General features: G+C 42.4%; 2 protein-coding genes across 5 annotated transcripts; one reads left to right on the top strand and one right to left on the bottom strand.

Annotated features, from left to right (window-relative positions):
• The first annotated feature begins 21047 nt into the window (after positions 1-21047).
• GOPC (golgi associated PDZ and coiled-coil motif containing) lies at positions 21048-45455 on the top strand. Of its 4 annotated transcripts, none has more exons than XM_075862307.1 (9): positions 21048-21691; positions 31856-32020; positions 33307-33330; positions 39060-39235; positions 40784-40949; positions 41223-41318; positions 42983-43147; positions 44604-44787; positions 44871-45455. In XM_075862307.1, the coding sequence occupies exons 1-9, from the start codon at positions 21437-21439 to the stop codon at positions 44987-44989; spliced, it is 1350 nt and encodes a 449-aa protein (XP_075718422.1). In that variant the 5' UTR covers positions 21048-21436; the 3' UTR covers positions 44990-45455. The 4 variants fall into 4 exon arrangements, with proteins under 4 accessions (XP_075718422.1, XP_075718421.1, XP_075718424.1 ...); XM_075862306.1 differs by having other exon boundaries at positions 21049-21691; positions 41220-41318; XM_075862309.1 differs by lacking the exon at positions 33307-33330 and having other exon boundaries at positions 21050-21691.
• Positions 45456-54704: 9249 nt separating this feature from the next.
• On the bottom strand, positions 54705-116360 carry DCBLD1 (discoidin, CUB and LCCL domain containing 1). The gene is made up of 15 exons (XM_075864253.1): positions 116081-116360; positions 87531-87749; positions 80609-80746; positions 79412-79463; positions 78867-78939; positions 71259-71392; positions 69553-69593; positions 65333-65539; positions 62863-62987; positions 61995-62142; positions 61668-61784; positions 58212-58296; positions 57946-57992; positions 57744-57863; positions 54705-55562 (listed from the first exon to the last, which is right to left on the bottom strand). The coding sequence occupies exons 1-15, from the start codon at positions 116184-116186 to the stop codon at positions 55039-55041; spliced, it is 2136 nt and encodes a 711-aa protein (XP_075720368.1). The 5' UTR covers positions 116187-116360; the 3' UTR covers positions 54705-55038.
• Positions 116361-141800: the final 25440 nt, after the last annotated feature.

Raw genomic sequence — 141800 nt, 5'->3', positions numbered from 1 at the left:
GCCAAAACAGGCTGTGTCCTGAAGGGGTTAAACCCGACATGGTGCCTAAAATATATTCCTAAAAAAAAAAAAAGGAGGCCTCAAAATCCACTAGGTGCGCCTTTGCTTATGAGGCCGGTATTTCAGTCTATTACCAGACTAGGGTCACATGTGGGATATTTATAAAAACTGCAGAATCTGGGCAATAAATATAGAGTTGCATTTCTCTGGTAAAACCTTCTGTGTTACAGAAAAAAAAGTATTACAAATGAATTTCAGCAAAAAAAAATGTAATTTGTAAATTTCACCTCTACTTTGCTTTAATTCCTGAGAAACGCCTAAAGGGTTAAAATACTTTCTGAATGCGGTTTTTAATACTTTGAGGGGTGCAGTTTTCAAAATGGGGTGATTTATGGGGACTTTCTAATATATAAGGCCCTCAAAACCACTTTACAACTGGACTGGTCCCTGAAAAAATAGCCTTTTGAAATTTTCTTGAAAATGTGAGAAATTGCTGTTAAAGAGGCTCTGTCACCAGATTATCAAATCCCTATCTCCTATTGCATGTGATGGGCGCTGCAATGTAGATAACAGTAAAGTTTTTTTTTATTTTTAAAAACGATAATTTTTGCAAGTTATGAGCAATTTTATATTTATGCAAATTAGCTTTTCAATGGACAACTGGGCATGTTTTCTCGTATTTCCAACTAGGCGTGTATTGTGTTTTTACCAACTGGGCATGTTTACTTGTTTTACCAACTGGGCGTTGTGAATAGAAGTGTATGACGCTGACGAATCAGCATCATTCACTTCCCATCGTTCCCACCCAGCTTCTTTCACAGCAGACACAGCGTGACGTCACCCACAGGTCCTTCAAACTGGTCGTCGGACAAAGAAGATACATCATATCCAGGTGTCCAAAAGGTTAATATGCTCGTCTCTAGGAAGTTTGCTATGCTTACCTGCACATACCCTGCACTGTACTCTCTGACGCCTGGTGCTAATGTGTCTTCTCTCTTCTGACACCAAGGTTGAAGGACCTGTGGGTGATGTCATCATTCCCAGCCAGTCTTTGACTGCAGACACAGTGTGACATCACCCACAGGTCCTTCAACCTTGGCGTCAGAAGAGAGAAGACACATCCGCTCCAGGCGTCAGCGGGTACAGTTGAATTTGCAGCAGCATCACCATATGCAGGTAAGCATAGCAAACTCCCTAGAGACGAGCATATTAACCTTTTGGACGCCTGGAGCCGATGTATCTTCTTTGTCCGACGATAAGGTTGAAGGACCTGTGGGTGACGTCACGCTGTGTCTGCTGTCAAAGAAGCTGGGTGGGAACGATGAGAAGTGTATGATGCTGATTTGTCAGCGTCATACACTTCTATTCACAACGCCCAGTTGGTAAAACAAGTAAACACGCCCAGTTGGTAAAAACACAATACACGCCCAGTTGGAAATATGAGAAAACATGCCCAGTTGTCCATTGAAAAGCTCATTTGCATAAATATAAAATTGCTCATAACATTGGCAAAAATGATCGTTTTTCAAAAAAAACAAAAAACTTTACTGTTATCTACATTGCAGCGCCCATCACATGCAATAGGAGATAGGGATTTGATAATCTGGTGACAGGGCCTCTTTAAAGTTCTAAGCCTTGTAAGTCCTAGAAAAATAAAAAGGACGTGAAAAAAAGAAGCAAACAAAGTAGACATATGGGGATGTTAACTAACTAGTAACTATTTGGGTGGTATTACTATCTTTTTTACAAGCAGATACATTTAAATTTCGAAAAATGCTAATTTTTGCACATTTTCTCTAAAATTGTACGTTTTTCACAAATAAATATTGAATTTAACGACCACATTTTTTCAGTTACATGAAGTACAATATGTCACGAGAAAACAATCTCAGAATCGCTTGGATAGGTTAAAGCATTCCAAAGTTATTACCACATAAAGCGACACACGTCAGATTTGAAAAAATCATCTGTGTCCACAAGGCCAAAACAAGCTGTGTCTTGAAGGGGGTTAAAAAAACAGAGATATAACTCCTTGTTCACACAGAGCTTGCTGACGCTGATTTTGATGTGGAAACCCCGTCAGAATAAGCGCCATAAAACCCCCGAAATCTCCCCGCATTGATTTTGAAGGGAGGTAGAGGCGATTTTCTCTCGGGTGGCTTTTGGCCGTCCCCGGGAAAAAAAAAGCGGCGTTGCCTTTCTTGCGGCTTCTGCCTCTGACCTCCCATTGAAATCTTTTCGGAGACGTTTTTCGTGGCGTTTTTGCACATGGTTCTTGCATTATCTTCAATGGCCGCGGGCGAAAACTGCTGCGAGAACAGCGGAAAAAAGTGCAGGCGGTTTAAAAATCGAAATTCCTGATTAGATTTCTGCCTGCAAAAAAATCTGTGTTAACAGGGCCTAAGGGTGTATTCACACAGTGCGGTTTTGCTGCCTCCTTCCCGCACAGCCGAAAACCACATAGAATAGTGCATGCCTTTTTACCACAATTTTCTCGATGCAGTTTTCGGCTGTGTGGCGAAACCGCATCAAAAACCGCATTGTGTGAATACACCCTAAGAAAATTTTATTCAAATAAAAAAAATCCTCCGCACAACCCTCGGTAACCATTTAAAAAAAACAAAAAACGTAGATCGAAGTAGTCCTGCGTATCTACGACGTAGTCCAAACGGTCGAACAGAACCTGCAGAATAAAACAATAAAGTTAGGAATATAAAAAATAAAATTCTTCTCACCTACAGCGACTTCTCCCTGAACAACAATAGAAACTAGACGCCAATGAAAAATAATTCCCTTAGGGCATGTTCACACGCCGCTTAAAAAACAAACTACGTGTAGACATGTAAAATACACTAGTGTTTCTTGTGAAGCGCCTTTTAAAATACAGGTGTTTTTTACGTCTTTATCTACACATATTGTGCGTGGTTTTTGCTTGTTTTTTGGCGCGTAATAAGGACTCTCATTGACTATGGGAACATGTGGTGTGCTTTATGTGCCAAAGAATTGAGAAGACGCTTTTTTCCCCACAACGTATTTATTTAAAAACGCGTAAAAAATTGTGTTATATGTACGAACGGCACTCTTTCCCATTGATGGAAATGTAAATTTTTCAGTGCGTGAAATGACCCAAAAACAGCGGCAAGTACACGCCGTATGAACCAGTCAACTGAAAGGTCATTCACCACAGGGTCTCCCTCTTGACTTTCATCATTCTTAGCCTTTTACCAGCGGCCATTGTAAAAACACTCCCAAAATAGAGCTGGACACTGCTTAGCAATTTAACCCATTGCATACCTGCACCGCAATAGTACGGCACACGCCGCTTATTGAAGCAGACCTGCGCCGTACTATTGCGGAGCAGGAATAACCGGTCACTATGTGAAATCACATAGTGATAACACAGCGACGGCAGCGGTCATTGACAGCCAGCCGTCTCTGTTACCGTCCTGGGGACCAATCAACAGGCCCCCATGCCGGCGATTGCTGTGATTGGTCAGTCTTCAGAGACTGATAAATCACAGCCGTCTGTGACGTCGTCTACAGGAGAAAGCTCCCGTCACTTTCTCTGATCTCCTTATTTCTAAATCCGTGAGATCAGAGAAATACATGTAAAAAAAAAATAAAAAAAATAAAATACTTTATTAACCCCTTCCCGCAAATGGGCTTATAGTAACGCCCTGAGGATGAAGCGGGCACAGGAGCTGTGCGTGCTTTATCTTCAGCGGGTGTCGGCTGTAATATACAGCCAACATCCCACTGCAATGACGGCGATCACGGTTCTCTCCGATCGCCACACTTTAACCCCTTAAATGCTGCTGTCAATAGCGACAGCGGAATTTAAGTGATTGATACAGCGGTAGGGGGCTCCCTCTGCACCCCGAAAAAAAAATTGTGGGGTGCCAATGTTTGCTATAGCAACCAGGAAGCGTAGCAACGACTTCCTAGTCGGCCAGGGACGGTAGACTATTCGGTCCTGCCAGAGGCAGGACCTAATAGACGGATTGTCAGTTGTAAAATGACAGTTACAATACACTGAACTTCATAAGTAGTGCAGTGTATTGTACAGGGGATCAGACGATCAGATCTTCAAGTCCCCTACGAAGTGTAAAAAAAAAACCTCAAAAAACAGAAAACGTCTAAAGGGTTAAAATACTTTCTGAATGTTTTGAATACTTTGAGTGGTACAGTTTTCAAAATCGGGTGATTTATTGGGGGTTTCTAATATATAGGCTCCTCAAAGCCACTGCAGAACTGAACTGGTCCCTGAAAATATAGCCTTTTGACATTTTCTTGAAAACGTGAGAAATTGCTCCTAAAGTTCTAAGCCTTGTAACGTCCTAGAAGAATGAAAGGACGTTCAAAAAATTATGCCAACATAAAGTAGACATATGGAATATGTGAAATAGTAACTTTGTGTGGTATTACTATCTGTTTTACAAGCAGATACATTTAAAATTAGAAAAATCATAAATTTTGGTGTTTTTTTACAAATAAGCAATGAATTTATCAACCAAATTTTTCCATTAAGATAAAGTACAATTTGTCACGAGAAAACAATCTCAGAATCACTTGGATACATGAAAGCATTCCCAAGTTATTACCACATAAAGTGACATGTCAGATTTGAAAAAAATGGGTCTGGTCCTGAAGGCCAAAATGAGCAGGGTCCTCAAGAGATCATGCTGTGCCGTCACATACATCCACATTAACTTTACTGAAGTGTCTTAACAGTGAATAGACATTGCCCCCAGCCAGGACACAATGTCTATTCAAAGTTCCGACACTTCGGTAAAGTTTCTGTGAATGACAGCACAGCGTGATCTCGCGAGATCACGCTTTGCCATGTGAGTAAGTCCCACACAAACTTTAACGAAGTGTCGGGAGTGTGAATAGACATCGCGTCCTGGCTGGAGGCAATGTGGGTGTATGTGACACGCTGTGCGGTGTATACAAATGGACATGAATGGAGAGAAGTGTATGACGCTGATTGGTCAGCGTCATACACTTCTCTTTACAACGCCCATTTGGTCAAAAGGTAAAACACGCCCAGTTGTCTATTAAGAAACTAATTAGCATGAATCTAGAATTGCTCATAACTTGCTCAAAAGGTAGGAATTAGACCTACCGGTAATTGTATTTCCAGGAATCCATCATGACAGCACCACAGGAGGTTGCCCTATTGACCTCTATAGGGACAGGAAGACAGAGAGGTTAAAAGGCCCCTCCCACCACCCACTTGCCAGTGTTTTTGAATTACTACACCAGGATGGATGCAACCCTATTTTATTTCTAGGGATAATAACTGACATGTTAATTGCACAAATCAGAATTTCAATAAGGGAGGGAATGTAAGGGTTCTGTCATGATGGATTCCTGGAAATACAATTACCGGTAGGTCTAATTCCTACTTTCCAGTACATCCCTCATGACATCACCACAGGAGCAATACCAAATTATAATGCTCAGGTCGGGACTACGGATTGGAGGACTTTCCGTCCAAAACTTAAATCCGTATCTGACAGAACATCTAGCCTATAATGTTTGCAAAACGTATGATGGTTTGACCAAGTAGCACCTCTGCAGATTTGGTCCATAGAGGCTTCTCTTCTTTCTGCCCAGGATGCCGAAACTGCCCTCGTTGAATGGGCTCTGATGCCTTGTGGGGCACATAGTCCTTGGGACTTGTAGGCTTCTTGTATGGTAGTTTTTACCCATCTCGCTAGAGAGCCTTTTGAGGCTTTCTTTCCTCTATTCTTTCCCCCATACAGGACAAATAGATTTTTATCTTGTCTCCAGGAGGAGGTTTTATCCAGATACTGAAGAATTGTTCACCTGACATCCGGGCAATGGAATTTTTCTTCTTGTTGGTTTTTAGGATCTGGATAAAAGGAAGGTAGAATTATTTCTTGTTCCCTATGGAAAGCAGTAGATACCTTTGGAATAAAGGAAGGATCTAGCTTCAGAATGATCTTATTTTCTTGTACTTTTAGGTAGAGTTCTATGACCGACAGATTGGATTTCTCCAATCCTTCTTGCTGAAGTAATAGCGACTAAGAATGCAGCTTTTTGAGTTAAAAAATGCATACTAATCGTGTCGAGCGTCGAGGGGGGGGGGGATCACAAAGAGCCGTTAACACTACATTCAAATCCCAGGTAGGAACTGATTACTTTAGGGAAGGTTTCAGTTTAGAGACTGCTTGAGTGAATCTTCTGCCCCACCGATGTTCAGCCAAGGGAGTGTTAAAAAAATTACCGAAGGCTGAAATTTGCACTTTTAAGGTACTAGGGCTAAGCCCTTTTTTGAATCCCGATTGTAAAAAATCTAGGATTTTCGCGATGCTGGGAGAAAAGGGGTCTGGTCCTGGGTTTCCATACCAGGAACAGAATTTCTTCCAATTTTTTTTATAGATTTTTGAGGTAACTTCTTTATGAGTTGATAAGATAGTTGAAATTACCTCATCTGACAGACCGTGGTTTCTCAAGATCTGCCTTTCAGGATCCAGGCTGACAACTTCAGAGTTCCAATTCCCTGAAAGAATAAGGGACCCTGGGAGAGAAGATTCTCCTTGACCGGGAGCATGATAAGGTCTTCCAACGCTAGGTATTTTACGATTGGAAACCAGCTTTTTTTTGGCCAATAGGGAAGAATAATGATGAGCTTTGTCAAATCTTCCTGGATTTTTCTTAGTACCATTTGTATTAGAGGAAATGGAGGAAAGGCATAGGCCAGATCCATGTCCCAGGGTTGGGACAATGCATCTACTCCCAATGGGTTGTCTTTGAGATTTAGGGAGAAGAATGTCTCTACTTGGGAGTTTTTCCTTGTGGCAAACAGGTCTATTTGTGGATAAACCCATGTTCGGGTTAAGGACAGAAAGACTTCCCTGTTTAGGGACCATTCTCCAGGGACTCCCTTGTCTATGTTGTTTGTGCAGAGCCACCACAGGAGGTATGATTTCACGGTCTCGGAAATTTGAATTCTTGAATTCAGGGAGTCCTGTTTTCGATCCCACTGGGACAGGATCAGATTCTGTAAGGGTCTGGAGTGAAATTGACTCCATGGAATAGATTGGATGCAAGACATCATCATTCCTAACATCCGCATACATTCCCTTATGGAACAGGCGTCTTTCCCCCGAATTTTCCTTACTTCTGTCAGTAGGAGTATTTGTTTCTCTCTTGGGAGGAAGGAATGTTGAAGGGAGGAGTCTAGTAGCACTACTAAGAAGACCTGTTTTTGGGGAGGAAGACTTGACTTCTGAAAGTTGATTATCCATCCCAATTCCTGTAGTAGGGAAAGAACCTGTGACCGATGACTTTCTAAGATAGACGGAGTATCTGCTGTCAACAAGAAGTCGTCTAGATATGGGATAATTACTATGCCCTGACTTCTTACGAATGCCATGAGCTCTGCTATAGTTTTTGTAAAAATTCTGGGGAGGAGATGCCGAAAGGGAGGCATACAAACTGGAAGTGGAGAATGGAAGGACTGTCCTGAATCGCGAATCTGAGGAATCTTTGGTAAGCGGGGTGGATAGGAACATGATAATACGCATCCTTTAAATCGATCGTACACATTGATGCCTCTTCCCTTATTAGAGGAATTGTCGATCTGATAGACTCCATCTTGAATTTTTGATATTTCACCCACTTGTTCAGGACCTTCAGGTTGATTATTGTCCTGTAGGAACCGTTTGTTTTTTTTGACTCAGAAGATTTTTGAATAGTGGCCTTTGAATTTTTCCTTGTGGGGAACTGGAGTAATTGCTCTCAATTTGAGTAGTTTCTGGACGTCCCGGATAAGGATCTGATGAAGGTCTTTTGCTTGGTACTTGGTTATTAGAAATTTCTCTGGAGGAATGGAGGAAAATTCTATTTTGTACCCTTCTTCTATAATCTTTAGAACCCAGGGGTTCTGGGTTATTCCGGTCCATTTGGGATAAAATAGTAGGAGTCTTCCTCCCACACTCTTGGCGTCATTGCTTTGAGGGCTGAAATGAATTATTGGGGTTAAGGAGATATCCTCGACCCCTTCTTCCTTTGGGGTAACTCCAGCGACCGGACTTCCCTTTCCCGCTGTAGTTCTGTAAGGTAGGTTCCCTCTGTTGGTGAAACCTCCCAAACTGAGGGGGTTTTTTTGGTTTCTCTTCTGGAAACCCCTTTTTCCTATCTGCTGCATTCTCCAGCATGTTATCCAGGAGAGGACCGAACATCAGAGACCCTGTAAACGGGATAGAACACAATTTGTTCTTGGACTTCATATCTCCTGACCACATTTTGAGCCATAATGCTCTTTTAGTAGCATTTGAGAGAGCCCCATTCCTGGCAGCAAATCTAATGGATTCCGCTGAAGCGTCTACCAAGAATCCGGTTGCCATCTTTAGTAAGGGTAGAGATTCTAATAGATCTTGTCGTGAGGTCTTCATCATCAGATGGGTCTCCAGCTGGTTTAACCATATAAACATTGCTCTTGCTACTGATGTGGCCGTGATATTAGTAGAGATCAAAGCCGAGGAGGATTCCCAAGCTCTTTTCAGTAGCCCGTCTGCCTTTCGGTCCATGGCGTCCTTCAACTGAGAGGAATCTTCAAATGGGATTGCGTTTTTTTTTTAGCAACCGTGGCTACTGGGACATCTACTTTTGGGATCTCATCCCAAGGTTTAATGTCTTCTGGATCAAAGAGAAGTCTGTTTTTAAACCCTCTTGAAATGAAGAGCCTTTTTTCTGAATCTTCCCATTCAGTTGTCACCATTCTTTTGATATTTTCGTTTACCGGAAAAACCTTTGTTTTCTTTTCCGTTAGACCCCCAAACATCTCATCCTGGATGGTATGTGGTTGGTCTTCTTCGGGAATATCCATGGTTTCCCGTATTGCCTGGATTAAGGTATCAGACATCTCGGAAGAGAAGAATTTTTTTTTCTCTTGAGTGGATGAAGTTGAAGGCAAGAGTTCCTCTCCTTCTAACTCACCCTCCGATAGGTAACAACACTCCTGCTCAGAGTCAGACCCCTGAGAAGGAGGACAATATTTTTGATCCACTTCAATCTGTGGTCCTTTTGCCCGGGAGTGTGAGGGAGTTTCTTGAGGAGGGGCGAGGGAGGCTACTGACTGACTCACTTCTTCACGAATCATAGCCCTAAGTTCAGACATAAACGTTGGTTGTTCCTCCTTTAGAATTTTTGCAATACAATCCTGACACAATTGTTTCCTATGTGACTCTGGCAATTTTTTTGCACAAGTCGCACATTTTTTAATCTTCTTTTTATCAGTTTGTCTCTGAGAGGAATCTTTATCCTAGAGAAAACAGAAGGTAGGTAAAGTATGGTGTACATACATAAGGAGTCATAACCCTTACCCCAAGGGTGAGACTCACGTGACCCTGGCATATATCTGGAGTTCCGTCAGGACGAGGAAGTTCCATACCGCAACAGGTAACAGGCAATGCAATATGCAATCCACAAAATCAATCCAAGTTAGAGGTATCAGCTCTAACTACATACCTGTGCGTGTCCCTTTAAATGCGGGCGTTTTGAATTTCCCACCTTCCAAGATGGCCGCGGAATGGAAGTAGCCAGACGTCATTTCCGGTCGCGGCTATTCGTTGAGGTGCAGCCGCTCATAGCCGGCGACTGAGGCTTGCTATGCGGCGCAGCGAGGATACCCTGCCGGTGCGTCCAGACCTATGGAGCTGCCGGTCCCCGCCTGGTCACGCGGCCCGGCCGAAGCCTGTTTGGGAATCCCGAACCCCACGCGCTACCGGAACCCTGCCTAGGATTCCTCAGGTAGGTGTCTTAGGTTGGGAGCTAAGGGACCTCTCGTTAGAGGGGTGTTAGCCTAGGCTTTAGGGGGAAGAGAAGGGGGAGTGCACGAACCCCCCGATCTTGCCCCCTGCCCGAGTATTTTCTCCTGCAGCAACACAGGAGCGACGTCTCTCTGCTCCTGACCCTGTAGGGACAGGAAAAACACTGGCAAGTGGGTGGTGGGAGGGGCCTTTTAACCTCTCTGTCTTCCTGTCCCTATAGAGGTCAATAGGGTAACCTCCTGTGGTGCTGTCATGAGGGATGTACTGGAAATTATAGTTTTTCAAAATAAAAACCACTGTTATCTACATTACAGCGCCGATCATATTATCTAGGAGATAGGGCACTTATAATGTGGTGACAGAGCCTCTTTAAAGGCATCTTTCCTGGCTTGTAGCCAAAAATAGGGAGGGGGTGTGTCTCCCTCCCACATTTCCATCAGCTGTAAGTCAGTCTGCTTCTCCTCATTCACTTTGCTGTAATTATGGGAAGTACACCCTCTGGTGGTCAACATAGGAAAACATGTCAAAGTATTATTTAATTTTTAATACTTTCCACCTTGTGGAAGAAAAAAAATAATAATTAAAAGAAAAAATAAGTAACTTACTTAAAAAAATATTTTTCATTTGCGACACATTCCCTTTAAAGCTGAAATTTGTACTTTTAAAAGTACTGGGTTTGAGACCGGTCTGTAAAAAAAATAAAATGAAATCTTAAATCAAGAATCTGGGCCACTTTAGGGTGATCCGTGGTCTGGCTTATTATCCCCACACCAGGAAAGAAACGTTTTCCACACCTTACTATAGATCAGGGGTCTCAAACTCGGCCGGGTAAGTGGGCCGCATGTAGAAAAAATGGGAAGTTGACGGGCCGCATTACTTTCAAATTTGATACAATACAAAATTATTGTTAATCAATTAGTTATTTGAACTACTATAACACTATATTACTAGAATAATAATACTACATTACTATAATAATAGCGCTAGGTTTAAAATGAGATATTTCTCCACGTGCTTATTTTCAACAATCCAGCTTTCCAGTTTAAGTGTCGCTAAATGCAGTCCGACGGCTCAGTTAACACACATGTCAAGATTGGGCAGCCCCTTTTTAGATAGTGCCGCAGTGCCCTCTGTGGATGCTGCCACGGTGCCCTCTGTAGATAAGGCCACGGTGCCCTCTGTAGATAAGGCCACGGTGCCCTCTGTAGATAAGGCCACGGTGTCCTCTGTAGATAAGGCCACGGTGCCCTCTGTAGATAAGGCCACGGTGCCCTCTGTAGATAAGGCCACGGTGCCCTCTGTAGATAAATCAACACACCCCTAGATAATGCCAGTGTCCTCTTCAGATACTGCCACAGTGCCCTCTGTAGAGGCTGCCCCAGTGATGTCAGGGGCTTGCCCAGAGCTGGAGTCCCGGAGCAGAGCCACTTCTGGCACACTGCCTGGGATTCCAGCACTGCTCCTGACATCACTGTCCATATATGGACAGAGATGTCAGGGGCAGCCCCAGAGCTGGAGTCCCAGGCAGAGCAATAGTAGGCTCTTCCTGGGACTCCAGCTGTGCTCCTGACATCACTGGGACTCCTGCTCTGGGGAAGCCCCTGACATCATTGTCGATGTATGGACAGCGATGTCAGAGGCTTCCCCAGAGTCCCGGAGCAGAGCCGATAATAGCGCTCTGCACGGGACTCCACTCTGGGGAAGACCCTGACACACCGTCCATATATGGGCAGCGATGTCAGGGAATTCCACAGAGTCCCGGAGCAGAGCCGACACCAGCGCTCTGCTCGGGACTCCGGCTCTGGGGAAGCCCCAGACATCGCTGTTCATATGTGGACAGTGATGTCAGGGAATTCCAGAGTCCAGGAGCAGAGCCGACACCAGCGCTCTGCTCCGCTCTGGGCAAGACCCTGACACACTGTCCATATATGGGCAGCGATGTCAGGGAATTCCACAGAGTCCCGGAGCAGAGCCGACACCAGCGCTCTGCTCGGGACTCCGGCTCTGGAGAAGCCCCAGACATCACTGTTCATATGTGGACAGCGATGTCAGGGAATTCCACAGAGTCCCGGAGCAGAGCCGACACCAGCGCTCTGCTCGGGACTCCGGCTCTGGGGAAGCCCCAGACATCGCTGTTCATATGTGGACAGCGATGTCAGGGAATTCCACATACTAGCGGTGTCCCGCGGGCCACAGATGACAGCCCGAGGGGCCGCATGCGGCCCGCGGGCCGCGTGCTTCAGACCCCTGCTATAGATGGTATTTGTTATGTCCTTTCTACTTTTCTGTAAAGTAAGGATAACGGCTCCAGATAAGTCTTTAGCTCTCAGGACGGAGGCTTCAGAAGCCAAGCTCCTAGGTTGAATTTCTGTGGGTCTGGATGAAAAATTGGACCTTTGAAGAGGTGGTCCTGGGATATTGGAAGAACACAAGGCTTTGCCATTTTTAAGCTGTTTAGCAGACCGAAGCAAGCTCTCTTTGGGCAAAACGGAGTGGTTAAAATTAACTTCGCTCTTTCTTCTCTGATCTTTTGGAGAGTACTGGGAAGCAGAGGAAAGGCATACCCAAGCTTGAAGTTGCAGCTGTGAGCTGGAGCATCTATACCAAGGCCATATTCTTTAGGATCTAGAAGAAGACTTGAGAGTTTTCTTCATTTTCCCGAGTTGCAAACAAGTCCACTTCTGGAGAACCCCATTTCTTGGTAATTTGGAGAAAATATTTTTAGTTTAGGCACCACTCTGTTGGTTAAACCATACACAAGAGAAGATGCAGAGCTTATAGCCAAATATTATAAAAATGTAAATATTTTATTAAACACATATAACAAACAATGTATTAAAAAAAGCATACATAAGGACAAGACTCCAGTAAAATAGATGGAGCAAATGGTCAAAAAGTACTGAGTTATATATATGAATGCTATGGGCTAAAGTGAGTAATTTAATAGATTTATATTTAGATAGAGGATGGGTTCCCTATTACTAGTGAATAATCCCGATACACATTGAATTCTGTCATACAAAGGAGAGGGAGGGGAAATTTAGGGTAAAGTGTCAGTGCATTATTCAGTATTGGGTAACCCTAGCCTTACCCATAGCAGAAGCAAAAAAGTGACTCAGTACTTGCTCCTCCACATGGACCCCAACGCGCGTTTCGCTTCCGGTGCTTCCTCGGGGGGTGTGAGACATGTATTGTCCTTATGTATTATGTATGCTTTTTTTAATACATTGTTTGTTGTATGTGTTTAATAAAATATTTACATTTTTATAATATTTGGCTATAATCTCTGCATTTTCTCTTGTGTATGGTTTATGATATGGAGCGGCCTTTGTGGTAAATGATGGGGGGATGTTTTTGTTGCAAACAGTGCCCAGCCCGCATTATAACTGCTTTTGGAGTTTATATAGTGATTTCCACTCTGTTGGTTTCAGATCTTAGGAAGTCCGCTTGGGTACTCTGCCTTTCAAGTAAGTTTTTGAGGATTTCTTTGCCTTGTGCTTGATGTCTTAAGTAAGCTACCGTAGTTGTGTTGCCAGAGTAAACTTTGACATGAGAACCACATAGAAGGTCATTTGCAGCTCTTAATGTATCCAGTACCGCTCTGAGCTCCCTAAAGTTTGAGGAGCGTTGGCTTATCCTTAGGTATGTTCACACAGCTTATTTTGGGCCGTTTTTTTTAGGCCGTAAATGCCCGAAAAATTGGAGGCAAAACATATGCCCATTGATTTCAATGGGAAAAACGGCATTCTGTTCCGATGGGCCGTTTTTTTACACGGCCGCGTAAAAAAAACGTCCGCGAAAAAGAAGTGCATGTCACTTCTTGGGACATTTTTGGAGCGGTTTTTCATAGACTATTGAAAACAGCTCCAAAAACAGACAGAAAAAACGTAGCAAAAATCGTGAGTGGCTTAAAAACATCTGAAAATCAGGAGCGGTTTTCTTTTGAAAACCGCTCCGTATTTTCAGACGTTTTTGAGTTTGTGTGTGAACATACACTTAGTGGGAAAATTCCCTGGAATGCATTTTGGGCTACAACCGCTCTTATCCTCTCCTGCTTGCATCTGTTATAATTGTGATAACTGGAAAGCAGTGCCATGAGACTCTTCTCCAGATTCAGCGGTTTCAGCCACCAAAGGAGGGATCTCTTTACTGCTTTTGAGAAAGGATTGCCATTTACAGATCTCTGGAATGGCTTTGAGACCAAGCCACTGACCGAATGCAGGATGTCAGAGACCCCAGAATTGGCATGGCCACTCTTATAGGGACCTGATTATTTTATTTTTTTAATAAAGATAGATATTTTTTCTCTTAGAGCAATCTTTTTTTGTTGAGGTAGGAAGGACATGTGCATGTGCGAGTCTAGTAGTACCCCCAGAAAGATTTTCTGTTTGCAGGTAAGATTTCCCTTTCTTTATAATCCAGCCTACATTTTCCAGAGTTCAGGAAACCTATTGGATGTGAAGAGAGAGAGAGCTGTTGGTGCTACCAGGAGTAGGTCGTCAAAGTATAGGATTATATGAATCCCTTTGTTCCTGACGAAAGCCACTATTTCTGCCATTATCTTTGTGAAGCGGATGAAATCCCAAAGGGAAGTGCCTTGAACTGATAATGAGACTTCTTGATCCTGTAAAATTGCAAACCTTAGAAACTTTTGGTAAATTGGATGCATTGGGATAGGATAGTATGCATCCTGATCTACTTTTGCCATCATATAATCCATCCAGATTATGGGCATGGTGGATTTGATAGATTACATTTTGAAGATGGCAAATCGGTATTGGATTTCCGCTGGAAGGGAAAGTTGTTTCTCAGGAAATTTCCATTCATCTACGATTTACCCTAGTAGGTTTTCATGTACTCGAAAAACCTGTCTCTGTGCACGTAGCCCTGCGAGCATCTCATTTCTTTCACTGAAAGAGCTTCCTGGATTTCCTCCCCCATAGTACTTCAAAGAGTATTAAGCAGTTCATCCGTCTGGTCTGATGAAAAATAGTACTTTTCTTCTCGCTTAGATGTAGATATACACAATTAGGGTATGTGCACACGACCTACTTTCAGACGTAATTCAGGAGTTTTACGGCTCGAATTACGCCTGAAAAGACGGCTCTATTACGTCTGCAAACATCTGCCCATTGCTTGCAATGGGTTTTACGATGTTCTGTTCAGACGAGCTGTCATTTTACGCGTTGCTGACAAAAGACGGCGCCTAAAAATACGCCCGCGTCAATGAAGTGCATGTCACTTCTTGGGACGTTTCTGGAGCAGTTTTTCATGTACTCCATTAAAAAACTGCTCCAATTACTTCCGGAATGGACACCGCGAAAAACACGAGTACTTGCAAAAACGTCTGAAATTCAGGAGCTGTTTTCGCCTGTAATTTCAGACGTATTTTGCATTTGCGTGTGAAAATATCCTAACTCTCCATTTTCTGTTACCTCTGATATAGAAGGAAGGCAACTACCCCCTTCTGAATCAGAATCCTCAATAGAAATCTCTCTCTTTTTTGAGACGGGAGGGGGTTCGGTAAGTATAAAGGCCAGAGAGGAGGTAGCAACTGATGACTGAATCTCCTCCCTAACCATCCCTTTAAGTTCACACATAATGGACGGCTGTTCCTCCCTAATATTTTTTTCAATACAATTTGGTATAAGGATGTTATTGGAGGATGGTAATTTTCAAAAAAATAATAGCACACTTCTGAATTTTAGGATCTTTCTTAGATTTCTGAGGAGGATCATTATCACTCTAAGGCCGGATTCACACGCGTTGCGCATCTCGGACGTGAATCCGTGTGCTGCGCTGCGGGACGCGATGTCACGCATTCCCCATAGATTAGAGCCTATGGAGGGATGCGTGAAAAAAAATAGGACATGTCCTATTTTCTCACGGACCCTTCATACGGCCATTTCAACGTTTAACACGTTCTAGCAGACCGAGCAATGCCCCAAATTGTGCCAATGGTCACAGTGACAGATATAATAAACCAGAAAGAGAAGAAAAGTCACGACCAAGTATTTGCAAAATTACAAACAATCTTTATTTCAGTCAAAAATACACAGAAAAAACACATTACAACTATACACAGTAAAAAGAATGAACCCTCATAAAGAGATGGAATCCGAACATGAAAGCAGCCTGGTCCCCCTGATGTTATATTGGTCACAAGATCCCACAAAGAGCATAAATAAATATTTTTAGGCAGGTGCTAAGCATAGTACATTTGCACAGATAGATACCTAATAAAATACATGCAAAGTGCAGTCATAGGCAGACCAATTTAACATCAGGGGGACCAGGCTGCTTTCATGTTCGGATTCCATCTTTATGAGGGTTCATTCGTTTAACACGTTCGTGTAAATAAGGCCTAAGGGAGAGGAAAGAAAAAGGGAAGGAAGGGATGGTAAAAATAACGCACGAATACCAAAGTAAAACACCTACCAGAAAAAAACAAAAACTTACCGGGCTGGGGGGGGGTTACGCTCCTTTCAGGCTCCATAGAACCAGGCTTTACAGATAATTTCACTTGTTCAGACAGGATAGTATGAGTTGTCCTACCTGGAGAGAGTGAGCCTTTAATCTGGGTGACCTTTAACCTCGACCATCGGGATCCACGCAAGGTCTTCCTCCAATGGAGTATTGGTCCCCCTCCCCGCTGCAGTCCCACCACGCTTCCTTGACCATGTCGAAGGAAGTGTCGGAAGCCAGGACCAACAAGTCACCGGGATAGATGGGCGCCCGCATTGAAAGCGGAGCGATGTCACACATAACCGGCAGTACATCACCGTGTGGCCGGAAACGCGTACAATGCGACCGCAAGTGACATTGCGTGCACTTCACATGGAACACACGCTGGAGAGGCTGCCGGAAGGAGGACATCTCCCCTCTCCAGCTAGCAACACAGTCCTATGATGTCAGGAGAGGGGGGAACACAGCTGGGGAACCCGGAGGAACTGGAGCTGCCATCTGAACCCTTGCTTTACCCAGGGTGCAGGAAAAACCAGATTAGCGATCCGAGAGGCAGCAGAAATGGACCTTTTTACGGTAAGAATCCCTGCTTAACTTCCATAGAAAGTGCTACCAGGAGTGGTAGCAATCCTCATGTATGCCCTAATAGTGACAGGAAAAACAATTAGGATTGGGAGATGGGGGGACTATTTAAAAGAAGGGTGTCACGAAAAAAAAAAAAATTTATATCAATTTGCTTTTAGTGTTTTATTAAAAAATGTTTTATTTATTTGTGTGTTTGTGTTTTACTTTTTTTTTATTTTTGAACTTTTTCTTCCCTATGGGGGCTGCCATTTTTTTTCCATCTCTGTATGTGTCGATTAACGACACATACAGACATGGAATACGGCACATACAGCCCCATAGCGAATGCGAACAGGACCCGTTCCATTCACTATGCTGTACGCCGTCTGTGTGGGAACGGCGCATGCGCATGCCCCACACAGTCCAAATGGAAGGTCTTCGGCCGAGCGACGTCCGGCGCCATTTTCTTGTGGACCGGAAGCCGCGGCCGGACAGTAAGATTACTACTTCCGGTCGCGGCTTCCGGACTTGTGTTCTAATGCAAGCACTTGGAGCGGAGGGAGCAGACAGAACGGACGGACCAGAGGGAGTGGCGGCGGCAGGAGAAGGTAAGTTATTTCTGTGTATGTACGTGTTTTAGTGTGTGATTACCACTGTATGTAAACCTACTACACTGTGTGTTCGCTCAAAAATTGGCGGCACACAGTGTAGGAGGTTTGACCGTTCAATCCCCTCCTTTCTCCTGGCACTAGCCAGGATAAGGGAGGGGGGATTCTGTGAGCTCACTAGAGCGAGTGAGTATTCTCACATTTTGCAGCATAAAGCAATGTGGTTGCTTTACCACATGCCAATGCTGCAATTTTGGGAATTGCTCCCTCTAGTGACCAGCACTGGCAAATGTTATAAATTAGAATCTAATTTATAATATTTCCTGACTTGTGAAAAAATTAAAAAAATTAGAACAATGTTTAATCATTTATACACTAATTGTTTAACTAAAAAAAAAAATATTTTTTCTAGCGACACGTTCCCTTTAACCTCTTGCTGTTTCCTGTCCCTATTCGAGGCAGAGACCCAACCTCCTGTGGTGCTGTCATTGAGGCTAAGTTGAGAAAAACCCTATATATATATTTGGTATGACTGCAATCAGACCAATCGAAAAAGATATATAAAAAAAAAGACTGTTTTTTTTCATTGCCCACCTAAAAAAAAAAAAAAGAAAAGACTAAAGCTCATTTAAAGTGTAGCTAAATGTTTGACAAACTTCTGACATGTCATAGTGACATGTCAGAAGTTTGGATTGGTGGGGGGTTCCGAGCACTGAGACCCCCACCAATCACTAGAACGAAGCAGCTGAAGCGCTCGTGTAAGCGCTCAGCCGTTTCGTGTCTGTTCGGCTTTTTCCGGAAAGCCGATGTATCGGAGTACGGGCTCATAGACTTTGTATTGAGTCTGTACACCGATACATTTAGTCTGAAAATAGCCGAACTGACACGAAGCGGCTGAGCGTTCACACGAGCGCTTCAGCTGCTTCCTTCTAGCGATTGGTGGGGGTCTCAGTGCTCGGACCCCCAACAATCCAAACTTCTGACATGTCACTATGACATGCCAGAAGTTTGTCAAATGTTCAGCTACACTTTAATAAATTATACGCACCCTAAAATAGTGCCATTAAAAAATACAAGTCGTCTCGCATTAAAAATAAGCCCTCTTACAGCAAGGTCGACAAACATTAAAAAAAAGTTCTGGTTCTCGAAATGCAGGGAGAAAAAATGGTTTTAACCCCTTTCCATTATCTGACTGACATATTATATAAATTTGGTAATGCCGTAATCGTAACAATCCGCAGAATAAAGTTGTCATTTATACCGCATGGAGAATGCCATAAAAAAACAAAACGTTTGCGGAACTGCTGTTACTGTCTGTCCATTCACTCCAAAAAAAGACTAAGGCGGGATTCACACGACCGGGTCCCGCCCGAGCCCGAGTATCGGCCGGTAAAATCTGCCATTTTTCCCGGCCGGTTTGCATTATTTTTGCATCCGTTCCGGGCCAGGCAGATCTGGACAGTGACATCAGCGTCAACTCCTGAAGGGGAATCCCCATGTGTTCGGGGATTCCGCTTCAGGAGTTTCCCCTGATGTCACTGCCCAGATATGGACAGAGACATCAAGCGCTCTGTGCAGGAGCGGAATCCCCGAACACACAGGGATTCCGCTCCTTCAGGGAGCTAAAATGGAGCTAGCACATAGAAGAGCGGGGAGATACCGCCCTGCTCTGCTATAGTGGCGTCGCTACAATAGTAGCAGCCGCAGCAGCTGCTAGCTGCGCCATGGAAGGTTTCGCCGGGCCAGGGCGCTTTTAAAACAAGCAGGGGAAGGGAGCCAGCGCAGCGCTCCCTTCCACCTGCTGTACACCCCGGCCCTGCCACACAGTGTACAGCCATTCGTCCGAATGGCAGCAACTCCTCCTCCTCACATGCACTCTGCGCTGTGAGGAGGAGGAGATAGAGCGCAAGCCACGGAAAACCCGGCCATCACTCGGGACACATTCCGGTGATGGCCGTGTATTACCCGGCCCCATAGACTTCTATGGGAGCCGGACGGCCGAAAACAGAGCATGTCCTATTTTTTGACGGCCGGTTTTCCCGGCCGTCAAAAAATCGGTTGTGTGAATAGCCCCATTAGGGGTCTATTATTCCTAATGCAGCCGGGTGCCGGCCGATTTATGAACGGCCGGCACCCGGACGGGAAACCCTGTCGTGTGAATGAGGCCTAATAAAATGTTTTCAATACATTATACGTACCCCAAAATTGTGCAAATAAAAAAATACAACTCGTCCTGCAAAAAACAAGCTCTCACATGGCTACATCTATGAAACTATAAGCAAGGTATGGCTCTTGGAATATGGGGATGAAAAAAATAAAAAACAACATATCGCAGTATCAAAAACACCAAGAATTCCTTCACAAATTTTTGGTCAGATTTTGAACTGCCTGCACGTGTTTTTCCGCAGCGTTTTTCGGCTGCGGCCATAGAAGGTAATGCAAGGACCTTGGGCAAAAAACGCTCCGAAACTAGTGTCGCAGGTTTTTTCTGCCTCCCGTTCATTTCAATGGGAGGTCAGATGCAGAAACTGTGGCAACAAAGGATACGGCACCTTTTTTTTTCCCGCGAGCAGGCAAAGCTGCCTGGGAAAAAAAAGGCGCTGATTCCGATGCTGTTTCCACGTCAATCAGCGCCAAAATAACGCTGTGTGAACTGACAGTAAAAGGCTATGTTCACACTGAGTATTTTGCAGGAGGAATATCTGCCTCAAAATTCCGTTTGGAAGTTTGAGGCAGATTTTCGCTGAGTTTTTTGCGGTGTTTTTCGCCCGCGGGCATAAAACACAGCAAAATACGCTTTCTCTGCCTCCCATTGAAGTCAATGGGAGGTCAGAGGCGGAAACGCCCGAAGATAGGGCATGTCGCTTCTTTTTCCCGCGAGGCAGTTTGAGGCTATGTTCACACTGAGTATTTTAGGGGAGGAATATCTGCCTAAAAATTCCGTTTGGAACTTTGAGGCAGATTTTCCTCTCCCTGCACGCCGATTTTCGCCCGCACCCATTGAGCGCCGCGGGCATAAAACAGCGTGAAATACGCTTTCTCTGCCTCCCATTGAAGTCAATGGGAGGTCAGAGGCGGAAGCGCCCGAAGATAGGGCATGTCGCTTCTTTTTCCCGCGAGGCAGTTTTACTGCTCGCGGGAAAAAGACGCCGACGCCTCCCATTGAAATCAATGGGAGGCATTTTCGGGCCGTTTTTTGCGACGCGGTTTCCGCGTCAAAAAACTCGGCAAAATACCCCGTGTGAACATAGCCTTACTGCTCGCGGGAAAAAGACGCTGACGCCTCCCATTGAAATCAATGGAAGGCATTTTAGGGCCGTTTTTGCCGAGTTTTGCAACGCGGTTTCCGTGTCAAAAAACTCATCAAAATACTCTTGTGTGAACATAGCCAAACTGTCTGCAGTTGGAAGGGGTTAATAGAACTTAGGAAACACTCAACAGATAAATAGCTAGCTGTAACGTGATAAAACAGCAGCTCTTCTGAAAGTGACCCAAGAGACCGTTTGATACTGGAAATACTACCCTTTATTGTATGGGCGTTTCACTGGTCATGTGATCAAGTGACGATTATTCAGGGATCATTTGCTCTGGCTTGAAGCTGTAAGTTGTGGCAGGCAAAACCTGGCGATTACCTACACACGCAGACGATCCGTTTCCGGAAGCAAAAAGATTCCGACAAGCGACTACACACGAAGGCGTGCACAGCACATGAGCTCCATAACGGGGCCGAATATCCTGCCCAGCAGCAACTACATAAAACAGCCGGCTCGCGCCACACCTCCCCGCCTTATGTGGTGACATCAGCCAACCAGGAGCTACAGACGGAGAATGTGACCCGCTCTCAGCTTTTCACTCGTTATCTCCCCTGACGAACCAATCAGAAAGCTCCTGTATGCTTGTGGCTACTTGCGACGAACCAATCTCCCGGCGGGTCACCGTGACGCTCAGTGTCAGTGACGCTCCTGGTCTCCAGTCTATACTATCCGTTGCTCCGTCATGTCGGCGGTTCCGTGTTCGGCCGCCTCGTCCACCGGGCCTGTACCTGGATTGTCAATGTTCCGCTGGCTGGAGGTTTTGGAGAAAGAGTTTGATAAGGCGTTCGTGGACGTTGACCTATTACTGGGCGAGATAGACCCTGACCAGGCCGACATCACTTATGAGGGCAGGCAGAAGATGACCAGTCTGAGCTCCTGCTTTGCTCAGCTGTGCCATAAAGCTCAGACCGTAAGCCAGATCAACCACAAGTTGGAGGTGAGTGTGCGGCAGGGGGAGTGGTCTCACTGCGCTGTGGGAGAGGGGTTGTCATTGACACCACATTGCACTGTGACTTGTAGGATTTCCGATATGTAATGGTACCAGGTTTGTGACTGGCACAGGAAGAAGGCTGACATACCCCACGCTGTAACCCAGTCTCACCCTCCGCTCTGATGAGCTGCGGTTATCTTCCTGGTTGCTATGGGCAACATATTTATTGCTTCTTCAAATGTGATCACTCCCAATGCAGTGAATAAGCATTCCAACGTTTACGTGTTCACTTTTTATTTTATTGTAACCACTTGAGGCAGTATGCCCATCTTCTAATGTTCTGGCATATCACTAAGGCTATGTTCACACCTTCGTCTGTGTGTTCCGCTATTCTGCGCTATTTTCTCCGGTAGTTTCTGCCGGATCTGCGACGTAGGTCCCTACTGGAGCCTCCAATGCAGATGTGAACGAAGCCTAAGCTATGCGATCCTGGGAACGAAAAGGACGGAGGTCCCTTTCGACAATTCTCGTGCACAGCGGAGCTCCCATCCACTCGCTGTGCAGAGAACTGCTCCGTTGAAGGAAATGGGGCTTTGTTTAGGTTCCCTACTCAGCGAGTGTTTGGAAGCGACGCTGCAGTTCTTCGGGCCTGTTCACATCAGCGTTGCCTTTCTGTTCCGGGGTTCCTTCGGAGGTTTCCGTCGGGTGAACCCCCACAACGGACAGTCAAACTGAAACCACAGCTTCCGTTTCAGTCACCATTGATATCAATGGTGACGGAAACATTGCTAATGGTTTCCGTTCGTCACCATTCCGGCAGGTTTCCGCTTTAACTACGGAATCGATAGCGGAGTCAACTGCGCTATTGATTCAGTCGGAAAAACGGAAACCTGCCGGAATGGTGACGGACGGAAACCATTAGCAATGTTTCCGTCACCATTGATATCAATGGTGACTGAAACGGAAGCTGTGGTTTCAGTTTGACTTTCCGTTGCGGGGTTCACCCGACGGAAACCTGGAACGGAAAGCCAACGCTGATGTGAACAGGCCCTTAAAGGGGTTGTCCAGGATCACCAGACAACGGGCCAAGGGGGAAATCCCATCAAATAATAAAAGAAGCATAACGTACCTGTTAAATCCAGCGCCTCTGGTACTCCTTGTCTTTGTTTAATGAGCAGCATCAATGACGTCACATCAACACATGTGTGTCATGTCATGTATGTCGATGTGATGTCATCGCTGCAGCTCCGGTAACAGGCAAGTTATGCTTCTATTATTATTTAAAGGCATATTATCCCTTGGGCAGTATTTGGGTAATCCCAGACAACCCCTCTAAATAATGCTGCAGCAGCTCCTTCATGCTGAAGATCATTGGGGGTCCCAGCAGCTGTGTACCCCTGCTGATTAGAAAGGGATGGCATATTCTAGTGATATGCCATCCTTTTGAATGGTAAAAATAAATAAAAATCCTAAAAGGGTTTGTGGTGTTTAGCATAGCCGTTTTCAAGTCAAATTGATAGAGAGGTGGGGGGGGGGGGGGGGGGGGGGGTCTCTCCAGTTCAGGATCCTTCTCTTTTAATCAGAGTGGAGATCAGTTATAAGGAGCTTCTCTCTCTCTTGAGGACAAGGCACATCCTTGCATTACATGGACAGCCCATTGAGTTCAGTGGGCACTCACTGTGTAATGCTTCATTTCTTCTGCGGTGACACTGCATGGGAATTGTTCACTTGCTGCCATGTTCCTCCATAAATTGCAGCTGTTTTGGGGGTTAGAGCTGCAAGACCCCCTATGATCAACTGATTGTCCACACAGGGACTGTTGACAGAAAAAAAAAGTTATGGCTCTTACAATGAAAGAACCAATAAATCGCCTGGTCATCAACTTAGAAAATGATGCATATCCACAGGGCTTCCTATAAATGTCTGATTGATGTGGGTTCCAGCTCTGGGACCTGCACATATATTGAAAACTGGAGTCATTAAACCCCTGTTTCGCATGGTGTAGTTGCTGCTGCCCGCAGATTCCAGCCGGGGACTAGTGGAGAGAGGGGCGGGCATGCGTGCGTCTCTCTCTATTCCATTCTATTTAATAGGTGTTACCTAAATATGCAAGTACAGCGCTGTGTTTCCGTCAATCCAAAAGACATTGAGCGGAACAGCAAATGCATGCCCGACCACCGCTCCTTTTAAGCTCCTCCTCACCGTGGTGGGTGCAGATAGGTGGCCATTGTCGATTCTGGTGTAACCCTATTAAAGAAAAGCCGTTGGTACGATGTTATGAGTGAACTGATGAAAGTAAGGCATGGTTTCTACAGTTCTAATAGAAATTGGTACTATATGCGCAGAGCTTCTGATGTGCTTGTGCTTTTACGCAGCAGCCAAGTAAGTTTTCATAGTTGCCTAGCAACAGATGCCCCAAGCCTGTAAGTGACACTGCTTGACCTCCTGGAGAACCAGCTGTGTCTGTCAGTGTAGGGTGGAAAGGCGGGTGATAGTGGTGATAAGGAAGATGACTGGAGAATGGATTGTGAGTTGGGTAGAGGGGAGATCAACAAGAGACTCATTGGTCCCGTTTATAAAAAAAAAAAAACATTTTAGCAAAAAATTGTCAATGTTGCCCATGGCAACTAATCATATCGACTTCTTCATATTGAACCATAAAGTATTGGTCTTTATATAATTTCCTAACATCCAAGTAGGGCCGGACGATTAATCAAATTAATTTATTTAATTCGACCTTTCAGTGAAGCATGAGTCTGATCTTGATCAGAAACGTGAAATGGAGATTAGCCCTATCCCTGCACGTGGGGCTTATATCTGGGCGAGGGGGGGGCGGCAGCAGGACAGGCAGCAAGGTGTGGTGGAGACCGCGGAACAGGATACGGGCTGATTATGGACCCGGGGGGAGACCACACAGTACAAATAAGGCTCAGTTCACATCTCGTTTGGCGCACACGTTTGTGGTATGTGACGATGTGTACGTTTTTAAAGTTACAAAAACGTATGCATTTGTAACACACGATTACGTTTTTTTTTGTAGAATGCGTCTTATACGTTTGTGTCCGTTCTTACTTCTAAAAACATATACTTTTTTTTGTTCTTTAGCTAAATTAAACTATAAAGTCAAAATTTCCCATGTATGGTGACAAAAACGTATGTTTTATGTGTGCAAACGTAGGGTTTAAGATTGCATACATCGCCATTGACTTCAATAGCAATAAAAACATATGTGTCGTATACGTTTTGGAAAAGTACTGAAAAGCGTAGTAGACTACGCTTTTCAGGACATGGGAAAAAAAAAGGATAGAACATAAGCACACAATACGTATGCACAAACGACACCATGAGGCCTTATTCACACAAACGTGTATTACGTCCGTGATACGCGCGTGAAAATCGCGCGTCGCGCGGACCTATGTTAGTGAATGGGGCCCGTTCAGACAGTCCGTGATTTTCACACAGCGTATGTCCACTGCGTAAAACTCACTTGTCCTATACTTGGCCGTTTTTCGCGCATCTCGCACCCATTGAAGTCAATGGGTACGTGAAAATCGCGCACGGCACACGGAAGCACTTCCGTGTGACGCGCATGATTCGCGCAAGAGTAGATAAAGAAATGAAGGGAAAAATGAAAGCACTTTGCATGGGAGCACGGACTGAAAATGCGGCCTGCAGTGCCCTCAAAAGCGGGCCGTGATTACGGGCACGGACGTGTGCATGAGGCCTTAAGGCATCCGTTCTGACCACAGTAATCAATGTATGCGCTGTGACAAAACCATTTGCATCAGATCCATCACCATTGAAATCAATGGTGGTGCAAATGGAAACCTATGGTTTCTGTTTGTCTGGATTCTGTTCATGGGTTCCCCTGAAGGAAAAGCTCCAACAGATTTCATGAACGGAGCCCTGACGCAGATGTGAACAAAGCCTAATTGTCTAGTGCCTGGCTAGACACTAAGGGAGCCCGCAGAGACCAGCTGTATACAGTAGACTCTTTCTACTATACTATTCTCACATACCATGTTATTCCTGCCAGAGTGATGCGAGGATATAATGCAAGGTGTGCCGTGCTCCGCCGGCGGTATATGATTATGGCTGACCTATGCACCACAAGAGTCTCTCCTAGCAGCTGGCGCTTACTGTAGTGCTGGGATCTGCGGTAATCTTCTGATCGATGCTGCAGATCCAGTTACTGATCCATAGTGCACACTTATGTGAACGGAGTGTTACAAGCTGTAATAAATAATAGCAGTAACATCAGGTGGGTGGGCTCACCGCTCAAGGAGGGAGCACAGACTCCTAACCCTGATTCCAAAGTGTTCGTATGAGCGCAGAACAATCCTTAGGCAATCCCAACAATTGTACTACTCTCATATCCAGACCAGGAATCAGGGTTAGGAGTCTTTGGGCTGTCCCCTGAGAGGTGCGTCCCCCCCAGGCCGGGTGTTACTGCTATTATTTACTACAGCTTGTAACCGCAGCACACCGCACACTCCTGATACATCTTTTTTTCTCTGGTTTCTTGTGGTACACACTTCATGTGTAGCTTTGAGGTATTTGGAACATTGGATTGAGCTGCCGTGTATCCTGAGATATTTGATTCAAGGGGTATTCCCATTTCAGACATTTATTTCTATAGGATATGCCATAAATGTCTGATAGATGAAGGTCCCAGCTTTAGGACCTGCACCTAACTGGAAAACGGGGTCCCCTCCGCTCAGTGAGGCAGAGGATCAGTGGATATGTGGTAGTGGTTCCGGTAAGACCGTAGCTCAGTGACCCCTATTTTCGAGTTAGGGTTGGGAGCTGCATCTTTTAGACATTTATGGCATTCTTGGATAGGATCGCTATTTGTGGGAGTGTTTCTTAAGGCCAGGATCACACATGCAGTTTTTGGCTGTTTTTTTCTGCCAAAGCCAGAAGTGGATCCAAGAAGGAAGGAAAGGTATAAACAAAAGTTTGAAGCATCTCCTTTTTTTTTTTTTACGTGTCCACTCCTGTGTTTAGCTCAAAAAAACTCATTGGAGCTGTCTCGTTGATACTCACTCGTGGCCCATATATTGCCTTATGCTGGATTCACACATGGAATATTTGATGCAGATTTTTGAGCCAAAGCCAGAAGTGGATCCAGGAGGAAGGAGAAGTACAAGTTTTTCCTTTATATTTTACATTCCTTTTTAAAATCACTTCTGGCTTTGGCTCCAAAATCTCCCTTCAAATGTACACCAAATAGAATGTGTGAATACAGCCTAAAGGGGTTTTCCCATCTCAGGACACTTATAACATATACACAGGATATGCCATAAATGTCTGATAGATCCAGGTCCCACCTATGGGGCCCTCATCTATGTTAAGAATGGGGTTCCCCCGGCCCCGCCCCTGCCTGGTGACGTGGCTGTTGCATCCAGACGGTGAAGGTGGCTGGCATTCCGTAAACAGCCGAGCTCACTGTGCTACGCTTTTTCCGAAACTCACATTCATTTCTATGGGAGTTGTGGAAACAGCGTATCTTGGCTTTTTCTGGAATCCCTCCTGTGGATATTCCAGAATGTCTGTCGTGAGGCAACCCTTTTAACCCCTTCCCGACATTTGACGTATCCATATGCCAAAGTCGGGTAGGGGAAGTATGGAACGGGCTCACGGAGTGAACCCGCTCCATACGAAGCCGGTGTCGGCTGTATGTTACCTACACTTCCGAGTAACTAGCGACATCGCGCTCGAGCGCGATCCCGCTCGTTTAACTCATTAAATGCCGCGGTCAATACCGACCGCAGCATTTAAATCGTTAGAAAGAGGGGGCGACCCACTCTAACGGCTCATCGTGCCCCCTAACATCTAACAATCGCTGGTTGAAGTCCCCTAGGGGGACTAATAAAAAAAGTAAAAATGAGTTAAATAATGTTGTTTTTTTTGTTTTTTTTTTTATGTAAAAAATTAAAAGTTCAAAAAACCCCCCTTTTCCCATTTCCCCCCTAGAGCATAGTAAAATAAACATAATTGGTATCGCCGCGTCCGTAAAAGTCTGAACTATTATAATATATCATTAGTTAACCCGCACGGTGAACGCCGTAAAAAAAAAAATTGTAAACACCAGAATCGCTATTTTTTTGTCACCTCATCTCCCACAAAAAATGAAATAAAAAGTGATCAAAACGTCACGTGTACATGAAAATAGTATTATTAAAAACTACAGCTTACCCCCCCCCCCAAAAATAAGCCCTCGTACCACTTAATCGACGGAAAAATAAAAAACGTTATGGCTCTTGGAATTTGGCGACACAAAATAAATTTTCTTTTTTACACTTAGGTTTTTACTTGTAAAAGTAGTAAAATATAGAAAAAACTATATATATTTAGTATCGCCGTAATCGTATTGACCCACAGAATAAAGTTAACATGTTGTTTTAATTGCACAGTGAATTCCGTAAAAACGACACGCAAAAAACAATGGAATCACTATTTTTCCATTTTCTACCCCACAAATATTTTTTTCCCGTTTCCTAGTACGTTATATGGCACAATAAATGGTGCGACGAAAAACTACAACTCGTCCCGCAAAAATCAAGCCCTCATAGCACTATATAGACGGAAAAATAAAGAAGTTATGCCTTTTGGAAGATGGGGAGGAAAAAACGAAAATGAAAATCTGAAAAAGGGCTGCGGCGGGAAGGGGTTAAGATTTGTCAGGAACTTGATTTTTTTGGAAGAAGCGTTCAAATGTGTTATTATTATTATTTTTATAGAGTTCTTCATCATTGTAAGATTAAAGAAACAACTAGGATTAAAATCCTTTAGTTTCAAAAATGACTTTTATAATGTCAATGCGGTGTAATAGATGTTTGGTGACGGTCTGGCAATGTGCCCAGTCCCGAAGAACAGGTCGATGCCGGCCGTGAGTGGAAAAGTGGCTGCACATGAGTGGTACACACTTTCTACCCCTATGCCTAGAATGGCCCACATGGTAGCCGTATCCACATTCCTTGATGAAACTAAGGCCTCATGCCCACTTCAGTCTTTTCCTTCAGGGTGCTATCCGTTTTTTTTCACTGATGGCACCCTGAACCCATTCATTTCAATGGGCCCATGCACACTTCCGTTATCTTGATGGATCCGTTGTTCCGTTCCGTAAAAAGTAGAGCATGTCCTACTTTGATCAGTGATTCCGTGACCGTGGGGCCCATAGAAGTCAATGGGTCCGTTTTTTACGGATCCGTTGCCCTAGCAATGGCAGGGCGTGCCAAAGTTCATAGACTGGGACATGTGACAAGTTCAAATAAGTTCAATACCTTCCGTTTTTTTTAACGGAAACACGGAAGCACAACGTCCGTTTGAAACGAAAAACCCGGAACGGACACGGAGTACACTGGGAAACCAGACGGATGCCATAAGGGACACACGGATCCGTGAGAAACGGCCGTGAAAATGGTGATGGAAGTGTGCATGAGGCCTTATATTCTGAGCTGCTCCCACTCCCATACATATTATCCGAGAAATACTGTACAGTATGTAGGAAGACTACGTAAGGCTACGTTCACATCTCGTTTTTACTGTACGTCTGACGTGCACGTTTTGACATGAGAAAAGTGTCAAAACATGTACCACAGCGTGTCCATTGGGTTCTATGGTCAGGACGGATGCCCTAATGGTGTAGGTTGTGCTTACATTTTGTTTGCTTCCGTTGTATGCTTTTTTTTTTTTTTTTCTTTTCCATGTCCTGAATAGCACAGTCTACTATGCTTTTCAGTACTTTTCCAGAACGTTTGTGTTTTTATTTGTATTGAACGAGATGTGAACTGAGCCTAAGTAACCTGGGATGGAGACCTGCTCTCCAGAGATGATATTTGATCATATTATTTCCTTATTTAATTTCCTTGTATGCTAAACATAAAAGAATCTATTTATACAATAACTGTACACTCCATGTACACACAGATCTTTCTTTATAAACCAAGCTGCTATTCCGTGTTGTGAAATAATGTACTATAGACTACAGAACATTGGCATTAGGCCCTATTCACACGACAGGGTTTCCCGGATGTGAGGAGGAGGAGGGTATTTTTTTGCTCACTGTAGGAGTGGAGTCCCCAATCCCCGGTCACAGCTTCGGCAACGCTGTGACCGGGGATTCGGGATTCCGCTTCAGAAGTGCCTGATGTCACTGTGTTTGCAATACGGTCTGCAATTACGTACCCGCCCGGTTCTATTGGCCGCGGACACCTTTCCGTACCGCTACGAATAGGTGTCCGTGCCTTAGAACCGTGTAGGGAATTATGGAGCATGTCCTACTTTTTTACTTTTACCCGACAAAATTACAGACCCTATTCTAAGTCAATAGGGTCCGTTGTGCACCGCTAGTATCCCTAGTATGACAGAGCTGGCACCGCTTCATGGGCAGGTGGTATAAAATGAAGCCACAATGCAGATGTGAACAGAGCCTCAGGAGATGGTATAGTGTGGAGATGTGGCCCTTTAGCCCCCACCAGCCTTGCTTGGGTACACTTGGGATTGTATGTCGGGACCATGATTCGTATCTGTGAAAGGTTTGTATGAGTAGAAATGTTCTTTAATAATAATACGCGGACATTTTCTGTTCTTGTGGTCAGTCGTTTCCTTACCTCCTGTTCTCTGCTGGACAGGTTTTTCTTGAAGGTTAATGTTTTACATGGCTCTGTTTGAACACACCTAGCTCTGATCCTGTTCCTTGACGCAAAGTGGCTTTACAAGAAGAACAATACATGCACCGTTTAATGAATGGCTGACATTTTTGTGTGTGTTGTCACTTTTCCAATTTAGAAAACAGTGATCATGTTGTACATGACAAAAATGCGTTTTTTTTAATTTATTTTTTATGCATTTGCCTGTTTATTATAGCTTATTTTATGCCTTTAATCCATGTTACAAATCAAGAAGACGTGTGAATAAACAGTAAATTACAAATTCAATAGATTTATAACTCGCGCACTTCAACTAGACTGGAGCAGATAAAATAAGAGTCCAGTTCATCTAAAAAATACAATAAATGAAGAGTTTACCACTCAAACACTAATGCATAGTAAATTTACCCCTCTGGAAGAGGCGACCTCTCCCTTCCACACCTAATAGGTAATACACGCAGTAAGTGTCACTTCAGTCTAACGGTCAGCAAAGTTTCCGTCACCATTGAGATCAATGGTGATGCAAACGGGAGCTAAGGTTTCTGTTTGCCTTTCCGTTGAGGGGGTTCCCTCAACGGAAAGACAACGCTGATGTGAACAGGCCCTAAAACACGCCAGTATACCGCTTGACCCGGGGTTCCTCCGTTGCAGCTTCTTCTGGGGCACTGAAAATTGTCATTTATTATCGTCTTGACTACTGTAAGTAACTTATTACTGATCGATCTTACCCTCACTAAACTCTCCTCTCCAATCTGCAGCAGCCAGGCTCCTCTTTCTGACCATCTGCTACACCACTGCCTCTACCCTGTGCCAGTCCCTGCGCTGGTTGCCCATTCACTTTAGAATGCAATTGACACGTATTACTCCCACCCACAAAGCTCCCCTCCTTCATCTCTGCCTGCCACCCTATGCCTACTCTTCATTCTGCTAAAAACCTTAACATCCTTCATAATCCGAGCCTCTCACACCCATCTCCAAAAATGTTGCCCATACGCTAGATGGTCTGATGTTTATTTTGTGTGTATGGGCAGGTTTAGTTGCTTTTGCAGTGAGAGGCTCTGTGCACACCAGCATGTATTATGGCTGGATCAACCATGAGTTGTAAAACTGGCATCACAAGTTCAGGTAGTGGTGTGGTAAAAACCGCATGATGACCAGGCTCTGTTCATATCCCATTTTGGCCATGCATCTCATGTATACATTTGTATAGGAAACCGATATAAAGCATGTGTGTGCCCAGCGAAAATGTCATTACTGATGCTTAAATCTATTCTATACACATACATTTTCTAATATACCTCAGGTTTATTTATGTAGAAATACAGAGAAATCTGGAAAAATGTATCTTATTCCCCGCCTATGCGATGGGCAGACTGTATAGCATGCCAGGTATTAGTGGCAATCGGTACACCTATGCATATCGGGGCCGGGCATGCAGAAATCCTACCTCTACTTGTCCTTTGGACTGTTACATGATCAGAAGAGTGACAACTTATTTTTTTTTTTTTTCTAATAGGCCCAGATTGTGGACTTGAAATCCGAACTGACGGAGAGTCAAGCAGAGAAAACCGTGTTGGATAATGAGGTCCATGACCAGCTACTACAGCTCCACGCTGTACAGCTCCAGTTACATGCCAAGACAGGCCAGAATGTGGACTCCGGGGCCATCAAAGCCAAACTGGTAAGTCCAAGCTGTATATGGTCACTGAATGTCGGCATTATACATTATCTATTGTTTTGTTTTGTTTTTCTCAGATGAATTATTAGTTTATGATTTTATCTAATATGAGGACATTAGAAACGAAATACAAAAGTAAACTTTTGGAGAACCTTCTGTTAAATTAACAAATGGCATTTAGAGCAATTCTCTAAAGTATCATAAAATCGCACCCTTTACAGTGACTACTGTACTCCTAGCAGTCTCACATGGTTCATTTCCAGAATATTGTATTCATTGGTTTGATGCAACATGGTGGGAACACAGCCCCTCCTTAACCCCTTGGCGCCATACGACGTACTATTACTGAAATGTTGCCAAGGGGAAGTATGGAGCTCGCTCACGCTTTGAGTTCGCTCTGTACTCTGCGTTTTTTTTCCCCATTTTCAGTCCACAATTTTTTTTCAGCTTCCCAGTTCATTATGCAGTACAGTAAATGGTGCCGTGACACACTACAACTTGTCCCGCAAAAAAACAAGCGCTCATACGTCTATGTCGACAAAGAAATAAAAAAAGTTATGGCTTTTGGAAGGCGGGGAGGAAAAAACGGAAATGAAAAAACTGAAATTGGCAGTGTCTCCAAGGGGTTAAATCACCTTGTAGATGCAGCCAACTTTCGTATTTTTATTTTTTCCTCTCGAGCTTCCAAAAGCCATAATTTATTATTTAATTTTTTTCCTTCGTTCAATATAGCCGTATGAGGGCTTGTGTTTGGCAGGACGAGCTGTAGTTTTTCCCAGCATTATTTAATATACCGTATAATGTACTGAGAATCTGAAAAAAATATCTTTGTTGGGTGAAATGGGCAAAAAAAAGAGATTGTTTTTAAGGCACTGATCGTGAGGTAAAAACTACATGTTAACTTTATTCTACGATTCGATACAAGGATATCAAATTTATATATTTTTGTTTTTTTTGTTGTTTTTTTATGTTTTACCGCTTTTACAAAGATAAAACAATTTATTAAAAAAAATGTGTGTCCACGTTCTGAGAGCAAGGGACTTGAACCGACTGCTATTGACCGCAGCATCTGAGTGGTTAAATGGGCGGAATCGAACAGTCGACACCCGCTCAGTATGGAGTGGGCTTAGTCCCATATTATTTTTTGCGGCCCCTAACCTTTTAGATATTGTTCTTTTTGTGTCTCTCCTTTTATTTGATTGTACCTCAAGTTAAATATTTCTTTTTCGCGTAGTGATGCTCTAACCGTAATGGCTGTTCTAACTAACTGTCTTTCTTCTTGCTCTAAGTCTGTCCCTAGTATGGAGGTACTGGTGAGTATTGCATGATTCTGTCTTTCACTGTGACTTTGTAGAATTGGAAAATCAGTTTTTTTTCACATCGTCATTTCTGTATTTCGAGAAACTGTAAAAACAATGTAAAGGACCCTTTCAGATATAGCCGTGTTGGTGCGGTAAATGCACATAACTTCAGCACTGGAGTAGAGTAGTGACCAGATGGCTTGATCTGTGTGTATGACCCACAGGGTGATTTTATGTGGAGTTGCATATACATCCGGTGTCTCTTGAACCAAGGAGTCTGCATGTACAAGCTGATCTGCCTCCCCGCTCCATCACTCCCAATTGGTTGACAGAACGTTTTAGAATTTATTGTATGTTGTGATGAAACTCGCTGTCTTTTTGTCATAGCCACAAATACAAAGGTGTCTACATGAACTCTGCTACTACGTATACAGGAGCCGGCTTACGCCCTTCTCTTTAGCTGGAAGCTGAATTTTCTATCCTTTCACGTTTTCAGTGCATTACATTTAACCCATAAATTAGGAGTCCTGTAGCAACATTGGTTGTAACCTCTTCAATTATCTTCTCAAAAACTAATGGTGATCACACTGTGGTATTGATTGAAAATGGTGACGGAATGGCAGCTGGTCGTCGGTTGTTTACTAAAACCTAAATGTGTGTTGGCACTGTTTCTTATCCTGTATTTAAAGGGCTATTCCCAACTTCAACATTTATGGAATATCCACGGGACATGCTAGTAATATCTGATCAGAGCTGGGACCTGTATCTATCTCCAGAAGGGGGGGGGGGGGTCACTCGAGCCCCCCCCCACCTGCCTGGTCAGGTTGCCACGGCATCCAGGCAGGGAATGAATGGATCGGAGGCTGCACATGTCCATTCCTTCCTATGGGAGTTACCTGCTATCTCGGCTGGTTCCATAGCTCCTGTAGTAATGAATGGGGGGAGCTGCGACCACCCCTCCATTCATGCTCTGTTGATCCCTGTTCTGGAGATGGGTGCGGGTCACAGAGCTAGGACCTGCATTTACCAGATATTTCTAGCATATCCTGTGGCTATGCCATAAATGTTTATGTTGGGAATTACCCTTCCCAGGCTGGCGTTGTGATTTTATTGTAGAAGTTTGAGCTTTGCCACATAATAACGTTTATGAGTGCGGTGATGTGGTTATATAATAACAGAAGTGAAATGGCGTCTTTCTTTCTCTTCCCACTACACACATTTCTGAGCATGTTTACTGTTCTGTCTTCGCAATGGTACATTCTACTTGTTCCGTACAATTTTACTATTTGACCACATGCATGGCAGGGAGCTTCATAACGTTCCTTTTTTAAATTCATTTGGCAGGTCAACATGGGACAGTTAGTCTAAGTTTTATCTCTGCTATAAAGTGATCCACAGAGGAGACCATTCTCTATTGATCGCCTTATTTAATATCTACTTTAAATGTGTCACTGTGGCAACTGGCCTTCTGTTATATCCTTTGAACAGGCACAATATTCCCTAAGATAGGAAAAGATTGATTTACACTGTGTTATAAGGTAATAAACAACAGCAATAAAAGTTCTACATATAACAGGCATTCAGGCTGCAATGCGTGAAATATTCTTTCAAATATAGCCGACTGATTAGTGTGATTTACTACACTTAAATTGACAACTTACGCTGATCAGATAGATAGATAGATAGATATGAGATAGATAGATATGAGATAGATAGATATGAGATAGATAGATATGAGATAGATATGAGATAGATATGAGATAGATATGAGATAGATATGAGATAGATATGAGATAGATATGAGATAGATAGATATGAGATAGATAGATAGATATGAGATAGATAGATATGAGAGATAGATAGATATGAGATAGATAGTTAGATAGATATGAGAGATAGATAGATAGATATGAGATAGATAGATAGATAGATAGATATGAGAGATAGATAGATAGATAGATAGGTAGATAGATATGAGATAGATAGATAGATATGAGATGGATAGATATGAGATAGATAGATATGAGATAGATAGATATGAGATAGATAGATATGAGATAGATAGATATGAGATAGATAGATATGAGATAGATAGATATGAGAGAGATAGATAGATAGATAGATAGATATGAGAGATAGATAGATATGAGATAGATAGATAGATATGAGATAGATAGATAGATATGAGATAGATAGATAGATATGAGATAGATAGATAGATATGAGATAGATAGATAGATAGATAGGTAGATAGATATGAGATAGATAGATAGATAGATATGAGATAGATAGATAGATAGATATGAGATAGATAGATAGATATGAGAGATAGATAGATAGATAGATAGATAGATAGATATGAGATAGATAGATAGATAGATATGAGATAGATAGATAGATATGAGAGATAGATAGATAGATATGAGATAGATAGATAGATAGATAGATAGATAGATATGAGATAGATAGATAGGTAGATATGAGAGAGATAGATAGATAGATATGAGATAGATAGATAGATAGATAGGTAGATAGATATGAGATAGATAGATATGAGATAGATATGAGATAGATTGATATGAGAGATAGATATGAGAGATCGATATGAGATAGATAGTTAGATAGATAGATAGATAGATAGATATGAGAGATAGATAGATATGAGATAGATAGATAGATATGAGATAGATAGATAGATAGATATGAGATAGATATGAGATAGATAGATATGAGATAGATAGATAGATATGAGATAGATAGATAGATAGATATGAGATAGATAGATAGATAGATAGATATGAGATAAATAGATAGATATGAGATAGATAGATATGAGAGATAGATAGATAGATATGAGATAGATAGATAGATAGATAGATATGAGAGATAGATAGATAGATATGAGATAGATAGTTAGATAGATAGATATGAGAGAGATAGATAGATAGGTAGATATGAGAGAGATAGATAGGTAGATAGATATGAGATAGATAGATATGAGATAGATAGATAGATAGATAGATAGATATGAGATAGATAGTTAGATAGATATGAGATAGATATGAGAGATAGATAGATAGATAGATAGATATGAGATAGATAGATATGAGATAGATAGATAGATAGATATGAGATAGATAGATAGATATGAGATAGATAGATAGATATGAGATAGATAGATAGATAGATAGATAGATATGAGATAAATAGATAGATATGAGATAGATAGATATGAGAGATAGATAGATAGATATGAGATAGATAGATAGATAGATATGAGATAAATAGATAGATATGAGATAGATAGATATGAGAGATAGATAGATAGATATGAGATAGATAGATAGATAGATAGATATGAGAGATAGATAGATAGATATGAGATAGATAGTTAGATAGATAGATATGAGAGAGATAGATAGATAGGTAGATATGAGAGAGATAGATAGGTAGATAGATATGAGATAGATAGATATGAGATAGATAGATAGATAGATAGATATGAGATAGATAGTTAGATAGATATGAGATAGATATGAGATAGATAGATAGATAGATAGATATGAGAGATAGATAGATATGAGATAGATAGTTAGATAGATAGATATGAGAGATAGATAGATATGAGATAGATAGATAGATATGAGATAGATAGATAGATATGAGATAGATAGATAGATATGAGATAGATAGTTAGATAGATAGATATGAGAGATAGATAGATATGAGATAGATAGATAGATATGAGATAGATAGATAGATATGAGATAGATAGATAGATATGAGATAGATAGATAGATATGAGATAGATAGATAGATAGATAGATATGAGATAGATAGATAGATAGATAGATATGAGATAGATAGATAGATAGATAGATATGAGATAAATAGATAGATATGAGATAGATAGATAGATAGATATGAGAGATAGATAGATAGATATGAGATAGATAGATATGAGAGATAGATAGATAGATATGAGAGATAGATATGAGAGATAGATAGATAGATATGAGAGATAGATAGATAGATAGATAGATAGATATGAGATAGATAGATAGATAGGTAGATATGAGAGAGATAGATAGATAGGTAGATATGAGAGAGATAGATAGATAGATAGATAGATATGAGATAGATAGATAGATAGATAGATAGATAGATATGAGAGATAGATAGATAGATATGAGATAGATAGATATGAGAGATAGATAGATAGATATGAGAGATAGATAGATAGATAGATAGATATGAGATAGATAGATAGATAGGTAGATATGAGAGAGATAGATAGATAGGTAGATATGAGAGAGATAGATAGATAGATAGATATGAGATAGATAGGTAGATAGATATGAGATAGATAGATATGAGATAGATAGATAGATAGATATGAGATAGATAGTTAGATAGATATGAGATAGATAGATAGATAGATAGATATGAGATAGATAGATAGATAGATAGATAGATATGAGAGATAGATAGATAGATATGAGATAGATAGTTAGATAGATATGAGATAGATAGATATGAGATAGATAGATAGATAGATATGAGATAGATAGTTAGATAGATATGAGATAGATAGATAGATAGATAGATATGAGATAGATAGATAGATAGATAGATAGATATGAGATAGATAGATAGATATGAGATAAATAGATAGATATGAGATAGATAGATAGATAGATATGAGAGATAGATAGATAGATATGAGATAGATAGATATGAGAGATAGATAGATAGATATGAGAGATAGATAGATAGATAGATAGATATGAGATAGATAGATAGATAGGTAGATATGAGAGAGATAGATAGATAGGTAGATATGAGAGAGATAGATAGATAGATAGATATGAGATAGATAGATAGATAGGTAGATAGATATGAGATAGATAGATATGAGATAGATAGATAGATAGATAGATATGAGATAGATAGTTAGATAGATATGAGATAGATAGATAGGTCTATCAACTTCGTAAATTAACTTCAGGTCCTATTACACGGCCTAGGGCCGATCAACGAGACAGCTTGGTTATGAATGGTGACAACCGATCGTTACTACAATCGTTCGTCCCCATACATTTTCATCATGTCCACAGTACATCTCCCTGTTTACACGTGGAGATGTGCTCTCGCAACGATAATATTTATTGCTGCATAAACTATCAGATCAGCCGATGAACGAGCGTTCATATGCACACTCGTTTGCCCGACCATTGGCCCGTGTTAAAGGGCCTTTATTGTTTAAAATTTTGTTTTTATCCATGCAAATTCTGTGTTAAGTTACTGCCACTAAGTGTCTCCCTTCCTGTAATCTGCAGTCCACTTTTGCTTGATCTGTTGTCAAGCAAAATGGTATAAGAGAGGGAGAGACCCAGAAATGTTGCCCATAAAAGGCTATGGAGGGGGGAGCGGGGCAGGGAGCAGAGTGAGTGAGATAGACTTCTATGGGCATAAACCTGACATGTTTGATTCGGAGGACCACCACATGTAAAACGTACTCCTTTATGGTATACTACAGAAGTTACAAGCAGAATAAATGGGGTCTATAAGTCCAACACATTATCTGGGTAATAACAAATAGTTTTTTGAACCCGGGTCTTAAAATCTACTATCTTGCACATTATTTTGTTTCCTTTTTCTACGTCGGTGTGCCTCTTGTGAGCAGTATGTTCAAAAACGTTGTACTTAATCACTTTCCCTGTTCACTGTTGTTGATGCAGGAAAAGGAATTGGAGGCGAACAAGAAGGAAAAGGTGAAGGAAGCGCAGTTGGAGGCTGAAGTGAAGCTGCTTCGTAAAGAAAATGAGGCTCTCCGTAGACACATTGCTGTTCTCCAGGCAGAAGTATATGGAGCAAGGCTGGCTGCTAAATATTTAGATAAAGAACTGGCTGGAAGGTAAGAGCGGATATGGATTAATATGATAAAACGACAATACATTGTAATAAAATTGTCTACTTATTGTTGCCTTGACGCTAGATCTACAACTTTCCTATGCTGATGAGGTCAAAAGTGTCTGGAATGGGTCTCTCTGCTGCTGGCTGAGCTATCAAGTCTAGTCTTTTACCATGTTCTCAGATTAGATTAATAAAAGGGGTTCCATGTGCTTTAGGCCGGATTCAGACGAACGTGAGTTTTGCGTGCGTGGCAGCAGTGTGACAGCTCCGTGTGTCATGTTCATATGGATGTGCGGCTGCGTGCTTTTCACGCAGCCGCCATCTTTATGACACTCCGTTTGGATGTTTGTAAACAGAAAAGCACGTGGTGCTTTTCTTATTACATTCATTCTTTTACTGTTGTTGCGCGAATAACGCGCGTCCCACGGAAGGGCTTCCGTGGGGTGCGCGTGATTTTCACGCACCCATTGACTTCAATGGGTGCGTGATGCGCGGAAAACGCCAAAATATAGAGCATGTCGTGAGTTTTACGCAGCGGACTCACGCTGCGCAAAACTCACGGACTGTCTGCACTGCCCGATAGACTTGTATAGGTCCGTGCAAGCCGCGTGAAAACCACGCGGGCTGCACGAACGCAAATCACGTTCGTGTGAATCCCCCCTTATTGTCAAAGGCATTCCTCATTGCAGCTTCATGCATACATTGATGCTTCCAATGGGATATGTCTGGGTTTCTGTTTTGTTTTTGGGGGTTTTTCTCCCGGAGACTACACTATTCTGCCTGCCAAAAGCAAGGGAAACTTGGCGCCTAACTGTTATCAACGGAAATATAGCATAGAGATCAACAATGCTTAACATTTTTATTTAAAAAAAATGGCGGAACAGAAGAAGGTAGAGACAGACTCCGTTTTGAACATTGCCCTACAATTGCATTGACGAAGGCCTCATGCACACGACCGTACTTATGTACACGGCCGTGATTTTCGGGTCGGCCGGCAGCGGAGTGTCACCCGCGAGCCGCCCGCAAATCGCAGGCCGTGCACATGGCCGCGGCCATTATTTGCTATGAGCCGCAGAACACGGCCGTTATAAGACATGTCCTTTCTGTGGTCCGGGCTCCTGGGCCATGCACAGACAGTGGAAACCACGGTCGTGTGCATGGCCCTATAGGAATGAATAAGGCCGAAATTCTTCCGTGGATTTTCAGGGGAAATGCAGCCGCAAAAGCACATTCGTGTGCATGGGGCCTAACACATAAATGTAAATGAACACTGGCCCCCTCCTTTAGCCACGATCCCGGACACTAGCACTCGCAAATAGTTTTCCTGATTTATATTCATATTTGAGTTTTTCCACTATTAGATAGTTACATGGTGAAAGTTGAATACCTCTTTAATGTACATCATGGCTACCAGTTATGTAGAATACAAACCTCATCAGAAGTCCTAATTTTTCTGTAAATTGTATTCTATTGTTTAATATGAGGAGATCCCGTTCTAGATCCATACAAATACATGATCTTACTGACCTTTTCATTTATATCTCTGTAGGGTGCAGCAGATACAGCTGCTTGGTCGTGATATGAAGGGTCCAGCTCACGACAAACTATGGAATCAGCTTGAGGCGGAAATTCACCTACATAGACATAAAACCGTTATCAGAGCCTGCAGAGGGCGAAATGACTTAAAGCGACCCTTGCCGTCTCCTCCAGGGCATGTAAGTTCCCATTCCTTAGGCATTCAATATGTTTTACTCAGATTACAATCGCATATTCTGGTCTCAGGTTTCCATATATCTACTTTGTGCCTCAACGGAACAATACTGGCAGTTTGCAAAGGGGCATTCTGGCGTGGCAGTCCAGACCCGCACACGGCTTTACCACACATTGCTGTGCTTTTGCAGCTTTGTGCTTCTAATGTGTTGTGTTTTCTAATGACAAATGCTAGAAGTTTTGTGTGAGATTATAAATATGACCTTTTGCACCAGCAGGATCCAGACTGCCTAAAGAAAAGTCAAGGAGTTGGTCCAATCAGAAAAGTTATTTTGGTGAAAGAAGACCATGAGGGACTTGGCATATCAATCACGGTGAGTTGGGATTGTCTCGCCGCCTGTGCTTGTGATCAGGGGATTCTACGATTTTCTGTGTACACGGATTAGATCATTCCAATGTTATGAAGTGCGGCAATGACTGTGCATGTATTTCCACCTGTGCGGTGTAGACTGCTACGTATCTGGATGACACGGACTTCCAGTGCTAAAAGCGGTCATTTTCATGGCGAAGCAAACAGGAAATTGGTGAACATTTGTATAAAAACGGATTCTTCAGATTTGTACATGACTATGCTGCGTGGTATTAGCGTCGGAGTCTGACTCCACCTGCCATGGATTTTAGTAAGAAAGTGCAGATCTTTCATACTTTGACATTGCACTGAGAATGTGTTCTACTCAAACTGGCAGCAACACCAGGCAATAGGGACTGTTCACTCTACACCAATTTATATGGTTTCTAAATTAACCCCTTAATGACCAGGCCATTTTGCGCATTAACGACCAAGGATTATTTTTTGTTTTTTCACGGTCGCATTCCAAGAGTCGTAACTTTTTTTTTTTTTTTATTCCGCCGACATAGCCGTATAAGGGCTTGTTTTTTGCGGGACGAGTTGTATTTTGTAATTGCACCATCTTTAGATGCTCATAATATATCGATTTACATTTTTATTAACTTTATTTTAGGAGAGAATTGAAAATAAGCAGCTATTCCAGCATTGATTTTCACGTTATAAATTTACGCCGTTTACTATGCAGCGTAAATAACATGTTAACTTTATTCTATGGGTCGGCACGATTATGGGGATACCAAATATGTAAAGGTTTTATATGTTTTCCTGCGTTTGCACAATAAAAACCCTTTTCGAAAAAATGACTTGTTTTTGCATCGCCGCATTCCAAGAGCCGTAACTTTTTTCTTTTTCCGTCAATGTGGCCGTACGTGGGCTTGATTTTTACAGGCCTAGTTGTAGTCTTCAGTAGTACTATTTTGCGGTACATAGGACTTATAGATGAACTTTTATAAAAAAAAAATATGGGGGGGAAGGGAGAAAAAATAATTTTGCCCTTTTTTCGGACGCCGTTCATCCGGCGGTTTAATTAATGTGTTGATTTTATTGTTCAAGTCGTTACGATCGCGGGGATACCATATATGTGCATGTGTGATTTGATTTGACACTTTTACTAAATAAAACCACTTTTTGGGCAAAAAAGTAGTTCTATTTTATTTTGACTGTAATTTATTTTATTTTTTTCCACAAACTTTATTTAACTGCTTTTACATTTTATTTTTTTGTCCCACCAGGGGACTTCACCATGCGATCTGCTGATCGCATATATAATGCTTTGGTATACTTAGTATATCAAAGCATTATTGCCTGTCAGTGTAAAACTGACAGGCAACCTATTAGACCATAAGGATAGCCCATCCGTGTACCTGTAAATTATTTCCCATTCATTTCCTAATGCAGCAATGGCCAATGATGAGCCCACCTTACACCTATGGGACACCGTGCTGTACGTCTCTCATTGTAGATTGTGCTGAATGGTGTCTGTCATATGTTCAGGGTGGACGGTGCTGACTGTGTTTATCTTCTATCTGTTAGTCAGTCTGGACATTGCAAGTACAGAAATTTGCCTCGCTTCCTAGTTACATTTAAATGATACCTTCTTTTTCTATAATTATCTCTTTGTTTCTACAGGGAGGAAAGGAGCATGGTGTTCCTATTTTAATATCAGAAATTCATCCAGCTCAACCTGCTGATCGCTGCAGAGGTCTTCATGTTGGCGATGCCATTTTGGCAGTTAATGGCATAAATTTAAGGGATGCCAAACACAAAGAAGCAGTCACCATTCTTTCTCAGCAGGTAATGTGTGTGTTTTAGTTTTGTTTTTTATATTGTGCACTTGGTAGATAGGAGAATTGTGTTGTGTTTTGTCTGCATTTTGCTGTTTCACAGATGTTATTGGAAGAATACATAGGCAGCATTGGTGCTACCCCTATATAAGCAGGACAAGCTCCCTGCTGATGCCGGTTGTTTTGCTGATTATCTTATTTTCTCTAGGAAAGGGCAGTATATGCCTTCTCACCGTTCTCTTGTATGGTCCCATATAAAACACTAATGATCTTATTCTGGTCTGAACAATTCTCAGCCAGGTCTAGGAGCCAGCTGTAAAAATTATGAACCAGGTTCACCGAACCTGGTTGAGGAGTGATTAAACATTCAGCAAATTGACTACAAGTGGGGATGTGTGAGTCTGGTTTATCACCCCCCCTTTCCCCAGTTGTCAGAATATAGCTTGTATCCCAAGATTGTGTCGTCCCCCCCCCTATCCACTCTCCCCTGCAACAGACCAGGCCCTTCGCAGTAGTCATAGCAACCTCCCAAAACTTTGCCTGTAGTTACAACAGCCCCCCTTTGAAGGCAACTATGATAAATAAATATGATATATTATCCACTTAATGTAGGATTTTAAGGCCTCATGCAAACGACCGTAGCCGTGTGCACGGCCGTGATTTCCGGGTCAGCGGACTGTCAGCGGACTGTCAGCCGCAGGCCGCCCGAAAATCGCAGGACATGCACATGGTTGCGGCCATTATTTTCAATGAGCCCGGACCGCAGAACCGGGCTGTAATAAGACATGCCCGTTCTTTCTGCGGTCCGGGCTCCCGGGCAGTGCACGAACCGCAAAAACTACGGTCGTGTGCACGGCCCCATAGAAAAGAATGGGGCCGCAATTCTCCCGTGGATTTTCGGGGGAATTGCGGCTGCAAAAACACGGTCGTGTGCATGAGGCCTAATACTAGTAGATGGGAAAAAGTCATGCAAGTAAACAAGATGGGACTTTTTATTTATTATAGTTAAAAAAAAAAAGAAAAAAAAAAAGCCTGGCCTGTTTAAAAACTGTTTGCGTTTAAAAAATAAATAAATAAATAATGCATTAGTAATGCCATCCATTGTGGTGTTGACGGTTTCACAGTCCATCATTATTGTGTGTAGTCACAGATGCAGTTTGCAGCATCCCAAAAAAAATAGTCCCAATATATATATATATATATATATATATATATTGGGGTGCACGTGAAAGGATGAGTGCCATCTAACTGAACACCGAAATACGAGATAGATGATTCTGAAGATTTATTCTATATATATATATATATATATATATATAATGTAATGTGTGTGTGTGTGTGTGTGTGTGTGTATATATATATATATATATATATATATTCTGGTTTTTTTTTATTGCCACTGTGCTAGTCATTTGCAGTTGCATGACCCTAATCTGCTTTGCCTCACCTTCCTGCTTGTCTTCCAGAGAGGAGAAATTGAGTTTGAAGTCGTTTATGTTGCTCCAGAGATAGATTCAGATGATGAGAATGTGGAGTATGAAGACGAGACTGGACATCGCTACCGCTTGTATCTTGATGAGTTGGAGGAAGGTGGCACTAGCCCAAGGGCATCCAATAAAGATGGGAGTGGTGATGCTAAACCATTACGAGGTGAGTCTGATTGCCCGAGGGAGGATCTCAAGGGATGCGTAAGGTTATACGTTTTTTCTTACTATCTCTCATTTCCCTCCTAGTGTTTGACCAAAAGCATCACATTGATGTACATGAAAACGGAGAACTGGAGTCCACGAGTGAATCTCTTGCCGGGGACACGGCTTCCAAGTTGGCATACTCTTCTGAATCCCTTTCATAGGAGCAGCCTCCTGTTTCTTTAGAGGAAGAGACCAAAACTCACTCTAGTGGATGAGATACTACAGTCTCGAGAGGTTGGATAGCTCTGCCTCCAATGCGGTTTCCTCAGGGGTTGTCTGAGCAAATATACATGTGCAAAAACCTGTCATTTATCCACTAGGAGTCATAGTCGTTGACATTTGCATGTTTGTTTCTTTTATTTTCTACTTTTTGTAAGCACCAAAGCATGTCTTTCAATTGTAACATGTAAAGACCTTTTTTGCAATTGCTTTACATGTCTGCCATTGGTGAAACTGGACTATGGAAGTGTTTACAAGGCAGATCTGGAAGGGAGCTAGACAAGACTGATAGAGGAAGTGGCAGAAGGGCATCATTTTATCCTAAATGTTGGTTTAAGTAGACCTCGAAGTGCCAACCTGGCCAGCACAATCATACAACAAGTAAGGGTGAGCTTGTTCTTTGTCATGCAGTGTGTATATATATATATATATATAGTTCAAATGGATGCAAAAAACACAGCACTCAATGCAGACTGGAAATCAGGCCATGTGCACGTTACCATAGTAAGGATGAATCAACTCCTTGGAATAAAATAGTAGAAATAAAGAGCGAGTAACGGCACCAGGACTTCAGTGTTGGGGAGATGTTGGTTTATTCACCACCAGGTGGAAAGAATGAGCGACGTTTCGGTTCACACCTGAACCTTTCTCAAGCTAATTACAACAGTGCATAGTGCCACATATAAATAGGGATGCAAAGTATATACAATCAACAGTGCAATTACATATATACCTGGTGGTGAATAAACCAACATCTCCCCAACACTGAAGTCCTGGTGCCGTTACTCGCTCTTTATTTCTACTATATATATATATATATATATATACTGCCTTCTGCAGTCATTTTTTGTATTTAACTATTTTCTAAAGAGATTGTTAACCTGCCCGTGTATGTATTTTTTATTTATCCAGAATATAGAGCGCTATGAATATACAGAGTACTTATTACCTTGTTCCCTCTGAGAACCTCAGACCTCTTGTAGGTGAGAAGGTTTAGCTACAGTGTTTGGGTTCCTCGTGTCCATTTGCCCAAAAAGATAATTGACTAGTTTTAGGGTCCTCTTACACGGTTCAACGTGGGCCGTGTAAACTAGGCACAAGGAGCTAGTATGGGGACGAGAACTCGTTACTATGATCGCTCGTCCCCATACATTTCCATCATGTCGGCAGCACATCTCCCTGCTCACACAGAGTGCTGCCGACAACGATTATATTTCTTGCTACATAAACGATCCGATCAGTCAATGGACGAGCTGATCATTGCATGTTTACATATGAACACTCGTTTGCCCAATTATTGGCCCGTGTAAAAGGGCCTTAAGCTTTGAACACATAGTGTTACGGCGGTTCAATTAACCACAACATTAATGAGGCTGGATTTCATATGCGTGTAAGGGTGGGGAGAAAGGTGAAGTTTGCAACATTCGAGCTATGTCTTCCTACCTCTATGAAATCCGTTCCCCTTTATCTTAGAAGACTGAGTTTAAAACGCGTCGTGTGAACCCGGCCTAACAATGAAGTAGATAATATGGCTCTGCCACAACTTATGGAGCAGTGAACATAAACCAGAACTTACCAGTCGCTGTTCATATATAGAATGGATGCGAAACAATTCCCTTACCCCCCCCCTCCCATGTTATCCCTATTTTTCCAGCTGCACTAAAGGAGTAATGAGAGAGCCTTGGGAAGTGTATATAGTAGTTAAATTGCTATTTATAAAAATATTTAGTCTCTCCTGTTTGTGACCTGATCTTTTCGGTGTCACTTAATCTAGGTTATGTATATGTTTAAGGCTTTTTATACTGTATTTTTTAGGTTCCGTTTTTTTGGTTTATACTATATTGACATATCTCTGTACCTCTCCCTTCATAGCCAATACAGTACTCATCTGACCACATACTGCATATATCAATATATTCATTGGCATTTTTATCAAGGCACATTTGCTTTAATAGTTCGTAGTAGGGACGTTTCCAGGATGTCTGTCCTCTTACGTTGGTTATGCGTGTGCATTGTATACTTCATATTTTCCATGCCAAACCCTTGCAAATGGATTTAATCCTGATACATATCCATGTCATAGCGGTATGTTTTGTACTGTCTTCTCCTTGGGACTACAGTGACTAGAGGTTCCACCAAATGAAATAAATGCACTAAATCTGTGTTGTGTTATTCTTTACAATCCTAAATAAATGAGTGACATCTAATGGAAATGGATCATTTTAGACTCTGTTCACACTGCTCTCGGGCTCTTTCAGCATATATATTGTGAAGTGCTTCCAATGTATATGATGATGTGCCATAAGTGCTTTGGGCCTGTATACATTTATTTTATTTAAAGAGACTCCAGTGGTTTTTTTCTTAGTTTTTTTTTTTTTATTGCGGGTCCCGTTTGTAAAGTACACCCAGTAAAAGGTAGGGCAGGTCATCCTCATACCGGCGCTTTGTTGCCAAAATATCCTGGCCGCAATTATTTCACGTGACCGGCTGATTCCTACAGTGGCTGCTGTGTGGACCGGGAGTCTTTCGCTATGCATATCTTAAAAAAACTGTAACAAAGAGCCCGGTATGAGGATGACCTGCCCTACATTTACCGGGTGTACTTTACAAACAGGGATCGCAATAAAAAAATTATAATAATTGGGAGTGTCTCTTTAACTGTATTGAAAAGTGTAGTCGACTATACTCCAAATGAGAAGAAAAGATGCTCCAACGTGTTATTTTATTGAGAAATACAAGTATTCAGTAACCCGGAAACAGCGTGGTTTCTCTAGTGGCATGTCTGGTATTTTAGCTCAACCCTAGTCAATTGAATGGAGCAGAGCTGCAATATAATACATCTTATGAACCAGAGTGGTAGCTTTTCTGAGGGTAAAAAAAGCTGCCTTCTTTTTTTTTTTTTTTTTCTTTCTTCAATTTAATCTCTGACAACCCCTAAAAGACAAGAGGACAGAGGTGAGGGAGCATTGAGCAGTTTTTGGGCACTAGGAACATCAGCTGGGATTTATATCTTTCAGAAGAGAATACATCACATTAATTCATGTTACCCCCTACTATAAATTTAGGCATACTAGAAATGACCTCAGAGTCCCTAGTGGAGTCCCTGTTCTTCCCGAACCTGGAATCCCAAAAGACAAGCGGTTGTTTTTTTTTCCATCTCCATATAGCAGTATATTATGTGACGATTTTACCTAGGTCTCTGCTCACCACAAGTTATAGAGGGAGTTATTTTTAAGGGGAGGAGATTCAAATGAACAAATTCTTGACGTCCTAAATATTTTTGCTGGGTGTACCCACTTTCACGCTGCAGATTTGGTTTGTATTTTGCAGCGTTTTTTGGTATGTACGGTATTTACTTTTTTATTTTATTTTAATAATAGTAATCTATTAATATCAGTGTGTTTGGTAAAACTTTCAAATTACTTTTTGAGATACAGAGCAGCTGTATCTAGCGCTGAAACCTGTATCAGTCAGGTCACTGATACACTGCTTCATTTAAAAAAAATATTTCAAAGGTGTACATAGCCTTTTAACCCTTTCATGACCAAGGGTGTCCAGGTCAAATGTTCCATTTGTGATATGCACTTCTGTAAACGATAATATCTTTGCAACCGCTTTGAATATCGCAACTGTTTTTACTTTGATTTTTACAAGACGTATTTTCTAGATTAGTTTAATTCCATGATTTTTATTATGAGCAGGCAAATCACTAAGAACATGAAAAAAAAACCAACACTTTTTGTGTAATTTTATTTATTTATATATACACACACACACACACACACACACACACACACACACACACACACACACACACACACACACAGTTGTGGCTCTGTAAAAATTTGTCTTCTCCCTCCGTCAGCCTGGGTCGCTGTGCGGGGAGAGTGAAGAGGACTATAAGGCTATATTCACACAAAGTGAAAAAAAGGCCGTTAAAAGCAAATCCACTATCGGATTTTCATAGCTGTTTTGCATCAGTGTGTCTTAAAATTTGAACCCATTTCCTGGCCGTCTGACCTTTTTTTAACCACCATTTGCCATCCGTTTTTCATGGACGTCAAAAAAAATATATATGAATATTTGTTAGGGTGTTTTTTTTTTGTTTTTTTTGTCCCCACCCCCTGAAAACACCACAGTACCCTTGTAGATAGCACCACAGTGACCTCTGTAGGCAGTGCTCCTATGGTTCCACAGTGCCCATGTAGATAGTGCAGCCTCCCCCCCCCCCACCTGTAGAAAGCACCACCTAAGCGCCCTCTAGGAGCCCCTGACGTCTGTCTATATATAGACAGGGACGTCAGAAGCTCTCTCTAGGAGTGGAATTCCCAGCCAAAGTGTCGGCAACACTCTGGCAGAGGACTCCGCTCCTAGAGGCAGCCCCTGACCTCCCTGTCCATATAAGGACAGAGCGCTCTGATTCGGCTCGAGGGAGCTTAGGTGGCGCGATCTACAGGCGAGTTTGCGCTATCTATAGGAGGGGATGGGGGGTGTGTGTTTTCTGGGCATCTCAGCGCCTGCAGACCTGAAAGTGCAGCGCTGCTTACACTGAAGCAGCACTTCACACATTAAACCCCGTTCCAGGCTGCCAATGTTTATATATGTGACAACTGCATGAGGCATCGGCAGTTGTAATGTATATAGCCGTATGGCTGTCGTGAAGGGATTAATGACCAGCTAAATTTTTCTGGTTTTGCCTCCTTCAGCAGCCATAACTTTTTTTTTTTCATTGACGTGGCTGTATGAGCCTTGTTTTATATGGGAGAAATTGTATCTTGTTTTTGCGTGGTTTGGGAGTAGAAAAAATTCATTGTCATTTTTATATAACTTTATTTTTACGGTGTGACTATAGGGAAAAAACTATTCTGGGCATTTTTTTTTTCCTCTTTATCCCATTCACGTTTCACGCTAAATAACCTGTTAATTTAATTCTTCAGGTTATGACGGTCGTATCTAATATGTGTAGATTTTTTTGTTTTTATGTAACGTATAGGCAATAAAATATATTTTATGCAAAATAGTGACTTTTTTTAATTTATATTTGTTAAACTTTAATCCCATTAAGGGATAACTTTATTCACAACTTTATTTTCTACTTATGTATTCGCGACCAACCAACCAACCTGCTGACACCACTAGATAGGTATAAGGGAAAGCAGTGGCAACATACCTCTGTTAGATAGCTCAGTTCTTGCAAAAGTGTAAAAAAAAAAAAAATAGAATAAAACTGTTGTATGCAAATTAGCTTCTAAGTGTCTGACATCCTGATCTCTAACCCCTCCCCTCTGCATTTGACTGACAGCTCTACTGGTTTTCAGTGTCATACGCCTTTCTAGCCAAAACAGTCTATCAATATATCCCTCTATACTTTCATCATATCCCATGCTATGGTTAAAGAGGTAGTGGTAGCATTGAATTGGAAAGGTTTTTCCACTCTTCTGGGTCTACTGTTGTTCTTGGTGAGAAACAGACTGTTTAGGGTGGACATAGACACAGTGCTTTGGTCCAGTTTTTTATTTTCTGGCATAAACGTAGCAGCCAGATGTTTGCTGTGATTGAACAAGAAAAAAAAAAAAAAGTAATTCGTTCCAACAGGTATTTGGTTTTCCACGAGTCCTTCATGACCGTACCGATTGGAGGTTGCACCCTTGACCTCTGTAGGGACAGGAACCGAGGTTTAACCCCTTTACGACGAAGGACGGATATATCCGTCCTGTGAAGGAGCTAGTTCGGACGGACAGAGCCGTGCTTTGATTGCGCAGGTACTGCCACTGTACTCATGCAATCAGCGACAGGAGCACGGCTGTTATACACAGCCTGGCTCCTGCCCCCAACTGCCGGAATCGAAGCTCTCCGATTCTGGCTAACCCATTAGATGCCACTGTCAACAGCAACAGCGGCATTTAATGTGTTTGATAGAGAGAGGAAGCATATTCTGTTACCACATCAGCGCCCCCGCAAATAAATCGTGGGGCGCCATTGAGTTTTCATGGCAGCCAGGGGGCCTAACAAAGGCCCCCAGGTCTGCCTTCAGCAACTGCCTATTAGGCCAATGCCAGAAGCACTGACTAAGTATACCAAAGCATTATATCTGTGAAGTGAAGTCCCCTAGTGGGACAAAAAAAACAAAAAAGTTAAAGAGGCTCTGTCACCACATAAGTGCCCTATCTCCTATATAAGGAGATCGGTGCTGTAATGTAGGTGACAGTAGTGCTTTTTATTTAGAAAAACGATCTAATTTTACCACGTTAGCATAAAGCTAAAATCGCTCCTAACGTGGTAAAAATAGATCGTTTTTCTAAATGAGTATTTTTAAGCATGCAAGCAGTGTCTGTGTCTCTAAGGGTATGTGCACACGAGGGCGTCCGTAACGGCTGAAATTACGGGGATGTTTCCGCCTGAAAACATCCCTGTAATTTCAGCCGTAAAGGCATGTGCAGGCGCTTGAACGCCGCGTCCAATACGGACGTAATTGGCGCTGCTTTTCATTGGAGTCAATGAATAACGGCTCCAATTACGGCGAAAGAAGTGACAAGTCACTTCTTTGACGCGGGCGTCCATTTACGCACCGTCATTTGACAGCAGCGCGTAAATATACGCCTCGTGTGATCAGACAAACGTCTGCCCATTGCTTTCAATGGGCAGATGTTTGTCAACGCTATTGAGGCGCTATATTCGGACGTAATTCGGGGCAAAAACGCCCGAATTACGTCCGTAATTAGTGTGTGTGAACATACCCTTACTTCTTTCCGATATAATCTATGATTTGGAGATGGATAAATTTCCAGTGTGAGTGTCTGTTGGAACACTTGTCTAATATATTTTGAGCCATGACTTAAACATAAAACTGCAGGGCAGAAGGCATTGTTTCATTTCATTGTATATTTAATGGGAACCTGTCAGGTAATTTTAACCCCTTGAACCACCACCATGCGGTAATACCTGACAATATTTCCAAACATTCCCCTGTAGGTTTTTTCAGATGCAGCAAAATCTATAAAATCAACTTTCAAAATGGCGCACACTGTATACTAATTACTCATTAAAGGGTCATGAGGCAGTGCCACTATCCTGAAGAGTCAGAGTCCTGCCTCCAAACCCACCTTTCCATTCTTGATTGACATTCCCTGGCTGTTATACATCACTACCAGTCTCCTCCAACTTTCTCGGCTGTGCCATTGCCTTGTGCTCCATGGGCATGCGCCATGCAGCGCGGTGTACTCGGCCTGGCTTTATTGCTGCACCGCACGGGCGAGAGTAGTAAAAGGCAACAGCGCATCCGCAAGAGATGGAAGAGGCTGCTAGTGATTTAGAACAGCCAAGGGGATGTCAATCAAGCTGGTGGGTGCCATTTAAATTTTTGCCTCTGGCTGCAGAAAAGCTAGAATCAATCCTACTGCAGGGGAGTAGTCCTCATTGGAAAATTCTACGGTTCCTTTTGGAAATTTTTCCTATACTGTCTCCGAAGTGTCTCAGGACAGTACTGCTTTATTGTTATGGTGACACCAGGGGATCTCTGTACTGGCACCATCAAACTATGGGGACTAGAAGATCTCTAGGACTCTGGCCAAAAGCGGAATTTTTAGTTTCTGGCTGTAGTGAACCCTTCAACAGAAAAAAATAAAAGAAAACCACTTGCAGCTTCCTAGTACATGATTTTATTCAGAACGGTTTTAAACAATAAAAAGATATATTATTTACTCTTCCAGGTGATCCAAACATTTCTTGCCATGATAACATTCAAATAAAATAAAAAATCTACAACGAAGCCTGGATACTGGTGATGCACTTTACACAGACGTCAATGGAAGGGACAATTTAAATAGGAATTCGCAGTAATAAAATACGTTGCTTGGAATGGGTAGATTTAACTTGACATAAGAATTACACACACGAAAAAGTGACTATAGATAGACGGTAAATTACTATTCCAGAATAACCGATTTACCCGCTACCTTCAGGATTAGTGGAAGGAGTCTTGGGCTTTGTATGTCTTCACAGAGGATATTCCAACAATTTCTGGTGGATATTTAGGTGCTAGTTGTAAGCCGTGTTACAGTAGTTTTAATAAAATCATTGCTTTTCCTAGTGAACAGGACTGGCAGTGTGCACGCTTGTCTGAGCATGAATGGAAGAAGAGGACTGACTGACCAGCTGCTCAAATAGTATTACGGCAGCTTTAGCAGAATGTACCTGCCACAAGTGACCGCTCGTGTGTATCCACCCGTAGTGACCTAGTATTTACTGTATAATACTCCTGCTCCTTTATATCAGTAACTGGATATTCTTGTCCTTTGGTCCAGCCAAAGAATTTACTAAGGAACAGAACACTGATTTTCATTTTTTTTTTATGTGAATGTACATAATATCTGTAGTACATAAAATTATATTTACCAAGAGGATAAACGCGCAAGGGGGAAAAAAAAAATTATGTTTGTCCGTGGGAAGTGTGCACGTGCCTTTTTGACAAGATTAGCAATTGTAATTTGTAAGTGAACATCCTCAGGCCGGGCTATACAGCAACATTAGTCAAAAGATGTTCTAGCTAAAGTCGCACAGTGCCGCACTTGTAGAGATTTGTATTGTGTCGCGCAAAGTGTGCTATCCAGTGCAGCTCGTGACGTTGCAGTTAGTAAGTTGCGTATAACACCATCTAACTAGGCCTTGAACAGCAACTTGCAAACTATGGAACTTTGATCCGAAACGGCTACACTGCTGCCAGCTGTATCTTGTGGACGGAACCAATATAAACAAATCTTATAGGCACACTACAATCATGTGGTCTTAGAGATATTCATGAAATACTGACCTCTGACAAAGTAACTACCTGCGTCATTGTAGATAATGGTTCAACCAATGAAGTGTATCATTTCACTTAATAGGACATTTTTTTTAACTTTTATTAAAACTATAAAAGTGTATATGGCAGAAATAGAATTTAAAAATTGGAAAATTATACAAGTATATATATTCCACGCAGAAGAAAAAAAATAAACAAATGGATCTAATCTCAAAGTAAATTGTTTTCCATAGACCGTAGTTGCAACAGCCACTTGTGCAAACCTTCCCGCAGGAAGTGCCGCTTTACAACGAGCTTATAATACTAATAAAATGACAGATTATAAAGACCAAACTTTGGCTGCTGCTTAGCTTCTGAGTTCCGATCATATCAATTATTTTAAACTGTATATTTGCTGAATCTATGGTAGACGTGTGAATTAATCTGTGGTAGGTGTGAAATAACTATGACAACATAAACTAGGCAGGTAGAAAAGATCGAGCGCAGTTTTGAATATGCAGCCGTTTCTTGGGGAATACACCGCATTTAAAGTGACAGGAAACATGACCCAGTTATTATAATTTATGAAATGATCTATGCCAGCCAGATCAATGAAGAATTGGAAGGATCAGTTTATTGCCGGACATCTCGCCATAAAGGTCCTGATTCTAATGTTGCATTGGCCAAATATGCAGATGGGTATAGCCAACTTTACAACTATCCTCCGCAGCCAGTACCTCAGCTAAGAGGCAGCGATCGCACAGATGACTCCAAATCACAATGGACCAACGCTGTGCCCATCAGGTCCTGTTTTACAGGCAATATAAATTAACATGTAACTCATTTTAAACATTCACAGTGTTCATTAACGGTCATTAAAAAAAGAATAATAATAAAGCACCGGTGAAGTCAAGTGTAGAAATGCCAGGAGCACACCGACTACATGCAGATCAAGTAAGACAGTCTGTATAGAGCCAGGTAGAAAGTGGTAAAAAAAAAAGTGTCTCTTAAATATCTTCTGTACACATTGCACATATTTCACAAGGTAACCAGGACTGCAGATACTGTATACCAAACCTTCACCCCATGCAGCGTGTCCCCTGAACTTTACCATAGAAATCCTAGTGTATCCATGTAAACACCTTTGATCTTCAGCAGCTGTGCAGTAACATTCATGTATGGGGCTCTCTATGTATAGTCCCCCGGAGCTAGTCATAAGAGGGCAGTTATTGCAGTCTGATTGATGGGCTTTAAACAGTCCCTTGGTGAAGAGTAGCCATCTGCCACTAAAGTGCAGAACTGTGGCTTCTGATAGTCACCGCTGTCCACCACAGCCCATGTACTGTGCACTTTGGGCCTATCATAGTCACACTCTTCAATGTGTATGCTGTGAGGTGTCTGGTAGTCTCCACCACTGTTCTCCGCACTGGAAGAAATGGAAAAGCTGACAGCAGAGGACGAAGGTTTGCGGTCCAGAGATACCACAGGGACGTTGTAACCTGAGTCTGGTGGGAAGGTGCAGTCCCTCATTATGTGACGCTCAATGATGGGGGTGGCATACTCTGGCTCGGGATACGCGAGTGGCAATGCGTACTCATTAGTCCGGAGAGGGCAGTCGTAATGGTTTTCTTGTTCCTGGCCACCAAATGAGTCTTTATTGTCTGTGTCAATGGGCTTGAAGGTGGATCCTTTCCTTGTGACGGTGCCGGTACCAATCATGAGGGACTGCTCATAATCTACACAAAAATAAAACAACAACACTTTAACTAAAATATACTGAAGTTGTATGAAAGCTATTTTATCTCTAGTAATGCAATGAAAAGATCATTTACATGCTATAATATTCTGAAAAGTAACCGTTTTACTTTCTGGTGCAATGTAAAATATCAGACATGCATTATATGAACATAGGTTAACTGGTGAGCGAGACAAATAGAATTGTAAACGTCATAGCGGATAGGGACAGATATGAATGTCAATCTCTGTACATCGCTTCAAATAGGTTAGTGCTATAAAAATATACATTTCACAGTAAATAAATGCAGAACCCCTGAAACGTATTTAACACTAAACAGGCATAATACAGGGCGACACAATTAAATGTTCTCTTTCACAGCCTTATCTATAGTGTATTTCCACTAGATGGCACTATTGTTAAAGAAAATGTAATATAAATAGGTTTCCGATTTCCTGATCGAGGAAATAAAGTTTAGACCATGGTAGAACTTAATTTTATAATGGATCAATTCCTCACAGTTTTTAAGATCTGTTTCCCCGTCTTTGGAAGGAAACCGTGATGGTTCCTATTTTAGAGGATGAAATGTCAGGTCACGGGATGATGACAAAGGTGGACAGTTTGTAAGGCTGGGTTCACACGACCTATTTTCAGACGTAAACGAGGCGTATTATGCCTCGTTTTTACGCCTCAAAATAGGGCTACAATACGTCGTCAAACATCTGCCCATTCATTTGAATGGGTTTGCCGACGTATTGTGCAGACGACCTGTATTTTACGTGTCGTCGTTTGACAGCTGTCAAACGACGACGTGTAAATTGACTGCCTCGGCAAAGAAGTGCAGGGCACTTATATACATTATATGCAGGGCACTTATTTGCAACGTAATTTGAGCCGTTCTTCATTGAACTCAATGAAGAGCAGCTCAAGATTACAGGCGTCACAGACGCCTCGTATATTACGAGGAGGAGCTTTTACGGCTGAAACGAGGCAGCTGTTTTCTCTTGAAAACAGTCTGTCATTTCAGCCGTAAAAGCCAGCTAGCGTGTGCACATACCCTTATAGTTATCGAAGATCTCTTGTAACCTGTGTGGTCATCAAATAACTGGGACACATTTTCCTACTCTGGAAGTAAAACGGTGAACGTTCCTATTTAATTACAGCAAGCAAAGATCTTGACATCATAAGTATCTTACAAAATTGCATAGCTTTTAATTAGATTACTATTTGATTCATTTATATATCTCAAACATATTCCACAGCACTGTACAGAGATTTCCATTATTCACAGTCCCTGAACTCATTGGGGCTCACAATCTAAAATTCCAAATTCATCTATCTGTATGTAAACACGGGAAGGACATACAAACTCCATTATCTAATTTATAATCTATATTTACTGAAATACTGATTCAACAAGCGCGCTTTATAAATAATAACAGACTATACAGACTACAGACGTGTCCACACTTTTCTTGAATTGTTATACAATCTCGCACCACCCCTTAAAAAAAAACATAACTTCTTTTTTAACATGGAAGTCTATGGGCGATGGAGGGCATCGGTCGGAGGTATACTTTTTTGTTTTTACACGTTTGTTTAACATTTAGCGCCATACATCTCAGGATACATGGGGTTTGAGAGATTAGTTAATAGAGAACTAAACTTTTAAAAACTATTGACATGTCAGACGTTTTGATCGGTGGGGTTGAACACAGACAAACACTGATCAATAAAACGAAGCAGCAGAAGCGCTCGGGTGAGTGATGTGCTGCTTCAATTCGGATTGTCTTTCCTCGGAGAGAATAGTGTACGGACTCATAGACTTTCCGGTCCGGCCTCACACCACTTGTTCATCTTTCCGAGAAAAGTTGATTAGAAATCAAGCAGTATAGCGTACACCGAGCGCTTCTGCCGATTCGTTTTAGGGATTGGTGGGGGTCTCAGTGCTCAGAACGGAGTTGGGTGCAACATACTAATAATGCAGAATATACAGCACCCTGTGCAGACTAGCCCAGTACTATGGATGACGACAGCATGGTAGACCGAGCGGGAGCTGTTAGGTGTAAGTATGCGGGGTGTGGATTTCATGTTCAGGCATATTGAGTATGTTCGACTTCCAGAGCTGTACAGGTGGGAGGAGAAATCTCAAAGAAAATATGCAGTAACACTTGTTTCTTACCTTCTGTGTCACACTTGACAAGGTCAAACTTCTGCAGAATATCCTTGTCACTAGTGTAACTGATGGTAAAATCTGTGGACTGTTGTCTCATGAATGGCTGTTCGAGTTGCTTCCAGCACCCTGCACGAGAGAACAGTGGGGTCTATATTAAGCTGGCCATTACATACATCTAAATGTAACGTTTCTGGTAATCCTTACTCACCACCATTTTGGACTTCAGACTTGTATGTGTCGGTTTTTAATCGTTTTCTGCAAAAGAGAAAGGGCCTTATTGATTAGCACAGGAGAAGTATAGAATAATATGCGTCTGTTAACCCAATAAAGTCCTTTATGAAAACTAGTAAAAAACATAGGCCTGTTATCTATACAAATAAGATTGTTCTGTCATGTTTTAAATGTGCCCCAGGAAATGAAAGCAGTGCACCAATTGGTTATAATGGCCCAAATTATCAGGGGAAAAAAACGTACCTCCGTGATATGCATATACAGATGACCGCTATGACTACACACACCACCAATGCCAGTGTAATTAAAATCGCAATCAGTTTCCATCCTATAATAACAAAAAACAGACAATATTAGGTATGAAAACAGCAAACCAAATGCTATTTTTTATTAAAAACGGACTAATATCACAGTCTGAGATTACTGTTAAAGAGGCTCTGTCACCAGATTATAAGTGCCCTATCTCCTACATAATCTGATCGGCGCTGTAATGTAGGCAACAGTGGTTTTTATTTTGAAAAACGATAATTTTTGAGCAAGTTATGAACAATTTTAGATTTATGCTAATTAGTTTCTCAATGCCCAATTGTTTAGTTTTTTTTACTTTTTACGAAGTGGGCATTGTAAAGAGAAGTGTATGACGCTGACCAATCAGCGTCATACACTTCTCTTCATTCCAGCCCAGCATGATCTCGCAAGATCACGCTGTGCTGTCACATACTCCTACAGTAACTTTACCGAAGTGTCTTGAGAGTGAATAGACATTGCCTCCAGCCAGTATGCGATGTCTATTCACACTCCCAACACTTCGGTAAAGTTTCTGTGGGACTTACTCACAGCACAGCGTGATCTTGCGAGATCACGCTGTGCTGTGAGTAAGTTCCGCAGAAACTGTGAGTACAGCTAAACTTGAATGAAGAGAAGTGTATGACGCTGACCAATGATTGGTTAGCGTCATACACTTCTCTTTACAACGCCCACTTAAAAAACGCCCAGTTGGGCATTAAGAAACTAATTAGCATAAATCTAAAATTGTTCAGAACTTGCTCACAAATTATCATTTTTCAAAATAAAAACTTCTGTTTTTAAACTACATTACAGCGCCTATCGGATTAGGTAGGAGATAGGGCACTTATAAACTGGTGACAGCGCCTCTTTAAGCTGCTTTAATCCTTCTCTGGTGTCAGCACAGTGTCAACCCTGCATTTAGCTAAACAACTTCGCCTTGAACAATCCCTACCTGTCAGGCCTAGTTTACATCTTATTATTGAGCTACATTTATTGTGTACGTTGGGAAAGCTCCCAGCGTACACCCTTAATGCTTCCATAGGGCTCTATTATGACAACTGAGGCCAAATGAGTGTCCTTTTGGCCTCAGTCGGACCGGTGTACGTCAGCAAATCTTTTACAACGCTATTCCATCCTGAGGAATGTCGCAAAAAAACACGTATACCACTTTTTTTGAACATGGGAGCCTATGTGTGACTGATGCCACTGTATTGCAACCGTCACAGGTATACGTTAATGTATACATTGGGGAGCTTACCCATGGTCAGAGTCTCTGAGAAGAGCATCAGGTATCGAAGATGCCAACCCTGGGGAAGCTCCTGACGTCACTTTCATATATGAAGAGTATACGTCGGCAGTCACGCTGATTTGAACTAGGCCTTAAAAGGGTCCCTTAACAATAAACTAATCACAAACTGTCCCTCTATTAGAACCCCCAGCGATCATCGGTTATCTGTGGGGAAACCTAGCACTTTCTGCTAGGTATTCCTGTAGCGCCACCACAGAGGAAATTAAGAATTGCACAGTCCCTATTCAAATCAATGGGTTGTCTGTATAATGGACAGGTCCTCCAGAGAGGGAGACTATCTTCATAACCGCTTTCCACTCCAGACAAGGGATAAGAATCCAGGAAAAAAGGACTCCTCAGCTCAAAATTTCCTAATCTGGTATATAAAAATTAGTATTTCTTAAACTGGATAACCCATTTAAAAAAAAAAAAGATCTTTCTCCACTCCTGACATTTCTGTTTTACAACACATACTCCATAACACAACAGTGAGTGCTGAGAGACACACCCGATTCACAAGAGCAATGGTAAAACCCAGTTTTCAATTTCTTCATACATTTGCAGAAGGAATAACATAAGAACGGTACGATGCAGACTTCTAAGAAAATATGTCAGTTTTAAAGAATACTTGTCGTCCCCATAAGATAACAATTCTGGAGCATGTCAGGGGAACGAACATGTCATCCCATCTGTAAACCATTACGAAACTTTTTTTTTTTTTTTTTATAAAAGAGAAAGTGCACCTCTCCAGCGCCCGAGCCTCCACTGATGCTTTTGTCCAACACGTCTTTAAAGAGACTCTGTCACCACATTATAAGTGGCCTATCTCCTACATAAGGAGATGGGCGCTATAATGTAGGTGACAGTAATGCTTTTTATTTAGAAAAACGATCTATTTTCACCACATTATTACCGATTTTAGCTTTATGCTAATGAGATTCTCAATGGACAACTGGGCGTCCTTTACTTTTGACCAAGTGGGCGTTATACAGAGGAGTGTATGATGCTGACCAATCAGCCAAAAAATAAAGTGTTTGAAGCAGCACAAATCCCGATATCAGGAGCGGTGACATGCTGTAAGATCAGACAAACCCAGTCTGACGTAATGTAATCCTCAGAAAAAGCATGGTTGAACAGCAGCACACGTCTCCAAAATTTCAATCAATATATTCTTTTATTGGTCAAACATCCAGTAAAAAATGGCAACGTTTCGACCCGTGACAAGTGCTCTTCTGTAACTACCACAGAAACATTAACGAAGTGCAGAGATTGTGAATAGACATCCTGTGGAAGGTCTATTCACTGTCTAAACACTTCAGTATCGTTAATGTGTTAGTATAAGACAGCGCATAGCGATCTAAAAGGATCCCTTATGCGCTGTGTAAATGAATGGAGAGAAGTGTATGACACTGATTGGTCACTGATTGGTTAGCGTCATACCCTTCTCTGTACAACGCCCACTTGGTCAATAGTAAAACACGCCCAGTTGTCCATTGAGAAACTCATTAGCATAAAGCTAAAATTGCTAATAAAGTGGTGAAAATAGATCGTTTTATTAAATAAAAAGCACTGCTGTCACCTACATTATAGCGCCGATCTCCTTATGTAGGAGACAGGGCACTTATAATGTGGTGACAGCCTCTCTAAGGCCTTATTCAGGCGAGCGTGTCAGTTTTGTCTCTGCAAAACAACGGACTGTATTTCATGCATTTCCATTCCGTGTGGCAGCAGTGTTCCTGTTTTTTTTCTCATCATTTCTTTAGCAACTGGTGTGTGATAAAACACGGGCAGCACACAGAAGTCATCTGAGTGCTGTCCGTGTTTTTCATGCAACCATTGACATGTGAATAGCCCTATTGAATAGCATAGGTCCGTGTGCCGTCTGTTTTTTTAACGGACAGCACACAGACTTATAATACGCTCGACTTAATCAGGACTAAAGCATTGCAGAACATGCAAAAATGTACAATAAAAGGAAATTAACTAGTAAAAAATAAAAAATTGTGCAATATTAAACCAAGATAAATAAATACATTGGGTATCATTATTTTTCTCCTTATTTTTACTGGTTTGCTAGATCTCTAAACATAAAACGGATACATTTATTAATGCAGACTAAATACCAAAATCATTTTCTTCTGATGGAACCGGCTCAGTGATGTTCTTTTCTTCTTTTATGACATTTTTTCGATTCTTCTCATTCGGCTTCTTCCACATGGGATGAGTAGATGAATTGTGAGCTGTAGAGGTAAAAACAAGACGAACACTAGTAAAACATTCACTAATTCAACGAGTGCTGCAACATATTACTGAAAAGGTTATTTAAAAAAAAGAAAAACGGGAAATTTTTCTTGCATTTCTCTTTAGAGGAGTCCCCAGACCATGAGTGCATTAGCTGATGGATGAATATGGTGACATGTACAAACAGAACAAGTGACATTTATACATACTCTGTGCAAGTACACATCCCATGAGTTCCACCTTCAGAGCTATCCTTTGGTTCCAGGTCCGCGGGATTATGCGAACAACCCGAGCAACAACTGGAGGAATGAAGTTGTTACGACTATGATCCTGAAAGTTTGAGTTGCCCTCCAACACCTTAAAAAAGATACAAGTAAAACATGAATAATATGGTATGATGAAGCATATGCGGACAATAAAAATATTCTTCAATAATAAATTGCCACCTCAAGAAATATTAAAGCTCTGTTTCTTCTGAAAGTATGGATCCTGCAATTATTTTTTTTAGGCAGGTCAGGACCCAAATAGAACTTGGATTTTCTGAGATCAGAAGTGTCTGGCAGTGGCTTGTGCCCCCCCCCCCCCCCCCGCCCCTTGAAATAAGCATGCAAACTCGGCTGTGCATGTTTGTGGGGAGGTCGGGGGTGAGGACGGCCAGCTATTTTAGGTGTATGGCTAGATGTAGATTTGTTAGTGGACCGGTTGTCACTTTTACATTTGCACATAATATAATGGTCAGGTGAACGCCTTAAAGGTGTGCCCCATAAGGCATTATTACTGGACAGATCTTGTGCCTTTGTCAGTCCCGGCAAATAAAATGCTAGACAAGACAAAGCGAACCCCCTCTCTTTGACACCAGCGCAAACAATATTAATTGGTGCCCAAGTAGTTAAAAGGCTGGGATTGTTGTTCTCCCCAAGCGCTAGTCTAGAAGTGCAGCTGTCTCAATAGCAGCCACCCTCCTGCTGGTTATCGTTCATGCCCTGCAGCTGTTATCACCCTGAAGTATATGTACGTCACTTTGTGTTAAGGGGCGAAAAAGTGTTTCCAAGTAAGTCTTCAGAAATGAGGGTTCACCTTTTCTTCACTGCTCAGTGCTCCCTTGTAACTCCGCCACTTGGATCCATCCCTTTTATAGCTAATGATATAAGATTTCACGTAAAAGTTAAAGTTTGGCAATGTGGATCCTGTAGTTACAAGACCTAGAACAAATCAGATGCAAAACAAGAGACTATGAAGTGTTAATATCCAGGAAAAAGGGCCCATGGCCAAACATCAGTAATGTAATGAATGAATAACAGTTTAAAAAACAGAAAATATATATATATATATTGAGAGATAGATTATATTAAAAAAAAATTATTTGCATTGTGCACAGAGAAATAAGTATTTGATCCCCTACTAACCATTAAGAGTTCAGCCTCCTCCAGACCAGTTACACGCTCCAAATCAACTTGGTGCCTGCATTAAAGACAGCTGTCTTACATGGTCACCTGTATAAAAGATTCCTGTCCACAGACTCAATTAATCAGTCTGACTCTAACCTCTACAACATGGGCAAGACCAAAGAGCTTTCTAAGGATGTCAGGGACAAGATCATAGACCTGCACAAGGCTGGAATGGGCTACAAAACCATAAGTAAGACGCTGGGTGAGAAGGAGACAACTGTTGGTGCAATAGTAAGAAAATGGAAGACATACAAAATGACTGTCAATCGACATCGATCTGGGGCTCCATGCAAAATCTCACCTCGTGGGGTATCCTTGATCCTGAGGAAGGTGAGAGCTCAGCCAAAAACTACACGGGGGGAACTTGTTAATGATCTCAAGGCAGCTGGGACCACAGTCACAAAGAAAACCATTGGTAACACATTACGCTGTAATGGATTAAAATCCTGCAGTGCCCGCAAGGTCCCCCTGCTCAAGAAGGCACATGTACAGGCCCGTCTGAAGTTTGCAAATGAACATCTGGATGATTCTGAGAGTGATTGGGAGAAGGTGCTGGGGTCAGATGAGACTAAAATTGAGCTCTTTGGCATTAACTCAACTCGCCGTGTTTGGAGGACGAGAAATGCTGCCTATGACCCAAAGAACACCGTCCCCACTGTCAAGCATGGAGGTGGAAACATTATGTTTTGGGGGTGTTTCTCTGCTAAGGGCACAGGACTACTTCACCGCATCAATGGGAGAATGGATGGAGCCATGTACCGTCAAATCCTGAGTGACAACCTCCTTCCCTCCACCAGGACATTAAAAATGGCTCGTGGCTGGGTCTTCCAGCACGACAATGACCCGAAACATACAGCCAAGGCAACAAAGGAGTGGCTCAAAAAGAAGCACATTAAGGTCATGGAGTGGCCTAGCCAGTCTCCAGACCTTAATCCCATCGAAAACTTATGGAGGGAGCTGAAGATCCGAGTTGCCAAGTGACAGCCTCGAAATCTTAATGATTAACAGATGATCTGCAAAGAGGAGTGGGCCAAAATTACATCTATCATGTGTGCAAACCTCATCATCAACTACTAAAAACGTCTGACTGCTGTGCTTGCCAACAAGGGTTTTGCCACCAAGTATTAAGTCTTGTTTGCCAAAGGGATCAAATACTTATTTCTCTGTGCACAATGCAAATAAATATATATAATTTTGACAATGTGATTTTATTTTATTTTTTTATAATCTATCTCTCACTGGTAAAATAAACCTAGCCTAAAAATTCTAGACTGTTCATGACTGTGACAGTGGGCAAACTTACAAAATCAGCAAGGGATCAAATACTTATTTCCTTCACTGTGTGTGTATATATATATATATATATATATATATATATATATATATATATTTATATATATAGTATAACAATGTAGAAGTGTATTTAAGTGGAAATTCAGGGAGTTTCATCATGCAGAAAGCTATTAACAAAGCTGTGAAAAATACATTTCCCTATTATTCACGAAAGCTGGCCATAGACATTTCATAATTGTCTCTACATCCCAATTGCAATGGAATTAACCAACAATTGAAAGACATGTCAGCTCTCCTGTGAGAAGTAAACAATTTTATTCCCCATAAAAAAAACAATTCTATGTGGTGGCATTTGTTATTCCTACTGAAAACGTATGAATATATCGACAACTGTAGGCTAGATTTCCCCTGGTCATTGGGGCATATTACTAAACACCAACACGGTCAGCACGGATTGGACAATGAAAGACTGTAGGTACAAGCCCAATTGACAAGGGGAATAGTAACACCTAGTTGTCAATTTAGTGACACGATTCCAGGAGGAAAAGCAAAGGAACGGCACAATGCAGAGTTATAAGAAAAGATGCTCTGAAAGTTTGGATTTTACTTTGTTTATCCTAATGAGAAGTAACACCACCTCACCCAATTATTAACCTGCTTAACTGGCCTGAACTTGCATGCTAATAGAGGAGTCAGGGATCATAGGGGTCTTTTCACCAGCAGCTATGTAATGTCTGAAGGCTAGCCACTGTAGAACAAGTGATGGAGTAGAAGCGCCTTGCTTTATCCACAGCGATGGGACTTACCAGTTATTTTCTTTTTGTCTCCCAAATCAATCTCTAGCCATTCACGGTCAGACTGATGACTTGACGCCCAAGATATGCCTGGAGTGTTAAGCTGTGCCTTTCCAGGAGACCATTGTATAATTTCACCAGTCTCACTGCTCCACTCCCAGGATGAGGTAGCTGAAAATTTGTCTGCTCCACGGCCTTCAGTAAGCGAAGTGCTGCAATCTGAATAGAAAAACAAAGTGTTGTAAAAAATAAAGCTCTTTACTTGCTGTTAGGCCCCATGCACACGAACGTGTTTTTGCGGCCGCAATTCACCCACAAATCTGCGGGTGAATTGCGGTCCCATTCATTTCTATGGGCCCTTGCACAGGACCATGGTTTCCATGCATTGTCCAGGCTCATTGAAATGAATGCACAATGCCATGTGCATGCCCCGCGATTTGCGGGTGGCCCGCGGATGACACTCCATAGCCATCCGAGCCACAAATCACGGGCCGTGCACACCACTACGGTCGTGTGCATGAGGCCTTAGAGTCACGCTAAATAGCCTTGGCTAATGGCCCTAAAAAAATTGCAGGAAAAAATGTTGGTGTGAAGCCACATCTGACAACACATCCACATATTCTAAACATAACCCCAGAAATAGCGGCTCTTGATCATCTTATTAATTCACTCATGGTCAATTTATGACTAGACAACTTGCTCAAAAGGGGGTGCCACACATTATGTATGTAGTGACATTAGCCATTTGATAAAAAAATTAAAGGTCATAAGAAACCATAGTATCTTGACAGGTGAGGATACTAATAAGGGTATGTATAACCCTGAAAATATTAAAGCCGGGTAAGTGTTGTATGGTAATTTTGGCCTCATGTTAAGGCCCCATGCACACGACCGTACATTTGCAGCCGCAATTTATCCGCATTTTTGCAGGATAAATTGGAGACCCATTGCTTTCTATGGCCTCATGCACACGACCGCGATGAAGACAGATCGGTGGGGGGTGGGGGGGTGGGGGGGGGGGTCGCAACTCTAGACTGCAAGGACTTAGGACAAGTAATTTTACGGTCCGGATTTGCAGATACACTTTTTGTGGATACATACGGTCATGTGTATGAGGCCTGAAAGGGGTTATCTGCTTTGAAGAATCCCTACTTGATAGGACCTGTTCACATCAGCGTTGGGTGCAGTCAGACCTTTCCGTCAGGGGAACCCATCAACAGAAAGGCAAACGGAAACAGTCGCTTCCGTTGCTAATGGTTTCCGCTTGTCTGTTCCGTAAGGTTTCCGTTTTTTTTGTCGTTAATAGCCCAGTCGACTGCGCTATGGTAATGCTAACGGTAAGCTATGGTTTCAGTTTGCCTTTCCATTGATGGGTTCCTCAGAAGGAAAGGTCTGATGGAACCCATCAACAGAACCGAACGCTGATGTGAACACACCCTTAGAAGAGTCCCCTGTCAATAAGCAGATCAAAGTTCCACCCTGCTGGGACCCCCAGCGGTCAGCTGTAATCTGTGGGGAAACCTGTAAGCACATGTTCAATTTCCCTGCAGCGCTACCACAGGAGAAACCAAGGCTGGCCAAAACACAGATGCATGTTGGCCGAACCTGCTGATTTAGTCAGTACTGGCCAACCATCTAATGTGTATGGCGGCGTCCCAACTCTCCCTGATGGCAGATGTCGGGTATGTTGAATTTCAAAATGCCCGATCCTTTTGTTTGTTATTAAATAAGCCTGGCTAAGATGAGTCTCGCAACGGCTTTGCATGTGGATGGAGGTGCCGGGCGGATAATAAATCGGTCGGTCAGACGAGCGTTCGGTCGACGGCTATATAAAATGTATGGCCAGCTTAGGCATTACACAGTGCTTATTCAAATTGAATGGGTTGCAGAATGCAGGACAGGTCCTCCAGACTGAGAAGCTCTTTGTAACCACTCCCCAATCTCGCCATGCAAGAAAAGCTAGCCAGTATATATTATAGATATAACCTCACTGTATATAAAGCCAGATCTACATTCTACATCTGTGCATTAGGGTGAATCTAGGACGGTACATCAGAATGGGCAGCCCTGAAGGCAGACTCAGAATGTGGAATTTATGTAACCTTCACACATTGCCTCAACAAGCTGGATATTTTACATAACAGCTGCAGATGCGTTCTGACCTCGGGTGACTGATTTCTCAAAGTCTTACACTTTTCTTTGCCATACAAAGCGAATTACTTCATAAATACTAATCTAATAATGAAGTATATTTCAAATAGAAGAAGACCAGGGGTGGACGTATTGAATGTGCAATTTGTGCAGCTGCATAGGGGCCCATCCTCCCCTTAAAAGCAACTTCATAGTGTATGTAAGAGACTGACCTAATGAATTTTATAGCTCAGAATTACTGGTTGATTGTTAGAGAGATTGAAGGGGTTGCTCTATGCTGAGCTATTCGAGAGCAAAGGGCCCATATACAGTTCCTGCACGGGGCCCCTATGTACTACGTGGTCATCCCTACATAAGGTCACCTTCACAAATTTGTTTTCATAAGGGTATAGTAGTGGTGGCATAGGGTCTCTAACTTCACGCAACAATTACTCGAATAAAAAAACCAAACCACACTATACACCATATATATATATATATATATATATATATATATATTTGGTTTTCAATCCTATCTATCTCGCACTTAAAAAACAAAAACACAATAGTTCCCTTTAAGGCGACATGCACACGTTGCGTATTTTGCTGCAGAATATATGCCGCAAAACAGCAAGAAATTTGACACTTTTTTTGATTCGTACTTCTTTGCGGTTTTTACGTTTTGCTGCAAAAATAGCTGCGTTTTCATGCTGCGCGTTTTGCTGCGTATTTCTTTAGAACTATAGGGATAGAATTCACAAGCGGAATTGCGAGAAAAATTGACATACTGCAGTTTCGAGAATACGCACCGCAGGTCAATTTACGTCCCGAAAAATACCACAGCATGGACATGAGATTGCCTGGAATCTCATAATTTGCTGGTTCTGTATTACGCTGCCGTTTTACTGCACATAATACACTACGTGTGCATTCTGCCTAGGGGTATGTACACACGCAAACTCAAAAACATCTGAAAATACGGAGCTGGTTTTCAAGGGAACACAGCTCCCGGTTTTTCAGACGTTTTTTAAGCCACTCGCATTTTTCGAGGCCGTTTTTGGAGATGTTTTTCTATAGAATTAATGAAAAACGGCTCAAAAAGTGACATGCACTTCTTTTTCGCAGGCTTTTTACATGCCGTTTTTTGAAAATGAGGCGTAAAAAATGCCCGTCGGAACAGAATGCCGTATTTCCCATTGAAATCAATGGGCAAATGTTTGTAGGCGTTCTGCTTCCATTTTTTCAGGCGTTTTTCGAGGCATAAACCCCCCGAAATACGTCTGAAAACACTACGTGTGCACATATCCTAAGGGTCATGTATACATCTGTGTAATCTAATTGACAGGTTTGGTGACCCTATTGTTACATTTAGACTGTACTGTACTAGCACGTGGGAAAGTTCACTATTTGGCTGAGTTCACACAGGGCGGATATGGGGACGGAATTTTTAAGAAAAACCGCACCAAAAACAATGGTGCAGTTTTTCGCCTGGAATGTCCGCTGCGGAATACTGCAGCACTTAGCTGGCCTGCTAGCAGGCCGGCCTTCTGGGATGACGTTTCATCCCAGGAGACCGCTGCAGCCTGTGATTGGCTGCAGCGGCAGTCACATGGGATGAAGCGTCATTCCAGGAGGCCGGCCTGGAAGAAGAAACACAGACACCTGGATAAGTACAAGATTTTATTTTTGCAGAGTTGCGTTTTTTGCGGCGGAATCGCTGTGAACCCGCCACAAAAAAACGCAACTGCTATTCATTGCAGGTTTTACCTCCCCATTGAATTCAATGCAGAAAACACGCAACAAATAAGCAGCATTTATGCAAATACAATTGACATGCTGAAGAATAAAATTCTGCACCGCAGGTTAATTTCTGAGCGTTTTTTCCAGTCAGTATTGACGCAGCGTGTGGATGACATTTGTTTTATCTCATCCACTTTGCTGCTACTGTATTTTGTTCTGATTTTACGCAACGAAATCCGTTGCGGAAAATCCGCAGTATTTACGTAACGTGTAAACTGACCCTTAAGGTGAATTCTGACCGGCAATGAACGCAAGTTCAAACACAAAGACACATTCAGACGTTTACAGTGCGGTATTCTTACCAAGGCTGTTAAACACAAATCTCCGATCTGAAAGTGAGCCGCTGTGAGAAAAAACAAAGGGGGAAAAGTGATTAGCAGCAGCTAGACAGCGCATTCTTTCACAAGGCGGGTAATCTCATTATCTGACAGGGGTACAAAGTGCTGCTCCTATCAGTGTCTCCACCACAGATGACAGATGATCATTGAACAAGGCTTTTCTTTCGTTTCAGAGGCCTTTGCCCTGTGTATGTTTGTGTAGAGTCTTCACAGCGTCACGGATCATAATCATGTTTATTCAGTTTTTAGGGGGTAGCATTTACAGTGCCATCTTGTGGTGATTCAACAGCTGTTGCCAAACCAGTGTCTTTTGAAATTGGAGTCAGACCAATATGCTCTTCAGTCAAGTGACAAGATGAAGAAAAATTATTTTTTAACCAAATTAGTATAAAGAGATTTGTTTTTAATGTGAATACTGCATATAGAGTTGTCAAATTCTTTAATCTACTGTGCTCAATTGTGATATCTACTGCATAAATGTAGTAAATCTTAAAAGGAGTTGTCCATTCGGGCAATACTTTCGAAGATTGCCTTGAAAATAGGCTGATTACAGGTCCCACTGCAGGGACCCCCAGCCGTCAGCTTTTGGCAACGACAGCATCTGTGTGGATTTTCTATGTTCTCTCCGTGTTTGCGGGAATTTCCTCCCATGCCCCAAAAATACGAATAGGTTCATTTGGAATTTAGAGATTGTGAGTCCCTTTGGGGACAGAGACCGATGAGGTGACAATCTCTGTACAGCACTACAGAATATGGCAGCGACATATAATTTAATAAAATAAATAGGTTTCATTTTCCTGTAGTGCCACCCCAGACAAATTGAAGCATTACATGGTGCCTATGGAAGTCAGTGGCCTGTCCATGTAATGCATGGACAGGCTGGGTCTTTGAGCCACATTGTATTCATTCTCCACTACAGCTTATTTATGGAGATTGTAAACAAGAGTCTCTCCTATTTCCTCGATTAGCATACCTTTTAAATAAAACCACACAACATGGAGTTCACAATAATTTGCGGCAGGTGACAAACTCAGCTCTGTTCAGCACTTTATAGATGTACTGTTCCAATAGTGACAAAATAATGTGTCTGTAATGGAGTATTAGTAAAACTGTGACACTGCGCAAGCAAAGGTTGATTTAGTGACTAATACACTGAAAATATATACGGCCAGAAATATCTATGTTAAACGTGACAACAAGCTGCCCTTCCGGAGAACAGAATTCATTCTAGCTTGTGAAATTGCATTTACCTCCCTTCATTTAAACAACGCTCTAGCATTTGACCCCCCAACAATGACAATGCCCATTATGGGCCTATGAAAGAGGATATTATGGTGTGCCCACATACTAGAAGGGGATGGCTAATTACTTCAGAGTGACAAGGTCAGGGCTACACAGTAAAGCAGCCATTCAGAACGTGGCTATATCATTACAACTTACGCTTACAGGCGGCCCTGCACTTTACCATGTCATGGAAATTCAGCTAAAAATCTGGCTTAAAAAAAAATAAATGAAGACAGACATTTCCTAGTCTGAGAACAACTGTCAACTTATAGCTATATCCGTTCGATCTTCTTGACGTACAGGTCAGCTGTTACACTGATGAGTTTGAGAAGGTAGAAGCAGTGAAGTTTTTGATTTAGTATACAACAGTGACATCATTAACTTACTCTTTTGAAAAGATTCCATTGGCCAGGACCCCCCTGTATCGGCTTGCACCTTTGTAATGGGTGAGATGAATCTGACCCCCAAGTTCATCCGCAATAACTCCAGCATGAATTGCCGCTTTGCAAAGTAGCGAAGTCTGCAAAAATAAGAAAAAGGGGGAAAAAAAAAAGTGTTCAGTTATAAGCAGCACGATGTATTATTAACTAAAAGAGAACCGGGATATAAATGTAAAAATTACACGTTATCCAGTTCTTTGCACAAAACTATAGATCAATCTGCTCAGCTCCTCCTGCTCTATAAATGCGGTCTCCAGATAGGACAGAATGTCTAAAGCGACAGGTTCCCCTTAAGATCAAAAAGTTGCAGCCAATTTTATTTTCCCCGTAACCGGTTTGTACAAAGCCTGAAAACGACAGGCCGTTACATTAGCAGACATCACAGAAAAATAGCAACGTGCACCGCTAATTTGCCTATGAAGCAGATTACTGCACTTTACGGACAACATATGCCTAAACAAGAAGCCATAACAAGAAGTCCTTTAGGCAAAGTAAATTGAATTCGGTCCCATTGACACGTTCAGTGTTTGACATGAATTTTAACACCGATTCTGTGCCAAATCCGATGACAATCTGCATTCCACGCATGTGATTGGAGGTTTCTGTAACCATGTTCACAAGCAGCATTACAAAAAAAAAATCCTGCGAAACATGATCCGCGAGAATAAGCAGCATGCTACTCCTTTCCATGGATTCTTCATGGGAAAAAAAAAAATGACCGATTAGCCCCAGTGAATGAGGCTTATTCTCGTGCGGATCCACGACATAGGATGTCAGCCTTGCATTTCTGCTGCGGATCCGGTCTACCCTATGGCAAATCCGACAACATACATTAAGGCTCAGTTCAGAAGTGTCGGATTTTGTATTTACTAGAGGAATCAAGGCTGACACTCCTGCCCCCGATTTCTTCCGCAGATGTGCGGTGTGATCCACACTTGGATTAGCTCCGGTCAATGCCCCTATTTATTGCTTTTTTGCCACGACAAAGAATAAAATCTGCAAGGAAATTTTCTATTGCGAGGCAGAGGTCTATGTCATACTGATTTTGGTACAGAATCCACTCTGAAATTTGGATCAAATCTTGAATGTGTGACCGGCCTTAGAGTCACTTTTAAACGTTAGTGCTGTTCTTTTGCTACCAATTTTGAGAAAAATCGAATTATTAAAGTAAATGTTTAGCATCTGTACCCCCTTTTGATTTTTCGAAACCTAACAGACCCTTGTACCCTACAAAAGAGAAGCAGTAGATAGTGACAAGGCCATCTGTTCTTCATACAGTATACACAGTGGCACAAACATTCTACAGAGGAGGCTTGCCATGTTTTACAATGCAGCATGAAAGGTGGTTCAGCGACTCCTTCCTTCTGCTTATTGGGGATCAAGGGACAAATAGGGCTTAATTCTGTTCCCACAAGGTGGCTTAAACCTGCACGTACCAGTGACAGCCGCACATATGGACACTACACAGTGATGGGTAAACATTGAAGGGGACACGGCGCTCACTGGAGTACCGCAGGCTCTTCGTTTTGTTGATCATTTGGGGGTTCTGGGGATCAGACCCTCTTTGATCTCACATTGATGGCCTATCTTATGGATAGGCCATCAATGAGTTTAATTGGAAAATCCCTCAAATGAAAAGCTCATGTAAATAAACAATTGCGCTTTTTAGAAGAAGTGGTACGTACTTATATGTAGAAGTGAATCCAAGAACAAATCCTAGAGCTGCTTATTTTAGAAAATCACAGCAAAATAGTGGTGAAACTGCAAGGTTTTACTTTTTCCTCATGTGGCAGTGTCCTATCTTGCATTCACTTTTAAAAAAAAAATAATAATTATGCTCTTATGTACCACACCAGTTTTCTTATTTTTTAATTAAAGGGTTTTCCCCATAACAATTTTTCATCGCCTCTCCAAAGGATAGGTGATATATCTGATACGTGGGGTCCAACCGCTGGGACCCCCACTGATCAGGAGAACGGGCTTACCTTGCCATTCCTGGGAGCCTCATATGAATGGAGCGGTACTAAGCCAAATGTGGCAAAAAAAACAAAAAAAGAAAGCTCCACTTGATGACAATGATTTTCATATTCATGGAAACGCATTAGATATGTTTTGCTCTGCAGATGATCATTACTGGAACATTAATGGTAAATCAAGTTCTATAATCAGAATAATCCTTCATCCCAAAAAAAAATAAAAAATTTATTCTGATGGGAAACAAACATAATACAAATATATATTACTATAAAATATGGGTAGGGGAAGTGAAGTGTACATCTATTACTGGATTGAGGAGGAAACATCCAAGAAATGACCTTGGGTATATGAATAAATAGCTGGCCCTCAGGACATTGTGCAGGAATGTGTTTGTTGTGGGGCGATAGCCTGACCTCTGACAGGTGCTACTATCCTGCCACATCTGTCTGTACAGAGGATGACCTGAATTACTCAGGCAGCCGGTCTGCCTGTCAACTGTCCAGTGATGCACATACACAAGGCAGACTAGCTGCAGATGGACAGCTCTCCTAACCACTGAAGCAGCTCAAAGCTGAATGAGCTGAATGTATGATTTTCAGCACATGAAAACAATCGAGCATATGGGAATCTATTTTAATGCATTTCACACTATCATGCTCTTGGCTCCAACAATGTATTTGTATTAGGATTGTATGTGGTTGAGGTCAATGAAGCTTTGCCCTAATCAGCAAATATGGGATCCATCTCCGGATAGGAAAATCCAAATATTCTGACTGGTGAGATGTGAAAACTCAGGTGGCATAATGCTAAACCAGTCAACGGCTAATATGAAACATACCGCAACAGCAAAGCCATATATGTCATTTATAGTGAATATCCATTCTTGCGCACAACGTTACATTTGATATATAGAAAAGATCTACATAGGGAACTTGAAAAGGACACTGCATTACCGATCTTGTATGGATTCTGAACTACAATACACATTTCTGCTGGTTTCAGAGCTGAAAGCTCTCAGCATTCCTTGCTGGATCAATGTTTGCACAGATTTTGCTCTGGTGATTTGCATTATACAGTAATCCGATGTAGAAAAAACAAACTGCCCCACTGCATTATACGCACTCAGCTAAAGGGGGCCATACATGCCGTTTGACTCCCCAATATAAATGTATGCTCGGCTTATCTCCTGCATCTCCATATTGAATTCCAACATGCCAGAACCTTCTTGACAACTGCCGTTGGTGGACAGTCGGGACACCCCCTCTAAATATGTATGGGCACCATAAGTTGATAAGGCTGTGTCTGAAAGAAAAACTGAAGCTGGCCATACACGAAGGCCCACTACATATAGCAGATTTCGGATATTCCATCCGGATTTGCAGGGGATTTGCAGCAGAAGAATGTTCCAGGCAAGTGGATAAGACTTTAAAAATCTCGTCCACGTGCTGCTGAATATTTTTCGCATGGAAATTAGAGCATGCTGCAGATTTTTAAATCCGCAGAATGCTTATTTTGTACTGGACATTCATTGCAAATTTCACTCTTTTCAATGTAGAAGAGGTCAAATCTGCACCTAATACGCTTGGATTTTCCTGCTTAAACGCTGTGGAGTCAGTTACCAGTCGGTCATCGCAAACGGTTCACATAAAAGTTAAAAACGATCAATGGAAATAGTTAAAATTGGCCATTTCTGACTGATCTTATGTGTATGGCCATCTTAACCCCATGCCACGTATATGTATATGTAGCAGTTAAGGGGGGGGGGGAAATGGAGCGGGCTCACGGGCTGTGCGCTCAGAATATTTGCTTTTGGAAGGCAGGGAGGAAAAAACAAAAATGAAAAAACTAAGACGGGGTTAAGGCTGTTTGTCTGATTCCAATGACAGCACGAATACAGCAATGGACTATTTTCAGACTCGTGATCAGTGCAAAATAAGTAAAATAATGTATTTGCAAACTTACACAACTGTTTTTTTTTTAATAAAGACATATATATATTAACTATTCAGAGGTGGGAAATACCCTTTAATTCTTTAGGAATGCCAGATAACACAAGTTGTTCAAAATGACAACATGACCAGTATCTGAAAAGCCGTAAGAGAATAAAATTAGATGTTAAGCGAATATTTTGCCAATTTAGAGATGTTAACACAACAAGCCTTTGCCCTTGCGACTAGGTTTTAAATGTAGTAAACAAAACTTTCACAAACTGCTAATCCTATTTCATACAGAATGTGAAAAAAAAAACTTGAAAAACTGCAAACACTGAGAATTTGTTCCATTTAAGTCTTGCTAAAAATGTTATTATGTAGACAAACCAGTTATAGATGGAATTTATGCCCCAGGTGACATTTCTAATAGATAAAGAGACATGTTGAAAGCCACGTAAAATTTTATAATGTAAAAAAGTCATAAAGGAAGAAACCTGTGTGGATACTAAAGTCGAAACAAGAAAAAGTAGAAAAATCCTCCAGCTCACCTGACACACGCCTGTGTGTCGTTGATAGCGCCCGGATCCTCGTGTCGGCACACGGAGTATCACGTAGAAAACAGGGGAAGAAGGTAGGATCCAGCGCTGAGGCGTTAAAATGGAAAACGATTTTCCGAGTTTAATTGTTAAATTCTAAAAAGAAGTCCAGTGTTGAAGTCCAGGGTGTATAAGAAGTTGGGGGAGGGTATCCTCTTAAGCCTACGCGTTTCGGACAACGCTGTGTCCTTAGACTTGGCTGTAGATACCCTCCCCCAACTTCTTATACACCCTGGACTTCAACACTGGACTTCTTTTTAGAATTTAACAATTAAACTCGGAAAATCGTTTTCCATTTTAACGCCTCAGCGCTGGATCCTACCTTCTTCCCCTGTTTTCTACTAAAGTCGAAAGTTAGTCTAACAAAAGCAGAGACCGTATGACGGTTTTGTAACTGGTTACAGAATTACAGACATTTACAATAAGTCATTTTAAAGAATATCGCAGACAAGGTTGAAATGAAGATAGGGCAAGATTCTGGCTCGGCAACAACGCTGATAATCCTGCCAATATTACAAGTTAGGCTCTGTTCACACTTATTTTCTGCTTTACTTTCAGCGATTATATTGGAAAAAAAATCTTCTGACACGTGCGCCGAACATAAGGCTATGACGTATGCAACTGTATGTCGTACAATTGTATAGGTTGCCCATAGGCTTCCACATGGTATTATTTTATTTTTTTGCAGGATGCCTCAATAAAGCATGAAATTAAAAGATAGCATGCGGACGCATAGCACCTGAACGTACCAGACACTCTTTGGCAAAGGCCAGGTCAACGGTAGAGCCTATAAAAGAGTTAGCCGTAAGCATCAGTAGCATCCCTAATGCATACTCCAAACGTAGGCCAAAAACAAAAGTGAACATAACCTTAAAATGACAGTAACCCGAGATGTAAATGTGTAAAGCTACTTCATGCTGCCATCTCTGAGAGTAGCATGTAGTAGTGGCAGGCTCGCGAATTTCAGATGGGGGCATTTATGGATTTATGTGGTATAGTTTGGGTAAGCCTACAGTTTATTAGTTGCTGCACACTGAGAGCGCTGTGAACTTGGGAGTCCAGCGTAATTATGAGCAGTGGGCTCCCGGCTCTACGGATTCTGAATTTTACAAGGCTTGTAGCGCACTGCAACTAATAAATGTACGTTTACCCAACTACACCATATTTATAGCTGGAATCCGCGTGTCTGCAGCATGAAGTACTGGTTGGATCTTAAAGATAATCTGTCACCACATTATAAGCGGCCTATCTTGTACATGATGTGATCGGTGCTGTAATGTAGATTACAGCAGTGTTTTTTATTTAGAAAAACGATCATTTTTGACGGAGTTATGACCTATATTAGCTTTATGCTAATGAGTTTCGCAATGGACAACTGGGCATGTTTTACTTTTTGACCAAGTGGGCGTTGTACAGAGGAGTGTATGACGCTGACCAAACAGTGACCAATCAGCGTCATACACTTCTCTCCATTCATTTACACTGCAGATAGCAATATAGCTATATCGTTATCTGCAGCCTCATACCCACACACTAACATTACTGCAGTGTCCGGACAATGAATATACATTACCTCCAGCCAGGACGTGGTGTATTCAGAATGCTGACCACGTCTCTGCACTTCCCTGTGATTTACAGCATAGCAGGCGTAGTCTCGCGAGATTACGCTGTAAGCTGTCATTCACAGCGAGATCTCTCTGTGCTGTAAATCACACAGACGCTACAGAAGTGGTCAGGATTCTGAATACACATCACGTCCTGGCTGGAGGTAATGTATATTCATTGTCAGGGCACTGCAGTAATGTTAGTGTGTGTTTATGTGGCTGCACATAACGATATAGCTATATCGCTATCTGCAGAGTAAATTAATGGATAAAAGTCTATGACGCCGATTGGTCAGTGTCATACACTTCTCTCCACAACGCTCACTTGGTCATATAGTAAAACACCCCCAGTTGTCCATTGAGAAACTCATTCGCATAAAGCTAAAATATGTCATAACTCCGTCAAAAATGATCGTTTTTCTAAATAAAAAAACACTGCTGTAATCTACATTACAGCGCTGATCACATCATGTACAAGATAGGCCACTTATAATGTGGTGACAGAGCCTCTTTAAAATTTAGATAGCTTTTGACAATTATGGCTATTTGATCAAAGGATAAAATCGCCATGCGGCTCCTATCCTTCCAAAAGGGCAGCATCTAAAATGTGTTCATCTACATAAATGAGGAAAAACATTGGAAAGCAAACCCTAGAGTACAACGTCCTGAATGACTTCAGAAGTCTTTATATAATGACTGAAACTATGAATTATCAGTCACCCATTGTTGGGAAACCAGACAGTTCAATGTATGTACAAGGAGAGCACCAAGAGCTCTAATGTCATTTTGATCACAGTCATATATAATTGTCAGGCGTGGCAATCTGCTGGCTTCTTGTTTTGTTTCTTGAGTCAGCTGCAGATCTTCAAAAGGACTTCTGGGACACACCAAGCAATCAGTAGGTGACAGAGACGTGAGATCTTAGAGGTCACTAATCTCCGCTTCCTTCATGTGGTAGGGTGGTGACTGTATCAGCATGACAGGTGGGTACTGCAAGCTTTTCATTTAAGCCACTGACTGAGTCTGTATTTTACCACAGCTACCTGACCTTGACATGAGGAGTTTCACATAAATCTCACCACTCAATTACTGGACTTTCTCACATTCTATTGCCAACAATAGGATCAGTAAACAAGTGGAGTTAAAATGAAACTCCACCTTTACAGACAATGTCAACATGTTAAATAAAAACCATGTAGAATAAATTAAGACTCAAGAATAAGATCTCAGTGTAATATCTCAATGTCCCTTTTATTCTAGATTTACACAGGAATGGGGAATACCACTCTTTCCAGGCTACTATAATTGATGTACTTCAAGTCTAACAGGAATGTATTGCCTATATTTTTATTATTTATTGTAATAGCTTCCTGGGGTTTGGCCAATCCTTCGCAATTTAGTCCCAAACTAGACAATGGGTGTAACAAAAAGTATAATAATACTTACATCTCTATATCCTTCTTTCACATCCCCCGATATATCCCCTTCAACATCTCTACAGCCAGCTGGACAGAACCTGCTGCAAATGTAACAAAACAAAACTCTGTAAACTATAACCAAAATCTCATATGGATCGTAAAGTCAATATTAAATAAAAACACATGCAGGAGAGTATGATCCACTGCCCATAGTCCCTGTTCATTTTAGAACATAAGCTCATAGGAAAGGCAAGTTCCACCTCTGGTGGTGCGTGATCTCCTGCAGGAATAAAGGATCAGACATGATGAAATCCAACATGCCCATCTGATCCTTCTTTTCCCCGACATCTGCCATCATACACATCAGATAGTGGGTCGGTTTGGCTGACTGTCATTTGATGTATATGGGCACCTTTAACGTAATACTATCTAGGGTTTGTGCAGAGGTAACGGTTTAGATTCCGCAATAGTTCGCAGATATCAGACATTCAACTAATCTTTAGTTTGATGATAAACTATTGTTTTTATTTTGTCCCGCAAAGGCGTCAACTAAATAAGATGTAAAGATCCTACCTGTATTCAGTCTCCTTATAGTGGTTTGATCGGGCCAAACAAGTGATCAAATCTGTTTTCAAAGAAGAAACACAATCCACGTTACAATGACATTAAGCAGGGTAATCGCATAATGGTTCTACACAATTTACGGTAAACAATAATAGTTATCGTCTATGTTACTAATGGAGCCTTCACGTCTATGGTCGGCTGTAGCTTTAAAGAGGCTCTGTCACCAGATTATCACTCCCTATCTCCTATTGCATGTGATCGGCGCTGCAATGTAGATAACAGTAACGTTTTGTTTTTTTTGAAAAACTATCATTTTTGCCCAAGTTATGAGCAATTTTATATATATATATGCAAATGAGCCTTTCTAATGGAAATAAGAGAAAACACGCACAGTTGTACTTAAAGAGGCTCTGTCACCAGATTTTGCAACCCCTATCTGCTATTGCAGCAGATCGGCGCTGCAATGTAGATTACAGTAACGTTTTTATTTTTAAAAAACGAGCATTTTTGGCCAAGTTATGACCATTTTTGAATTAATGCAAATGAGGCTTGCAAAAGTACAAGTGGGTGTGTTTAAAAGTAAAAGTCCAACTGGGCGTGTATTATGTGCGTACATCGGGGCGTTTTTACTTCTTTTACTAGCTGGGCGTTAGGAATTGGAGTGTATGATGCTGACGAATCAGCATCATCCACTTCTGTTCGTTAACACCCAGCTTCTGGCAGTGCAGACACACAGCGTGTTCGAGAGATCACGCTGTGACGTCACTCACTTCCTGCCCCAGGTCCTGCATCGTGTCGGACACATCGGCACCAGAGGCTACAGTTGATTCTGCAGCAGCATCAGCGTTTGCAGGTAAGTAGCTACATCGACTTACCTGCAAACGCCGATGCTGCTGCAGAATCAACTGTAGCCTCTGGTGCCGATGTGTCCGACACGATGCAGGACCTGGGGCAGGAAGTGAGTGACGACACAGCGTGATCTCTCGAGAACACGGCTGTGTCTGCACTGCCAGAAGCTGGGCGTTGTGTAGAGAAGTGGATGATATTTCTCGTCAGAACGCCCAGCTAGTAAAAGAAGTAAACACGCCCAGATGTAACATACACAATACACGCCCAGTTGGACTTTAGCAAGCCTCATTAGCATAAATACAAAAATTACATCAATTATCCTGTATGCATAGGATACAATGGAACGACTTTCTATACCTGGATGATCGCTGCTAGCAAAGTTGATTAAAAATCCACGACCAGACACATGGAGCCTGCTCTCAAAACGGATCCTGGCTTCGTTGGTATCGAGGTAAAGCTCTTTAGATGCAGTGTTCTGGTTTCCACAATAGCTAGCTAGAATAGAAACAAAAACATTACTTAAGTAACACATACAATAGGGCATTCTGAGAGTATGAATTTACCCCGCTACAATATGCTAACGTCCCATTCAAAGATCAGGCAGGAACCTTGTGCCAGTCTGACCATCTGCCAGAAATAATATGAGTGGAACGGTTGGTTGTAAAGGACCACAGAATCTGGCAGCAATAGTATATATTATTTGTAAAATAGAGTCAAATACATGAGGCATTCTAAACATCACAGCAATAAAAACAGAGCAGTGCATGTCATTAACACCACAAAACAAAAGGGCACGTTTATATGACTAATTTTTCATGACTTTACATCATAAACTTCATAGAAAACATGTAAACTGGGATAAGGCTGATAGGAGCTACGCCATAAACTGATATGTCTTCTCATATTTATAAATATCACTTATTAGAATGTAAGGAAAATCGAAGGGTATGAAAATTCTGCCTGGAAAATTCAGCTGCGGGTTTTGCACCACACACGTTTTTTGCCGTGACTGACGTGGTTTTAGCTGCGATTTTTTAGGCTTTTTTTACCTATTTCTTCAACAGACAAAGGGAATAACCGTTAGCGTTTTGTGCCGAAAACGCGTCAATAAACGCGTAAAAAATAATGTAAAAAAATGCGTTTATTTCCGTCTACCATTGTTTTCAATGGTGTTTTTGAGGCGTAAAATGCCTCAAGATAGGGCATGTCGCGTCTTTTTCCCGCAAGCGTTTTTTTTTTTGCTTGCGGGAAAAAAAAAACAACACCTCCACCTCCCATTGAAATCAATAAGAGGCAATTTCGGGCGTTTTTCCGGCACAGTTTTTGCCGCGGTTTCCGCTGCAAAAAAAAACTGTGTGAACAGGGCCTAATGCTCCCAAGCATCATGGTTACACAGTAAACAAACTACAGCACATCGGTCTGGACTTCGAAATCCATGGAATGTCACACATAGAAATGAAAGAAGCAAAGCCAAAGGCTCAAACACAACCGTGCATTTGTACTATAGCTGAAAAACATTAATTTAGTTATGTACTGAAGTGGTAACAGGGCAAATCTCCTCCTTTGTTTTGGTCAGCATCGGGCATTCGTAACTTGTGCCCCAGATCTCCAGCTGAATGTCCTAAATAAAAAGACATAAAAAGTGGGACCCACCACTTCCGACTGTTGACGTTACAGCATCTGGCAGGCTTCTCTATGGGGCTCAGGGTACCATGTGCCTCTCCTTGATAAAATTCTGTGAATGCCACTGGGTCAGCACATATAAACTGGTGTAGTCTCGTATTGAAAAGCATAAAACCCCCTTTTTCCAGAGGGAGTAAGGAAAAATGACAACTCCATAAATCTTCATTATGGATTTTTCCCTTACTGTTATTAGTAAAGGAGAACCCAAAAAGGGCTCAAATGAGGCCAGAAGCTTTACAAACCTGTAGCAATATGTTAGACATATGATAACTACATGGAAATCTTACACAGCCTCCCTGGAGGAGATCCACCATGACACAGAGAAGAGAAAAGTGTCAGGCACAATCTATAGCGAGCCACAGCGGATTAGGGCACTCGTAGTCGGAGACAGATAAGAGGCAGTCTGGTCATGACCGGCAATGCTACCTTTATCTGTCCCCTGCTTAGCAGTCACCTCTTTATACTGCTCTCGCTGCTACACATAACTGATGAACTTTTCATCCCCAGAAAACTCAATTAGTTTCCTTCAATAAAGCTCATGAGGACTGTGCAGAGGTTTCTGGTGAAATAGGCAAGGACTTTGTTCTTCCAGACCGGTATAAAGATCCCCTGCACTAGAAGTTCGTGCTAAACTTCACGACACCAGTTACTATTAAGTAACCAATTTAATACATAGGGTGATATCGAACATCTAGTTAACCTTCATTATAAACATAAAAGACAGAATATTTCCATAAGTAAGCAGAAAAAAAATAATATAATAAAATAAAGAAAACCTCCATAATATGGACATAACACTGAACTGTTTGGAGAATACATAACAAAATTCAATTAAAAGTCCAGAACTACCTCTACATCACTAATACTATATGTCGTTTGCAGCAATGGAAATCATGAGCAGAGAATTTTTGGGCAATATAAGGGGGATCCATTAGTTGAGCAGATCACTGAGCGTTCTAACACGTGTGCGTCTACTCCAGCTTCCTTTTCTAGCGGCATACACCAGACATATAACATCCGTTAGGCCATATCTTCCCTGTGTACACACAATGCAGTACACAAATTCTAGTGTGATCGTACCTTTGTTCTGATTCTTTACATCATGCATAGGCTAAATAACAGGAAACCATCATTTGTCCAGGAATGGAACTTTAACCCAAACATGAACATCCCAGAAGAATAGGTGCAACATAAAAACAGACACAAAAACAACGTCCCGTAATAATAGGACAAAAGTAAAAATGCAGACATCGGTCTTGGTGACCTTTATAAACAATCACAAGTCTATATGGAAGAGTGTGGCTCTAGAGACACCAAAACACATAGGTGTAAATTACAAATTGATTCCAATTTACAGTCCTCTGATCTTTAATCTGAGGAAAGAAGGGAGACGTCATTCACATCACTACGGTGTGCATATAGTGCCGGTATACACAAACCAAGTGGATGCAAAAGGAAGGAAAGGTATACAGAAAAGACATCTCCATTTTTTTTTGTGCCCACTTCTGTGTTCAACTCAAAAACGGCAATATAATGGTGTGTGATTCTGGCCTAAAACCCTGCGTACGCTGGCCAAATATCAGGACTCTCTTAGTGCGAATCAAGACCAGAAGATAAAACTATGGCGTTAATCGGCAGCATGATCTGTAAACGCCGCTCAGAACGACATTTCTATTTACAAACGGCATTGTTGCCTAGTGCACGACTCGCAAAGCAGCCGTTGCTAGGAAGCCATGACACTTCCTGCACGCCACCGGTTGCAAGGATCGTATTGATCGAAGTGACCATCAGATCCTCGGCCCTGATCATTCAAACTACAGATGGTTTACTGGTGGTTTGAAAATTTTAAGTGTGTACAGGCCGTAAGAGCGAGTTTGGGGAAAAGGTTAGGGGACACTAGACAGATAATTATTGGAGAAACTAAACCCAACAAGATTTGTGTGAACAAGGTCACAAATGTTTGTTCATACATATGAAGGCAGCTTTATTGGCTGGTTTTAGAGATCAAGCAATTTAAGATATAATGAGGATGGAGGATGAAAGAAAGCAAAAGGGGCAAAAGCTGAAGGAAGACAATAACTAATGGTTGCCCGCTGCAAATATGCAGAGTTGTCACCTCCTCGGTCTCTTCAGACAGGATTTGCTACACAGCTTAGTTTACAGTTTAATACACTTTGGGTATTTAAAGGGAAGGGGGTCATAATTTTTATTTTTTATCATATTGCTTTTAATATAATATTAACAAAAATTTTATTTAATGGTGTTCTCATTTTTTACTTTTTAATGTATTTTTACGTTTAATTCTCTATGGGGGCTGCCATTTTTTTTCCATCTCTGTATGTGTCGATTAACGACACATACAGAGATGGAATACGGCACATACAACCCCATAGAGAATGCGAACAGGAGCCGTTCCATTCTCAGAAGCGTGCGCCGTCTGTGTGGGAACGCCGCATGCGCCGCTCCCACACAGACCAATACGAAGCTCGTTCCTAGAGCGAAATCTGGCGGCATTTTCATGTGGACCAGAAGCCGCGGCCGGACAGTAAGATGACGACTTCCGGCCACGGCTTCCGGCCATATGTTCAACGAAGCGAAGGCGCAAGGAAGAGGAGCGTAGACCAGCGGAGGCAGGTTATTTATGTTTGTGTGTGTATGTGATGTGTGTATTATGTTCATGTGATACTGTCTGCTGAGCCCTGTATCTAATCCTCCTACACTGTGCAGTCGCTCAGAAAATGGCGGCACACAGTGTAGGAGGTTTGAAGACATTCAAACCCTTCCTTCTCCTGGCACTAGCCAGAATAATCGAGGGGGGATTGTGTGAGGACACTAGAGAGAGTGTGTCTACCCCAAATTTGCAGCATAAAGCTATGAGGTTGCTTTACCACATTGACCATGCTGCAATTTTGGGAACCGCTCCCTCTAGTGCCCAGCACATGGAAATGTTATAAACTAGAATCTAATTTATAATATATCCTGACTTGTGAAAAAATTAAAAAAGTTAAAAACAATGTGTTATCACTTAAATACTAATTGTTTAACTGAAAAAAATAAAATAAAAATTCTAGCGACACATTCCCTTTAAAGTGAATCTAAATCTCAACACAACTTTCGGCCTTCTTAAAGAGGCTCGGTCACCAGATTCTCAAATCCCTATCTCCTATTGGATGTGATCGGCGCTGCAATGTAGATAACAGTAACGTTTTTTTTTGGTTTTTTTAAAACGTTCATTTTTGGCCAAGTTATGAGCTATTTTATATATATGCAAATGGGATTTGAAATGGACAATTGGGCATTTTTTTTTTCGTTATGTCCAACTGGGCGTGTATTGTGTTTTTAACTGGGCGTGTTTACGTGTATGACGCTGACCAATCAGTGACCAGTCAGCGTCATACACTCCTCTCTATTCATTTACACAGCAGCGATGTGCAGCCACATACACAGAGATTAACGTTAATCAAGTGTCCTGATAATGAATACACATGACCACGTGTATTCAGAATCCTGACACTTCTGAATCTTTTCTGTGAGATTCCAGCAAGCCACGCGTAATCTCGCGAGATTACGGAGGTAAACGAGATTGTTTCCCTTGCTGAAAAACTCAAAGAAAAGAGTCAGAAGTGTCAGGATTCTGAGTACACATGACGTCCAGGCTGGATTTCATGTGTATTCATTATCAGGACACTTGATTAACGTTAATCTCTGTTTATGTGGCTGCACATCGCTGCTGTGTAAATGAATGGAGAGCAGTGTATGACGCTGACTGGTCACTGATTGGTCAGCGTCATACACGTAAACACGCCCAGTTAAAAACAATACACGCCCAGTTGGACATAACGAAAAAAAAAACGCCCAATTGTCCATTTCAAAGCTCATTTGCATATATATGTATAAAATAGCTCATAACGTTACTGTGATCTACATTGCAACGCCGATCACATGCAATAGGATAGGGATTTGAGAATCTGGTGACAGAGCCTCTTTAAACAGCGTCCCAATATTACATGGATATTGGTCATTAGAGACAAATATAATTATTGCAAATATCCTTTATTTGCATATTTTCACAATCTATTGATTAGCGGTTGTTATTTTATTTATTTTTTAACAAGATTGAAACGCTCTCAAATTGGTTTCACTTTTTTTAGTTCCATACTGTAAATATGATAGCCGTTAATTATCATGGCTTGTTACATGGCCAGCTTAATACAACCAAATGTACCAAGCCACAAACCTGTTCATGGGGTCTAGAAAAAAAAAACCTATGTTCAAGAAGTGTGTCATGGTCCATGATGTCAGAATAATAATTCAAGGGCGAAACATGATGAACTCCAATGTCCATCCTCAAAGAGAACGGGGGTTGTACAGCCAACATGCCACAAGGTGTAAAAACATTGTCCTTATGCTAATATCTTGTGACGTGAACAGCTGTTTGGAGAAGCTCAGACTGAAGAAAGAATAAGGCACGCACAACAGAAAACAGAGGTCATTAAGGGTAAGAGGACATATGCTCAGACTCTTTAAGCTCCACAACCCAACCTGTTAACCGTTAATTAATTGTAAGAGAGATAACATAATTAATCTGTAATCCCCTCAGAGTTTACTGAACGAGAGACGGCTAAGTAGACATAGTAGACTGATGCAAGTAGTTTCAGAAGTGCATCTATCTAAAGGCCCTTTTACACGGGCCAATGATCAGGCAAATGAGCATTTACAGTATATGAATGCTCATTCCGGATCATTGCTCATTGCCCTGTGTAAACAGGCAACGATCAGCTCGTTCATCGGATGATTGTATCGTTTATGCAGCAAGAAATATTATCGTTGTTGGCAGCACATCCCTGTGTATGATGGAAATGTATGCGGACGAGCGATCGTAGTAACAATCGCTCCTTCCCATACATTACTGATCTTTGCTCCTTGTGAAAGGAGCAAATGAGCAACGATCAACGAGCTGCCTCGTTGATCGGCGCTTTTTCACGTCCCATATCGGGCCGAGTAATAGGATCTTACAGCTCTGTTTACATCTGTGTTGTGGTTTCTGTTTATAATGGAAACCACGACAGTGCGGGAACCACCTTATGGTGGATCCCACCAGCCCATGATTGACTCCACTGACTTTCATTAGGCTTCGTCGTGGTGTTCGTTGTTTTGAAGGAAAATATTGCGCTGCATGAACCGCTATTCTTCCCATCAAATGTGATGGAGTGTGTGACTGAGGCTCTGATGCAGATGTGAAGATAAAGTGCCAGTATAATATTAGTAACAACGACAGCGGCAGCAGTCATAAGAATAGTCATTTATATAGCACCAACATATTCCAAAGCACTGTAAAAAAAACAAAAAACCGCTGAAAAGGTCCTAGCAACCTGTCATTGCTTGTATTTTTACGCCAGAAAAGGAGGAAATTATCAATTGTGATTTGGGATCTTCCATTTCAAGGCCATTTACAACTACTGGTCCTTTCTAGGGAAACAATATGGTATCTTGTATATTATAGGAGGTAAATTGGCAGAAGATTACTTTGATTCCGGTCACGTCTCAAGCAGTATAATAAACAGGTGGTACAGTCCATTTTATTTTGTCAACTCACCAACTTCCTCATCGGATGATCCCTTGTAGATTTTAAGATAAGCAGATTCACAGTCTTGGGATTCTATATCCAGGTCTGCCAGCTTCACATACAGACTTTTACCCATCGGTACCCGGATCGTCACTGAACACTGGGTATAGTTTGGATAGGTGCCAGGATAGTTCTTGGATATTATCGTTCCACTTTCTTCATTACTGATAATGTGTCCACATCCATTTACTGTAACAGAGAAGAAATACAATGAAGATATTTCCTAGTTCCTCTTCACTCCCATGTGCACTTTCTGTACTACATATTGTAGATTTAGAAGAGCACATTTGTTTTACCACAGAAATTACTTATTGTGCTTTTGCTTGGTAAAGCCATTGCTTTGTACAGGGCACAAATGTCATGTAACTTTCAATGATGCAGGGATAGACCAAATACTGTAGCCTTATACCGTTCCCGGAGCCCAAGTGACCTTTATAGTGGGCAGACGAGACAAAACAAATAACGTGTCCCGAAAACATTCTCTAATGGGGAACACTTATTTAGAGAAATTAAAAAGGATGAACACTTGTAGTTCCCTCTATTAGAGAATACAACTTTACTTTATTAATATTCTAAAAATAGTTTGGGATACACATTACTAGTATATAAAACTACCTGTAATCGTCTTCTGCTTAAGGAGACCATACCCTTTCAATAGCTATCGTCCGAAAAGCTGACAGCTGTTCCAAACAGATTTCTCATACACATGCTTGCTCGGTTCATACACCGGCACGCTCAGTAGCCGCTGCCAAGACACCTCTGGCGGCACCTTATTTCCCTGGAGAACAGAAGGATCGGGCGTTGAAATTTAACATGCCCGATTCTTCTCCCCCCCCCCCAACAACATAGGAGCCGATATGGGTTAGATGGTTGGCCAGTCCCCCCCCCCCCCCAAATCAGCTGGTTTGGCAAACATTAATCTAATGTGTATGAGGGCCTTTAGTAACTATGCCCAGTGCTGACCCCAACTAACAAATATTGCTTCTAATTTCAAGAAAATCATAAACAGCCTATGATTGATGCCCTGCTGGGTCACGCTACCAGGATAGCCAGGACTGTATGGAATGCTCTAAACAGGGAAGGCTGCAGATAATTCACAATAGTCTTGTAGAGCAGATTGTGGCCACACTATAAACAGTCTAATATGGTGCCCCTGCAGTCGGCACTAATAGCGCTTTATCTATAATTCAAATATGGATCCACCCGACATGTTTCCCCAGACAAACCGGTGTCATCAGGGGACAAGGAAACAAAGAGGAGCTGCTGCGCTCGCCAATAGTATAAAAATGATCGGCGTCTGACGTCACTTCCATTGGTCCACTGCACAAAAATAAGTTTCAATTGGTTACTTACTATCCAGTAGTCTAACGGAGAAGGAGCACCCCCTTCCCCCCCCATTACCCCTGTACATGTGCACTGACTCCATTCACTATTCAGTGAGACCCATGCATGGTCAAGATGTAGACCAGGGCAAATATTCTATTTGCTAGCATTTGCGCTGTGCAAAACTATCTCAGACTTTGGACTTGTGTATGATAATCTGTTCTATCTATTTGGGCAGCAAGGAACCTTATCAGGCTGAATGATTTAGGTATAGAAATATATATGTATGAGGAGTAAACATGGCTGGGATGTAGGAATTGTAGTCGGAGTAAACTGTATTCTCCTGTACTTTGTATACTGTAACTGTAGTTTGTCATCAATGAGATGTGTAGAAGGATTATTATTACTAAATGAGTCATTTAAAACATTATACTGAGCATGCCCAGAAAGCAGCAGAAGGAGAGGGAGCGGTCTGCTGACAGGGAGGAGCGGCTGCGAGGAGGAGCAGACAGGAGAGTAAGGTGCCATTCAGACGAGCGTGAATCCCGTCCATGTGCTGCGCATGGAAATCACGCACAGCACACGGACCCATTGATTTCAATGGGGCCATTCACACATGCGTGACTTTCCACGCAGCGAGAGTCCGTTGCGTGAAACTCACTGCATGTCCTATATTGGTGCATTTTCACGCACCTACGCGCCCATTGAAGTCAATGGGTGGGTGAAAACCATGCACCGCACATGGATGCACATCTGTGTGCGGTGCGTGATTTACGCATCAATTCATTTGGAAAAATAAAAATAAATAGATGTGCTTTGCGAGTGCATGAAAAACGCATGCCACTCGCAAAGCCCACTGATGCATAACGCAACACACACGGAACAGATTCACGCGAGTTTTTTATGCGCGTGAATCTGATACGCTCGTGTGAAAGTAGACTAAATGGAGGGAGACTGCAGAGAGACTCATGAAAGGAGAGGCCACATGCACACGTTGCGTATTTTGCTGCGGAAAATACGCACCAAAACCGCAGCAATACGCAGGAAATTTGCAGGTAAAAGCTGCACCTAATCACACGTTTTTCTGTGCATTTTTTCACATTTTCATGCTGAAATTTTCCTCAGCACTAGCTATCTACAATTCGCAAGCGGAGATGCAAGAAATTGACATGCTGCAGATTTTAAAATCCGCACCGCAGGTCAATTTACGTGCAGAAAAATACTGCAGTGTGCACAGGAGATTTCCTAGAATCTCATTAACTATGCTAGTACTGTATTACACTGCGGTTTTGCCGCGTGCAAATACTCATAATACGTATCGTGTGCATTGACCCTAAAGAGAGACCCCAAATGAAAAGTCTGTAAAGAGAGCAGCATCTGGAGAGAGCTGTGGAGACAGACAGCTACAGGAGAGTGGCTATGAACTGTGGGACAGGTGGGAGCTTAGAAAAAGCCTGTGACATGTGGATATTTACAGAGGCTGATATTGTGTCACAGTATAAGGGCCTGTTAACATCAGCATTGCCCTTCCGTTGAGGGGTTCCATCGAAGGTTTCCGTCAGGTTAAATAGGCTCTGTCACCACATTATAAATGGCCTATATTGTACATGATGTGATCGGCGCTGTAACGTAGATTACAGCAGGGTTTTTTATATAGGGTTTTTTTTTATATAGAAAAACGATCATTTTTGAAGGAGTTATGACCTATATTAGCTTTATGCTAATGAGTTTCTCAATGGACAACTGGGCGTATTTTACTTTTTGACCAAGTGGGCATTGTACAGAGGAGAGTATGACGCTGACCAATCAGTGACCAATCAGCGTCATACACTTCTCCCCATTCATTTGCACAGCACATAGCGATATAACTATATCATTATGTGCAGCCTCATACACAAACACTAACATTACTGAAGTGTCCTGAAAATGAATATACATTACCTCCAGCCAGGATGGGATGTGTATTCAGAATCCTGACCACTTCTGTAGCATCTCTGTGAGACTACAGCACAGCACAGCACAGCACAGCGAGATCTCGCTGTAAATGACAGTTTACAGCATAATCTCGCGAGACTACGCCTGCTGTGCTGTAAATCACAGAGAAGTGCAGAGACGTGGTCAGGATTCTGAATACACATCACGTCCTGGCAGGTGGTAATGTATATTCATTGGCAGGACACGGCAGTAATGTTATAGTGTGTTTATGTGGCTGCACATAGCAATATATCTACACTACCGTTCAAAAGTTTAGGGTCACTTAGAAATGTCCTTATTTTTGAAAGAAAAGCACAGTTTTTTTTCACTGAAGATAACATTAAATTAAATCAGAAATACACTCTATACATTGCTAATGTGCTAAATGACTATTCTAGCTGCAAAAGTCTGGTTTTTAATGCAATATCTACATAGGTGTATAGAGGCCCATTTCCAGCAACCATCACTTCAGTGTCCTAATGGTACATTGTGTTTGCTAACTGTGTTAGAAGGCTAATGGATGATTAGAAAACACTTGAAAACCCTTGTGCAATTATGTTAGCACCGCTGTAAACAGTTTTGCTGTTTAAAGGAGCTATAAAACTGACCTTCCTTTGAGCTATCTGGAGAATTACATTTGTGGGTTCGATTAAACTCTCCAAATTGTTAGAAAAAGAGAGCTTTCATGCGAGACTCGACAGTCTATTCTTGTTCTTAGAAATGAAGGCTATTCCATGAGAGAAATTGCCAAGAAACTGAAGATTTCCTACAACGGTGTGTACCACTCCATTCAGAGGACAGCACAAACAGGCTCTAACCAGAGTAGAAAGAGAAGTGGGAGGCCCCGCTGCACAACTGAGCAACAAGACAAGTACATTAGAGTCTCTAGTTTGAGAAATAGACGCCTCACAGGTCCTCAACTGGCAGCTTCATTAAATAGTACCCGCAAAACGCCAGTGTCAACGTCTACAGTGAAGAGGCGACTCCGGGATGCTGGCCTTCAGGGCAGAGTGGCAAAGAAAAAGCCATATCTGAGACTGGCTAATAAAAGGAAAAGATTAATATGGGCAAAAGCACACAGACATTGGACAGAGGAAGATTGGAAAAAAGTGTTATGGACAGACGAATCGAAGTTTGAGGTGTTTGGATCAAGAACATTTGTGAGACGCAGAACAACTGAAAAGATGCTGGAAGAGTGCCTGACGCCATCTGTCAAGCATGGTGGAGGTAATATGATGGTCTGGGGTTGCTTTGGTGCTGGTAAAGTGGGAGATTTGTACAAGGTAAAAGGGATTTTGAATAAGGAAGGCTATCACTCCATTTTGCAACGCCATGCCATACCCTGTGGACAGCGCTTGATTGGAGCCAATTTCATCCTACAACAGGACAATGACCCAAAGCACACCTCCAAATTATGCAAGAACTATTTAGGGAAGAAGCAGGCAGCTGGTATTCTATCTGTAATGGAGTGGCCAGCGCAGTCACCAGATCTCAACCCCATAGAGCTGTTGTGGGAGCAGCTTGACCGTATGGTACGCAAGAAGTGCCCATCAAGCCAATCCAACTTGTGGGAGGGGCTTCTGGAAGCATGGGGTGAAATTTCTCCCGATTACCTCAGCAAATTAACAGCTAGAATGCCAAAGGTCTGCAATGCTGTAATTGCTGAAAATGGAGCATTCTTTGACGAAAGCAAAGTGTGAAGGAGAAAATTATTATTTGAAATAAAAATCATTATTTCTAACCTTGTCAATGTCTTGACTATATTTTCTAGTCATTTTGCAACTCATTTCATAAATATAAGTGTGAGTTTTCATGGAACACACAAAATTGTCTGGGTGACCCCAAACTTTTGAACGGTAGTATATAATCGCTATCTGCAGTGTAAATGAATGGAGAGGAGTGTATGACGCTGATTGGTCACTGATTGGTCAGCGTCATACACTTCTCTCCACAACGCCCATTTGGTCAAAAAGTAAAACATGCCCAGTTGTCCATTGAAATCCCATTAGCATAAAGCTAAAATAGGTTAGAACTCCGTCAAAAATGATCAATTTTCAAAATAAAAAACACTGCTGTAATCTACATTACAGCGCCGATCACATCATGTACAAGATAGGCCACTTATAATGTGGTGACAGAGACTCTAACCCCTCATCGGAAAGGCAAATGGAAACCTTAGCTTCCGTTTCCCTCACCATTGATCTCAATGGTGATGGAATTGTTGTTAATGGTTTCTGTTGGTCACCGTTGTAACAGGGTTCTGGTGACCAACGGAAACCATTAACAACGTTTCCGTCACCATTGAGATCAATAGAGAGGAAGCAGAGGTTTCCGTTTGTCTTTTCGTTGAGGGGTTAGCCTGATGAAAAACTTCCAACGGAACGGCAACGCTGATGTGATCAAGCCCTAACCCATAGATACTCATTTCATTTCGGACATAAAGTTGTGTATAATCTGCCACCTGCCTAGTTCCTGTGCTCATATATTGTACTGGTTGTGCCACCTTTGAATACAGTTGCCAATTGTTACATATTATATACACAGTTATCAGTTGTAACAACTATGATATTACAAGTATCAACATTAGTACAGTTGTACTCTCCCGCCGGCACAAACATCGGTGTAGAGACGCTTCTGCATGCTGGGCAATACTGTTGCTGTGGCAACTGTATGATTCCCAAAGAGTATGGTGCACGAGTCCTATTAATCAGAATTGGACCCAGGCCCTATACGCTTCAGGCATCATACGGTTATCACAGCAACTGTACTGGCCAGCACCCAGTCTCTCTATGCCCAATGTCGGTTAGGGCAAGAGTACAACTAGAGCTGGGTCAAGGTTCTCAACCTGTAAACGACCTTTAAAAAGTCCAAATATGTTGTCTCTTGGAAAGATGGTTATCAAAAAGGTAAGTATTTCTGCTGTTATATGACCAAGGAGCAGGGGTACAATTACAGAAAATAAAACCGAATGTAAGTTCAATAAATAAGTCGGCTAGCGTATTCCAATTACTAAAGCCCCCATTGAGGCCTGACGGGTTTAAAGCTTTAAATTTGTAAATCCATCTAGCTTTTCATGTCCCAATGAATCTTTTTCTATTCCCCAAAATAGTAGACTAGAAGGATTATCAGCAGGATACACCCTCATACCCTTGGAGACAGAGTTATCGTCTTCAGTTGCAATAATGCTAATATGTTGTGAAATGGATCTAAACTCGTGTAGTTTTACCTACATATTTTAGGACCTGGGCATTGTGTTGCATATACTAACCCTTTTGTTTTATACTTTATATATTGTTTAATAGGGTAGGTACATCCATTTACAGGGTTAGCGAATGAGAACTTCACATAGACATAAGTGGAAAACAATCCAAAAACTAATTTTTTATGGCACATATTTCCAGGACTAAAGTTAATAAAAAAAAATAAAAAAAAGTGGCACAAGAAAAATTCCTGGTATTGGGCATGCTGCAGTTTGAATAAGGCCTCATGCTCGCAGCAGAGCACAAATGGAGGCAAATGATCCCTTGCGGTTGCTACTAGGGAGCTGTAATTTCGAAGGATTTATGAGGATACCTCCTATTACGGAGGCATCTCACCCTAGAAGCAGGCAGCTAATGGATGCCATGATTTTTTAGATTCTAGATTAATTAAAAAAAGGTCTGTATGCCTCAGCATGAAAAACAATATAGAGGCATAGAGTAGGGTAGTATAAAGGCCCTTTACACTGGCCGATTTTGGCCGGTGCAGCAGGCGCCAAATCAACGAGACATCGTTGATCGGCGCTCTTTTGCTCCTGTCACAAGGAGCTGTGGATGGCGATGAGCGGTCGTTACTCCTGTCGCTCGTCCCCATACATTATCATCATGTCGGCAGCGAGTCTCCCTGTTTACACAGAGAGATGTACTGCCGACAACGATAATATTTTACTTTTTTAAAACGATACGATCAGCAATTGAACGAGCGTTTGCTCGTTCATCTGCTGATCGCTGCAGTTAAGAAAACCCCAGCTCTCTGAAGGTCGCTATAACGAATTCTCTAGCTTCTGGGCGGTTCGTCCTTTGCCTTGAGCCTCTCTCTTTTCCCTGTCCTTTTGCCAGTCAGCTTTGGGGTTGTATTTATGCCTGTCTTTTCCACCTGTCCTTTGCTTGTGAATTTCCTCCTTTGGTTTCTGATCAAGCTTCTGACATCACCTGCACTTCTGATTTTAGACCTCGTGTACACGGACCTCAGCTTGTCTCCCGTTTACTCTAGGCGTACCAATTTTGATTATCTGCTCCCGGACAGTTTTGACCTTTTACTATTCCAGTTTTCCACTTGCCTTCTGTTTTGAACTTCCAGTTACCTCTGGCTGTCTGGTTTCCAGCTCAAGTTTGCCTGCAGTGCACCTCTAGTACCTGGCTATACTCGTCCAAGACAACCTGGGTTCTGAGTGGCAAAGTCCATTCCACTTTGCGGTCAGTTCTGGCGAACACCTCAGAGTAGCCTTAGACGCTAATCGATCAGAGTGGTTTCGGATTTGGGGTTGCGGTTTACAAGCACGCTCAATCCCGGCAGACTCCAGCTGCCATGAGGTAATCGCTAACATTCTATGAACGCATGTCTGCCTGATAATCGCCCAGTGTAAAACCCCCTTTAAGTCTATGGACACTGTAGAACTCAAAGCTTGCATAGAGCAAAAGCCCTAGAAAATGCATGGGTCGCAGCCACACTGTGTGAACAGGTAGCTGCTGTAAACAACTTGGAGTAGAGGTATAAATAAACCAGTACAATGTAATAATCAGAAATACCATATTTATTACATATTAACCCCGTTAGCTGCTATAATTGATATGAAGGGTGGATGGGACTTTATAACGGTCAGTGCTGAGAATTAGAGGCTTCACCACATTTTGCAGTATTTTCATATAATCTTTAGAAGCAATTATTACTATTACTCTATACCTTTCCAATACTGTGCATATATTTGTTTCACATACACACTATCACACACAGTTATTTTGTCGTTGAAACGCCCTTGAGGAATCAGCCCAAAAATATAAAGAGGAATAAACTGCATATTAGTCATCACTTGGATGTTTCTAGCATCAAATGGCCTCGTACAGTAATCTGTACACAAATCCTTTGACACAAAGGCTTGGTCCGTAAACATTTTTTTTGTTTTGTATTCCTACCAAGGACAGATCAAGGTTGGTGGGGGCCCCCTCCTTATAAAACAATGCTAATTTACACGGGACATAAACATTAGATAATAGTCTTGTCAACAGGATCTGTCAACAATCTAATGTGTATGTACCCTAGTGTCTGCTGTTGGGAGAAACAAGGTTTGTCATGTTAGATTTTTACAGAGGTAAGCACGGCCGGTGGATTCTTGCAGCCACTTATTCACCTCGCCCTATGACAAACATGGATGCGTGACAGTGCAGGGAAGAGAATATGGTCGGCTCTTCTTCCACATATTTCAACTTTTATATTGTTGGTAGTATGCTTTAAAGGGGTTATCCAGACAGTAAAAATTGATGTCTTATCCCTAGGATAGGTCATCAACAGCTGATGGGCCAGGGTCCGACTCCAGGGACCCCCACCAATTAGCTGTTTTGAAGGGGCCGCAGCACTCGTACGAGCGCTGCTTCCCCTTCGTTTCTACTTGCTCACTGTGAATCGTCGACACAGATGTGGCGGCGATTCACAGTATTGCAGCCTTTTCTCCAATTCACTTCACTGGGAAAAGGCTGCAATACCTGTGAATCGCTGCTACATCTGTCGGCAATTCACAGTGAGCAAGTAGAAATAAATGGGCAAGCAGCGCTCGTACGGGCGGTGCACCCCCTTCAAAAAAGCTGATCAACGGGGGTCCTGGGAGTTGGAGCCTGACCCATCAGCTATTGATGGCCTATCCTGAGGATAGGCCATCAATTTTTACAGGCTGAAAAACCCCTTTAAAGAGGCTCTGCCACCACATTATAAGTGCCCTGTCTCCTACATAAGGAGATGGGTGCTGTAATGAAGGTGACAGTAATGCTTTTTTTTAAAAACAATCTGTTTTCACCACTTTATTAGCGATTTTAGATTTATGCTAATGAGTTGCTTAATGCCCAAGTGGGCGTATTTTTACTTTAGACCAAGTGGGCGTTGTACAGAGGAGTGTATGACGCTGACCAATCAGCGTCATGCACTCCTCTCCATTCATTTAGTCAGCGCATAGGGATCCTTTTAGATCACTATGTGCTGTCTTATACTAACACATTATCGATACTGAAGTGTTTAGACAGTGAATAGACATTCCACTGGATGTCTATTCACAATCCCTGCACTTCGTTAAGGTTTGTTTGGTACTTACAGCAGAGCAAAGTGTAATCTCCCTGTAACTTGTCATTTACAGCGAGATCTCGCGAGATTACGCTTGCTCTGCTGTAAGTACCAAACATACGTTAACAAAGTGCAGGGATTGTGAATAGACATCCCGTCCTGACTGGAAGGAATGTCTAGTCACTGTCTAAACACTTCAGTAACGTTAATATGTCAGTATAAGACAGCACATCATGAACAACCCAGTGTCACTATGCGCGGTCTAAATGAATGGAGAGAAGTGCATGGCGCTGATTGGTCAGCGTCATACACTCATCTGTACAACGCCCAATTGGTCTAAAGTAAAAACACGCCCACTTGGGCATTAAGAAGCTAATTAGCATAAAGCTAAAAATCGCTCCTAAAATGTGGTAAAAATAGATTGTTTTTCTAAATAAAAAGCATTACTGTCACCTACATTATAGCGCCGATCTCCTTATGAAGGAGATAGGCCACTTATAATGTGGTGACAGAGTCTCTTTAAATAACCCCCTGAACGGTCAATGGGGCGTGTAATGGCAAGGGGGCGTGTAACATCGCTGTGACACTGTCCCATCAGCTATGGACAGTGCCACAGCAAGAGCTGGAGAGAGGAGAGCGTGTGCGCGCACATACAGCTCGGAGCTGTGCGCACACGCTCTCACTCACCAGCTCTCGGCAGACAAGTACAAGACTAATCTCTCGCGAGGGTTTGTGCAGCCCTGCCCATTACATGCTGCACATGTATAGGCAGGAGAAAGGTTCTCTTTAAAACAACAAACAAAAAAAGGGGGGGGGGGAAATCGGACACCACTCCAAGAATTTTTAAAATCCTTTTATTCCCACATGCGATGTTTCAGCTCAGTGTGAACTTTTCTCAAACATTACAGAAAAGCTCACATGTAGCTGAAACATTGCATGTGGGAATAAAAGGAGCACTTTTACTTGTGCCGTCTGGTTTCCCATTTTTTTGTCAATCAAGGGGCCATTGGACCGCGTCCTTAAGATGTGCACCCACCTACTTATATCTTTTGATCTAGTGCTGCTGATCTCCATTGAATTTGCATCAGAGGCTTGGTTAGGAGCTTCTGTCGCAAGTTCTGTCATTTTTGCAGGACAAAAGAAGCAGAGCATGCAGTGCTATTTCGTCTGGAAAAATGACAGATACCCGATTGAAATCAATAGGTTACGTCAAGTGCCCATTGTCACGAGACGGATCCGGCGTTTCCAGTATTTCGTTGTTCTGCTAATATGAAGTAGTAGAACAACGGAAACACCAAATGCAGATGGAAACAGAACCGTAGGCCACTTTTACACCTGCGACTTTAGTCAGTATTTTGCATCAGTATTTGTAAGGCCCCATGCACACTACCGTAAAACCGCGGACCGTAATACGGTCCACGGTTTTATGGACCCATTCAGTTTTATTGGCCACGGACACCTTTCCGTATAGTTATGGATGGGTGTCCATGCCGTAGAACTGTGCCATACTTTGTATGGGAGCATGGCCCAAAAATGCGGGCAGAAGTCAGCAGGCGGCAGTGCCCACAATTGCGGGCCGTGATTACGGGCACGGTCGTGTGCATGGGGCCTAAGCCAAAACCAGGAGTGGAACCTTCACAGCGAAAAAGTATAATGGAAACATTTGTACCTCTTCTGTGTTTTGGACCGGCTCCTGGTTCTGGCTTACAAAGACTGAAGCATAAAACGGACCTAAATACTGCCGTGTGAAAGTGAGCGAACATGTGAAAACATCCATCCAGTTCCGCCACCTGTGCTGTGGTTTATACAGCACGCTCACTGAATAGTCCAGTAAGTACAAGTATTCTCACCATGTTATCTGTTTGAGAAAGGTGTGGAAAGAGTCCCTGTGAAGCTATTCTATGAATGTAATACTGAGAACTTCCTCATTTCATTCAATCTTCTTCCCCTCCCAGCCCAACCTTTTATCTAGTCTTCTGTTGTTCTACATCTTTAACTTACATTTTTGTTATTGCTGCATACTTTGTGTACATAGAAAGAAACATCCTTTAAGAATAGTGATGATGACATAGGCACAAGGAGCGTAACCTAGATGGTGACCGGTGTAAGAGTTGATTGAAACATACTTTTACACAATTCAAGTGGGTAAACATTAACCTAGTCACATACCAGTAGTCCGTGGAATGGCCACTCTACGGGAGTGCTACTTTAATATGTAATGCAGCTGAATTGATGGCCCAACTGGGATGCACACATTCGGCTACCCAATGTCAGCGTGTAGGGAGGGACCTCAGCTAATGGAAGATCCCGACTCACATTGTTTTCAACTTAATCTACCAGATCCAAAAATAAATAAATAAAAGAAATGGGTGGTCCGGCTTTAGTAAATTAATATTTTTTTGTATAATAAAAAGTTATACAATTTTCCAATATACTTTCTGTATGAATTCCTCACAGTTTTCAAGATCTCTTCTTGCTGTTAAGGAGTAGGATAATTCATTGTTTACTTCCAGTGGATACAATGCTGTCCATGGCCACATGATGGACACACAGGTGCTGGGATCATTAGGAGACACTGATACACATACTGTAACGAACCGCACACCTGTGTGTCCATCACATGACCATGACAGAAGTTTATCCTGCGGAAGTAAAAAATGAATGTTCCTACTTAACAAAGCAGAGATCTTGAAACCCGTAATTAATAGACAGTATATTGGAAAATTGGATAACTTTATTATACAAAAAACATTAATTTGTTGAAATTGTAAAAAACCTTTACGTGTCCACTCCTAGGGATAATATGATTTGGCTATGTTGAATTTGACCATTATTTTTCGAACATTCATATTCACAGTGCGAGTTAGTGGAGAACTGCTAAAACATACTCAGCCAAAACACAAACCTCCTGCCTTCTTTTGGCTCACATATTATTGCTTGTTTTCTCCTCCAGCTGACCCAAGTGACTCACACTCCATTATATATATCCTTGTACAGTGTCTAGATCCCCACAGCTCTGCTAGAGGAGTTAGAATAATATTCAAACTACAGAGTTTATGGCCAAGATTATTGATGAACCCATACAGCTTGGCTGGGGCTACAGTATTTTTGGCCACAAATAGCCCCCACACCCTATACTAATTCTATCATTATAGGAATAATGCAATCAGAATTTATGGAGTCCGGTCATCTACGGACTTCATAGAAAGGCTACTATGCAACAGACAATGACCAGCTGAAAATGTAGAGGGGTCCAACTAATTACTATATGGCCTACAAAACAAAGCTACAAGTATACATAATGCATGTAATTCCCATATTGAACCAACTTAAAAGGGAGTCTCTCACCACAAATGTCTGTATCAAACTAGCAAAAGGGTAATATAGAGTAGGCTAACCTGAATCTAACGTTTATTACCTTTATAAATTATAATAGTGATCAGAAGTCTGCACAGTAAAGTCCCCCAGTGGGACTAAAAATAAAAGTTAAAAAAAAGTTAACTAAAGTTTCATGCTTTTCACATAACCAAGTCCCTGTTGGGGGGTCTCTGTGTGAAAACAGTTGAGGTTGACGTGGTGAAAAGCACTGATGTCCCAGCAGACAGGGTTGTGACCCTACTGAGATATAATGAAAGACAGGGAGCAAAAAACAAACAAAGGCAATACAATTTTAAATCTGGCATAAAACATACCTAAACACTGCACTAGAGTGAATTTTTGATCAACCCTGTTAGGGAATTCTGACTTAGTAGAGGGTTCCTCTGTTCAGAATCCTCATCTCTTGGTCAGGGTGGAGAGCAGTTACAAAGATGGCCTCCCCCTCTGGAGGACCTGTCCTGTCCTGTCCTGTCTTACACAGACGACCCATTTATTTAAATGGTAACTGTGCAATGCAAAATGTCCCCTGTGGTGGCGCTGCTCGGAAAGTCAACACTTCCGCTGGGTTCATATTGCGCACTTGTGTTAAAGCTGCCAAAAGAAACGCATGTATTTGTTACAAAGTTTTTCATCTGTAAGCATATGACCATTAAATTAAAAATTTAGGGCAGATTCACATGGTGTGGTTTTGCCGCGTGGCCATTGTTTTACAAAAAAAAAAAAAACACGGCAAAAATGCAACCTTGCAGCTGATACATTTAAAAACACAGGCCTGTTTTTTTTATTTAAAAAAAACAAATGCGTTTTTTTTTATTTTTTATAATGCCTTTCTTTTGGCTGCCTTTGAAAAACGCACAATGCGAACCCAGCCTCAGTGCCAGGTTTGCCCACAGATAACAACTGATCACTGGGGATCGCAGAAGGGGGACATCTTGTGAACAGCTTATTGTCAAGGGACCTTTCTGACAAGTAGGGATTGTCCAAAGTGGACAATCCCTTTAAACAATAGAGATCCTCATCATATGCAGAATGGAAACCTAATGACATAAAATCACAAACTAAACATAAGTCGCAATCAATTCGATATTGTAACAGCACCAACATCATCATTTTGGGGCAAAACTGATGATGTTGAACAATTCAGATCACGTCCAATTTTGTAGCCAGATGTTACGTTTGGGCATGAAGGCTTCCTTTATTTGGGAGACAGTCATGGGCAATTTTACGCACTAGTAAATAATGTCTACATTTACCAAGTTGAAGGCTACCTACCTATTATGATCTCATTGTTCAGCAGTCACTCTTTAGGAATTCCCCTCAAAACCATACAATATAAGGGTCAGCTCACACAGTTTTTTTGTACTGACGGAATCAGCACAAAAAAAAATGGCCCAAATCGCCCCTTCTCTTAGCGGTTTCCACCTTTCACCTTCTATTGAAATCAATGGGAGGCAGAAAAAACTAAATTGTTTAGCAGTTTTTGCAGCGGATTTTGCATTAGATTCATTGGCCGCAGGCAAAAAAAAAAAAAGTAAAAAGCATCCAGAGACGCAGTGTGAACTAGGCCTAACCCAGCAAAGTCTATTTCTGTGACTGAAGAGGCAGGTGATTTCCTTGACAGCAATGTATGCTACACAGTTCACACAATGGATGTTTGCAAAAACAGAGATTATTAGAGTACTATAATGACCCGTAGAATGAACTGCTGAAGCGGTCTTCTTCATGACGGGGGACTTTTTTTTCAATTGAAGGCTGGAATTTCTTTGTGAGAGATTACTGCATACACCGTATAGCTTATCGATGGGTTAATCATCTTAGAAATGAGCAGTAGTAAACACATTCTTGTGGCTGACGCCTACACACAAAAAACCTCAGGAAATCCTTTTTGGATTATAATATAAAAGAAGACAAGCCATGAATGCCTCCCACCACCTGCAGATGTTCCTGCCTCTCTGGGGCTCAGCATTTACTTACAATCTAATTATCTCCACCATAGTTTAACAGGAACGATTGCTGCAGGCCAAACTGACAGGCCCTTGTGTGTGCTCGGGACCCTTCCTTTTTACACGGGCCAATTATCGGGCAAACGCTCGATCATCTGCTGATCGTATTATAAAAAAGTTAAATTTCGTTGTCGGCAGCACATCTCCATGTCTAAACAGGGAGACGCGCTACCGACATGACAACGTATGGGGACGAGCGATTGGAGTAACGAGCGCTTGTCCCCATACTAGCTCCTTGTAAAAGGAGCAACTTCGCGCCGATCAACAAGCTGTCTCTTTGATCAGTGCTCGTTTACACGGCCGAGGACAGGCTGTGTAAAGGTCCTCTTATTACATGAGCTCGCTGATAGGCGCTCTTTTGCTCCTGTCACACGGAGCTATGGGTGGGGACAAACGCTTGTTACTGCCATCGCTTGTCCCCATACTTTATCATCATGTCGGCAGCGCGTCTTGCTGTTTACACAGGGAGATGTGCTGCCGACAATGATATTTAACTTTTTTTAAACAATACGATCAGCAGATGATCGTGCGTTTGCGCATTCATCTGCTGATCGCTGCATTGTTAACACAGGGAAGTTATCGGCAACGAGCGTTCTATGAACGATAGTTTGCCCGATAATTTGCTTGTGTAAAAGGGCCTTTACTAGCACGCAGCTGTGGTAATGTTATGATTTGTATACAACTGAAAACAGATAGATAGAAATGACATGCAATATTTAAAGAGGCTCTGTCACCAGATTATCAAATCCCTATTTCCTATTGAATGTGATCGGCGCTGCAATGTAGATAACAGCAAAGTTGTTTGTTTGTTTTTAAAACGATCATTTTTGCCCAAGTTATGAGCCATTTTATATTTATGCAAATGAGCTTTTCAATGGTCAACTGGGCGTGTTTTCTCATTTTACCAACTGGGCGTGTATTGTGTTTTTACCAACTGGGCGTGTATTGTGTTTTTACCAACTGGGCGTGTATTGTGTTTTTACCAACTGGGCGTTGTGAATAGAAGTGTATGACGCTGATGAATCAGTATCATACACTTCTCATCGTTCCCACCCAGCTTCTTTCACTTTAGAAATACAGCGTGACGTCACCCACAGGTCCTTCAACCTTGTCGTCGGACAAAGAAGATACATTGGCTCCAGGCGTCCAAAAGGTTAATATGCTCGTCTCTAGGGAGTTTGCTATGCTTACCTGCACATACCCTGCACTGTACTCTCTGATGCCTGGTGCTGATGTGTCTTCTCTCTTCCGACGCCAAGGTTGAAGGACCTGTGGGTGACGTCATCATTCCCAGCCAGCTTCTTTCACTACAGACACAGCGTGACGTCACCCACAGGTCCTTCAACCTTGGCGTCGGAAGACAGAAGACACATCCGCTCCAAGTGTCAGAGTACAGTTGAATTTTCAGCAGCATCACTATGTGCAGGTAAGCATAGCAAACTCCCTGGAGACGAGCATATTAACCTTTTGGATGCCTGGAGCCAATGTATCTTCTTTGTCCGACGACCAGTTTGAAGGACCTGTGGGTGACGTCACGCTGTGTCTGCTGTGAAAGAAGCTGGGTGGGAACGATGAGAAGTGTATGATGCGGATTTGTCAGCGTCATACACTTCTATTCACAACGCCCAATCAGCGTCATACACTTCTCATTGTTCCAGCCCAGCTTCATTCACTGCACAATCACACTGTGCTGTGGATCATGCTGAGCTGGAACAATGAGAAGTGTATGACGCTGATTGGTCAGCGTCATACACTTCTCTGTACAACGCCCACTTGGTCAAAAGTAAAAACACGCCCAGTTGGTCATTAAGAAAACTCATTAGCATAAATCTAAAATTGCTCATAACTTGGTCAAAAATGATCGTTTTTCAAAAAAACAAAACACTGTTGTTATCGGCAGTAGGCTCCATGCACACAACCGTTCCCGCAATCACGGCCCACGATTACAGGCATGGCCGGCCGCCAACTGACAGCCGCATTTTCGGGCCGTGCTCCCATACAAAGTATGGGAGCACGGGCCGCAAAATGCAAAAGAACGGACATGTTCCAGAATTCCCGGAACATTTCCACGGCACGGACACCCTTCCGTAGTGCTACGGAAAGGTGTCCGCGTTCAATGAAAGTGAATGGGTCTGTTTTTGCGGACCGCAATTGCAGTCCGCAAAAACGGAGGTTTTTTACGGTCGTGTGCATGGGGCCTTACAGCGCTGATCAGATTATGTAGGACATAGGGCACTTAGAATCTGGTGACAGAGCCTCTTGAAGTTAAATATATCACAGTATTTTTGTAGATTTCTTACTACTCAAAGGTTATGTACAACTTCGAAAGGAATTTTTTTCATAAGTCAATATTTTATGTGATTTTTCCCAACTTTTAAATTGACTTCTATTAATTTTGTTTTTTACTTTGTAAGATCCAGCTTCTTTGTATCCCGATTACATAGAAGCTGTATAGTTCTGTCTCAGCAGATTCCGTCAGTTCAGAGAGCAGGTCCTGTTCACAGGATCCAGCTAATAACAATCAGGGTACGTTCACACGCAAACTCAAAAACTTCTGAAAATACGGAGCGGTTTTCAAGGGAAAACAGCTCCTGATTGTCAGCCATTATTTAAGCCACTCGCGTTTTTCACGTCCATTTTTGGAGCTGTTTTCTATAGATACAATGAAAAACTGCTCCAAAAACGCCCCAAGAAGTGACCTGCACTTTTTCGTGGCCGTCTTTTTACGCTGCCGTTTTGAAAAATGGCCGCGTAAAAAAACGGCCCATCGGAACAGAACGCCGTTTTTCCCATTGAAATCAATGGGTAGATGTTTGGAGGCGTTCTGCTTCTGATTTTTCGGCCGTTATTCAGGTGTTTACAGCCCGAAAAACGGCCGAAAATAGGCCGTGTGAACATACCCTTACATCTAAGTTATGAAAGTCAGACACGCAGGACCAGCTTTCAGCCAAACTTTCAGTTCTGCTAAACTGACGGAATCTGCTGAGACTATCTTAAAAAAAAAGGGAAAAAAAAGGGAAAAAAAAGTCTAAAAAAAAAATAAAAGTCAAATTTAAACGTTTTTAAAGATCAGAAAACATTGATTACATTTTTTTTTAAATCCTTTTAGAAAGGTGTACATAACCCTTAAAGCAACTTCATGCTAAAAGCCTGGCCATACACATTAGATAGCTGCACCCTAACATAGGTATAAAATCAGTTTTGCCCAGAATGTTTCTTGATTTGAGGGCATGCCGAGTATTTTCAAATTTGCATCATGCCCTATCTGTGGCCGATTCTGGACATGCAGATTATTTCACCCATTGCAATGCAAAGGGCGGAAAATATATATATGCGATAGACTATTTGTGGCCTAATGCTTTTATATAGACATCAGAATAGTAAGATAAAAAAAATGTACAGTACAAAAGAGAACAGGTAGAAGTGTGGCACAGACGAGGGAATTCTGGGCTACTGAAATCACTCACTACATCGTAGGACAACAAATTGTCAACTCAGAAAAAAAAACAGACATCTTTGGTAAAAGCACTTGCGTGTTCTGGTCAAACAATAGAGATAATGTCTCCTGTTATTTCAAGCGCCCATTTACACTCACCCAGTTAGTAAATATTGGAGCACGGAGCCACTGATACTTATCTTTCAACATTGTCAACAATACACGGGCCAATGATCGGGCAAACTAGCGTTTATAGGAATGCTAGTTCATGATCATTCCCCTGTGTAAGCAGAGCAAAGATCAGCCCGGAGAAGCGCTTGTTCATCGGCTGATCGCATCTTTTATGCGGTCCAAAAAAAATTGGTCGGCAGCACATCTCCACGTGAAAACAGGGAGATGTGCTGCGGACATGATGCATGGAGCCGAACGATCGTAGTAACGATAGTCCGTCCCCATACTAAATGATCATTGATCTGTTTAAAAGGGAGCAACGAGTGCCGATCGACAAGCTGTATTGTTGATCAGCGCTCATTTTAAAAGTGGTAAACACGGGCGACGTCTGCCAGTGTAAAACCATCTTTGGGCTATGTTCACACAGGGCGGATAAGGTGCGTAAAAATATTGCAGAATTTCTACGCAGAAGAGATTTGAAAAAAATTTCATCCACGTGCTGCAGTACATTTTCCTGTCGGAAATCTGAGCATGCTGTGGATTTTCAAATCTGCAGCATTCTCATTTTGCTCTGGATGTTTACGGAACGCAGTGTAAATTTCAATGTAGAAGGGGTGAAATCCGCAAGAAAATCTACACGTAACACAGGCAGATTTTGCTGCAGAAATACTGCGGAAAATCCGTCACATTTCAATCTTGTGTGAATCCAGCCGGCTAGACCTTTGTTTTGTAGTGTGCGATAAGTCGCTGTCTATAGGAATACATTAGACTAGAACCACACACATTATTTATCTCACTACCAAAGCGTGCAGCTCTAAAATCCCAAAATGTAGTGGTCCATTCAGATGTTGCGGTTAAAACCGCATGTGTTTTTATAGCGATTTGATGTGTTTTTCAGTGAAGTTGTAGTAAAAAACAAACGCAACCGTAAATAAAAAAAATACAACAAATCTAGTGTTTAAAAAAAACTAAATGTAAAAATGAGTCAAATAGCTATAGCCATATAGTCATGAAATGGTTAAAAAAAACACAATTAGGCTATATTCACACAAGACGGATACACTGCATAAAAGCACATAGCGTATCCACCCTGTGCGCCACAGGGAATTCTAGCTGAAAAAACGCATCAAATTGTGGTGCAGTTTTTTAGCCAGAATGTCCACTGTGGAAAACTGCACAGAAAAAAATTACATAAATGGATACTTACCATGGCGATGCGTCCCTCCGACTTCCTGGCGTTTCATCCCATGCAGCTGCAGCGTGCACTATTTTTCTTTTGGTCAGGATGGGTTTGCCGACGTACTGTGCCGACGACCTGTCATTTACGCGCCGTCGTTTGACAGCTGTCAAACGACGACGCGTAAAATGTCTGCCTCGTCGAAGAAATGCAGGACACTTCTTTGCAACGTAATTTGAACCGTTCTTCATTGAATTCAATGAAGAACAGCTCAAATGATCGGCAGTCAAAGACGCCTCGCAAAATGCGAGGAGGAGCTTTTACGTCTGAAGCAACGTTTTCTCCTGAAAAATTTACTCCAACTAACTGTGTGGCAATAATGCTATAAAAAGAATTTAAAAAAATAAAAAATAAAAAACTTTTAGGCGAAGTTCACAGTTTTTTTGAGGCGGAAACCGCGTCAGAATCAGCGGCAAAAAAAACTGTTAAAACACCTCCCATTTCAATAGGCGGTGGAGGCGTTTTTCCGTGGCAGCTTATAGTCGCTCGCAGTAAAAAAACTGCATGCTTTCTTGCCGCGGTTCCACCTCGGATTCACCAGTGAAATCAAGGGGAGGCAGTAAAAGCGTTATTCGCTGCATTTCACGGCGCTCAGTGGCTGCATCCAAAAAACTCTGCAAAAACCACGGCAAGAAAGTGCAAGCAGGTCAAAATCTGAAGGAATTTTGAGGCAGATTTGAGGGCGCCTTAGGCTGGGTTCACACAGAGTTTTTTGCAGGCGGAAATTCTGCCTCAAAATTCTGTTTGGAAGTTTGAGGCAGATTTTCCTCTCCCTGCACGCTGATTTTCGCCCACGGCCATTGAGCGCCGCTGGCATAAAACTCTGCAAAATACGCTTTCTCTGCCTCCCATTGATGTCAATGGGAGGTCAGAGACTTAAATGCCTGAAGATAGGGCATGTCCCTTCTTTCTACCGCGAGCCGGTTTTACTGCTCGCGGGAAAAAGACGCCTCCGCCTCCCATTGAAAACAATGGGAGGCATTTTCGGGCCGTTTTTGACAAGTTTTGCGGCGCGGTTTCCACGTCAAAAAACTTGTCAAAAACGTATTCACCACAGACAATTGTGCGTTAAAAAGTGTCCTTGGACTGCCGTTAGTCTCAATAAGAACTGAAGATAAATATTTTTGATTAATCCCCTTTTATTGAAAAATAAATTTTTTATATTTTGACTTCCCTAAAGAATGTGATAGACTTTGCATTCCTCCCAATAGTACAATACGATAATAGCACCGTATATAATGGATTGCTAATGTTTTTTCTTATTTTTATAGAATTATTTTTTAGTGAGTTAATTTTTGGCTTGTGTGTCTACACAATCCGGATCAATACCTCGTCCCAAAATCTGCCTAGGGGTATGTTCACACGTGCAAAAACGTGCCTCCGATTTCAAGGCGTTTTTTTTAAGCTGAAAATTACGTTTTCTTCATTTGAAGCTTCTTCTGAGGCGTTTTTTCATAGTGTCAATGAAAAATCGGCTCCAAAAATGCCTCAAGAAGTGCAATGCATTTTTTTAAAATTCAGCAGCGTAAAAATACACCTCATATGAACAGCACAGTGTATTTCTTATTGAAATGAATGGGAAACGGTTTGTAGGCGTTTTGCTAGTGTTTTTCCAGGCATATTTCAAGGAGTTTATGCTCAGAAATACACCTGAAAACACTGTGTGTGAACATACCCTAAGGGTATGTTCACATGCAGTGTTTTCAGGCATATTTCAGGGCGTAAACGCCCCAAAAAAAAGAAGTACTGAAATGCCAACAAACACCTTCGCACTAATCAACGGGAAAAACGGTGGTAGTTCAAACGGCATTTTTTACACTTTTAAAAAAAACAGTGCGTAAAAAAAACGCAGTGTAAAAAGGGGCATGTCACTTCTTGAGCCGTCTTTGGAGCGGTTGTACATAGGGTTAGAGCAGCTCCAGAAACATAAAAAAAAAAAAAAGCCTCCAAAAAGTTTTCCTGCTTCATAAACGGCTGAAAATCAGAGACCGTTTCCCCTTGAAAACAGCTCCGTAATTTTCTGCAGCTTTTACTTGTGCGTGTGAACATAGCCAAAAAGTAAACCTGACTCACACTCAGCTGTGAACTGTAATAGAGACTTTCCTAAAAGATCCACAGACCAGACATTGACAATTTACATGAGATACAAGGTCAACTGAAAAGCAGTGGAGCATGTTGTGATTTGTTTGAACCTGAATGCCAGTCAAATCCCAGAAGTTGCTGAAGTCAGCACCAAGTGTGCCAGCTGGTGCCTCTCCAGAACATAACAATACCAAGCAAACCTAGGTGGAAATGACAAGCGCCACAATACAAGCTGTTCTCGGTGTGCCCATGGTGAGAAGGATCATGTTCACCCTGGTCAGTCAGCGGTAGGTTGGACACTTCCTATAGCCACAATATCCGCCCCGGAATAAAGGAACATTTTCCATACACTGAACTTATAAGTGGAAGCGCCCACAACCCTGTTCCCAGCAGTATCATATTATGGGCAATGATTTGGACTGGCTGTCCTGGATCAGTGTTATTCCTATAACTAGTGGCACAGCGCCCATTGTACTCTTATTACCCGGAATATCCCCCAGATTCCCGTTAGTATAGGAGAGCATATAATCACAATGTTTTTATTTTCACTATTGCATCACTGTTTATTATATACTACAAGTGTTATAAAAAATATTGATTGTTGGTTCTTTCCAAATAACTTATTGAACACTGACAAGTCATATTTTTTCTGTTTGCTTGCAAAACACGGTCACTGATGAACGGCAGGGATCACTAGAAAATGACGTTCCTGAAGACAACCTGCGTGTCAAACAGGACACTACCAGAATGATCCTCAGCGTGTGTGGTCAAATGTGAACAGGAGTGTAGAGTGTGAAAAATTTATTAGGCCTCATGCACACGACCGTGCAGTATTTTCGGTCAGTAAACGGCGGCCTGTCTATGCAGTAAGTGTTCTACTCATTTCCAGATAGTGATAGTCCATAAATGCGAAAAACAGGAATATTTTTTGCGGCTCATTTCTACGGCCCGGACACAGGCCTGTAAATATACGGGAAGGTGTCCATGGCCGAGAGAAATTAATGTGTCAGTAATATATCCGAAATTACAGATCCGTAATTGTGGCTAAAAACTACGGACGTGTGCATGGAGTCATTCGAGATCTACATGGGAAAGTTCGCGAATGCATGCTCCAACGGATGCCATACGTAAAAAAAGTTTTCCCAACCACAAAAGTCAACGGAAGCCTGAAAATTTGGACCCTGAAGGTCCTGTTCTCACTAGGGAGATGGCCTAAAATTTACAGAATAATCAGTGGCTTTTGCAATGGATAAAATTCACAGCAAAACAGATACAAGTTAGCCATTTTTTCCTTCCCTATGCCACCTCATGGATGGCGTACTTTATACCAATATTTTTTTGCCAAATGTCGCTAATTCATTTGGCGCATTTTACCACTCCGAGCCATGCCTCATTTTCTAGGCAGACTACCAAGGAAGGTCCTAAATGTCTAACACACATAATAAATTTGCTACATGCATGAACTCCACTTTTTGACCCATTTTCCTACTGAATTCTGGCACATTTTGCTTAGAAAGTCCCCCCAACGTCTGTGGCGACTGCGCTACAGTCCTCATTCCACAAGGTGCTATAATTCTCTGTATAATCCTAATTGTGAAAACCCGCTATGGGTACATGGCAGCACTATTTGAATAATGCAGGATAGTACAACAGTCTAGTAAATGATGTCATGTGCAAAGTGAACTCTTTGTTCTGCAACTATATTGGAAAGTTTCAAAGAGAATAAGCAGGAAATCCTATGGACACGGTTTAGCAGACGCTGCGCTGTGACCACGCGGAGTGGGATGTTATCTTACACAGTGATCAGTGGTAACAAAGAATTCCCCTGGCAATTTGTGCTGAAAGCAGGACAAACAGATAAAATATTGTCTGCACATAAGCCCCACCGCATATGCATTCCCAACAATGATGATAAAGGGAGAGAATCCCTATCAACAGATGCTCGCTTTCTTATTAGATGGGGTCATCGGTCATTAAGCACAATGAATGGAGAATATATTTCATTTACAAAGTGACGGATAAAGAAAAGCACCTATTAACTATAATAAAATATCATTTTCCACAGACGGTGTACAACATGTTCATACTAGTAAGAAAGCATCTGTCTGTATACTTCATAGAAAAGAAAGATAGACTGGTCATGTTTTTACCGGCCCAGTTCACAACTCTGTTAGGCGCCTCCGTCAAAGATCCGAACGAAAATATCGGAAATGATATTCCAGTATCTACGTTGTTCTGCTCCTCAGAGTAGAACATCGGAAATACAGACGCAGATGTGAACGAGGCCTCAGCTTTTCCTTTGCTCAGTGTGGTGTGATGAAGTAAGGTAGGATAACCATGGCACATTTCAATACATGGACCCTTGACATGCCCAGACAACACACATGCATAGTCAATGTTGTAAAATATTGATACATTTTCGGCTTTCCGGGGCAAATTTTGTATTATTCCTTTTCTAACAGGTGTGAAACACTGTGTGCTGTCCATGGTTTTCACTCACCAATAGATTTCAATGGACGACTAGGTGCGCAAAAAGGTGCCAACTCACGCATGTCTGAATAGCCCCATTGAAATGAATGGGTCCGCGTGCTGCGAGTTATTTCAACGGACAGCACACAGACAAGTATTACACCTGTCTGAATGAGCCCTTATACACAGGGCCATTTTACAGGATTATAAAAGGGCTGCTATAGAGGTGCATTACTGTACTTACATATACCTCGGAGTTATACAGTCATCCATTACAAGAGGTTTCCGGGCCATATGAGTGCATCTCCTATACAGTGACATTTTCTAAATACTCATGTCATACAATTTTACATTCTGGCATATTTCGTAGATCCAGCTAAAATCTCACAACCACAGGTCCCCTTGAATGTATTTAGAAACAGGAAACCAAGACACTTGTGAAGTATTCTGTTTTCTTAATCCATAAATAGCGCACACTGCTTCCTTCTGGTTGGAAAACACAATGAAGATACAAGAACCTATAGTAATGAGTATTGTATAATCACAAACTAGGAAGGGGCCTCCGTTACACTATCCAATGGTCATGGAAGGAATAGGATACACTGGGGCTCTCAAGGTGCCCATACATATTAGATAGAAGTAGGGTGATATTCGGACAATAGTTATTCATTAGGCCGACTTGTCTATACACATTTTAGATGATATTGGCTGTAACATTTGTACAATGTGCTCATGCGTCCGACGACAAGAAAAATAAAGTCTGATGTTTACTCATAAGTGATGTAATAAAAAGGACGTTGATTTATAACGTTTGCCCAGTTAATCCCACCTCTATCTCTGTGGGTTCACATTGCCGGACGATCATTTTCAATTGCCCGAATATCCCACATACATTCAACTTCTTCCAATAAATCGGATGAAAATTTCCCACAAACCCATCTGATTTTTAGAGTGGTTAGGTTATCATTTTAAGTGACGAACGTCCATTATGATCAAAATCATCCACTTCACTTAACTTTCGTCTTATTTCAACAAATCTTATCCACGCGCTGCGTAAATGATAAGCAGGAAAATGCTCAGAAATTGACCCGTGGTGCGTTTTTTAAATCCGCAGCAGGTCAATTGTATTTGACTAATCTCTGCTTTTTTGTTGCAGGTTTTCCCCATTGAATTCAATCGGGAGGTAAAACCCACAATAAATAGCAGATGTTGCGATTTTTGTGGCAGAAAAGCTGCGATTCCGCCGCAAAAATCGCAATTCAGAAAAAAAAAGTCTGATACTTACCCAGAATTCTGTGCTTCTTCATCCAGGCCAGCCTCCTGGGATGACGTTTCATCTTATGTGACGTTATCCCAGGAGGCCAGGCTGCAGGACAGCAGAGGGACGCATTACCATGGCTATTGGCAAGTGTGAAACATTTTTTATTTTAAAGGCAGTTTTCCGCAGCGGACATTCTGGCCGAAAAACTGAACCACAATTTGGTACGGTTTTTCAGACGGAATTCCCTGCGACCGCCAGGGCGGATATGCTGTGTACCTTTACGCAGCGTAACCGTCATGTGTAAACCCTATATCTGATCTCCGTTGATTTTCGCATACAGAAAAATGGCGCCAGTGTGATACTTCATAAATGTGCCCCATAGTCTCCGGCCTGTGGACCAGTACGCTAAAAAGTAGGAAAATACAAGATTTCATATAAGAATATTTCCAATAAGAAAATGTGTAATTGTAAAGACTGGGGACCAGTTTAATAATCTTTCTAGCTGACCTTCTGCCTTCTCTACTAGAAATATTTTCTCACGATCATTATGTGTTTCATAACAGAATTCACATTACGTGTGCGTGGAAACAAGCGATAAGTAGCTCAGTCAGAAAACCAGTCTGCAGAGTATTTCAGACAGTGACTAACAAAAGATTTAAAACATAAATATGACTCTAGAATTAGTAACGTATCAATGAAACCAACACATCCACGTAACACTATACATGAATGTCATATGTGTCCGTCATGTGAACTACACACAAGTATATATTGTGCTATGTGAGCTGCACGATTCCGTGATAAGAAACGCTTCCATCACATCAATTCACTATACTTCTTTATTGAGAAACTATAGAGATCTCACAAGTAATGCAAAGGAAAAGATGTCCATAGCATCCAATCAAATTCCAGCTTTCATTTTTTTCGAGGCCCTTTGAAAAAGAGAACTGTAATATGATTGGTTGCTATGGACAACTACTCCACCTTTGCACTAGTTTTCAGGATAGTAGATGTGGACCGGTCACATATACAAGGTGAAGGAATCCCCGTCACGACAATATCCGTGTAGAAGCAGTCGGTCCCCATGATCTGCTTTCACAGAAACAATTTCTTCTATAGTCTACAAAACTAGGTTTCAACAAACTTTATTTGTAGATACCCAAAGAACCGAGGTGTAATCCCATCTGGAGAGCCCCTTTTTCCAATGTGTGTACTGAGCCGAATACAGCCATAGGCCTCCTGCACATGACCGTAGTGATGTGCAGGGCCCGTGATTTGCGGCTCGGACGGCCGCGGAGTGTCACCCTCAAGTCATGGGCCGTTCACATTGCTGCATACATTCATTTCAACGAGCCAGGACCGCAAAATGCGCCCGTAATAAGACATGTACTATTTTGAGGACGTCCGGGCTCTCGGGCAACGCACGGACCGTGGAAACCATGGTCGTGTGCATGGGTCCATAGAAATTAATGGGACCGCAACTCACCCGCAGATTTGCCTTAGGGCTTATTCACATGAACGTTGAATACGTCCGTGTGACGGCCGTTAAAACAATGGCCGTCACACGGACGCATGTATTTCAATGCGGCCGTTCACACGGACTGTGTGAAGGGTCCATTGAAAAATAGAACATGTCCTGTTTTCTTCAGTTTTTCACGGATTTCAAGTCTATGGAGATCCGTGAAAACGGGTCCCGTACGGGTGAAACTCAGACGCACGTCCGAGATTCCCCGCGTTCGCGTGAATAAGCACATTTCTACACCCATATCACCGCCTCGACATGGGTTTATGATGCTGATAGTTCGGGCCATCAGAACAACGGTCGGGTGGGACTTGCAGCCGTAATTACGGGTTAACTGAGGGTTCACATGCGGCAGATTTTTTTTGCAAAAATTTCTGACTGAAAATTCGTTCCATTTATCTAAATGGAACCTGACAAAATTCACGCACCTGCTGCAGAAACCACCCTATTCAGATGACTGGACCCGATTTTCTTGTGTGAAGCCAGCCTTATAGTGGGTCAATCAGGTTTCCGTTATTTCTACCAAACAGAATAGTGCCATCAAAACAATATCAACAGAAACCGGACTTAAAAAAATAACGTGCATGTGAACACTGGTGTAAACGCTGGTGTTCTCCTTCCCTGACAGAGATTACCACTGATACGCGGATTATCAGCACAAGCGCCAGTACCAGACATATTATCCTAACTAGAGGGAATTTAGGATCCCTGGTGCTCATATCGAGATTAACCCCATCATTGATAATTCAGCACTCTGCATCTGCCCATATTCACACAATATGATCAAAAATGATTGCGAATGATAAACGCAATGTCCATGGGCCATTGAACACACTGGGTGTGGATTCTCGGCAGATCAGCGAGAGACTTTACATTGAATCATTTTGTACATGAGACACTTCATTCATTTGACACTATTATAGGGTGATCAAAAACAATGGAAAATCAATGTCTATGGCGACCGGACACTGATAAGACTCAAGCGAAGGTTCCTGGTCATAAGTAGAATGTATAGCGCTAACTTTCATATACGTGATCAATCGGAAAACATGGACAATATGAAAAGGATCTGGAAATATGAAAACCAGGCTTATTAACCAGATCTGTTTCTAGGAAAAGTGGGAGGTCGTCTGCTATAGCCATATTGCAGCACACAGCTTTCCCAAAGCCCTGAATGGCAAATCCTTAGTGATCCATCATCAGTATAACTGCATCTGGGAGAGAAGTACCAATAATGGTGGTCCTATTGTTTGTCACCCAGCTTTCCCAGCACTCATACATGGATTATAGGGCACTTGGGAAAGCCGCATACACAGTCCATACAGGAACCCCTCAGCACAGAACAGGTAGAAACTCACCCAGGGTCTCCGCCAGCAGCAGTGCAGGGGCTGTGAGCCAGAGTCCCAGCAGGGGCAGCAGTCCAGTCACCGGCGGTGTCCAGCACGCACCTCTGACCCCGGCCATTGCTCCCGGTATGCTCCACTTTATCTAGTAAGAAGTTAGCAGCAGGCTGAGGCTCATAGGAACAGGATATTGTCTCCCCGGCCTCTCCATTCAGGGGAACTCCACATGGAAATGAGAAGAACACACAAACGCCCCACACCGTGCGCCCTGTGTGCGATCTTTACTCCCACACTGACTGACACACACAGTCCCATGCTTTTCCCGGGGAGGGGAGACATACATATTATTGTGGACTTAGTGCCTGCCCCCTGCTGGTCAAATCCTCTCACTGCATAGACTGAATTTGTGTAAGCTAAGGAGAGGACCTAGAAGAAATACTAAACTATTACTAAGAATACTAAAGTAATATAAATACTAAACTAATACTAAGAATACTAAAGTAATATTATAAATACTAAACTAATACTAAGAATACTAAAGTAATATAAATACTAAACTAATACTAAGAATACTAAAGTAATATAAATACTAATACTAAGAATACTAAAGTAATATAAATACTAATACTAAGAATACTAAAATAATATTATAAATACAAAACTAATACTAAGAATACTAAAGTAATATAATAAATACTAAACTAATACTAAGAATACTAAAGTAATATAATAAATACTAAACTAATACTAAGAATACTAAAGTAATATAATAAATACTAAACTAATACTAAGAATACTAAAGTAATATAATAAATACTAAACTAATACGAAGAATACTAAAGTAATATAATAAATACTAAACTAATACGAAGAATACTAAAGTAATATAATAAATACTAAACTAATACGAAGAATACTAAAGTAATATAATAAATACTAAACTAATACGAAGAATACTATAGTAATATAATAAATACTACACTAAAATACTGTAAAAGTGCAGCCTGTAATGTGCAGCTAATATCATCCACGTATATACATGTACATGTTTTTGGCCATTCTCTGTACAGTGCTGTGGAATATGTCAGCGCTATTTCATTTATGGCAAATAAACATATATATCGTTTTCTCCCATAAAATTGACCATAAACTGTAGTAAGTGTACTAAGAGCCATGTGTCAGACTGGGACCCCAGGAGCCCACCCTCCAGGTATACAGAACTCGGGTTCATGTCCACTAAGTGCATCATAACTCTGCAGTTATCATTGCACACACATATCTAATAGGTTATAATAACCTAAAACAGGGATTATTGAATATCCACTGTGTCCGAGAAGTTGAAAATTGGGGTCCTAGTCATTGTGGGGGTCCCTGTACTGGGGCTATAGATCACACACACATTTATTCAGATAACATTAAATGAATAAGAAATATTTCAATAAATAAATATAACATTTTACTGCCCCTAACTGAGCCAGCAACACAGATGTGAACAGCCCCTTATTTACATCTGCATTGGACCTTCCATTTTAGCTGATCCGTCAAATTGAAAAAAACGTATGCAATGACGGATGCCTGACAAAAAGCAATAGAAGGTAAAACTTTCCTTTTTTTTGTACTGATTAATTTGCAAGATCTTTAAAAAAAAATGGACACTTTGCCATCTGTTTGTTTCAGTTTAGCATTAGTTATGGTCTTTTTAATGGATCCTTTTTTTTTTTGTATTTTTTTTTGACAGAGCAGAAAAGTGGAAATGCACAATGCAGATGTGAACGAAGCCTTAAAGAGGCTCTGTCACCAGATTTTGCAACCCCTATCTCCTATTGTAGCAGATCGGCGCTGCAATGTAGATAAGAGTAACGTTTTGTTTTGTTTTTTAAACGAGCATTTTTGGCCAACTTATGACCATTTTTATATTTATGTAAATTAGGCTTTCTAAAGTACAACTGGGCGTGTTTAATGTTAAAGTACAACTGGGCGTGTTTAAAGTAAAAGTACAACTGGGCGTGTATTGTGTATGTACATCTGGGCTTGTATTATGTGTGTTACATCTAGGTGTGTTTACTTCTTTTACTAGCTGGGCGTTGTGACTAGAAGTGTATGATGCTGACGAATCAGCATCATCCACTTCTCTTCACAACGCCCAGCTTCTGGCAGTGCAGACACACAGCGTGTTCTCGAGGGATCACGCTGTGACGTCACTCACTTCCTGCCCCAGGTCCTGCATCGTGTCGGACGAGCGAGGACACATCGGCACCAGGCGACAGAGGCTACATCGACTTACCTGCAAACGCCGATGCTGCTGCAGAATCAACTGCAGCCCAGGGGCGGACATACCGCATGTGCAGCCGGTGCAGCTGCACAAGGGCCCCGCGTGGGAAGGGGGCCCGTTCAGTGGCGTAACTACCACAGTAGCAGCCGTAGCAGCTGCTACGGGGCCCGCGGCATGGGGGGGCCCGTGTCGCCCTGACAGGCACATTACATTTTATGTACCAGGCCTGGCGGCACGGGCCCCCTCATGCCTAGTAGCATCACAACACTAGGCATGAGGGGAGGGAGGGGGCGGGGGCCCGGTGATAGCCGCCACACTGCACTACCAATCGGGAGGGAGGGGGCGGGTGCCCGGGCCCGGTGATAGCCGCTACACTGCACTGCCAATCTGGCACAGATGAATAGGACAGGACGGCGATGCTGGTGGTAGGAGGAGCGCTCAGGCAGGGGAGAGGACAGGGGGCGGTGCGACGTAAGACTTCGGGCGGCTGGACAGTACAGTCAGGACTGCCGGAGAACTCATAGGATGAGCGGAGGACAGACACAGGACGAGTGGAGGACGTGCAGACTGCAGAGGACAGGTAGATGAAGTTAAAAAGTTCATGTCAGAAGGGAGAAGTTTTTATGTAGAAAAATCTGCCTCATAATTCCTTCCGGAATTTTGAGGCATATTTTGACCTGCCGGTAGAACACTTCCCGCGTTTTTCATTGCGTTTTTTTGTGGCGTTTTTCGGCCATCGGCCCGTGGGCAGGGAAACGCAGCAAAAAACGCATTTTCTGCCTGCCATTGTTGTCAATGGGAAGTCAGAGACAGAAACGCCCGAAGAAAGGGCATTGCGCTTCTTTTTCCCGCATGCGGTTTTTACTGCTCGCAGGAAAAATTTCATGGATTTCAATGGGAGGCACTTTCTGACGTTTTTCGCGAAAAAAACCTCAGTGTGAACTCCCCCTAACACAGGGGCGTAACTACTGCTATAGCAGCCGTAGCGGCTGCTACGGGGCCGCGGCATGAGGGGGCCCGCGTCACCTGCCGGCACGGGCCCCCACCTTGGCCGGAATCTCCGCTAGCTGCCGCTATGGCTGCTACAGCGCGATGCCACGGAACACTACGGCAGAGCAGGGAGTATCTCCCCGCTCTGCCATTAAACATAAGACATGTATCCCCTATCCACAGGATAGGGGATACGTGTGTGATCGCTGGCATTGATAGGGAGAACGGGGGACCGAAAGTCCCCTGAAGTTCTCCATCACAAACCTCGGACTTCCGGGGTCTGTGTCGGCAGCTCCGTAGAAATGAATGGAGCGCCGGTCACACTTGAGCTGCGCAGACACCGGAAGTCAGAGGTGAGTGATGGAGAACTTCGGGGGACTTTCGGTCCCCCGCTCTCCCTATCAATGCCAGCGATCACACATGTATCCCCTATCCTGTGGATAGGGGATACATGTCTTTTGTCTTTTCACACTGTAGGTCGCATTTTTTTGAGTGATTGGGGGTGTATGGCGTTCCCTACAGGGGGGGGGGCTGTATAGCGTTCCCTACAGGGGGGGGCTGTAAGGCGTTCCCTACAGGGGGGGCTGTATAGCGTTCCCTACAGGGGGGGCTGTATAGCGTTCCCTACAGGGGGGTCTGTATGGCGTTCCCTAAAGGGGGGTCTGTATGGCGTTCCCTACAGGGGGGGGCTGTATGACTTTCCCTACAGACCCCCCCTGTAGGGAACGCCATACAGAACCCCTGTAGATAACGCCATACAGACCCCACTGTAGATAACGCCATAAAGTCCCCCCTGTAGATAACACCATACAGCCCCCTGTAGATAACGCCATACAGCCCCCCTGTAGATAACGCCATACAGCCCCCTCTGTAGATAGCGCCATACAGTCCCCCCTGTAGATAGCGCCATACAGTCCCCCCTGTAGATAGCGCCATACAGTCCCCCCTGTAGATAGCGCCATACAGTCCCCCCTGTAGATAGCGCCATACAGTCCCCCCTGTAGATAGCGCCATACAGTCCCCCCTGTAGATAGCGCCATACAGTCCCCCCTGTAGATAGCGCCATACAGACCCCCCTGTAGATAGCGCCATACAGACCCCTCTGTAGATAGCGCCATACAGTCCCCCCTGTAGATAACGCCATACAGCCTCCTCTGTTGATAGCGCCATACAGTCCCCCCTGTAGATAACGCCATACAGCCGGAGGAGGTGAGTATAGGTTTTTCATTTTCTTTGCCCACATTTAGGGACTTAGTTTAGATAAGAATTTAACCCGGAAAAAAATGTGTTACTTGTGTTCTAAACTGGTAATAAAATGTACAATATAAATCTTCCTTCATAATTTTTATTAGTAAGGTTTATTTTTATATGCATATATATGTTTAGGTAACTTTGTCGGTATTGGGGGGGGGGCGGGGGGGCCCTGGCACATTATCTGCACAGGGGCCTTTTGCAGTCTGTGTCCGCCACTGCTGCAGCCTCTGGTGCCGATGTGTCCTCGCTCATCCGACACGATGCAGGACCTGGGGCAGGAAGTGACGTCACAGCGTGATCTCTCGAGAACACGCTGTGTGTCTGTGCACTGCCAGAAGCTGGGTGGTAACGAAGAGAAGTGGATGATGCTGATTCGTCAGCATCATACACTTCTATTCACAACGCCCAACTAGTAAAACAAGTAAAAACGCCCCGATGTACATACACAATACACGCCCAGTTGTACTTTAACTTTAAACACGCCCAGTTGTACATAAGAAAGGCTCATTTGCATAAATATAAAAATGGTCATAACTTGGCCAAAAATGCTCGTTTTAAAAAAAAAAAAAGAACGTTACTATTATCTACATTGCAGCGCCGATCTGCTACAATAGGAGATAGGGGTTGCAAAATCTGGTGACAGAGCCTCTTTAAGTTGTCAATTGAGGCCTATTGTTTTGTCACCCCCGTCTGACATTACCACTACACTGGCACCCTAATTGTCAGTGTAGTGGTTCATTTACATTAGACTGTATATTAAGCCCTCAAGGGTCATCGGCGGCAGGTTTTGTGTTCCCAGTTTGGGTTTTGACCCTCTTTTCTAATATGTGCTGAGATGTATGACCTGCTAAGTGAGTTATGGAGCCGTTCTGCTGAACAAATAGCAATGTGGCACTGTATATTCAGCAGAAGTTGTGTTATTTTTTTAGCTCTTGGATATGTAACATTTTAAGGGGACAATTTCCCACTAAAAGCTTTGTGAGCTTCCATGCAAAATTCATACCTACCACCTAACCGCCATTGATGTCTAACTGTATATGTACACATAACAGAAGCATGTAATATGAAGCATTTATTTGAGGTAGTTCCACCACCATACTCACATCATTGTACCATAGGCCATATAAGAAGAAGAGCATATGTACCAATACTCTATATCACCCACTTCAAAACATTTCAAGCATGTCAAGAACTATGGGTCATCCAGTCAGCCAAAATAACACATATCACATTCCATAGTCACGGAGGCTATGTAAAGGTGTCATCTACTGTGACACTTTCAAGTGAAACTTGCCCACATTTGTCCCTTAGCAGCCATCACATACATTCCTGCTCTACGTTAAGACGGTGTTGTTTATGCCGACCATAGACTTAAGATAACGGTCAGCCAAACAGCTGTCCTGTACATAAACATGTATGCTTGGGTTGGCCAAGTGTGCACATTTATTTCTATAAGAACGTGGGATAGGCGACTGCTAGAAATATTGGCGGGAAATATTGTGCTCACTATGATTATAGGGTTTGTTTGTCATGGCGCATTGCCAGAGGTACCAGCATTACTTGAATGGGGCTGAGCTGCAATACCACACAGCCCATGGACAAGAGTGGCTCTGTTTCTGGAAACAAGAGGCTATGTTTTTCTAATCTCATACAACCCTTTCAAGCTAGTCATCAAAATTAGAAATTAAATGTTGGCCAATCTCACTGATTTCAACAATTTAATATGTAAAATGGCTGCCTGACTGTCAAGCATGTTGAATTTCAACGGATTATCTTGCTAGGGAAATAAACATGCACTCTCAACTGGTCCAATTGTGCGAGTTTATGAGGGAAATAGCTTATGTCTACGGTCTTCTTTGCTGGTAGACTACTGACTGATGTATGGTTGGTTGCATGTATTCACCAGTTTCACTAGAAACTCTCCTTCTTGTTTACCTTCTTTAGTCTTCACCTTAGAAAGCTTACCAATGACAAAAGACAACGCACACTTCTGTCTCTTTCTCTTTGTAATGTACCATGAAGAGCGCTCCATGCTGGGAGTAAAAACATCAACCACCGAGCAAATACAGCACCAGAACTTTCATTTATTTGTTCCAGTGCATTTTGTCCATTTCTACAGGTGAACTCCTCCGATTGTATGTAAATACATTTCTCTGTAACCTGTCCTCACCAATATTTTTTCAAATAGATGCAGTTTTGTGTGGAAACATTATCTATGAAGAGAATTGACACATGCTGAGAGATGTGCGTTCAGTCTTTAGTCATTGGAAATGATGTTAACTAGATCCAAACTAATTACCATGGTGTGAATTAAAATGATAAATGAAACGTCTGGCGGTAAGTGATAATTAGATTTTGATGATGTATGTTACAGGATGCGGTTTATATCCTATGTGCTAGACAAAGAGCTGACTATAGACAATTATAATAATCTCAACAGATAACAAACAGATATGAGAAGGATAGATAGATAAATAGATAGATAGATAGATAGATATGAGGTAGATAGATAGAAGATATAGGTATATAATAGATAGATAGATAGATAGATAGATAGATAGATAGATAGATAGATAGATAGATAGATAGATAGATAGATAGATAGATAGATAGATAGATAGAAGATATAGGTATATACGAGATAGATAGATAGATAGATAGATAGATAGATAGATAGATAGATAGATAGATAGATAGATAGATAGAAGATATAGGTATATAATAGATAGATAGATAGATAGATAGATAGATAGATAGATAGATAGATAGATAGATAGATAGATAGATAGATAGATAGATAGATAATGGTGGATAATCATTGGGCGTTTTGGTCGGCCGCCCGGGGCCCGACGCTCCCGGGGGGCCCATGGCCGCCCCAAATACAACGTGGCAAAAACCGCGACAAAATGGCATTGTGTATGTCCTGTAAATGACCTGCAGACATAAAGGTCACATGACCTTATGTCTGCAGTTCTTGTTACTGATTAGAGACCTGCTTGTCACATGACCGCAGGTCCTACAACAGCAGCAAGAGAGAAGACCATGAGGTGAGGTGAGATGCTAGGTAAGTATAAGGGGATCATGGATTTGTTTAAGGGGTCTGGGGTCTGTATTTAGGGGGTCTGCATTTAGGTGGTCTGGTCTGGGGTCTGTATTTAGGTGGTCTGGTCTGGGGTCTGTATTTAGGGGGTCTGGTCTCCGGTCTGTATTTACGAGGACTGGGGTCTATATTTATCGGGTATGTATTCAGGGTGTCTGTATTAGTTTAGTGGGTCTGGTCTGGGGTCTGTATTCAAGGGATCTGGTCTGGGGTCTGTATTAGTTTAAGGGGTCTGTATTTAGGGGTCTGTATTAGTTTAATGGGTATGGGGTCTGTATTTAGGGGGTCTGGTCTGGGGTCTGTTAGTTTAAGGGGTCTATATTTAGGGGGTCTGGGGTTCTGTATTAGTTTAAGGGGTCTGGGGTCTGTATTTAGGGGGTTTGGTCTGGGGTCTGTATTTAGGGGTCTGGTCTGGGGTCTGTATTTAGGAGGTCTGGGGTCTGTATATTTAGGGGGTCTGGTCTGGGGGTCTGTATTTAGTGGTTTGATCTGGGGTCTGTATATTTAGGGGGTCTGGTCTGGGGTCTGTATTTAGGAGGTCTGGAGTCTGTATATTTAGGGGGTCTAGCCTGTGCTCTGTATTTAGGGAGTCTGGTCTGGGCTCTGTATTCGTTTATGGGGGGGGGTCTGTATTTAGGGGGTCTGGTCTGGGTTCTGTATTAGTTTAGAGAGTCAGGTATGGGGTCTGTATTAGTTTATGGCGTCTGTATTTAGGGGGCCTTGTCTGGGGTCTGTATTAGTTTAGGCGGTCTGGTCTGAGGTATGTATTAGTTTGGGGAGTGAGGTCTGGGGTCATTAGTTTAGGGGGTCAGGTCTGGAGTCTGTATTTAGGGGTCTGGTCTGGGGTCTGTATTAGTTTATGGGCTCTGTATTTAGGGGGCCTGGTCTTGGGTCTGTATTAGTTTAGGGGGTCAGGTCTGGGGTCTGTATTTAGGGGTCTGGTCCGAGGTCTGTATTTACGGTGCTTGTTCTGGGTCTGTATTTGTTTAGGGTGCTTGTTCTGGGGTCTGTATTTGCTTATTGGGGTCTGGTCTGGGGACGGCAATAGTTCAGAAGGTCTGGGGTCTGTATGCATTCTAATTTATTAGTCTGAGTAAAAGGGGTTGTCTGGGCACATCGATAGGTCATCAGTATGAAAATCCGGTCTGTGCCCGGGCAACCCCTTTAATGTATGGTCCTGGGCCTTGGTGTCTGAATTTTTTGTGTTTCTATAGAGGCTGGAAATGGCTGCAGAAGCGAGGAGCAAAGATGTCTTATCAGGAGAAGTCGCCATACCGGTCTGTGTCAGATGGAGAAGAATAGAGAACGACTCCCATCAGAGAAGACGCGTCACTTGTGAGTCACTGGATCTATAGAGTATCTGTCCCCTCCCCTGACATGTCTGTTGTAGGAAATCCTTGTATTCCACATAAAGTCTTTGTGTACCCAAGACTAATAGACAAATGTGTGTTACAATTCCCATTGTCAGGAGGATGTGTCCCTACTCAGTGTGATATAGTCAGCGATGGTTGGAGACTGTCAGTATGTTGGGACACAGCCCTTTGACAAGAGGAATCGTAACACTCATTTGTCAATGCTCGCACAAAAAGGTGGTGTTCACTATAGACACGGCAGAGCGGCGGTGGGGAAGGGGGTCCCAAGTTTGTGGAACAGCCCAGGGCCTGTGGTCTACTTAATCCGCCACGATAGATAGATAGATAGATAGATAGATAGATAGATAGATAGATAGATAGATAGATAGATAGATAGATAGATAGATTAATTAAATCAGTAAGTTTATTTCAATATTTTGGGTGACATAGAAATAATCTTCTGAAAGTACGAGAAAATTGTGCAATTTTTCCTCGGTCGGATAACATATACATATAAAGAATATGTTGACTATGAACATGCTGTGGAAAGCTCTGCTGTCTTAATTGTATCTGTGTCCCCGGGACGCAGCTTCAATGAAAACAATGGTGGGACAGGGAGCCGTTAACTTCCTGCTCCTTCATTTATTTACTGACCTCGGTGTAGACTGGCGCAATGACATAAGAACTCCAGCCTGCGCCAAGCCGACTGACTACACAGGCTGCAAGAGGCCTGTAGAAAAGACTGCTAAAATGGGCTAGGTGAGTGATACTTTTATTATGTTAAGTGCCACTATTTCTGTGTGTGGAGACACTAAGGCTAAGGAGGTGTCACTACTGTGTGGGGAATCACTTCAATGTGAGGGGTCCAAATAGAGTATCACTATTTTGTGGGGGCCACTATGGCGGCATCTCTACTGTGTGGGAGACACAAACAAGGCATCACTACTTTGTGGATGTCACTAAGAGGGTTTCTCAGTGTAGGGGGCACAAACAGGGCTTCACTAATTTGTGGGAGCCACTAAGGGGGCATCACTGTATGAGGCCAAAAACAGGACATCATTACTTTGTAGGGGCTACTAATTGGGCATCTCTACAGTGTGCGAGAGGGCACTAATGGGGCATTACTACTGTGCTGGGGGCACTAAGGGAAATTCATTACTGTGAAGAGGGAACTAAGGGCCCCCAGACATAACTCTGCTTGGGACCCTCATGACAAATCCGCCCCTGGGCACAAGTATACAGTGTATGCCATTTTAAAAGACAACCACAATTATTATTATTTTGCGACACAAATCACTTTTTACTGATTCTCCTAAAAATGCAATAACATTCATTTAAGATGGCATTCAATAATCCAGGAAATCTGATGTTCCATCACTTGATTCCAGAACAAAAATACATGAAAAAAATACAATAAATACTATCTCATTTTCTGTGTCTATCTTTTAAATTTCAGGAATTGTTGATGTATTATTTATTACAAGCCACAATGTTAAACCATTAGGCCCAACATCTATATAATCTGTAAGGGAACCCATTCAAATGTGGCGGAGTTCCACAGTGGACAGTCCGCAGTGGAAATCCGCAGCAGCCTTTTTTTCCTTTGGTTTCTATAGGTTTTTAGTTTAGACGTTCTGGAAAACAACAGTGCAGAATTTAGGATGCGGTGCAGAATTTACACTCCCATAAACATATGTCTCACGAGACAAATAGAGTATTGTTTCCAAAATTCGGCACTATACCTCCAAAGTAGACAATAGTAGAAGGAATAGAAAACTCCAAAAAATCGTGTGTGTGTGTGTGTGTATATATATATATATATATATATATATATATATATATATATATATATATGTATATGTATATATATATATATATATATATATATATACACAAGAGGACAAGGAGTCATATACTTTTAATGGTATGAAAGTAGAAAATTTAAATTTTATTATCAAACAAACACATGGAAGATATAAAATACACAGGAGATCCAGATAAGATTATCTGTATAAGGTCTACACAGAAACACCACAGTATATATCACATAAAGAGACTCTGTCACCATATTATAAGTGCTCTGTCTCCTACATAAGGAGATCGGCGCTGTAATGTAGATAACAACAGTGGTTTTTATTTTGAAAATGTCCTGCATCGTGTCAGACGAGCGAGGACACATCGGCACCAGAGGCTTCAGTTGATTCTGCAGCAGCAACGCTGATGCTGCTGCAGAATCATCTGTAGCCTCTGGTGCCGATGTGTCCTCGCTCGTCTGACACGATGTAGGACCTGTGAGTGACGTCACAGCGTGATCTGGCAGAAGCTGGGCGTTCTGAAGAGAAGTGGATGATACTTCTCCTCAGAACGCCCAGCTAGTAAAAGAAGTAAAAACGCCCCGAAGTACGCACATAATACACGCCCACTTGGACTTTTACTGTTAAACACACCCACTTGGACTTTTGCAAGCCTCATTTGCATAACTACAAAAATGGTCATAACTTGGCCAAAAATGCTCGTTTTTTAAAAATAAAAACGTTACTGTAATCTCCATTGCAGCGCCTATCTACTGCAATAGCAGATAGGGGTTGCAAAATCTGGTGACAGAGCCTCTTTAAGGAAGTGTTCTCTTAGTTTTGCCAGTGCTAGACTAGAATTGCTCAACTTGGCATTGCAAATCATGCAGTTAGGACGCTGACTCCCATCACGTTCCGTTATACATGTGAATCCATATTGTACATATTCGTCCGACCGCTATTTTTTTGCTTGACATGGTTAGTATGAAGGGATTAAAATATTAAGAAAGAAATCACACGACGTACCATCACGACAGTCACAAGTCGACTACTGAGCGCACCAAATTCCCCGCAGCACAGATAGGCCAAGCGATGTAGCGTTATCACCTGCAGCCAATGATGGCCAAGCGGGGTGTGTCATCACAAATCATATGAGTCGGATGTGTGTCTTGACCTCCACCGAACCCCTGAAGCTGACTCACCGAACCCTTGGGGTTCGATCGAACCCAGGTTAAGAACCACTGCTCTAAAGGGTAAATTAGAACGGCCAAGTTTGACTTTAGGGTGGTTTATGTAGTGAATAACTGTGATTAAATAAAATATTAAAAGTACAATATATCAGTGCTAAAAACTTGACCAGTCTGTAAGGCAAAAAATATCATTGGTTTTGTCTAGAATTATTCCGTTTTCTGTGATGGAGTATTACTTAGCAGGCCAATAGAAAGCATTTAGCTCATTAGGGGGTACGTAGGTGTAGGCACAGAATGCACTGGTCCCCTATTCCTTCCCAGCATGTGCCAAGCTATTCCACAGAGTTTCTAGTGCTTGAAAGTGAATTAACCAGATTATTCATGGACACTGCTTCTATCCTCCCTGCTTACAAAAGAGACCAGAGCACTAAGAACAGAAGAAGTAACCTTTAGTACCCATAAGGATATGGTTAATATTACACTATATAGCGCAGGTTACACTATATAGTAACTTTTATTACCCATGAGGATATGGTTAATATTACACTATATAGGCAGCTCAAGATGTCTACCAAGACATGATGGATCAAAACCATCAACAATTAGGATATTTTTTCACTTAGTCAGTTTTGATACACTAGGCCTTTTGTGTTTACAGTCAACATAAAGGAGGGTGGTTGTCAAGATTTTATCTTATTCAAACTATATGCCTGTATCTAAACGCCGATCAACGATATAGCTTGTTGATCGACACTTGTTTATCTTCATTTACATGGAACAATCACTGTACTGTTTTAGGACAAACAAAATTGTTCGTCCCCATATAGTTTACATAATTGACGACAGCACATCCCCTGTTTACACGATGATTTTGGCTGCCGCATTATAGATGTCAACATTTGACAAACAAACATTTGCTTGTTTGTCGACTGATCATTATGCTCTTTTAACCGGGCCGATGCCCGGGAACGAGCGTTTTGTTCTCCCAATCATAGGCCCGTGTAAAATGGCCTCAAGGCCTATGATGAGCCCCGATTGACATTACAGCATCTCGATCGGTGCACATTTCCTTCATTTAAATGGAGCAATGATTGGAATGTATGGAGACAAATGATCGTTCATCCCAATACATTTTTACACAGGGAGAGTGCTGCTAACAAGCGGCCATTTTTTGGGCCACATAACAGATCTGATCGGCCGACAAACAAGCCGATCACAGTCCTGTTTACATAGGGTAATAATCGGGAACGTGCGTTCATACGAGGGCTCGTTTGTCCAACCATTGGCGCGTTTAAAAGGGCCTACCCATAGACATGAGATAAATGATGACCAAAACTGACTCTTCCAACCATCGGCCATCAAGGGGTCTAAAGTCCTTCTTCCCCCAATAGGGTAGGAAAACTTATAGAATTATACCCACACACAGACACACATATATATATATATATATATATATATATATATATATATATATATATATATATACACACAGGGTGATTCAAAAAGCAACCAATCACAGCACAGCTTTCAAGAGCCAAAATGTAAATGTCTTTACATAGTGTGACATAAGATGACGACATCGAAGCAAGAAAAAGTTTTTTGTTGTGATAGTACAGCGAAACTTTCAGAATAAATTTGATAAATGTGCTCCGCATAGAAACTGCATTTAGTGTTGGCTGAAGCAATTTGAAACCACTGGGTGTTTATGCCGCCCACAGACTTCAGAAGAGACAGTGAACAGGATTTGACCAGGCTGACTAGTGTGGAAATACAGGTGCCACAAACCATGGTATGGCCTATCTTACGAAAACATCTGCGTTGTTAGCCATACTGATTACATCTTCTTCGGTAGTTGACACCAGACGACAAACTAAAACGCTGTGACTTTTGCATTGACTTGCAGGGCCGAGAACAAATTTGTTGACAGGCTGGTGTTCAGCGATGGGGCTACCTTTAAACTCAGTCGGAAGGTCAATCGCCACAATTTAGAATTTGGGGCTCAGAAAAAACATGTGCACTTATCAAGCACATGAGGGACTCCCCCAAAGTAAACATGTTCTGTGCAATGAGCAGGTGCAAGGTCTACGGTTCCTTCTTTTTGCCGAGGATACTGTCACTAGCCACTCCTACCTGGACACGGATAGAGAAAAATCTGCCGAACGTAGTCTATCAGCAGGATGGTGCATCTCCACATTTCCATTTGAATGTTCGCCGATATCTGAATTAAACTCTAACGGAACGTTGGATCAGCCGTGTCGGAAACAACGATTCACCAATGTTGCGCTGGGCTCCAGGATCGCCAGATCTAACACCCGGCAACTTCTTTCTGAGGGGCTACATCAAGGACTCCCCAGCCACTGGATCTAAACGACCTGAAACGTATCACTGAAACGGAGTCCGTATCCGAGGATATGCTGGCACGCGTCTGGACAGAAATGGACTACGGCTCAGACATCTGCCGTGTCACCAATGGAAATCACTTTAAAGATTTGTATTGTATAGATAAAACTTGGATAGATAGTGTGTCTTTTTAGGTTAATAAATTTGTGTTATATTTGCTAGATCATGAATACCGAGGCTACAATTTTGCACCATCCTTTTTGAATCACCCTGTATATATATATAAGAATAAAAGAAGAGCAGCACATATAAACGAAAAGTATCCGTAGTTGTGTGTGCACAAGGCTCAGGACCTCAGGCTCCAGTCCCACATATGTATTTCCAAACAAATAGGCAGCACAACACAGGTTCCAATCCAGTGAAAAAAGGTTTATTCACCCATACGTCAGTGCAACGTTTCAGCCCACATGGGCCTTTCTCAAGCACTGAATTGGAACCTGTGTTGTGCTGCCTATTCGTTTGGAAATATATATATATATATATATATATATATATATATATACAGTGAAGGAAATAAGTATTTGATCCCTTGCTGATTTTGTAAGTTTGCCCACTGTCAATGACATGAACAGTCTAGAATTTTTAGGCTAGGTTAATTTTACCAGTGAGAGATAGATTATCTAAAAAAAAACAACAGAAAATCACATAGTCAAAATTATATATATTTATTTGCATTGTGCACAGAGAAATAAGTATTTGATCCCTTTGGCAAACAAGACTTAATACTTGGTGGCAAAACCCTTGTTGGCAAGCACAGAAGTCAGACGTTTTTTTGTAATTGATGATGAGGTTTGCACACATGTTAGATGGAATTTTGGCCCACTCCTCTTTGCAGATCATCTGTTAATCATTAAGATTTCGAGGCTGTCGCTTGGCAACTCGGATCTTCAGCTCCCTCCATAAGTTTTCGATGGGATTAAGGTCTGGAGACTGGCTAGGCCACTCCATGACCTTAATGTGCTTCTTTTTGAGCCACTCCTTTGTTGCCTTGGCTGTATATTTCGGGTCATTGTTGTGCTGGAAGACCCAGCCACGAGCCATTTTTAATGTCCTGGTGGAGGGAAGGAGGTTGTCACTCAGGATTTGACGGTACATGGCTCCATCCATTCTCCCATTGATGCGGTGAAGTAGTCCTGTGCCCTTAGCAGAGAAACACCCGCAAAACATAATGTTTCCACCTCCATGCTTGACAGTGGGGACGGTGTTCTTTGAGTCATACGCAGCATTTCTCTTCCTCCAAACACGGCGAGTTGAGTTAATGCCAAAGAGCTCAATTTTAGTCTCATCTGAACACAGCACCTTCTCCCAATCACTCTCAGAATCATCCAGATGTTCATTTGCAAACTTCAGACGGGCCTGTACATGTGCCTTCTTGAGCAGGGGGACCTTGCGGACACTGCAGGATTTTAATCTATTACGGCGTAATGTGTTACCAATGTTTTTTTTTGTGACTGTGGTCCTAGCTGCCTTGAGGATCATTAACAAGTTCCGCCCGTGTAGTTTTCGGCTGAGCTCTCACCTTCCTCAGGATAAAGGATACCCCACGAGGTGAGATTTTGCATGGACCCCCAGATCGATGTCAATTGATAGTCATTTTGTATGTCTTCCATTTTCTTACTATTGCACCAACAGTTGTCTCCTTCTCACCCAGCGTCTTACTTATGGTTTTGTAACCCATTCCAGCCTTGTGCAGGTCTATGATCTTGTCCCTGACATCCTTAGAAAGCTCTTTGGTCTTGCCCATGTTGTAGAGGTTAGAGTCAGACTGATTAATTGAGTCTGTGGACAGGAGTCTTTTATACAGGTGACCATTTAAGACAGCTGTCTTTAATGCAGGCACCAAGTTGATTTGGAGCGTGTAACTGGTCTGGAGGAGGCTGAACTCTTAATGGTTGGTAGGGCATCAAATACTTATTTCTCTGTGCACAATGCAAATAAATATATATAATTTTGACTATGTGATTTTCTGTTTTTTTTTAATATAATCTATCTCTCACTGGTAAAATTAACCTAGCCTAAAAATTCTAGACTGTTCATGACTTTGACAGTGGGCAAACTTACAAAATCAGCAAGGGATCAAATGCTTATTTCCTTCACTGTATATACACACATATTTATGTATATATATACACATGTACACTACCGTTCAAAAGTTTGGGGTCACCCAGACAATTTTGTGTTTTCCATGAAAACTCACACTTATATTTATCAAATGAGTTGCAAAATGACTAGAAAATATAGTCAAGACGTTGACAAGGTTAGAAATAATGATTTTTATTTGAAATAATAATTTTCTCCTTCAAACTATTGCTTTCGTCAAAGAATGCTCCATTTGCAGCAATTACAGCATTGCAGACCTTTGGCATTCTAACTGTTAATTTGCTGAGGTAATCGGGAGAAATTTCACCCCATGCTTCCAGAAACCCCTCCCACAAGTTGGATTGGCTTGATGGGCACTTCTTGCGTACCATACTGTCATGCTGCTCCCCCAACAGCTCTATGGGGTTGAGATCTGGTGACTGCGCTGGCCACTCCATTACAGATAGAATACCAGCTGCCTGCTTCTTCCCTAAATCGTTCTTGCATAATTTGGAGGTGTGCTTTGGGTCATTGTCCTGTTTTAGGATGAAATTGGCTCCAATCAAGCGCTGTCCACAGGGTATGGCATGGCATTGCAAAATGGAGTGATAGCCTTCCTTATTCAAAATCCCTTTTACCTTGTACAAATCTCCCACTTTACCAGCACCAAAGCAACCCCAGACATCACATTACCTCCACCATGCTTGACAGATGGCGTCAGGCACTCTTCCAGCATCTTTTCAGTTGTTCTGCGTTTCACAAATGTTCTTCTGTGTGATCCAAATATTTCAAACTTCGATTCGTCTGTCCATAACACTTTTTTCCAATCTTCCTCTGTCCAATGTCTGTGTGCTTTTTCCCATATTAATCTTTTCCTTTTATTAGCCAGTCTCAGATATGGCTTTTTCTTTGCCACTCTGCCCTGAAGGCCAGCATCCCGGAGTCGCCTCTTCACTGTAGACATTGACACTGGAGTTTTGCAGGCACTATTTAATGAAGCTGCCAGTTGAGGACCTGTGCGGCGTCTCTTTCTCAAACTAGAGACTCTAATGTACTTGTCTTGTTGCTCAGTTGTGCAGCGGGGCCTCCCACTTCTCTTTCTACTCTGGTTAGAGCAGGGGTCTCAAGCACGCGGCCAGCGGGCCGCATGTGGCCCCTGGGGCTGTCACCTGCGGCCCGCGGGACACAGCCACTAGTATCGGCTCTGCTCCGAGACTCTGGAATTCCCTGACATCGCTGTCCACTTATGAACAGCGATGCCTGGGGCTTCCCCAGAGCTGGAGTCCCGGGCAGAGCGCTAGTACAGGCTCTGCTCCGGGACTCTGTGGAATTCCCTGACATCGCTGCCCATATATGGACAGTGTGTCAGGGTCTTGCCCAGAGCGAAGTAGAGCGCTGGTGTCGGCTCTGCTCCTGGACTTTGTGGAATTCCCTGACATCTCTGTCCACATATGAACAGCGATGTCTGGGGCTTCCCCAGAGCCGGAGTCCCGAGCAGAGCGTTGGTGTCGGCTCTGCTCCTGGACTCTGTGGAATTCCCTGACATCGCTGTCCACATATGAACAGCGATGTCTGGGGCTTCCCCAGAGCCGGAGTCCCGGGCAGAGCGCTAGTACAGGCTCTGCTCCGGGACTCTGTGGAATTCCCTGACATCGCTGCCCATATATGGACAGTGTGTCAGGGTCTTGCCCAGAGCGGAGCAGAGCGCTGGTGTCGGCTCTGCTCCTGGACTCTGTGGAATTCCCTGACATCGCTGTACACATATGAACAGTGATGTCTGGGGCTTCCCCAGAGCTGGAGTCCCGAGCAGAGCGCTGGTGTCGGCTCTGCTCCGGGACTCTGTGGAATTCCCTGACATCGCTGTCCACATATGAACAACGATGTCTGGGGCTTCCCCAGAGCCGGAGTCCCGAGCAGAGCGCTGGTGTCGGCTCTGCTCCGGGACTCTGTGGAATTCCCTGACATCGCTGTCCACATATGAACAGCGATGTCTGGGGCTTCCCCAGAGCCGGAGTCCCGGGCCGAGCGCTAGTACAGGCTCTGCTCCGGGATTCTATGGAATTCCCTGACATCGCTGCCCATATGTGGACAGTGTGTCAGGGTCTTCCCCAGAGCGGAGTCCTGGGCAGAGCGCTAGTATCGGCTCTGCTCCGGGACTCTGTGGAATTCCCTGACATCGCTGCCCATATATGGACAGTGTGTCAGGGTCTTTCCCAGAGCGGAGTCCCGGGCAGAGCGCTATTATCGGCTCTGCTCCGGGACTCTGGGGAAGCCTCTGACATCGCTGTCCATACATCGACAATGATGTCAGGGGCTTTCCCAGAGCAGGAGTCCCAGTGATGTCAGGAGCACAGCTGGAGTCCCAGGAAGAGCCTACTAGCGCTCTGCCTGGGACTCCAGCTCTGGGGTTGCCCCTGACATCTCTCTCCATATATGGACAGTGATGTCAGGAGCAGAGCTGGAATCCCAGGCAGAGTGCCAGAAGCGGCTCTGCTCCGGGACTCCAGCTCTGGGCAAGCCCCTGACATCACTGGGGCAGCCTCTACAGAGGGCACTGGTGCAGTCTCTACAGAGGGCACTGGGGCAGCCTCTACAGAGGGCACTGGGGCAGCCTCTACAGAGGGCACTGGGGCAGCCTCTACAGAGGGCACTGGGGCAGCCTCTACAGAGGGCACTTTGGCAGCCCCTACAGAGCCCACTTTGGCAGCCTCTACAGAGGGCACTGTGGCAGCCTCTACAGAGGGCACTGTGGCAGCCTCTACAGAGGGCACTGTGGCAGCCTCTACAGAGGGCACTGTGACAGCCTCTACAGAGGGCACTGTGGCAGCCTCTACAGAGGGCACTGTGGCAGCCTCTACAGAGGGCACTGTGGCATTATCTACAATTGGGTGTGTGGCAGTATCTGAAGAGGGCACTGGCATTATCTAGGGGTGTGTTGCATTATCTACAGAGGGCACTGTGGCCTTATCTACAGAGGGCACTGTGGCCTTATCTACAGAGGGCACTGTGGCCTTATCTACAGAGGGCACTGTGGCCTTATCTACAGAGGGCACTGTGGCCTTATCTACAGAGGGCACTGTGGCCTTATCTACAGAGGGCACTGTGGCCTTATCTAGGGGTGTGTTGCATCATCCACAGAGGGCACTGCGGCAGCATCCACAGAGGGCACTGCGGCAGCATCCACAGAGGGCATTGCGGCAGCATCCACAGAGGGCATTGCGGCAGCATCCACAGAGGGCACTGCGGCACTATCTAAAAAGAGGCTGCCCAATCTTGACATGTGTGATAACTGAGCCGCTGGACTGCATTTAGCGACACTTAAACTGGAAAGCTGGATTGTTGAAATAAGCACGTGGAGAAATATCTCAAATTTTAAACCTAGCGCTATTATTATAGTAATGTAGTATTATTATTCTATTATTATTCTAGTAATATAGTGTTATAGTAGTTCAAATAACTAATTGATTAACAATAATTTTGTATTGTATCAAATTTGAAAGTAATGCGGCCCGTCAACTTCCCATTTTTTCTTTTTGAGCCACTCCTTTGTTGCCTTGGCTGTATGTTTCGGGTTATTGTCGTGCTGGAAGACCCAGCCACGAGCCATTTTTAATGTCCTGGTGGAGGGAAGGAGGTTGTCACTCAGGATTTGACGGTACATGGCTCCATCCATTCTCCCATTGATGCAGTGAAGTAGTCCTGTGCCCTTAGCAGAGAAACACCCCCAAAACATAATGTTTCAACCTCCATGCTTGACAGTGGGGACGGTGTTCTTTGGGTCATAGGCAGCATTTCTCCTCCTCCAAACACGGCGAGTTGAGTTAATGCCAAAGAGCACAATTTTAGTCTCATCTGACCCCAGCACCTTCTCCCAATCACTCTCATAATCATCCAGATGTTCATTTGCAAACTTCAGACGGGCCTGTACATGTGCCTTCTTGAGCAGGGGGACCTTGCGGACACTGCAGGATTTTAATTCATTACGGCGTAATGTGTTACCAATGGTTTTCTTGGTGACTGTGGTCCCAGCTGCCTTGAGATCATTAACAAGTTCCCCCCGTGTAGTTTTCGACTGAGCTCTCACCTTCCTCAGGATCAAGGACACTGGCGTAGCTATAGGGGTCGCAGCGGTCGCAATTGCGACCGGGCCCCGAAGCCAGGGGGGCCCACGGCCCCCCGCACCACATCAATAAAAAGTTACTATAGTAACTCGGGCCGCGGGCCCCTGTTACTATTGTAACATACTTTACTTACCTTCCTGGTTCCGGATCGCAGCGGAGGTCCTGACGTCAAGCGCTGTGCGCAGCGCATGACGTCACAGCGCTATGCCGCCGCGCACAGCATCGAGACTACAGAACTCCCGCCGCGGCCGAAGAGGAAGGTAAGCTTAGCCCTGACTGGCGGGGTCTGACTCCCGGGACCCGCCAATCAGCTGTTTTGAAGGGGCCGCAGCACTCGTACGAGAGCTGCTCCCCTTCATTCCTGTCACTTCATTCCGGTCACACTGTGAATCGGTGTCGGCGATTCACAGTGTGAGCGAGTAGTGAAATGAAGGGGAAGCAGCTCTCGTACGAGTGCTGCGGCCCCTTCAAAACAGCTGATTTGCGGGTCCCGGGCGACACATCAGCTATTGATGGCCTATCCTGAGGATAGGCCATCAATGTTTAGGGACTGTACAACCCCTAGGCCTACGATGTAGCAGGCTTAGGGGGCCCATGAGACAGGATCACAGATTGTGTGATCCTGTCTGCTGGGCCCTGTATCTAAGCCTACCACACTGTAGGTTTAGATACAGGGCCCCAGCACACAGTAATCTTATACTGTATAAGATTACTGTCTGCTGGACCCTGTATCTAAGCCTACCTTGTGGTAGGCTTAGATACAGGGTCCCACAGACAGTATCACACATGGGCCCTGTATCTAAGCCTTAGGGTATGTGCACAGACACTAATTACGTCCGTAATTGACGGACGTATTTCGGCCGCAAGTACCGGACCGAACTCAGTGCAGGGAGCCGGGCTCCTAGCATTATAGTTATGTACGATGCTAGGAGTCCCTGGCTCGCTGCAGGACAACTGTCCCGTACTGAAAACATGTTTTCAGTACGGGACAGTTGTCCGGCAGCGAGGCAGGGACTCCTAGCGTCGTACATAAGTACGACCCTAGGAGCCCGGCTCCCTGCACTGTGTTTGGTCCAGTACTTGCGGCCGAAATACGTCCGTCAATTACGGACGTAATTAGTGTGTGTGCACATACCCTAACACATGTGTTACTAATCATTTTTTGTGTGTTTTCTTACAGGTTCGGTCGTTGGACTACGGCAGATTCCAGGACTACTTCGATGACAGCTTTTTTTTTTATTAATAAAATGGTTAATGAGGGCTGTGTGGGTTTTTTTTTTATTTCAATAAAATATTTTTTCTATGTCTTTGTGTTTTTTTTTTAAACTATATTACTACCGCCTTAGTAATGGCCGCCGGCTGATTGACAGCATCCATTGCTAAGGCGGGGCTTAGTGTTAGCCGGTGCAGAGGCGAACACTAACCCCCTTTATTACCCCGGTACCCACCGCCACCAGGGGTGCTGGGAAGAGCCGGGTACGATCCAGTACCTGACCATCTGTAGTGATGGTCGGCCACTGGGGTGGCCGCAGGCTGGTATTATCAGGAGGGGAAAGGCCAAAAACAGTGGCCCTTCCCATCCTGGTAATGCTAGGCTGCTGCTGCTTTATTGTATCTGGCTGGTTATGAAAATGGGGGGGACCCCAAGTCATTTAAAAAAACAAAAAAAAACATTTTAACCAGCCAGATACAACACAGCAGCAGCAGGCAGCATTACAAGGGTGGAAAGGGCCACTGTTTTTGGCCTTCCCCAGCCTAATACTACCAGCCTGCGGCCACCCCGGTGCCTGCCCGTCACTACAGATGGTTGGGTACTAGTTTGTACCCGACTCTTCCCAGTACCCCTGGTGGCGGTGGGTACCGGGGTAATAATGGGGGTTAGTGTAGCCTCTGCACCGGCTAACATTAAGCCTCGCCTTAGTAATGGAGGTTGTCAATCAGCCAGCGGCCATTACTAAGGCGGTGATAATAAAGTTTAAAAAGATACAAGCACATAGAAAAAATATTTTATTGAAATAAAAAAACACAACCCTCATTAACCATTTTATTGAGAATAAAAAAAACGCCGTCATTGAAGTCCTCGAATCCGAAGTCCAACAACCGAACCTGTACAAAAAACACAAACACACAAAAATAATCAGTAACACATAAAGAAGCAAAATTATTATTCTTACCTATCCTGGGTCCAGCGCTGGAGCCGCAATGTCAGCGAGCTGGGCCCTGTATCTAATCCTATCGTGTGATACAGTCTGCTGAGCTGTGTATCTAATCCAATCATGTATGATACTGTCTGCTGGGCCCTATATCTAATCCGATCATGTGTGATACTGTCTGCTGAGCCACTGTATCTAATCCTATCATGTGTGATACTGTCTGCTGAGCCACTGTATCTAATCCTATCATGTGTGGTACTGTCTGCTGAGCCACTGTATCTAATCCTATCATGTGTGATACTGTCTGCTGAGCCACTGTATCTAATCCTATCATGTGTGGTACTGTCTGCTGAGCCACTGTATCTAATCCTATCATGTGTGGTACTGTCTGCTGAGCCACTGTATCTAATCCTATCATGTGATACTGTCTGCTGGGCCACTGTATCTAATCCTATCATGTGTGATACTGTCTGCTGAGCTGTGTATCTAATCCTATCATGTGTGGTACTGCCTTCTGAGCCACTGTATCTAATCCTATCATGTGTGATACTGTCTGCTCAGCCACTGTATCTAATCCTATCCATAGTTTATAGGGTCGTAGTGCTATAGATATGCTATGCTGTATCCTATACACACATGTTTTTGGGCGGACACATATGTATTGGGGCTATTTCCCGGACATTTTAAGCCCTGAGGGTATGTTCACACGGCAGCAAGGAAGAAAGTAGGATCCAGCGCTGGGTGCAATTAAAATGGATTTTTCTTTTCCAAGTTTATTGGAACGAAGTAAAAAGGAAGAAGTCCAGTTGCATTTAAGTCCTGGGTGTGTGGAAATGTGGAGGTGCGTGTCCTCGGGGGCCTACGCGTTTCGGACGGCTATCCGCGTCCTTAAACTTGGCTGTGGTAATTTTGAAACTGGCGCGCTGTCACTTATGTACTCGATCAGCTGGTTTGCTAAGCCTATCATCATCTGGGTTGCGTTGGACCGCAAACCGGATATGACCTGTCATGTATTCAGTCAGCTGGTTGTTTATGCGTGTCAGCATTGGTATTTGTGTTGAGACGCAAGCCGGAAATGGTTATTCCGTCCTGTGGTTATGCATCTATCGGAACTCGTTTGTGAGTAATAGAGTTGTTCTCATGTTTGTACAACTTAGAGAAATTGATAAATGTAGTGTGTTTAATCTTACTCAAGATAAGTGTAACATATTAGTGAGGTTGTGTTTATGGTTTGGTTGTACCTGTTCAACGTCTGAGTTGGCTTCTGGTACTCGTTATTTTTGGCTCAAGAGATATATTCCGGTTTGTCAAGACTTCCACAGACGATCAACGTTATTTATATTAACCTTATGTAATATTAAAGATGTTAATCAGGTATCGAAGCGAGTATGTGTTACTGTGCTTATTAATTATAGTCTATTTGTAACAAAAGCCCGGGGGCCTTTACAACTTAGTCATGATGGAAGAATATGACGTATGGTAATGGGCATAAACATTAATTTATGACTGGTGTTGTCTGCTGGATAGTGAAATATAATGTTTGAGTACTGCTATTTTGTTACTGTACTGCAGCGCGCTCTGTATAAGATGAGGAACGTGTGGGGAAGTGCAGGAAGGACACAACTGGAATTGGTGGGGATTTAAATGCATAAATTAGAACAACAAAACTGGGTAGTGCGTCAATAAAAAGTGTGCATGACAAAAAGCACATGTTATGCATGCATCACTAGGGTATATCTGGTACCTTGGTAACAATATGTGATTAAAAATTTACGTTCTGTGGGCTTTTACTTGGTTGTAAGTTGTACTCTTAAACGACTGATGGTACTAATGCGCATTGTAGAATTTTGAATGACTAATAATGCTTATGTGTGTAGTGACTGTTAAGTAGTCTAGTATAAATACATTAATTCTTTTTTTAGATTTAAGCCATTTGGATACCTTGTGTTGAGTCTATATATCCAATATGCTTCTCTGAGATGGGTTTTGTGTTTGATATCTCCTCCCCGTTTGCAGGGGTAAATTTTTTCAAAGGCATAACAACGAAAAAATTTGGTGGATCTGTGGTGTTGGGAGATAAAATGTTTGGAAGCATTGGATATGTTTACAATATTCTCGTTTCTGATATAACTAAGGTGTTCTAGAATTCTTATTTTGAATTTTCTATTCGTACAACCTACGTACTTCAATTTACATTCAGTACATTCTATGATGTAAATGACCGACTCAGAGTTACAGTTGATATAGTTTTGAATGTTAAATTTGTCGTTTTGTGAGGAATCGCTGAAAGTTTTGGTTACCTGGACATAGGAGCACACTTTGCATGGGTGTTGACCACATTTGTGGAAGCCCGTGGTTTCCAACCATGTTGTTTTCGTTTTTTCATTGGCAGTAAATAAAGATGGTGACAAAGCACTACCTAGTGTGGAGGCTTTTCTCGCTACAATCCTGCATCCTCCGGACAACACCGTGCGCAGCGTATCATCCTCCATAAGAATAGGTAAGTTATCAGTAACTATTTTTTTAATTTGTGTGAACTGATTACTCTGTTGTAGAATCAGTGTTGGTTGATTGTCTATGAGTTGAGTATTATATGTGAGGTTGGTTGTTTTGTTATGATGACTTAAGAGTTGAGATCTGGTTTTTTTAGTCATAATGTTGCTGGCCCGATTGAGTGACCATTCTGGATAGCCTCTTTCTTTAAGTCTTGTTTTAATGGCATCTTGTTCTAATTCAAATTGACTTTGAGATGTGCAGTTCCTCTTAGCACGGTGCATCTCACCCACCGGTATGGCTTTAATGGTGTGTTTGGTGTGACTGCTGTTTGCATGTAGTAAGTTATTAGTCGCCGTGGGTTTACGGTGTGTTTTACTTGAAATTTTTTGGCCAATGACTCCTTTGAGTTCCAGGTCCAGAAAGATGATATTGGTGGTATCATAATGGTACGTAAATTTGAGATTGTAATCATTGTTGTTGATGAATTGTGCGAACTCGGGGATGATGTTAGTGTCTTCTTTCCAGATGATCAATA

The sequence above is a fragment of the Rhinoderma darwinii genome, chromosome 4, assembly GCF_050947455.1.
Source record: "Rhinoderma darwinii isolate aRhiDar2 chromosome 4, aRhiDar2.hap1, whole genome shotgun sequence".
NCBI classification, from domain to species: domain Eukaryota; kingdom Metazoa; phylum Chordata; class Amphibia; order Anura; family Rhinodermatidae; genus Rhinoderma; species Rhinoderma darwinii.
Note: the sequence above shows the minus strand (reverse complement) of the source record. Positions and strands in the feature narration are given on the sequence as shown.

Coding starts and splice junctions, on each gene's coding strand:
- DCBLD1 (XM_075864253.1), bottom strand. CDS start 116,186: ATGGCCGGGGTCAGAGGTGCGTGCTGGACACCGCCGGTGACTGGACTG. Junction 61,785..61,994: donor GGGATGTGTACTTGCACAGA/GTATGTATAAAT, acceptor TTACCTCTACAG/CTCACAATTCATCTACTCAT. Junction 57,993..58,211: donor TGTATATGCATATCACGGAG/GTACGTTTTTTT, acceptor TCTCTTTTGCAG/AAAACGATTAAAAACCGACA.
- GOPC (XM_075862306.1), top strand. CDS start 21,437: ATGTCGGCGGTTCCGTGTTCGGCCGCCTCGTCCACCGGGCCTGTACCT. Junction 41,319..42,982: donor GACTTGGCATATCAATCACG/GTGAGTTGGGAT, acceptor TTGTTTCTACAG/GGAGGAAAGGAGCATGGTGT. Junction 44,788..44,870: donor TGATGCTAAACCATTACGAG/GTGAGTCTGATT, acceptor TTTCCCTCCTAG/TGTTTGACCAAAAGCATCAC.